This window comes from Panthera tigris, chromosome C2 (genome assembly GCF_018350195.1).
Source record: "Panthera tigris isolate Pti1 chromosome C2, P.tigris_Pti1_mat1.1, whole genome shotgun sequence".
Taxonomy (NCBI): domain Eukaryota; kingdom Metazoa; phylum Chordata; class Mammalia; order Carnivora; family Felidae; genus Panthera; species Panthera tigris.
This window is the reverse complement of record NC_056668.1, coordinates 95156713-95286095: the sequence shown is the minus strand read 5'-3', so window position 1 is coordinate 95286095 and position 129383 is coordinate 95156713. Positions and strand designations below refer to the sequence as shown.

The following is a 129383-nucleotide window of genomic DNA, read 5'->3' as shown; positions in this document are numbered from 1 at the left end:
TTTTAAAATAACACTATCCCAGTCCCACCCCACCTTAGTCTTACTAAATCATACAATCTGTGGGATATATATGATGGAAAAGCCCCATAGCAGATTTTAATGTAACCAGACATTGAGAACCAATATCCTAAATGTTTCTTGGTGTTCTTTTGGAAAGCATTTAAAAATGAAGCTCTTGATATAATTTTCCATCTTGTACTTAGATTTTGAGTCTTTAGAACTTTACTAGAAATACCACCAAGTAAAAAGAAATAGTATTTTAATGCAATTTCTGTATATTCTACATTTTTACTCTTTATTTATAAACAACTTGGAGATTTAGTTATTGGAGCATTAATTTTTTTTTTTTTTTTTGGTGGAACATTAATTTCTTGACAATGATATGGTTACTCTTTTGTCCTCTGCAACCCCTGCCCCCCATTCATTCAAGAGAAATTTGGGGGGCATATGGGTGGCTCAGGCGGTTAGGTGTCTGGACTCTTGATTTTGGCTCAAATCATGAACTCATGGTGATGAGATTGAGCACTGTGTAGGGCTCCGCGCTGGGCATGGAGCCTGCTTAATATTCTCCCTCTCCCTCTTCCTCTGCCCCTTCACTGCATGTACGCATGCTCCCATGCGTGCACTTTCTCAAAAAAGAGAGATTTGGTTTATTTGTTTAAGGAATTAGATCATTATCATGTAAACATAATAACCACCCAGAAGTAGGGTATTTAATATCGAGAAGAATGCACTAAAATAAATACCATAGGTGTGAATAGATACCTGGATTAAAATGTCTGGCCAGTATTTCAAATGCTAGAAAATTATTGAAATCAATACATAAACCTACAAAGATAAATAAACTAAATACCACCCTAAGTCAAATGGGAAGGAAAAGCCTGAATATAACTGGCAGTAAACAAGACAATGTCAAGTGTTACAGGGGAAGGCAAGAAAGAAAATATTGAGCAGTCAGCCAGAGTTGAATGGGCAGAAAAAGGGCCATTACTCCCATGGATAGGCAAACAAGAAGAAATGGATGATAGGAAGGAATGTGCACACAGCTAACTGAAATAGGCAGAATGAAAAAAGTATGAAACAGGGAGGAGTGAAAGACATGTCCAGTGCTGTGCCTACAATCATCTTACATGAAATAGTCCTCAGTCCTCTGCCTGTGCTGAGGAGTAGGATTGGATAGCCAGGTTTATAACCCATGATCTCACACACCCAAGCACAGTTAACTGCTGAAGGGCAGGGGTTAGATAGCCACATTTATAACACATGATTCCATACTATGTCCACAGCTAACTGAACACTTTACCAGGGAGAAACAATTCTTAGGCCCGACTGAGCGGTTAGATTCTCAAGAATTTGAGTTTTGAAATTCAGAGACTGTTAGGTTTTGGTATACATGTGAGTGGAAAGATCGTTTAGAACTGGCCCAGAGTCAGTGAAGCAAGCCGGAGTCTACAGGAAATTATGAATAAGCAGAGAAAGCTGATCTATAGAGTGAAGCAAGGGAGTGAAATCAGTTCACAGAACCAGCCACTGATTCCCTGTGAGAGAGGTGTGGCCTTGGTTTCTGGCTTTGCAGTCCCATTCTTTAAGTGGCACAGTGCTGTGCTTCATTTCCTTGTCCCTGGGTGCCAGTGATTTTTTTTTCCCCTGTTAGATCCTTAAGGTAAATCCTTTTCTTAAACAGGCATGAATGAATCAGTGTCTTTTCCTTGCAGTTAGATAGCTCCGACTTAGACACCTAAGTTTTGATCCTTAATGATTGAGAAGATGGTGATCCCATTAACTGTGATAGGGAAGATAAGGAAGAGGCTTACAAAAGAGAAGACTTTAGTGGCACCTGGGTGGCTCAGTCGGTTAAGCATCTGACTTCGGCTCAGGTCATGATTTCACAGTCCGTGAGTTCAATCCCTGTGTCGGGCTCTGTGCTGACTGCTTGGAGCCTGGAGCCTGCTTCAGATTCTGTGCCTCCCTCTCTCTGACCCTCCCCCGTTTATGCTCTGTCTTTCTCTGTCTCAAAAATAAATAAATACTGAAAAAAAGTTAAAAAAAGAAGACTTTATTTTAGATGCACTGAGTTTGGTGATAAAACAGCCATGTGACAATGTCTAGCTGTAGTTGGAAATGGAGCCTTAAGCCCAGGAGAGGTTAGAGCTAAAGATACAGATCTTGTAGCATAAGATTGATAATTATTGTGATAGAAATGATTCAGGCAGCCCTAGGAGATGGTACAGAACAAAAGATGAGGAAACAATCTTCAGGGAAATACATTTAAAGAATGAGCCAAAGATGGGGTGCCTGGATGGCTCAGTTGGTTAAGTGTCCAGTTTCAGCTCAGGTCATGATCTCACAGCTTGAGAGTTTGAGCCCCATCGATTGAGAGCCTGCTTGGGATTCTCTCTCAAAGAGAGAAAGTGAGGGAGAGAGGGAGGCAGGGAGGGTGGAAGGAAGGAAGGAAAGGAGATACAAAGTGATAACAGGAAGAAAATCGGGGTGCGGCAAGTTTCACAAGGACAAAAGTGGCTTTACACCAGTCATATGGCACAGAGAAATTAAATAGGTGCAAATCAAAGACAACTTTAGGTTGGGTAATTGAAGCATGATGATCCTTTGAGAAGGCAGTTATAGTAAGCTTAGGTGGATATGGTTTGAGTGGTAGTTAAGACATTGAATACTACTATTTAGCTTGAAAAGCAGAGTGTAGATCAAGATCAGTTTTTGTCAAACATGTAAAAAATATCAAGCACTTTTTTGTTTTCAAACCTGAAACATTGCAAAATGAAGAGCATAATATTTGTAACACCATAATCAAGAGGCTGTATTTGAGCCTGAAATTAAAGGATGATAAGAGAAAAATGGAAACATACACATGGTCACAGATTTATTCATGGTTCAAATGTGCAGAGGAAATAGAGTATTCTGACAGAATGTGCATGTATTTACTCTTGAGCTCCCACCCAGTGGGAAGTCTGGAAAAAATTAACCTTTAGTCCCAGCCAATTTAAAACTTAGTCTAATATAAAGGAGATACAATTTATAATATTTTAAAGTAATGCTTAAACTTTTGGAAAAATGCTGTCTTATTTCTGCCCTTTGTCTTCTCTTTAAACTGGTGTCCAGCTATACGGAGGGTGCTTACATGACATAATGGCATCAGGGAAGACCATGTGTTCAGGTCTTCATTCTCTGGGCATCCTGCTGGCCTCTGATGCAGTAGGCAACAGCTTGTAAAATAGGTGATCAGATTTTTCCTAGCTTGGTCAGAGCCTGGTGGTTGTTGACTGAATTGGCCTCGCCTTAGATTTAACAAACGTGGAGAACTCAGACTTCTGCTGCTCTGTCTCAAGCAGGCCATTGTAGATCAGGTTGCAGGTTTAACCTGTGCCACCCCACCACAGGCTTGAAGTAAGCCTGTTTGCCTGCCATTCATGAACTTGCTTCCCACTCAGCTAGCTACCTTCCCTTGGGAGAATGTAGAAACTTGCGGCGGGGTGGGGGTCCCTTCTATTCCACACAGGAACAGAGATTAGCCTGGACAGGCAGATCTCGTTACCAAGGTTTATTTTTTTGTGACTATTTCCTAGACTGACAAGAGGCCACCTCGTTCCAGAATCTGGTAGACTCCTCTGCTACCCAGCATATTACAGAATACTTCAAAGCAATAAGAGACTATTGCTACATTAAACATAAGTAAATCACACAGACACAAAGGGTATAAGATTCCGTTTCTATAAAATTCAGGAATAGGCAAAACTGTTACTGTGGTGTTAGAAATCAGGAAAGTGGTTGCCTGTTGGAAGAAGATTGGAGGCACTTCTGGGAAGCGTGTGGTATTTACTATCTTTATGTAAGTTGTGGCTGACACAGGTGGGTTAGCATTGTGGTAACTCCTTTATCTCTTAAGATTTGTGTACTTTTGCATTTAAAAAAGTACATATTTAAAAAAACTGAAGAATGAGAAAACCAGAGCATTGGTTCTTAAACTTTAATAGATTAAAGATGACCTGGATTGTAAAAATGCAGATTCCCCAGACTGTCCTCAGAAAATTTGATTCAGTAGGTCTCACTCTAAGAATCTGTAGTTTTAACATTTGCCCCAGTGTGTTCTGATGCTCCACATTTTAAAAATGCTGATTTAGCATCTCTAGTTTAATGAACATAACTCTCTGGATAGACATTCAGGTATATGAGGTTTATCATATTAATTGTTGCTCAAGTCTGAATTTATTGGATCTCTCTCTAATTGCTGGGAGCAATTTCCTCACTAGCTTAATGTTTTACAGATGTAATGACAGTTGTTTAAAATGTTCCTAAGTTTTCCCATAGCTTAGTTTTATTGCATCCACTGAATTCTGCAGTTTTTCAAATTTGATTAAAAAACAAAAAATTTTATTCACTTTCTATTGCATTTTTAACAATACAAAAACATTTTATTTTTCTGAGATATACAGCTTTTTATTTTTATTTTTATTTATTTTTAATTTTTTTTAACATTTATTTATTATTGAGAGATAGACAGAGCATGAGCAGGGGAGGGGTAGAGAGAGGGGAGACACAGAATCCGAAGCAGGCTCCAGGCTCTGAGCTGTCAGCACATAGCCCAACTTGGGTCTCAAACTCACTAACTGTGAGATCATGACCTGAGCTGAAGTCAGTGGCCTAACCAACTGAGCCACCCAGGCGCCCCGAGATATATAGCCTTTTAGATACAGATATTTAGTTCTAGATTATTCAGCATGTAATAATGTTAAAAGAACTCTATAAAAAAACAACCAGTCTTTATATCCGCATAGCAGAGATCTTAAAATGGAAATAAAATAAGATTGTTACACGAAGAGAAGAGAATGTTGCCAAGTAAGGTTTGATAAAACCTATTAAGTAAAGTCAATAACTAGTAAAATCAGTTTAAGCGTCAGGATACATAATGTCATTTATAGAATTCTGTAATCTATACAGTATAATTTTGTTACGTTGTAAACATTTGCAGATCTTTAAGTGATTTTTGCATCAATGGAAGGTCATGTTATTTCTAAAATTCCATTACCAGATTGTGGTAGTTTTCTATGATACAACATATAAATAATATTTATCTAAAAAAAAAAAAAACCTTGAAATCCATTTCACACGTTGTTATTAACATGAACTGTTATGTATTTTTCAACCAATTCCAGATGTTTTAAGATTTTATTTTTCAGCGCAGACTCAGCCTGATAGCAACCATCTGTCCTGTCCTGGATGATTCAAATTCATCTCTGAAAGCATGAGAATGGATTTGGTAAGGCATTTAGGTCTTTTCTGGCTCAATGACTCCGTAACATTAAGTGAAAATAATGCCTCATACAGTTTATTCAGATGTTCTTCCCTTTACATAACCACCATCATCCTCTGTACGCACCCTCCTGCCCCCCCCCCCCAGGGAGTATAGGAACGCGGTATTAGGTGTTAAATAGAAGGAAAGACCTATAAAACTTCAAAAATCATTAAATACTGAGTAGGGGGTATTCATCTTATTTGTTTAAAGGAATGGACTTCGGTGGGAGTTTTTTATTGCTAATTTTTAAAAATAAATACAGCTACGATTTGAGGAATTAACAATACTTTAAGTGAAGGCCAATACTCTGACGTCTGTAAAGCTGACCACCACCTTGATTTCACATCCTTGCTGTCAACATTTAGAGATAGGTGGTATTTTCTTTTAGACTGCAGAACCTCAGCTCAATTTAAAGTAACCTTTTAAAACTGTCCATGTCTTTTCACACTTTGCTTGACAAGTAAATCATTCAGATGAAGCAGCCTCTTCTTGGTATGTGTGAATAAATTTGTGTATGTAGGTCAAAGCATCATAGCGTCAGTTGCCTCATCATAGGAATCTTTTTTTTAACGTTTATTTATTTTGAGAGAGAGCGTGTACAAGTGTGCATGACCCAGGGAGGGGCAGAGAGAGGGAGAATCCCTTTTTCTTTCTTTTTTTTTTTTATTTATTTATTTATTGTTTAATTTACATCCAAGTTAGCATATAGTACAACAATGATTTCAGGAGTAGATTCCTTAATGCCCCTTGCCCATTTAGCCCATCCCACCTCCCACAACCCCTCCAGTAACCCTCTCTTTATATTTAAGAGCCTCTTATGTTTTTCTATAAAACAGCACGTGTTTTTATATTCTTTTTGCTTCCCTTCCCTTATGTTCATCTGTTTAGTATCTAAAATTCCTCATATGAGTGAAGTCATATGATATTTGTCTTTCTCTAATTTCACTTAGCTCACCAGCTCCATCCACGTAGTTGCAAATGGCAAGATTTCATTCTTTTTGATTGCCTAGTAATACTCCGTGTGTGTGTGTGTGTGTGTGTGTGTGTGTGTGTGTGTGTATACACATACATATACATGCATACACATACATATATACACCACATCTTCTTTATCCAGTCATCCGGTGACAGACATTTGGGCTCTTTCCATACTTTGACTATTGTTGATAGTGCTGCTATGAACATGGGGGCACATGTGTCCCTTTGAAACAGCACACCTATATCCCTTGGATAAATGCCTAGTAGTGCAATTGCTAGGTCATAGGGTAGTTCTATTTTTAGTTTTTTGAGGAACCTCCATACTGTTTTCCAGAGTGGCTGCAACCAGCTTGCATTGCCACCAACAATGCAAAAGAGATCCTCTTTCTCCGCATCCTCACCAACATCTGTTGTTGCTTAAGTTCTTAATGTTAGCCGTTCTGACAGGTGTGAGGTGATATCTCATTGTGGTTTTGATATTTCCCTGATGATGAGTGATGTTGAGCATTCTTTCATGTGTCGGCCATCTGGTTTTCTTCTTTGGAGTGTCTATTCATGTATTTTGCCCATTTCTTCACTGGATTCTTTGTTTTTTGGGTGTTAAGTTTGATAAGTTCTTTATAGATTTTGGATACTAACCCTTTATCTGATGTGTCATTTGCAAATATCTTCTCCCATTCCGTTGGTTGCCTTTTAGTTTTGCTGATTGTTTCCTTTGCTGTGCCCAGCTTTTTATTTTAATGAGGTCCCAATAGTTCATTTTTGCTTTTGTTTCTCTTGCCTCTGGAGACATGTCAGGTCTCCAGAAGTTGCTGCGGCTGAGGTCAAAGAGGTTTTTGCCCGCTTTCCCCTCTAAGATTTTGATGGCTTCCTGTCTTACATGGCCTTTCGTCCATTTTGAGTTTATTTTTGTGTATGGTGTAAGAAAGTGGTCCAGGTTCATTTTTCTGCACGTCGCTGTCAAGTTTTCCCAGCACCATTTTCTGAAGAGACTTCCTTTATTTCATTGGATATTCTTTCCTGCTTTGTCAAAGATTATTTGGCCATCCATTTGTGGGTCCATTTCTGGGTTCTTGATTCTGTTTCATTGACCTGAGTGTCTGTTTTTGTGCCAGTACCATATTGTCTTGATGATTACAGCTTTGTAATACGTCTTGAAGTCCGGGAACATGATGCCTCCAGCTTTGGTTTTCTTTTTCAAGATTGGTTTGGCTATTTGGGGTCTTTTCTGGTTCCATAAAAATTTTAGGATTGTTTGTTCTGGCTCTGTGAAGAATACTGGTGTTATTTTGATAGGGATTGTATTGGATATGTAGATCGGGTAGTATTGACATTTTAACAGTGTTCTTCCTATCCAGGAGCATGGAATATTTTTCCATTTTATTGTGTCTTCTTTAATTTCATACATAAGCTTTCTACAGTTTTCAGTGTATAGATTTTTTACCTCTTTGGTTAGGTTTATTCCTAGGTATTTTATGGTTTTTGGTGCAGTTGTAAAGGGATTGATTCCTTGATTTCTTTCTGTTCTTTTTTATTGGTGTATAGAAATGCAACCGATTTCTATGCATTGATTTTATATCCCGCGACTTTGCTGAATTCATGTATCAGTTCTAGCAGTTTTTTGAAATCTTTTGGGTTCCCCATATAGAATATCGTGTCATCTGTGAAGAGTGAAAGTTTGACTTTCTCCTGGCTGATTTGGATCTCTTTTATTCCTTTGTGTTGTCTGATTGCTGAGGCTAAGACTTCCAATACTATGTTGAATAGCAGTGGCGAGTGTGGACATCCCTGTCTTCTTCCTGACCTTAGGGGGAAGGTGCTCAGTATTTCCCCATTGACGATGATATTAGCAGTGGGTCTTTCATATATGGCTTTTATGATCTTCAGGTGTGATCCTTCTACCCCTACTTTCTTGAGGGTTTTTATCAAAAAGGATGCTGTATTTTTTCAGATGCTTTCTCTGCATCTATTGAGAGGATCATGTGGTTCTTGTCCTTTGTTTCATTGACGTGATGAATCACATGGATTGTTTTGCTGATATTGAACCACCCTGCATCCCAAGTATAAATCCCACTTGGTCGTGGTGAATAATTCTTTTAATTATTGTTGGATCCGGTTGGCCACTATCTTGCTGAGGATTTTTGCATCCATGTTCATCAGGGAGAGAGGAAGAATCCTAAGCAGTCTCCGCACCTGAGCCACTCAGGCACCCCATCCTTATAGGAATCTTAATTTGAAAACAAGATTGGCCATAGACAACAGTAATTATTTGCAATCAAATCATTAAAATGTTACTGGCATCTTCTGGCGCCTGGGTGGCTCAGTAGGTTAAGCATCTGACTCTTGATTTCAGCTCCTGTCATGATCTCATGGTCCTGAGATTGAGCCCCAGTGGGCCTCTGAGCTGGGCATGGAGCCTGCTTAAGATTCTCTCTCTCCCTCTGCCCTTCCCAACTCGTGCATGTTCTGTCTCTCAAAAAATGCTTAAAAAATTCTTAAATAAAAAAAATGTTGGAGCACCTGGGTGGCTCCGTTAAGCATCCTACTCTTGATTTCAGCTCAGGTCATGATCTCCCAGTCGTGAGATCAAGCCCCATGTCAGACATGCACTGAGTGTGGAGTCTGGGATTCTCTCTCAGTCTTTCTCTCTCTCTGTCTCTTTCTGTCTCTTGCTCTCTCTCTCTCTCTCTCTCTCTGCCTCTCCCCCGCTTGTGCTCTCTCTCTCCCTCTCTCCAATACATAAACATTTTTAATTTTTTTTAACATTTATTTATTATTGAGAGACAGAGCATGAGCATGGGAAGGGTAGATAGAGGGGGAGATACAGATTCTGAAGCAGACTGCAGGCTCTGAGCTGTTAGCACAGACCCCAGTGCGGGTCTTGAACTCACAAACTGCAATCATGACCTGAGCCAAAGTTGGACGCTTAACCGACTGAGCCACCCAGGTGCCCCATCAAATACATAAACATTTTTTAAAAATAAAAATAACAGCTCTTTAAAAAATGTTACTGGCATCTTCTAAAAAAGAACGATCTTAAAAATTTCACTGGCATCACTGACTTGTTTGGAAAGCATCCACTTATATGTATTTGTAACGTGTATGTTCATAATATATTTGCTTATATTTGTGAGATTCTGTCAATACCCATAATACCTAAATAAGATACATAAAATACTTTTTCAACTTCTGAACCTCCTGAAATTCCCTGACAGCCTGCCACCTGAACCCGTTTTACAACCTCATGACAACTTTCAGTTAGGATACCTAATAATGACGTCTTCTTTTTTATGCTATTTTTACTACTTAATGATATTTTCTTTTTAAAAACAAATTTAATTCCTTAATTTTTTTTTTTTTTTTTCCACATGGTTAAAATTTTAGTCTCTATTCCTTTTTTCCCCCGGTCCTTTTTTTTTTTTTTTTTTTTTTATGTATAGGTGACATTAGTTTCAGGGGTACAACATAGTGATTCAACAATTATATACAAAATGTTCACTATGGTAAGCTTAGTTACCATCTGTTACTATACAGTGTTATTATAATATTACTATGTTCTCTATGCTGTACTTTTCATTCTCATGACTTAAATATTTATTTTGAGAGATATCAGGGGAAGGGCAGAAGGAGAGAGAGAGTCCCAAGTAGGCTCCACGCTGTCAGCACGGAGCCCAGTGCGGGGTTCGAACCCACAAAATGTGAGATTTTGACCTGAGCTGAAACTAAGAGTCAGTCGTTTAATCAACGGAGCCACTCAGGTTCCCCTGACTTATTTATTAAGTTTGGAAGTTTGTACCTCGTTAATCCCTTTATTTTGTCTGTCCTTTCATCTCCCTCCCCTCCAACAACCACTGGTTTGTTGTCTGTGAGTCTGTTTTTGTTCTTGTTTCTTTGTTCATTTGTTTTTGACTCCACATATAAGTGAGAGCATAGGTTATTTGTCTTTCTCTGTCTGACTTACCTCACTTAGCATACATAACCTTTAGGTCCACTGATGTTGCCAGTGGCAAGATTTCATTCTTTTGGTTGAGTAATATTCCATTGTATATATGTACACTGCATCCTTATCCATTCGCCGATCAGTGGACACCTAAGTTGCTTCCATATCTTGGGTACTATAAGTAAAGCTGCTATAAACATAGGGGTGCATATCTTTTCAAATTCGTGGTTTTGGGGTTTTTTTGGTAAATACCTAGAAATGGAAATACTAGATCATATGGTAGTTGTATTTTTAGTTTTTTTTGAGGAATCTCCATACTCTTTTTCATAGTGGCAGTACCAGTTTACATTCCCACCAGTTCATAAAGGTTCCCTTTTCTCCCAGCACTTATCTCGGCTTTTTTTTGGTACTAGCCATTCTGACATATGTGAGGTGATATAATTGTGGTTTTGATTTTCATTTCCCTGATAACTAATGATGTTGAGCATTTTTTCATGTGTCTGTTGGCCATCTTATGTGTCTTTTGGCCATCTTTATGTCTTCTTTGAAAAAAATGCCATTCAGGTCCTCTGCACCTGAATAATAATTGGATTATTTGGGGGTTTTGGTGTTGAATTGTAGTTCTTCATGTATTTTGGATATTAACTTTTTATCATATATGCAACTAGCAAGTATCTTCTCCCATTTGGTAGGTTGCTTTTTTGTTTTGTTGATGCTTTCCCTCACTGTGCATAAGCTTTTTAAGTTTGATGTAGTCCTAGCTGTTTATTTTTGCTTTTGTTTTCCTTGCCTGGGAGATATATCCAGGAAAACGCTAAGGTTCATGTCCAAGAGATTCCAGCCTATGTTTTCTTTTAGGAGTTTTGTGGTTTCAGGTCTCTTATGTTTAGGTTTTTAATCCATTTTGAGTTTAATTTTGTCTATGATAAGGAAGTGGTCCTGTTCTCCCAGCACCATTTATTGAAGAGACTGTCTTTTCTCCATTATGTACTCTGGTCTCTTTTGTCATGGAATAATTAACCATATAAGCATGGGTCTTTTTCTGAGCTCTCAATTCTGTTCTGTTGATCTATGTATCAGTTTTTGTGCCTGTACCGTACTGTTTGGTTATTACAGCTTTGTAGTATAGTTTGAAATCTTAGATTGTGATATCTCCAGCTTTGTTCTTTCTCAAGATTGCTTTGGCTATTCAGGGTCTTGTGAGGTTCCATACAAATTTTAAGATTTTTTGTTCTAGTTCTGTGAAACATGTTATTGGTATTATTTTAGGGATTGCATTGTATGGACATTTTAACAATATCAAGTCTTCCAATCCATGAGCATGGAATATCTTTCCATTTGTTTATATCATCCTCAGTTTCTTTCATCAATGTCTTTTTTTTAACCTTTTTAAAAAATATATATTTATTTTGAGAGAGAGCGAGCAAGTGAGCAGGGGAAGGGCAGAGACAGAGGGAAGGAGAGGATCCCAAGCAGGTTCCACTCTGTCAGTGCAGAGCCTGACATGGGGCTCAAACTCTTGAACTGTGAGATCATGACCTGAGCCAAAATCAAGAGTCAGACACTTACCTGACTGAGCCACCTAGGCACTCCACCTTTATTATTTTTTAAAAATAAGCTCTAGACCCAATGTGGGACTTGAAATCATGACCCTAAGATCAAGAGTCACATGCTCTTGATCTTGAGCCAGCCAGGTGTCCCTCATCAATAGCTTACAGTTTTCAGAGTACAAGCTCTTCACCTTCTTGGTTAAATTTATTCGTAAGTATTTTATTCTTTTCTTTCTTTGAAGTTTATTTTTATTTATTGTGAGAGAAAGATAGCAATCAGGGAAGGGCAGAGAGGGAGACACATCATAGAGCCTGATGGAGGGTTCAAATTCACAAACCAAGAAATCATGACCTGAGCCGAAATCAAGAGTTGGACACTTAACTGAGCCACCCAGGTGCCCCGTAAGTTTTTTCTTTTTTTCTTAAGTATTTACACTGAATGTGGGGCTTAAATTCACAACCCTGAGATCAAGAGTCATATGCTCTTCCAACTGAGCCAGCCACCCTGGTATTTTATTCTTCTGATGCAATTTTTATTACCACTTCCATGTTTTATGTATATATCATATTCTGCCTCTTTTTGTGTATCCCTTGACTAATTTTTATAGCTATAAGTGATTGATCTACTAACTTAACTATATATTTGCTTGTACTGTGAAATTTTCTCCTCTCAGTTTTCTTCTGGTTGTGGCCTTCTCTTTCTGTTTACAGAATTTCCATTAACATTTCTTGTAAAGCTAGTTTAGTAGTGATGAACTCTAACTTTTGTCTGGGATACTGTCTCTACTTCAATTCTGAGTGATAATTTTGCTGAATAGAGTAGTCTTGGTTGCAGGGGGTTTTGTTGTTTTGTTTTTTTTTTTTCTTTCAGCACTTTATGCCGCTCCCTTTTGGCCTGTAGAGTTTCTGCTGAAAATGAGCTGATAACCTTATGGGGTTTCCCATGTATGTAAGTTTGCTTTTCTATTGCTTTTAGGGTTCACTTTTTAATTTTTGTCATTTTAATTATATGTCTTGATGTGTATTATATACATATAATTATACATAATTATATGTATTGCCATTTTAATTATATGTCCTTGGGTTCCCTGTAAGGCTCTCTTTGCTTTTTGCACCTGGATGTCTGTTTCCTTCCCCAGGTTAAGGTAGTTTTCAGTTGTTATTTCTTCAAATACGTTTTCTGTTCCCCTTCTCTCGTCTCCTTCTGGAACCCCCTATAATGCAAATGTTCATACACTTGATAGATCACAGAGAGGTCCCTTAACTTATTCTCATGTATTACTTTTTCTTTTTGCTGTTCAGCTTGGGTGTTTTCCATTATCCTGTCTTCCAGATCACTGATCAGAACTGTATCCTCTAATCCACTGATTTCCTGTAGCCCATTTTTTTATTTTAGTTATTCTCTATCTCTGACTAGTTTTTAAATTTTATATCTCTGTGTTGAGGTTCTCCCTGAGTTCATCCATTCTTCTCTCAAGTCTGGTATGTTTATGGCCATTACCTTGAACTCCTTATCAGGCATATTGCTTACCTGTTTCATTAGTTCTTTTGTGGTTTTGCCTTCTTTCATTTGAGACCTATTCCTGTCTCCTCATCTTGTCTGTTTCTGTGAATTAATTAGGTCAGCTCCTTAGGTCTAGAAAGTAGTGTCCTTGTGTAGAAAGGGTCCTATGGTTCCCTGTAGCACAGTCCTCCCTGGTCACCAGAACCTGTTGTGGTTGATATGTGACTAATGCCGGCATGCTGGTTGGTGATGCTAGCCCTCTACCCAGCTGACTACAGTGATCATCCTCTAGTGTTGAGGATACACTGGTGGGCAGCGCTTATCCCCTGCACGGCTAATAAGCCCTGCTTCAGCCTCTACAGCGTGTGGACAGCCTATCTGCAGTGATCTGCTTTGCTTGCTGTGGGCTTACTGGTGGGTCGGGCTTGCTTCCTATGTGGCTGGCTCTGAGACCTGGTTGTAGCAGCTGTGAGTTTGCTGGTAGGGCTAGCCTGTAGCCCAGCTGTCTATAGTGAGCCTCTGTGACTGCTGCAGACACATCGATGGGTAGGGCTTTCTCAAACCTCTATAGCTAGCTGAGAAGTGCAGCTACAGCAACTGCAGGCGCACTGGTGTGTGGGGTTAGCTCCCTCCTCTCCAGAGCAAGAGTTGCTTTAGAGGGGTGCCTGCTGGCATGGGCAGTTTGGAGAGGGCAGGGCACACCATGCTAGGAAGGTAGGTTGAGAATGTCAGAACTGGCTTCCATAAGTGTTCGGCTGTCTAGGCTGGGAGGGGGCAGGAAAATTGGCAGGCACCAGCACTTTCCTTCCTGGAGAAAGCTACTAGATTTCCTGTAGATTCCTGCCCCTCCTGTATACATTCTCAAATGCGGCAACAAATCTCCCTCACATATACCCCAGGCACTTTTCAAACTGCTTTTTAGTTATTTAGTGTATTGGTTTTTAGAGGGTGGAGCCTTGGTTTCCTATAGCCCTCCAGCTCTCCTGGAGTTAAGCCCCACTGATGTTCAAAACCAGACAGTATGGAGACTGGTCTCCCAGTGCAAGTCCCCAGGGCCATTGGTGTCCAGTGTGGGGTCGCTTCTCCTTGCCTGTGATGTCCTTCCCCTTTGTGGCTAGTCACTCCAGGGGTTTAGCTGTGGAAGATCTGTTCTGCCAGGCTTCAGGTTGTTTGCAGAGTGGAGCAGTTGCCTTGATATGTCCGTGGGATGAGGTGAATTCAGGGTTCTCCTGCTCCACCATCTTTGCTTTCCTGTAAAATTTCTTCTAAAAAATTATATTACTCAGTTTTTCCACAATGGACAGTTAAACAAAGTTTAATATATCTTTTACACATTTCAAGAAGTAGCTTGTTCTAATTTATGAATGAAAACTGTAGTAGGCCATAAAATATTAACATAAGGCAAATATGTGAAAATTATTTCAGAGCTTGTTTTTCATAGATCTGGACCTACTGGTACAAGAATAGAACCTGCATTAGATGACTGACTGCAAACTTCTCCGTAAGTTGGCCTCCAGTAATAATGCTTTTTAAGGCCATTGGAGACTTCTGCAAGATACACATGTCCATCCACCACAAATGGCTCCACATCTGTATTGTCTGGTTTTAGACGGCCTGTTTGAATTAAGTCTGAATATGCCTGTGATTTTTAAGAAAAGAACAAACTATCATTAATAAAATAGGTTGTTCATTTATCGTAATTAAATTTCTATATTCAAGTTAGCTGTACTGATTTTCAGTTTAAAATATTTTGAGTAAATTACTGAATTTTATTATTTTCCACATATAGATTTTTGTTCACTTAATTTCACAATGAAATTAGAATCTTGCAAAATTTATTTCTAAGCTTTAAGGTATTTATCATTTTATGACTTCCAGAGTTAACAATTCTCAGTGTTACTGATTTTGTGGGCCAAAAGGTCCCATGGTCAAAATTCCTACAGGGGATCTTAAATGAGGGACATAAGGAGTTGTATATGCCCTTGAAAATTTGATGGCCAGGGACCCATTTCTCAGAAAAATAATCAGATTTTGGCATCCAACTCTCTGGAGTTCATAAACTCCCTGAAGCTCATTTATAGTCTGAGGCTAAGAGGCCATTTCCATATTATTAGACGGTGGCCTGGCTGGTAGCCCCATTCTTTTTTCATTGTAGAATTTTCTTTGTTTACCTCATGGATCATTGGTATGTATGTAAGATCACACAAACATGTTAAGCTGGCTTGTCAGTAAGATTGTGTACAGAGATAGGCAGAAATGTAGACAGTAAAAGAAAACTTCAGTTGCTTTCTGCTTTATTCCAAGCTCACCTTAGTTTCTAGTGTGTAGAATATGTTTTTCTAAAATCAAGATTTAAATAGTATGTTTTATTACTCGTTTTGGTGGTAGTTTTGGATAGCCTTTTTGCAAATTGAGATTTTTAGCATCTTCTTTCCAAATCAAAATTATTTGTTACTGTGCTTTTTGTTTTGAAAGTAGTATCAAGGGCTGTATTTGCATAAGCAGCAGTTAAAAGTACTGTAGGTCTCCAAAACCATGTCTTGGTTTAATTATTGGGCAGCAGATTAGAGATTGTGCTGCATCAAATTTAGAATAAATCAACAATTGTGATTTTTAAAATGTTTTAACTTTGGAGGAGTTGGGACTGTGTCATTCATTGATCTTTATATTAATATGTAGTATTTGAGATATTTTGCTATTTCAACCACAGAACTTTCCAGTCATTTTTAGGGTTTATTTTTAAATGTATCAGAACTGCAGTGTCTTACTATATTTTGTAATCATTCTTTTAATATTTATTTTTGAGAGAGAGAGAGAGAGAGAGAGAGAGAGACCAAGCAAGTGAGCAGGGGAAGGAGAGAGAGAGAGAGGGAGAGAGGGAGAGAGAGAATCCCAAGCAGGCTCAACTCTGGCAGTGCAGAGCCTGACACAGGGCTCCAACTCAACAAACATGAGATCATGACCTGAGCTGAAGTCAAGAGTCAGACGCTTAACCCACTGAGCCACCCAGGTGCCCCAATATGTTATAATCATTTCTAAGGCCACCTGTAAATGTCTGATGTTATAGAGAAGACCCCAGAAAAAGCCTTCAGTGAAGAAGAAAGAGAAAAAAACCAAAACATACCACACATGTAGCTTCATCAAATTTGTTTCCCCAAATGTAGACATTAGAGAGTATGGGGTTTGTTTTCATGGACTGTGAAAGTGCAACAAGTCCTTCTCCCTTTATGTTGTTGTTCACTACTGACAACCTAGGGAGAAACAAGAAGTAATAACCCTGGAAACCAGTAAATACTTTCACAAAGAAGATGCATAAGTTAGCCAACAACATTTATTACATTTCTTTCTAAGTTTGTTATTTTAAGAGAGGGGGAGATAGAGGATCCGAAGTAGGCTCTGCACTTACAGGAGAGCTCGATGCAGGGCTCGAACTCACAAAGCCTGACATCATGACCTGAGCCAAAGTTGGTCACTTAACCCACTGAGCCACCCAGGCACCCTTGTTGAATTTTATGCTGTAAAATCTTGGCATTATTCTTCAGCGTCTGATGTAATCCTAAAATCCAAGAAACTTAGTTCTCTAATTGGATGTTTCATGTACCTAGTAGAGCTACCTACATTTTAGAAATCAATAGGCTGTTTTATATCATTCAGTAAATGTTTGGGGTGGATTACAAATATGCCCTTCAGGATTAAGTCATCCAAGTAGTATTTTCTTTGATTATTTTTAAGTCTTGGTCATATTGAATGATTGTGATTTTTCTATAGAAGTCAGGGTAAATACTATAGGCAGTAAGAATTCTCTCAGTCTTAATCATAAGTAGAATCAATATAATTTTTAATATTACTTTTGGAGGTGCCTGGGTGGCTCAGTCGGTTAAGTGGCCGACTTCGGCTCAGATCATGATCTCATGGTTCGTGAGTTTGAGCCCCACGTCAGACTCTGTGCTAACAGCTCAGAGCCTGGAGCCTGCTTCAGATTTGTGTCTCCCTCTCCCTCTGCCCCCTCCCCTGCTCACACTCTGTGTGTGTGTGTGTCTCTCTCTCTCAAAAATAAACATTAAAAAAAAAAAATAGACATTACTTTTGAAAAAGAAATTGAAATGTTTAATATGTCAGTTTAGAAACTATTTTTATATTTCATCATGCATCTTGAGTTAAAGGGCTTGAGGTTAGTGTTTTAAAGGTTTAAATTTTTGTTATTTTGATTAAATAAAGTGATACTAACGCTTTAAGACTCCTGTTGTGTGAAGCAAGAGTTTCACTGAGATACTTTGCTCCTACATCTTCTATTCTGTTAAAAGAAAGATCTATTACTTCCAGAGTAGTATTGCTTTTCAGTACATCAGCCAAACACACCATTCCATCACGAGTTATTTTATTGCTGGGAAAGGAAAAATACGTGTTACATTTGAAAATATGAAGTATTCTTCTTTTATTCATAGAGATTAACAGGCCTCAGAATTGTTATATAGAACAGTACTTTCTCATTCACTAAAAGATTTTAATCACTTAATTTCCCAAAAAGTTAATGAAATTTGCTATAAAATCTTACTTTCATTCTGGATTACTCATGATTAAATTGCTCATTCACATTGTAGGATATACAATATCAGTACAAGCTAAATACTAAGACTTAGGATAAAAAGGTGACAACAATGGTTGCATTTTCTGATCTTTGGAATTAGTATCTAATGGCGTATCCTATGTACTGTAAATGTTTACATAGATTATTTCCAGGACTTCTGGATTAATGTATTATCACTTACCAGCTCACATCAAGATAGCGTAGGCTTCTATTCAGATACAGTGCATCGCATAATTGTTTTATTCCACAGTTTTTCATATTATGCTTACACATGTGTAGTGCAACAAGGCAGTGATTTTCTTTCAACATGTGGCCTAGATGAACTGTGGGCTCTTCCTAAAAATAGGTAAAATCTTTTTCTAAAATACAATTTTGAAGCTGTACCTGTTTATTCCAAACATATGCTAAGTTATTTAAATTAGCTTTAAAGAAAATATCAAGACTATTAGTCTGTAATTTTCATTTGTTTTGGCTTGGCTTTTAAGAAAAATCATTTTTGTCACAAATGATACCTTATTTTAAAAATAGACAGTAGGCACTTGCAAGGTACAGTGACTAAGTGATGTAAAGTAAAAGAGGCTGGTTTTAAAAAGGCATAATCCTAAACAATCATTCCAGGTGGAAAAAAAAAAAAATTGGTCCCATGACGTATTGAGCATGTTAAGCCCCCTTATTGTTGTCCTCTCAGTCTCTAAATTTTTCTTACACCCTCCATATGTTCCTGAACTTTTCTCTTGATTCCTACTCTTCATAGTCTTTAGACAAAATACACATTTCCCAATGTTGTTTCTATTTAAAAACACTCATTAATCCTGTGATATCTAGTTCTTCCCTTTTATAATCATCCCAAATTTCTAAATATGTTTTACTCTTCTAGTCACTGGAAGACTTATTTTTAATTCCAAAATCTAGCTGCTTCCAGGCAAAAGGTAAATAGCCTCAATGAGGATTTGAATACCAAGCACTTTAAATTTTTAAGAGTCAGTCTTGAAATGAATGGGTCAGAGTATTTTATGGTAAGAAGTTCTCTTGCTTGATTGCTGTATTTATAAGAAGTTTTACAGTCACTGGAAATGCTGAATACAAACATGGATAACTATGCTCAAATTACGTACTTCTACATAATACTCTGAGAAAAACCTACTTTGAGAAAAAGTTTAAAAGTTAAACAAGACCACGTGGCAATAGCAGATAGTACATGAGTTTTATAATAAAAGTATATGAGCTTTATAATAAAACTGTCCAGGGGTGCCTGGGTGGCTCAGTCGATAAAGCGTCTGACTCTTGATTTCAGCTCAGGTCACGATCTTATGGTTCATGAGTTCAAGCCCCACAACGGGCTCTCTGCATACAGTGCAGAACCCGCTTGGGATCTCTCTCTCCCTCTCTCTCTACCCCTTCCCTGTTTGCGTGCGCTCTCTTGCTCTCAAAATACCCTTAAAACTGTCCAGATACTTGCATTATACTAGCTGTATGACTTTGAGCAAATTATTTCATCTAGCTGAGTCTCAGTTTCCTTTCCTGTAAAACAGATAAAATTCTACTTCCCTCACAGAATTAAATTAACAAAAAAGTACGTGGCCCCAAATAAGTGTTCTATAGAACACTGCAAAGCATCTATTATTATTCAGTGTTCTGTAATCCTGTATCTTATTTAAATTATTGCTGACACTGAAATAGATACACACAAAGGAAGCTATAGTTTAGGATCTTAACAAATGCAAACTGATCACTTATGGGGCCAAATACTGCTCTGCATGGTGCCTGAAACAGAGGACATGATACATATTTGTGTTTTATGCTTTGCATTTTTTTTTTTAGGTCAAGAAATTCGGTCGAGTGACCACCCTTATTAAGGGACGGAACTAGAACCAGAAATAGTAAAGAGTTTTTAGGTCAATTCGCTGAGTTTGACAATTTGCCTAAGATGATGCCTGGCATCAGTATCTTTCCAAGCTCCCCAGATAAATGGAATTCATTAAATGGAACAGGTTTGCAGGCTTATGTTTGGGAACAGCACAGTATGAGAAAGCACATGAGGATTCTACTCCACAGCCACTGAAGAAACTAGTGCTCACAGGGAGAGAGAGGGTGGTGGCTGCCTTAGAGAGGGATAGAAAGCAGGCTAGAGTTTACCTGACTGGCTAAACTCTCAGCACCAGGCTGAGAGCAAGGGCTTGGACCTGAGAAAGGCCTTTGGGCTTTTCATAACTCTCAGATTTGGGAATGACGACATCACTCAACACACAAGAGGAATCGTGCTTCTGATGTGATTTCATATAGTTTAACACACTTATTTCTTAGAGGCTTTAATCCAGAAAATTTTGATTTAGCCTTCAAATGTCACATCCTCAATCTGAGAACCTTCTCTGCCACTTCTAAAAGAATGTTAAAGGAATAAGGAGAAGCCTTGACAGCAGGTACCATGTTTTCCCTCATCTTGTCTCCAGTAGGTAGCTTACCTATAGGATCAAGTCCAGACTTCCCAGGCTGCTATTCACTCACATTCTGCCATTATTACTCATAATTTCAAAAGTGGTTTAGTGATACCAATATAACAGACAACAAAACAATTTACACTGAGCTTTTATAATCCAGCCTTTAAAACTTGAATCATTTGGGGCACCTGGGTGGCTCAGTAGGTTAAGCATCTGACTTCAGCTTAGGTCATGATCTCACGGTTTGTGGTGAGACCACACATGGGGCTCTGTGCTGACAGCTCAGAGCCTGGAACCTGCTTTGGATTGTGTGTCTTCCTCTCTCCCTGCCTCTCTCCCTGCCCCTCCCCTACTTGTTCTCTCTCTCTCAAAAATAAACATTAAAAAAATTAAAAAAAAATAAAACTTTAATCATTTGTTTTTGTCTAAACTACTTTGCCTCTCTACAGGTTTACTCACTGTTAATCTGAGTTTACAAGAAAAAAAAAAGACATGTTTACTGCTTAAATAAGCAACATCTAAAATCATGACTCAATTTTTCTTCAAGTAAGCTTTTGTTTGTAAATGCAGTTAATTCTAAAAATATAATGCATTCATGAACCTTGACATAACCTTCAATAAATAGTACCTTTGTTTTATTCACATATAATATTAGCTGTCATCACTTTGAATACATACCTGTTCACCATACAGTATAGGTCGGTTTAGGTTTATTCCCTTAATTGTTTGGTTTTGAGTTAGGACTGTAGCAAATGCTATCACACTTTGCATTCCCTAAAAACAATAAATTCATTAAGGAAACTGACAACATATTTAACATCCCTATTTCAAAATCAGTAACCTGGATTCAGTTAAATAAATTGTATTTTGAATTGTAAACCTTGCGTGGTCAAATTCAGAAATGAATGATCACTGTGTTCTTTTCTCCCTGGCCTAAAATCTGTAACATGATGGGGAGTTCTGAAAGTTTCACAGTCCATTTCCTAGGATGTTTACCTCCAGGTTTGCTCCTAAGTCCTCAAGGTACTGTGTGTTGCAGACAGACCTCAGATACACAGATACACGCGTGGGTCCCAGCTAGCACTCTGCACTACTGAAAACATAGTGTAGAACACGGTGCAAGTGTTATGCATACTTGAACCCTCAGTGTGTGTGAGTGGTGGCAAAGATTTACTAATCCATTTTTCACAGCTTCCACAGGCCTCCCTCTTTACCTTTTTGGAAGGGCCTAATTCTTCCCCATTTCTGTGATGGACACCACCGACCACACCCAGGTGTTACACCAGAAAACCTGGGCTTCCTCGCACTCCGCCACTCCACTCACCCTCCCATCCGATTAATCAGTAAGTCTTAAGAGATTCTGTCTCCAAAAGATGTCTCAATTAGCCCATCTGGGTGCCACCACCCCAACCCCGGTCCTTATTGTCACCTGGACTACTGTAGTAACTTCCTAAATGGTCTGTGAGCTTCCTCTGTCACTCTCTAATTCCCCAACAAAGAAACCAGAGATCTTTTTAAAGGACCAATCAGATAACGTCACTTCTCAAAGCCTTTCCATGACACATATTTATAACAATCCCCTCTTCCCCTGATGTATGACCCGCAACCCATACAACATTGCTGGATCTGGCCTCTGCAAACCTCCGCCTTCATTTTGAGATACTCTTAACTCCCTCATCCACTCTGGCTTTTGAGTTCTTAAAACCCGCGGAGTCAGTATTTCGTTACTCATGTACTTCTCATGATTTTTGCTATATTTGGGTGTCAGTTTTATTATTTACTTAATAGTTTTCCATTGAATCAATTCACTTTCTCCATCTTATTTTAAAACTCACTACCTATAAATGGAAAACCTTAAAATAAGTAAATTCCTCAAAATAAGCATCTGTAAAAATAAATACATGAGTATTAAAATCGCCTCAGTCTGTATTAGTAATGCCACCCATACAACACTTGGGGCAGCACTATCTTAGAGTCTGTATGTGTTGGACCCCTGCCTTGAATGTTCTGCCATGGATGCTTTCCAAGGCAGCTTTTCCTCATCCTTCATGACCAAGTGTTACCTCCTCAGATATTAGAAACTACCCTAACCTGAAGATTACCTCCTACTTGGCAATCTTTGTAGCACTTTTCTCTTTATTGATGTTTTCCCAACTGGAATATAAGCTTTCTAATGAAGTAGCATTTTTTAAATAAGAAACAACAATAACAACAGAAAACACCACAATCTTTTTCTCAAAAGATCCCATATAGGTTAAGAAGGGTTATAGATGGAAGCTTAGGAAGAATTTTATTCTAAGTATTCCTCTATAATAAATACAATCTGATTTTATTAATAGCACTATTATGCCTAATTGTATAAAAAAAAGCACCTTTTTCTCTGATATTAGGGGAAAGCTTAATCATTCCTAAGATGGTCATTTAGCTGGTCTCTTTAACAATTACCTATCCTGGTTTCCAGGGAGAATGACGCAGTACCTAGGCGATATTTCTTATAACCATTTTACTCACCAGATCACAGTCACCCAGATCTAATTTTTCTAAGGATGAATTAATTTGCAGCATTGCAGCAAAAAACATTCCACCTTTATTTTCAATCTTGTTTCCAGTCATTCTTAGGTATTTCAGAGTTGTATTCTTCTGAAAAGGAAAAGAACCAAAACTTCGTTAAATTTTAGTCCACAGAATTCTTGTTTGATTACATGAGTTAGGAGACTATATTACTGTTTGTAGACTCATCAGTTTTTCATGAAGACAGAAGAGGATACACTCCTTAAAGGTACCATTCAGCTACTCATAAAAATCTAGCTTAATTTTTTAGTGGAGAGAATGCCCAGGAAACAGATGCCCAAAAATGCCCAGTAAATGAAGCAGATTTTAATAAATTTTCCTTTCACTGGGAAATCTATAAGTTTGTTTTCTAACAGAATTATGCCACTTTTTTTTTTTTGAGGTGAAATTCACATAACCCAAAGTTAACCATTTTAAAGTGTACAATTCACTGGCTTTTAATAAATTCACAGTGTTATACGGCCATCACATAGCTAGTTCCAAAGTATTTTTATTACCTCCTCAAAAGGAGACACTATACCCATTAAGTACTCATTCCATATTCTCCCTGTATCACTTCTAAAGGAATATAATTTCTCAAACATTTGCAAAGTTTAACTCCTCTTATTCCACTCTTTTGATAATTCTTTCACAAATAAAACTACAGACATTTCAATATGCTGATGAGTAAATATCAGAAGACATGTAAGTGCAAATAGTTAAAGTTAATCCAAACCCCTTAAGAGCAGGAAGAAGGCAATGATGTCTACTGTTAACACTTCTATTTAATATTGTACTGGAGATTCTAGACCAAGCAATTAGGCAAGGAAAAGAAACAAAAAAGGCATCCAGATTGGAAAAGAAGTAAAACCATCTCTGCATATAATGTGATCTTATTTATGGAAAATCCAAAGGAATCCACCAAAAAAGCTGTTAGAACTAGTGAGTTCAGTGAGACTGCAGGGCAAAAGACCAATTGTGTGTGTGTGTGTGTATTTTTTTTTAATCGTATTTCTACACACTAGCAATGAACAACCCAAAACTGAAATTAAGGTTATCCCATTTACAATAGCATCAAAAAGAATAAAACGTTAGGAATAAATTTAGCAAAAGCAAGACTTGTACGTTAAAAACAAAGCACTGTTGAAGGAAATGAAAAACCTAAATAAATGGAAACCCTTCCCATGTTCGTGGATCAGAAGACTTAATACTGTTAAGATGGCAATACTCCCCAAACTGATCTAAAGACTGAAAGCAATTCCTCTCAAAAATCCTTGTTTTTCTTGCAGAACTTGATAAACTGATCTTAAATTTCGTACAGAAATGCAAGGGACCAGCACATCTTGAAACAGAAAGGACCCATGCTTCTTGACTTCAGAACTGGCTACAAACTACAGTAATCAAGATAGTGTGGGACTGGCATAAGGATCAAAATACAGGTTAATAGAATGAAGAATAGAGAAATAAGCCATTTATAATCGATCGAGAAAATTAATGGGGAAGAACAGTCTTAAATAGTATTGGGACAACTGGATATCCACATGCAGAAGAATGAGGTTAGACTCCCACCTCACATCATATACAAAAATTGACTCAAGATGGATCAAATAACTAAATGAAAGAGCTAAAACAAAACTGTTAGAAGAATACGCAAGTGTAAATCTTCATGACTTCGAGTTAAGCAAAGCCTTCTTAGATATAACAACAAAAGCACAAACAACAAAAGAAAAAATAAATCGAACTTTATCAAAATTAAATAATTTTGTGCTTCAAAGGACAGACACCATTAAGGAAGTGAAAAGGCAACCTAAACTACAGAATGAGAGAAAACATTTGCAACTCATGTATCTGATAAGGGACTTACATCCAGAACATGTAAAGAACTCTCACAGTTTAAAAAGACAACTAAAACCATTTAAAAATGGGCACCGAATAGACGTTTCTCCAAAGAATGGCACATGCAAAGATGCTCAACATCATTATTTATGAGGGAAATGCGAATCAAAACCACAAAACCTCTTCATATCCACCAGGATGGCTAAAATCAAGACCGTAACAAGTGCTGGTGAGGATGTAGAGAAATTAAAACACTCCACATTGCTGGTGGAATCATAAAAAGGGACAGCCACTTTGGAAAACAGTTTGGCAGTTTCTCAAGATGTTGAACACCATTACCAAATGATCTAGCAGTTTCACTCCTAGGTATATACCCAAGAAAATGGAAAACCTATGCACACAAAAATGTGCAAATATTCACATTATTATATATAATTCACATTATTATAGCATTATTATAGACAAAAAGTGGAAACCCAAATGTCCTTTAACTGATAGATGAAGAAAATAGGATATATCCAAACCATGGAATATTATTAGGCAATAAGAAGGAATGAAGTGTGTTACAATATGGATGAACACTCACTGGGGAGTGAAAGAAGCATGGAGAAGGGTTGCTAATGGCTTTGCGGCATCTTTGTGGGATGAAAAGTTCTAAAAATAGGCAGTGATGGTTGCACAATTCTGAATATACAAAGACCCACAGAGCTGAACACCTTAAAGGTAAATTTTTATGGAAAAAAGTAAATTTTTATGTATGTGAATTATACCTCAATAGAGCTGTTTATTTTTAGGGGTACCTGGGTGGCTCAGTCAGTTAAGTGTCTGATTCTTGGTTTTGGCTCAGGTCATGATCTCACGGTTCATGGGTTTGATCCCCACACCGGGCTCTATGCTGGCAATGTGGAGCCTGCTTGGGATTCTCTCTCTTTCCCTTTCTCTTTGTCCCTCCCCTGCTCGCTCACTCTCTCAAAATAAATAATCATTTTTTTAAAACTGAGTTCAAAAGTGCTTGTAATATTACATTTTAATACATCGAAGTGCAATAAAAGTACACATTTGCATAATAATGTAAGTTCACAGTGATATTTTATTATGTTGATTACAAGCTATCAGAAGTTAAAATTCCCAAAGAAAATGTTGGTTTAAGGTATTTAAATGCTTACATGTAGTGCTTTAGCAATCAATTCTCCACCTTCGGGCCCAATATCATTAAACATAAGATTTAAATAAATGAGTTTATGTTGTTTCTATAATAAGGAGAGAAAAGAAACTATTATTAGGAATGCAATTATTAGGAAACAAATCAATCTAGGAGCTGCTTTATTTAAACAAAAGTATTCACCTCCAAAGAAAATCTTTGCAACATAGAAAATCTGTAAGTCCAGCACAAGAAACTACCATTAAGGGCCGGGGGAGGGGGTGGAGATTACCATTCTCATTTAAACATAACTGCAATATAAATGAAAGAAAAAGACCACATTCCTTTTTGATCAATGATTCAAAGTACGAATGTGCTTACAAAGTGTGAGTGTACAAGTTTGCAAAAGAGGACTCAGGAGCTCTAGGTATCAGTAGTCTACTGATAAATATACAGGTGGGTTTTCAGTGTATTTCAAGTGTTATAAATATAGTGCAAGGTCAGGACCTGGACATTTTGCAAAACTATCACTTTGTGGGTGTGCCACGAGACTAGGTGGTTTCACTGTAAACAGAACATTTTGATGACTTTTGCAGCATTTTTGTAATTGTTGAGAATAAATTATTTAGTTTATATTCTTTTTTAATCTTCACTCTGTCCTTACGTTGTGTGCTATCTCATGGATAGGAGAATTTTAAAATCACTTTTAAGCTCATTGGAAACATGCTTAGCAGTTGAGATTGGGACAAGTAAGAACTTAAAAAGTGAATTCAAGAGAGGTAGTGAGTAAGTGATATATGCTGCCTTAAACATTTTAACTGAAAAAACAGACACATACACATATTTGCCAATCGTCTGAGGGTGGAACAAGGGCCTTTTCTTAAAGTACACCTATCTGATTGGCGGACCACACGTTTTTTGTTTTGTTTTGTTTGTTTTTTTGACCATACTGTATTTCTTACATAAAATGCAACCATAATGCAGCACTTCAGCCTGGGCAGTTCCAAAGTGAAGTCTGTAATAAAGGGTTAATTTAGCAGGCTTAGGGTATTCAAACTCCGCACATTCCAAAGAAAGGACTGGTTCTTAACTGACTCCTGGGAAAAAAACAAAAGGAACTAAGAACATGTTGCAGTAAAATACCTGAAGCAGTCTTGCAGCATAGTATGCACCAACATCACTCATGAGGTTATATCTAACATCCAAACCTGGAGAACACGGATGAATAGAGGCAGATATTCCTTATAATGAATAATTAAAACCAGGAAAATGAAAGCAAGAGGCAACGATTCTTAAGGAAGCATATACCATTAATATGTGGATTCTTCTTTAAAATTCTGGAAAGAATCCAAAAATCTTCACCTGTTATTCTTTCTGCTGGCATTAAGCGACTGTTACCAGGAATGTTTAATATGATTCCTTCCAATCTGTTAAAATACAAAAAAGAAACCCAGTAAAGAAATAAAAGCACTTTTTCCCTCATGTGTAAATAGTAACGTCATGAATAGCATTTACTGAAACCAAGTATGTGTCACAATATAGATTTACATCAAGTAACTTAAGAGGGCTGAATATTCTACAGATTTTACAGACACTTTTATATTATAGAATTTTTCTCACACACAAAACAATGTATCTCCACTTGACAGATAATGACATCAAAGACTTCAACGATTTTCATAAATAAATCCAGCCCACAGGAGTTCAGCACAAATCTGGAGCCGAGAGCCACTGGTCTCGTGTTCGTCCCCATATACTCCGCTACCTCCGGGACTAACACTGTCCATCATCTACCTCTCTGAATCAAAAAGTACGTCCATTTTAAAAAGGATTTGCAAGTGGCTTTAAACAAATCACTCAGTATTCCAGAATTTTCACACAGATGATTATCAGTGAATATTACTTATGTAATCAAGTATTTGTCTTCCTTACCCCTTTTCAATTTCTTCATCCACTTCCTGGAGTAGATGCCATACAAAGGAATTAATTTTCCTGGACTTTTCCATACATAGATTATAATAATCTTCCTGGAGACTGCCAATAATTTCTGGAACTTTTGAAAAAGTAGTGCATTACTCTTCACAATGTGAATTATACCGGGACCTTTCCCTTTCCCTCTACACCCTCCCCACTGCCCCCCCGCAAAAAAAAAAAAAAAAAAAAAAAAAAATTACGCTTCTTCCAAAGATACGAATGTGTATGTGAATAGAGTCAGGGGTAAGGAAGAAAAGGAGATGGGATTAAGAGCAAGAGGGGGAAAATAGAAGGAATCGAGGCGAATGAAAATGCCATTCAAATAAGAGCCATAGAAGCCCCCACTGAGGGTAGGCAGACACTAACTGGGAAGCGACACAAAGGGAGAACTACAGGCCTGGTAGCTGAGGAAAAGGATATTCATAAAAATTAAGTATTTTGCCCAAAACCATACAGCTAATGAGGGCAGAGTATAAAAACTGACTCCAAAGCCTCTTTCCACTCTGCCACCTTAGGTTAGGATGACTCACACTTTCTTATCATGACTTCAGATAAAGACAATTCTATCAGAGAATCTAAACTTTAAAAAGATCTGAAAAATCACCACATCCCATAGGCTTCTTGGATACCCTCTATACCATGCAGGTTGATGCATCTTTGAATATAGCTGTCAGTTCCTCCTTACACTAAGTGGAGGCCTGGCTCATAGCAGCTCTTCACCTACCCTAGCCTTCCATTTCCTCTATTTTTTTTTTTTAAGTTTATTTATTTTGAGAGAGAAGGAACCAGTGGGGAGGGGCAGAAGCGTGGGGACAGAGGATCCAAAGCAGGCTCTGTGCTGACAGCAGCGAGCCTGATGTGGGACTCGAACCCACAAACTGTGGGATCATGACCTGAGCCCAATTTGGACACTTGAGCCACCCAGACACCCCCTTTTCCTCTTTCTAAAGATTGATTTTGCTCTGTTCAGCCCTTAACAAAGAAGACTGAAACAAAGCAGGAGTTGAACTCTCTCCTTTGTTACACCTGCTGCTTTCCTTAAAGGTCTTAGTTTTTCATATTAATTTAAAAGGATCTTTTGCCAGACCCACGCCTTCCAGGGTGGAAGCTATGCTGTCACTCTCCTTAGAAGCACATGCCACTATCTTTGTTTTTGTCCTATCTTTTGTGTAAGTCTCTTGAAAAAAAAAATCTGTGCTCAGAGATCTCACGACTCAACCAACCTAGTGTCTTCAGAGCCAGCCTCTTTGAGTCTCTGCATCTCAACAGATGTTCTTTGCTGAGATTTTTGCTGAGTAGATTTCTACATTATATGAACCCAAGAGTTTACTAAACAAATTTGCAAAACAAGATTTAAGATGAGGAACGTTGTATTAAAAAGGAAAGCAGTAAACTTTTCTTAACAGTTTTTAAGAATAAGCTTCAAAGGGTCACTTGGGTGGCCCAGTCGGTTGAGCGTCCGACTTCGGCTCAGGTCACGATCTCATGGTCTGTGAGTTCGAGCCCCCGCGTCAGGCTGTGTGCTGACAGCTCAGAGCCTGGAGCCTGCTTCGGATTCTGTGCCCTCTCTCTCTGCTCCTCCCCCGTTCATGCTCTGTCTCTGTCTCAAAAATAAATAAAAACATTAAAAAAAAAAAAAAGAATAAGCTTTAAAGGGGCACTTGGGTGGCTCAGTCGGTTGAGCGTGTGACTTCAGCTTGGGTCACGATCTCATGGTTTGTGAGTTCGAGTCCCGCGTTGGGCTCTGTGCTGACAGCTCGATATTGTCTCCCTCTCTCTCTGCCCCTAACCCACTCACATTCTGTCTCTGTCTCTCCCAAAAATAAATAAACATTAAAAAAAATTTAAATAATAAGCTTTAACAAAAATTAACCCACGTATTCCAGACAACTTGGAAATTTCAGTATAAAAAAAAAAATAAACATTTATCAGCAATCCCACTGCCAAAGAACCATTATAACTGAGGCCTGTGGGTATTTCCTCCCAAATGTTTTTCTCACATATGTACTTATTAGCATTTTTAAACAAAATTGGAATATTTCAGTACAGTTCCAGATCTTTTAACATTATGTTGTGAGTTTTCCCATGTCATTCTCTGAAAATTTTTTATGTTAACAGAATTTCCTCTCTTGTGTGTAGAGGTACCTAAGAAACCCTTCAGTTATTTTAGGAAGTCTTCATGTATTTAAACAACATTTTAGCACAATATCTCCCAAATTGTGCTCTTTAGAATACTAATCTATGAAATGATCAAAGATACTCTGGGGCACCTGGGTGGTGCAGTCAGTTGGGCATCTGACTTTGGCTTAGGTCATGATCTCACGGTTCTTGAGTTCAAGCCCCACATCAGGCTCACTGCTGTCGGTGCAGAGCCCGCTTGGATCCTCTATCCCCGTCTCCCTGTACCCCTACCCCGCACGCTCTCTTTCAAAAATAAATATTTTTTAAAAAAGATGTTCTAAGTAGAATAGATCTTATTGTCAGATAAGCTTGGGAAGCGCTGCAGTAAACAAAGCTAAACAGACCCCTATCTGTATAACACTTCTCTGGACATTAAAAACACTCAAGAGCGTAAAGAGTCTTTAAATTATTGAGCCCGGAGAGAAGGGAGAATAAAAATACTCCATCTCCCAGACTTATGTGACCAGGGTTCACATGGAATTCAATCTACAAAATGCTACTTTAGCATTCTCGACAGGAAACAAAGCAAACAGATCTCAAGCACATTTACTTGTTGGAGCTGGACTCCCACTGGGCTTGTTTCCTCCCTTCCACTACCTTCCTTGTTTTGTTTTTTAAATTTTAACAATTATTTTTGAGAGAGACAGACGGACAGACAACGCAAACGGAACGGGGGGAGGGACAGACAGAGAGGGAGACACAGAATCTGAAGCAGGCTCCAGGCTCCGAGCTGTCTGCCCAGAGCCTGACACGGGGCTCGAACTCACAAACCATGAGATCATGACCTGAGCTGAAGTCGGACCCTCGACCAACTGAGCCACCCAGGAGCCCCATCCTTGGTGTTAAAAACAGAAGACTACCGTGAGAATCTCTGAGGCTCAGTGCCTGCCTTCAGCTGGCCACAGCACACCCGGGACATGCAGGAGAAATGCGTCAGACTTAGAAATCCTGTTTCTTTGAAAGAAGGAGGGAATCTTAAACTATACACTAAATATAGCTAAAAAAAGTTATTACGAAAAATTCTTATTACCCGACTGTGGATTTAAAGTGTTTAAAAGTTTCTGGTATATTTTTCCTGTTATGCTCTCTTTCATTTAAAATTCACCTAAGTACTGTATGTTGGGATTTTATGGCATCAGTAATTTATTTCCTGTATTCATATTCACGGAAAATAATGTCAGTGTTCCAATTGTAAAGCTAAGACTAGGAATACCAGTTACACAAGAAAATGTCAAAGTCTAACCCAAATGTCATTTTTAATCCATGCCAAAGTCTTATATTCAAAATATTTTCCACCTAGGACCAATTTTTAAAAATTCTATATTTAAAAAAAAAGTGGGCAGGGGCTCAATTTGGAGGTGGTCCCCTATGCCCTCCTACACTGGCAAGTACTGGGGAAATCCAAGGGTTGGGAGTGAGTCAGAGTAAGTGCCTATCCAGGATCAGCTGTGTGACTTTGAACAAGTACAAGTTATTTAAATTCTCCCATCTTAAACTTCCTCTTATGCTAGAGGCAGAGCTAGACACCCATCTCACAGATGCAGTAAGGAATAGGTAAAGCTTCTAGCACAGTTCCATATCTACAAGCACACAACCCTTTAAAACAAGCATCCAGGGGCCCCTGGGTGGTCTGACTTAGCTCAGGTTATGACCTCACTACTCATGAGTTCAAGCCCCACATGACCTCTGTGCTGACAGGTCAGAGCCTGGAGCCTGCTTTAGGATTCTGTCTCCCTCTCTCTCTGCCCCTCGCCTGCTCGTTCTCATTCACTCTCTCAAAAATAAACATTTAAAAATATATTTAAAAAGACAAAGAAACAAAAACAGGCATCCAAAATGGAAACAGTGAGGAATACCTGGGTGGCTGAGTCAGTTAAGCAACCCATTCTTGATTTCTGCTCAGATCATGAGCTCATGGTTCTTGGGTTTGAGCCCTGCAAAAGGGGTCCTACTGAGCCTGTTTGGGATTCTCTCTCTCTCTCCCCCTTTCTCCCTCCCTGCCCCTCCCCTGCTACGTGCTCTCTCTCAAAAATAAATAAACTTTAAAAAAAAAAAAAAAATGGACGGCAGGAGGATGGGGCAGGAGGAAGCAGGAGGAGGGGTGTGCAGACCATACTCAAGACCCTCTTGCCCACCCAGGCCCCGCTTTCTGGAGCTTGCACACAAAAAAGGGCCCAAGAGGAGCACCTACACACCCTTCCCTGAGACGGGAGAGCAAATCAATAGACACACCTCCCCCAGGACAACCTATCAAGTGAAGGGCAGACCCTCGGGGAGGAAGGGGGCGGATCGTGGGGCTCCCCTCCCACCCACATGTGGGGGGCCCCGAAGTTCTGGCCACAGCTGGGGTTCCCAGGGGCACCGTCCTGCCAAGCCGCCTCAGGCCGGCAGCCGGCTCGGAGGAAAGGGCTGGTGCGAGCAAGCCCGCGGCTGGGGTAGCGCCCCTCGCCCGCTCCACCTGGCCAGGCAGGCGCCGAAGGACACCCTATTTCTTACCGCTCCTGTCGGCCGGGGCCCAGGACGTAGTAGGGATTGTAGTGGGAGCGGGAGGAGGAGACGGGGACTTAGCCCGGGCCGCCACCTTCCCACCGCCCCGCATGTCCCTTTACGCCCCCAGAGACGCGGTGGAGTTGTCATGACGACCGCGCGCATGCGCCTGCCCAGTCCCAGGCCTCCTGCCAGCTGCACCAGGGCTCGGGTGACCGCCAGACGCTGAACGCCACCTCCAGCCCACTGCGCATCCATTACCCACTTGGGCCCTTGAGGCCTGTCTGGGCAGGCGGTGACCGCCAATGCTATGGAGGCTCCTCGGTCACCCCCGCCTGGCTTCGGGTCACCTTGACCTGGGTTAAAAACACAGACGGAGGGTGCCCCGGTTCCTTTGCAAGGAGAAGTTCTTGAGGTTTAGTGGGCACGGCTGATAGGCTGGGGGCCAGGGCTACAATGACGATTGTGACACAGTCCCCTCCCCAAAGCGTGCACATATCTGCGGGGGGCCAAGTACAGAAGAACGTGGTAGCACCAGGACAGATAAGGTCCGGAGCTAAGGAAGCTGAAAGGGGTATGTAGATCAGTCTTGTGTTGGGGCAGGGGTATCAGGGAGGGCTTTTTGTCGGAGGTGACTCTCTGACCGGCCCCAGCGAATCCGTCCCAGGTGCTGGAGACACACAGGTACTTGGGGCTGCCTAGATGAGTATGTTGGGGGGGGGGGGGGGGGCGGAGGCGGGCAGGGCCAGATCCACACGGAGCCCTGCGCATCCTCTGAGAAGCACAGCTGATAGGGGGCAAGGTGCTGGGAGCCCTCAGATAGGAAACAGCTGGTGGAGGGTGGATTTGACAGGATCTAGGGGAGACTCTGAAGCAGCCTCAGTAGCCCAACAGAGATAGGGCCTCAGCCGAGGCTGGACTCAGTGAAAGGAGGAGATGGGGACAAAACCCAGCAAAAGGTACAGGGAAGCATGCTCAGGATTTGGTACTTGGATGTGGGAGAGAGAAAAAGAGGAAGGAGGAAAGGAAAGGTCTTCTGTTTGGGGTTAACCATAGACTGCAGAGGAAGCAGCTGAAGGGCCCTGGAGAGAGCTCTGGAACCAACCAGAGACTCCGTGCCTGGAGGATAGAAGGAACACCCTCAAGGTGAAACCAGGACATTTATGAACACTGTTCAAAGGTGAAAAATAAAGTGTCCAAGACCTCTCTCCTGGAAGCTACCCCACTAGGCAATTCCAGAAGAGCACTCCACTGTTAGCAAATTGTGCTAGGAGGCAGGGGTCTCTGTGTAGCCCACAGACTGTGCCCATCACTTGAATTACTTCAGGTTAAACATGATAGAAAATACTGTTTTCATTTACCACCACCCCCCCCCCCCCGCCCCGTTCTACCAATAGAGGTAGCTTGAAATACTAAAGCATGAATGTGGGCACAATTCAGCATCTGCAGTCCCTACCCCTCTCAAAGTATTTGAAGTCAAGTAGAGGAAAGTAAGGAGTTGTTAAGGATTAATTGCTGCTCTAGGGGAAGGGAGGGATACACTTTTAAAGGAGCAAGAAGTGCCAATCAGACTTTTGTTCTAGAGAGTGACTACTAAACAAGGTCAGAACAAACAGAAAAGAGCTGCTTTTCACCAAACAGCACTTAAAGCACTGTTCTCCGTGTGAACCTTAGCAAAACAAAGTATTTGCACAGAACTACAGGCTGTGTGTCAAAATGCATATCAAATAGGATGGCCAAAAAAATACCGACCACATGTACAACTCATTTCCGTCAGTACATTTTTCATTAACCCAGTGATTTCCAGATGGAGGAGGGATGTAATTTTTAAGACCTGCCCCTTGAGAATTAGTGACTGAGGGGCAGGGAGGTAGGGGAAACAGATGTTGCTGAGCTGGCTTCAAGGAAACTTAAGTGGATTCACTGGGTGCTTATGTGTCAGGAGGTCTAACTTGAATCTCGGCTTTCTAGAAGTCAGAACCAAAGAAAATATGTGGAAGTATGTAGTCCCCATTTTTCTTTCTTTTTTTTTTTTTTTTAATTTTTCTTAATGATTGTTTTTTGAGAGAGACAGAGTACAAGTAGGGGAGAGGCAGAGGAGAGGGAGACACAGAATCCGAAGCAGGCTCCAGGCTCTGAGCTGTCAGCACAGAGTCCGACGCAGGGCTTGAACCCATGAACTGCGAGATCATGCCCTGAACCAAACTTGGACACTTAACCGACTAAGCCACCCAGGTGCCCCTGTAAATGGCAGCATTTACTTTCCTCTGGCACCTTATAGTAGGAAGATTCAGTAGGTGTATCTTTATATAAGTAACTTAACAGACACGTCTTTGACTATAGTTTTATAGAAATATTTTTCAAATGATTGTTTAACTGTTTAAAAAGCCAACAGCATGGTGTTTAATTATGATCTAAGGAAGTCCTATCTTGAGGAAACAGATAATAGGGTCTAGGGAAGTTGTTTCCTGCTAACACGGAGATAGAACTCAAAGGATCTGGGAGAATTAATGTTTAACACACCCACTAGCTCTTTCCCCCCCAACTACCAGAAGATTGAACTGAGCTGCTAGCAGGTGTCAGAACAGAGCAAATTCCTGGTTGAATTTTGACGAGTATCTGAAGTGCCGACTTCTGGTATTGATCATGCATACATGTTGTTTAGGTACTGAATATGCAGGTGGAAATATGAGTGTTATTAAAAAATTGAGTTGGCCCATGGATAAAAGAAGAGTAGAGGGAGTTGGTGGAAAAGTTTACATTCCTAATATCTGATGAGAAAGTATATCAGTGATTAGTAGTAAATAGTGCCTCAAACCTTCTTGCTCATTGTGCAAGACAATAGGGGAAAAAAACCACAGTCTACAAATAAAAAAATGCATTGTCTATGAATTACTAGATCTATAGTTTGGTGATATGTGTGGAAGAAGGAAAAGTAGAAACATTTTTGAAAATGGATAAAATGACATTTTGAGTCTATTTAAAGACAACAAGTCCTAAGAAGCCATTTCAGATCGATCATTTGGTGATGATGGCGATACGGGCACACTGGTGTGGCACAAGCTAACAATTCTGGCAAACAGATGTTTCTCTAAGGCCTCTTTTACCTTTAAGTCACTGATCTGAGGTTTTCAAAAGGAAAGGGTTACTGGCCCTGGGCTTGATAGAGCTCTTCACCTACAAGCCTTTCAGAGCTCATTACCAGATAATAGACTTCTTCTATTTCTCTTAAGAAAACATATCGTACGTCTCAGTATCCCAGGACTAATTATGAAATTTCTACTTAGAGAACACTTCTAACACCAACTGTGTGGGTTTTCCCAAGAAGCAAGTCTCCAGTTCTCTGCGGACGCCAAGTAGGTGTCCAAAAATTTAATTCTGACACTGTACCCAGAGTTAGCACAGACCCTACAGGGTGAAGGTTCAGTCCCACAAGACTGCTTCCCACTGCAGATGCCAGCCACAAATCCTAGGTTGTCGCCAGTTCCAGCGGACTACCAGTCGGGGTTCCCTCAAGTTCAATAATTTGCTTTAGTGGTTTACAGAACTCAAGGAAACACTTTACTTACTATTACCGTTGTATTCTAAAAACTACCATTCAGGCACCGCCAAATGGAAGAGATGCACGTGGGGAAGAGAGGGTATCAAGACAGGGCGCAGAGTTTCCATGCGTCCTCTGGGAACATTAGCCTTCCAGCACCAACCCAAAAGCTCTCCCATAACCTCTCGGTTTAGGGTTTTTATAGAGGCTCCAGTACATAGGGAGGATTGATTACATCGCCGGCAATTGGTGATTAAACCAACATCCGGCCCCTCTCCCCTCCCCTGAGGTCAAGGGCTGGGGTTGAAAGCTCCGCCCCCCTAATCACGTGAGTGGTTCCTCTTGCAACCAGCTGCCATTAGCGAGCTATCAGGGTGCAAATAAGAGTGAGGGCAGTAAGTAGTATGGACTGAGGTGTGGTTGAATGGGGCTTATTATGAATAACAAAAGATGCTCCTTCCCAACCACTCAGAAAACACCCAAGTTTTAGACGCTCTTGTATCAGGAACTAGGGAACAAAGACCAAATATATATTCTATCACAATATCACACCCAGAATCTTCCTTTATTATTGTCTGAGCAGATTAGATTCTCCCTTGCCTCTGCTGAAAATCTAAAGTTGCTTGCTTATAATAGTTTTCCACTCAAGTCTGAATTTTATATGAGTCTTCATCTCAGTATTACTTGAGACTTAAAAATTTTTCATGGAATTTTATGGTTTCCCAGAAATTGTTATCAAAGCAAAGGATTACCATTACCATTACCATTACATGATTCTCCAGTCCTAGCTGTATTGAGGCTTTTTGCTTGTCTGTATTAAAGGGAGAAGATCTCCCAGGTGTTTTAAGTAAAATCTTGAAACTAATTTAACTGGAAATGGTTATTTATGCTATCAGATTCACATTACACATCCAGTTGGTGAGTAATCAGACTTGAAAACCAAAGTGTCAACACTTGATGTAAATTTCAGAGGGCTGATCATTTTTTCCTAAATGGTTTTCTCAAGCATTAAAGTTAAGCAAAAAAGAGCTAACTATTAAACTATCCAAAACCTGGCTCCCTGAAATTACACAACGGTTATGACGCTTAGAAATTCCACAGTAATATGGATTTGTAACAAGTTAATTTGACCACGTTGAGGTAGCAATCCCAATGAAAAAAAATAGCCAAATAAGGAATCAATCTTCTTCATTCTTATTTACTGTGGCTGAATTACTGGCCAAGCTGTTGCAAATCCTGACTTTACAACCTCCTTTTATTAAGTCTGCTAATGGCTATACAATATATATAGCTTTCAGAGGCCATCAAATTGGTTCCAAACACATGTGGGCTATAAGATTCTGGTGAGATAACATACGTACACACACATTCAGACATTCTAGGCAGGTCTCATCATGGAGGAAGATGAATATTAGAAAAAATAAGTTCTTTTATGCACCTGGATGCCCAGACACACTTGTGTTAACCCTAATCAGATGGCCAGTCCACAAGAATCTTCCCCAGATGACTCTGCCTGAAGGGCTGCAAAAGAAAATCAAGCTTGAATGCTTACACCCAAGACCGATTTTAATAAAAACCAGGCTTCTTGTAAACAAATGATGTAAATATCCTTAGTGAGGATATCCAGCCCCCACTTCCTACTATGTTCTGAGATAAGCCCTTTTAGTTACTTAGTATCTGTATCTGTAAAACAGAGGTCCTAATGGTGCCTGCTTCTCAGGGTTCTAGTGAGGATTAAATGCATTGAGTAAAGCTTAGCCCAGGTAGTGTCCTGGGTGCTCTCTATTTTCATTTCTGGTATCACCTTAGTCTGTATACTATGGATTGTCTAGAGGCCTTCAGTATTGTCAGTAGTTTAGGACACTGGAAATTTTACCCTGCAGGACTGAACAGTATTAATCTACCTAATGAGCAAATGACAAATGCTGGCATTTGTCATTCCAGGCATAATTCTCATTCTAGGCATAATTCATTCTAGGCATAATTCTAGGCATTCTAGCCATAATTCAACCAGTGATAAGTCTTTTCTTTTCTTTAACAGAGAGCAACACTGTCCCAGAGCTCTTTTGGAGGCTAGGCATATAGTAATGGGGATCTAAACCACACACTGTTGTGTTGCAAGGTGCAGTAATATTAAGTGTGGGGCTCGAAGCACATCCCCTCCATCTAGGGACTGGACCTCTGCGTGGATGAGAGGCTCCATACTCCAGCAGGAAAGTCCCCATCCTAGAATGCAAGTCAGAGATGCTACAATCAACCTAGCTACCATCACATCATTGTCTTCTCTGCCCTTTATCTTAGGCTTTGTGCGTGTGTGTGTATGTGTGTGTACTAAGGACCAACAACTTAGTCTTTGGTAACACAATATTAACATCTTAGATTTACAAAATTTATAAATCCAGTAGTGCAAGTCTGCCAATTTTGTGATTATTCAAGATTGTTTTTTGCAATTCTAGGTTCTTTGCATTTTCATATAAATTTTAGAATCAGCTTGCTAACTTCTACCAAAAAAGAAAAAAAAAAGCCTACTGAGATTTTGATTGAGGTTGCACTGAAACTATAGATCAATTTGAGTAATACTGACATCTTAACATTGAGGGTTCTAATCCACAGACGTGATTTATTTCTCCATTTCTCCATTCTTTCTGGGTTGCAGCTGCAGTTCATTTCAATTCCCAGCAATTTCAAATGTCCCGCTTAGGGATTTAAGCCCCTTCCTCCAGCCAGGCTTAGGGATCTAAAAGCATGAGAGGACAGGACCTCTCTCTGCTTTTCCAGATCGCCTGCGACTTTTCCTAGGCCACTGAGTCGGCCCCAGTCTACTGGGGAGAGGTGGCTCTGCATTTGAGGCTCCTCCGTGCTAATCCACCATGCTGCTCATACAGGGCTTTTAAAAGTTTGACTGGTTTCTCCTGGTTTCGGAAGTTGCTTTGCCTGTGCATATGGAAGGCTGGCTTCTCTGCCTGCCTGGTCCCCAAAGTTGAAAATGCCACCGGGCATGCAAGTGCCCACTGGTCTCTGCTAACTTAGGGAAGGGATAGTCCTTCTCTAGAATTAATTCGTTGGGCCTCCTTTGCATCCACAACTCTCTGGTGGCTTCAAGAAAAAAACATAATATTTTAAAATATTATTTTTTCCAAGTGTTTTCTCAGTGTTCGTGGTAAGACCAATCTTTTGCAACCTTCCACATCTACCTGCAAAGAGAATCAAGATAGGGATTTTTAAAAACTGAATTTAGACAATCTTTTTTTTTTTTTCTTCATGTAAGTCAACCTGTTAGGAGGAGTCTATACTTGAACTCTTCTCCCAACATGAAACACGAAAACCTACATTTCATGCTATGTTAGAACATCAGGCCCTAGATTCAAACAACTCAAATTTTCTCTCTCTCAGGGACAGAAAGAATCCTGGTGAGTAAACGGATTTTTTTTTTCTTTTCACACTATTTCAGATTTTGGATATTTGCATTTTCCATCAACATGTCAAGTGACATGATAAAACCAGGACATTCCGTTAAAATTCATCAGAAAGTTGATCCACAACGGGCCACTGCTAGAACCTTTTTCATTGATGCTTCTAATCAGAGCTTGACTACCATTCCACCAGAGATCTTCGACTTCAAAGAATTAGAAGAAGTGCATCTGGAAAACAACCAGATTGAAGAAATCCCCCGGGGTATTCAGCATTTAAAGAACGTCCGGATCCTCTACCTGAACAAGAACAAGCTGAGAAAGCTGTGCCCAGAGCTGGGCACGCTGAGCAGCCTGGAGGGCCTGGACCTGAGCGACAACCCGCTCCTGTCCTCGTCCCTTCCTGTCCTCAGAGGCCTGCGGGGGCTGCGGGAGCTCCGCCTGTACCACACTGACCTGGCCGAGATCCCCGTGGACCTCTGCAAACTCCTCCACCACCTCGAGCTGCTTGGGCTGGACGGAAACCACCTGAAATCTCTGCCCAAGGAAGTAGTGAACCATACCAAACTGAGGGAGATCTACCTGAAGCAAAACCAGTTTGAAGTCTTTCCTCCCGAGCTCTGTGCTCTCTCCAACCTGGAGATCGTTGACCTGGATGACAACAAACTAACTGCCATCCCACCGGAGATTGGGAACCTGACCAGGCTGCAGAAGTTCTACGTGGCTCGCAACAACCTGCTCCTCCTACCCGAGTCGCTGTGCCAGTGCAGCAAACTGTCCGTGCTGGATCTGTCCCACAACCGCCTCCACTCGCTCCCGCACTCCCTGGCCGAGCTGTCTGGGATGACGGAGATTGGGCTGAGCGGGAACCACCTGGAGAAGGTGCCACGCCTCATCTGCAAGTGGACCTCGCTGCACCTGCTCTACCTCCGCGACACTGGTCTGCGGGCGCTGCGGCGCTCCTTCCGGCGGCTGGTCAACCTGCGCTTCCTGGATCTCAGCCAGAACCATCTGGAACGCTTTCCGCTGCAGATCTGTGCGCTCAGGAACCTAGAGATCCTGGCCCTGGATGATAATAAAATATGCCAGGTACCGATTCCCTTCCCGGCTGTCACTGTGCCCTCACAGGGGCTTTTCCCGCCCTGAGTTGGTGTTGATGTCCTCATTTGGACGTGAGCGATCTTCTCCTCGGAGATACGTGGGGGAAATGAGACTGGGAGCTTAACTAACCCGTCAAGGCCACACACCTGTACGTGGCAGAACCGAGCTCCAACCCAGAGCTGCGGGGCCCCAGAGTCTACGTTCTTAACCAAGACCCCCTCTGAACAGGGTTTCCTCACACAGATTTCTTTCTGACACCTACAGCCTTAGGCCTCCAGTCATGGTGAACTGCAAAATCAGATTTGTCCCAAAAGAAACTCCCATGTGTGCAGGGTGACGTGTTCAAAAATGTTCATAGCACAGTGTTGACAGCCCACGACAGTCATGGGAGGCCGTGTCAATAGAGCAATGAACAAACAGATTGTGCTAGATTTATAAAATTAAAAAACGAAAGGTTTAAGTGAACTGGAGGAGTATGTGCCAATGTGGATAGATCTTAAAATTGTGATGTTTATTAAAAAGGAAAGCACCAAGTTGCAGAACCTTACACCATTTATAATTTTTTAAAAATCTTTTTTAATGTTTTTATTTATTTTTTGAGAGACAGAGCACCAGTGGGGGAGGGGCAGAGAGAGAGGGAGACACAGAATCTGAAGCAGGCTCCAGGCTCTGAGCTGTCAGCACAGAGCCTGATGCAGGGCTCTTGAATCCATGAACTGAGACATCATGACCTGAGCTGAAGTTGGGCACTTAACTGACTGAGAGCCATCCAGGTGCCCCTCACCATTTATAAATTTTTAATCACACAAAACTACATACATATACACACCTAATACATACTTTGTGGATATTTACAAATGTAACAAAAGTATAAAAATATGAACTAGAGGGGCCCCTGGGTGGCTCAGTTGGACTTTGGACTCAGATCATGATCTCCCACTTGAATGAGTTCGAGCCCCCCATGGGGCTCTCTGCTGTTAGTGCAGAGCCCAGTTCAGGCCCCCTGTCCCTCCCCCTCTTAAAAATGAATAAACATTTATTTAAAAAAAATCATGAACTAGAAAAAAACTCGCTAAATTTTTGGTAGTGGCTGCCTCTGGGAAGAGAAAGGAAGTCAAGGAAATGAGGGGAGGATCCCAGGGGAGCTCAATTTTAATTGCCGTATTTGATTTTATTAAAAAAATCTTTTTATTTGACTGTAGTTGACACACATTCATTTTGTTTATTAACAAAAGATTTGGGTGGTGAGTACACATGCATTTGTTTTAATATTTGAAAATTTAAAAGAACGGTTCTGTTAAAAGCAAAAGACAACCACGGAGGGAGAAATCAGGCCATCTGGAAATCAACAACTGTGATCAAATAAGAGGTCTGTTTTTCCCGGCCATGGACACCAAGCTGCTGTGTTCACCATACCTTATACAAGTCCTAGGCCTTAAAGGTTTGTTGGGGGTGTTTTTGTTTTTGTTTAATCTCTTATTTGATTTTTAATTTAGAACTTTGGAGGGGCGGGGGAGATTGGTTGTTCTTTTTCTAATTCCTATAGAGTTTTAAAACTGCCTTTTAGGAAGTAACCATTTTGATGGTAATTTAGGATTTAGGAAGAGAATCTTGGACTTAATCTCTACTTAGGCAGCAACCCATTGTGGAGGATTTTAGAAGTTTATCATAGGCCCTCTGCCCATCCCCATTCCACCACTGAGGTAAGAAATTCCTTTTACAGTAGACAAAGTCTGCCATTCCACACTGGGAGTGAGAGGCTCAAAATATAAAGCGCCTTTGGGAAAAATAACACATCGACTTAATTCCTTATTGAGTCATGAATGATACCTAATCCTTTCCTGTGAAACACTTTAAGATATCAGAATAGAGGAAGGAATCACACACAGATGGCTCCTTAAAGATAAGCCTCATCCAGTACCAAGTTTTACCACAAATCAGGCTGCACTGAAATGTGGTCATGTTCAATATTATTATACTGAATGTGAAAATCTCTGTGTACCACTGCCTGCTATTCTCTAGTTCTTATGATGGTATTTCTGGGTTTTGTTTGTTTTTCTCATTTCCTGTTATGCTAATCCCTCCAGTAACCTCCCAGTCTGTATAATGACACGTGACCTTTAGGCCAGCTCCTTACCTCTCCCACCCCAAAGACTTTCCTGATGGGTTTCTGGCTCCTGGAGCCTGGCCAGTAGCCTTCTCTTGCCTAGGTGAATGCAAAAGTAGCTTTCAGTGTGTGTCTAGATGGGTCTTATTTGTGTGGTACATTTCTGTTAAGGGAGAATTCAACCTTACGATGAGTATAGTTCAGTGAGAGCATCAGTAATAACTGTCCTCATTTGACACTCTGTAGGTTTTCTATGCAACCAGATTTACTTCCACTGTGCTTTAATGTGACTGTTATGGGATTAATTATTGGATCTTGAATATCCTGAAAAAAAAAAGTCTTTAAACATTCAATGTGCTTTGAAAAAGAAAAGCTAAACCTATGAGCTAGCTAAACCGCGATGTGAAATTACTAGGTTCTAATGAAGGGGTTAGATTGAAAAACATTTTCCCATTAGTTTGGATGCTTTGTGTCAAAGGGATCTAAGTGCCTGGTAAAGAATTTTGAAAGAGCCAAGAAGGAAAGCTTAAACAGCAGCTTCTCTGGAGATTGACTTTGAAAAATAAGTAAAGGAATAAATAAAACTATAAACACCTTATAGCATGTTTAGGAAAATGGGTGCTCCCCCTACCCAATAAAGAAAAAATATGAAAGATGGCAGGTGTGTGAGACTTACTGCTATGTTATCCCTCTAGGGGGCTTTCTTTTGGCCTATTCCCCAATTTATCTATCCCACCCATCCATCGAGGGGTCAGACTGAGCTGGACTGTAACCATTCTCATGAAGAAGAGGTGCTGGATTGAGGAACGGGTGGAGGAGAGGCCAGGGCTAAGACTGGGAACTGTGGGGAACGATTTCCCCATTAGGAGTAAAGCCAGATGATGGAAGGTGATTCAAAGTGAGTTAAGAAGCTCTTGAGCTATATAGCTGGGCTCTTTTTTCTCCAAGAAAACAGGTGTCTCTGTAACATAATAGGGAGACCGTCCCATGTTTTAAGAATGAGATTTTTCCATGTGGTTCCAGAGTGCCAGAAAGAGACCAGAAGGTGAACATACAAGACTTTGACTTGACACGAGAAGGAAATCTGGTGATTAGAGGTCTCCATCCAAGTAATGAGCTTTTCGTTCCAGGAAGTGGTGTTTAAATGTGTGCTGGATGGCTAGCTGTGGAATATATTCAACCATCCTATTAAGGGATTAGAATAGACGACCCTTCCAAGGCCTTCCCGCCCAGACAGTTGGGAGTCTCTGAAATGCCTACCTAATACCTGTAAAGGGCCTGTAAAACCTTGGAATTCACTGGAAGGCAGAATATGACCAGATAAAATCATAATAGTCATCTTCCTTGTTTACTTCCAACTGAGATTTCAACTGAAGTTTCTAAATTGCTGAGCTAAAGCCTTTCAGGGTGAGAGGTCATGTTTCTAAATTGATCAGTTCTGATAACTGAAATTGTTGATATTATAGTTGCAATATTATACCAATAACTTTAGTACTTTTTCAGTAATATCAAGCATTTGCTACCCTACCATTCAAAAACCTGCAATAAAGTAGGTTTAAAATTGCTTCAGTTTAAAGCAGTGCATAAAATTGAAGAGCAGAGAGGCTCGTCAGAAAAAGGAGGACTCCAGACTTTAGATCTACAAGTATAAATACTCTATATGCAAAGGTGTGTGCAAACTTTTCATCAGTAGGAATTGCTAAATCGCTGTACTTGATGTTTATCAATCTGCCTCAAAACTAAAAGCCCAATTTATTTTCTTACTGTTAAAAATAATTTTGACCTGAAACTTATCTTTTTGGAATACTTCTAGCTACCTCCAGACTTTGTATCCCTTTCAAAACTGAAGATGCTTGGATTAACAGGAAATCAGTTGGCTTCATTTCCAGAAGAAATCCTTTCTTTAGAGTCTTTAGAGAAATTATACATTGGGCAAGACCAGGGAGCCAAGCTCACCTATATGCCAGAAGACATCAGTAAACTACAGGTAAGCCTCCCCAAATGATTAGGCAAAGAAGTACATGCCCACTGATTCCTTAAGTTGGCTGATACTGAGAACACCCAATAGTGTCCCCATAGGCTGCATGTGGAATCATCCATACTAGATTTCCAACCCCCTAACAAGCAGCCATTATTCCACTCTGAGGCTTCCACTATTTTTCTAGCCCCTGGATCCATATTCAAAGAACATTTTGTTGTGATTGCCGTTGATTATGCTGTGCCATACTCCTCTTAACTGTACGGTTTGGAATGTTTCATTTGCAGAAATTGAGCCCCACTGCTTTCCATTTAATTTCTAGCTTTTGTAGGAGGCCCCTGAAAATTGTACTATTTTGAAGTTCACATGGCTGGGAGCCCGCATTTTGGATGCATCAGCGTGACCTCCTTTCCTGCATGATGGCAAACAAACCAGAGTAATTTAACGTTGCCCCAGTTTCCTGTGGAAATGGGTCCGCAGCCCTGTGCTAAATCCTAACAAAGCAACAAGATCACTTCATTCAAAGGAGCCCTACCACTGTGTCTTAATCCATGCATACTTTAAAGAATTGATTTTTTTTTTTCCATGTCGGTGGTACTGCGCTCTTACTAATGATAAAGTAGGTGCGGGCCACGACAGACCCCCGCCCCTGGTTGTGGAACTGAACAACAGCATGTATATATAGCACAGGTGCTTCTCAACCTGTGGCACAGAGGTCCTCTTCCTGATTCTCCATTGCTTTGCCCTGTGTTCAGAACTGTCCTCATCATCTTGCTCCTTGACATGCTATGCCATGCTCTCTGGAATCTTAGGGTGACATGCAAACATTATATTTTTGCCCAGTGAATTTGCAAATAGTTAACTCATTATCTACACATTTTGGCTTCTCCTGCTTGGGCAGTGTTGGATTGATACCTGAGGCAATTTCAGTTCTGTAACACTACTATAGGCAGTTAGCTTTTGAAAGCGAGCAAAGGATATATATATATACTTATATTATCAAATTATTTTTCCATAAAGTTCTTGTGAAACAAATGCTAGATTCCCATGTTTTCTTTTCCCTGCGTAGATGGGAACCATGTCCAATGGTTTTACCCAAAAATACTTTTATGTTTGGATGTTGGCTCTTTAAGTATGTTTCCCCCTTTATCCTAATGAATAGTTTCCCCACTGAAAGAGCATGGGAATTCACCAATGATTCTGGTTATTAGAATGTAAGGATCATTGTAAGGATCAATGTAAGGATCATTACGGTCTACTGACATGTTTTTCAGAATCTTTTTTTTTTTATTTTTTTAATGTTTATTTCTGAGAGATAGAGACAAGTGTGAGCAAGAGAGGGGCAGAAAGAGGGAGACACAGAATCAGAAACAGGCTCCAGGCTCTGAGCTTTCAGCACAGAGCCTGACACAGAGCTCAAATCCATGAACTGTGAGATCATGACCTGAGCCGAAGTCAGATGTTTAACTGAATGAGCCACCCAGGCACCTCTGTTTTTCAGAATCTTAAAGAGTTGTATATAGAAAACAATCATCTGGAGTACCTGCCCACATCCTTGGGATCCATGCCTAACCTGGAAATTCTTAACTGCTGCCACAACCTGCTTAAGCAACTTCCAGATTCCATTTGCCAAGCACAAGGTGAGGAATCTTAGTAGATCCTCAGCCTAGTGGAGTGTGAGGCCAGCATGTCCCATTTCCTTGATTTACCAAAGGCCAATCTCAATGTTCAGAGAGCTGAGCCCTACCCTATTACCTCCTCGCAGTCCTCGCTAGTGAGACAAGGAAGGCCAGATGCCTGATGAGCACAGCTAAGAACTTCACAAAGACAGTTAGACTGTTTCTTGTAAATTGAATAGAGGAGTAAGTACCAGCTGCTAAGAAAATTAGCATTCACCCAGAAGGTCATCATACAACCAACACTAATTTACTGAATACCTACTACATGCCAGAATTTGGAGTTGGGGTCCTGTAGCAGATTTGCACTAGGTCACTAAATCACTTGAATGAAAGGGAAAGTGTTGACCCTGAGTGATGAAACCAGCAAGGCAGGACTTTTGGGGCTGTATGATTGGCATGAAAAGTCCTATATGATTCATATTTAAACACCCAAACATTTTACGCTAGGCTAAACCAGTCTTTATTTGTACATGCATCAGTTCATCCATCCATTTAACAACCTTTTGCTGAGCTTCTAGGGGGACCAAATAAAAAAAAAATGTTTTTGCCCATAGTGTGCTGAATCTTCAGGTTTAGAGATAGTTTTCAAACTATGATTCTTTTTCTTTAATGAAAAGAGGATGAAGAAATATGAGTGGACCCCAAGACATTCAAAGGTTAGAGGTGAGGGTGGGCTTGTTCCTTAGTAATGCTTCTGACCATACATCTTTATCCTGTCCTTGGCCCCTGGAGGAATGAACCATTATCAATTTTTTTTAGCGTGTACTACTTTTCTGTCTCTCATGCACTGGCTCTCACAACCCTGAACTGTTATAAGGAAGAGAACTTGGTCTGCCTTATGAAATCTGTGTCTTTTGTGACACGACAGCACAGGAAACAAATATTTCAGAGCAAGTAGACTAAAGAGCGTACATTTTAATTTTGCTCGTTCTTAAGATAAACCTATCATTTAAAAAAAAAAAACTGTTTCAGCTTTGAAAGAATTACTGCTTGAGGACAACTTGATCACCTGTCTTCCAGAGAATTTGGATAGCCTGATGAATCTAAAGGTTTTGACACTGATGAACAATCCTATGGAGGACCCCCCAGGAGAAGTGTGCGCCGAAGGCAATCAGGCTATATGGACGTACTTTAAGACAAAAAGAAACATGAAAATAATGGCAACAAAGGTAACGTCAGCAAAAATTCTGGATAGCACATTCACAGTTGCTTTGGAGAGGGGTTAATGTTAAATATATTACAGACTATTCTGGGGCTGCTCTTTACACATCTATACCTTGTCCTCACTGAGAGTAGGGACTCTTACTTCCTTCATATCCTCAGAATTAAGCAAGAGAAACTTGGAATACCATCTTAGCATTTTTTTTTTTTTTTGCATTTTTGTCCTTCACGTCTTTGTCAGATAAGGAGGCGACAAACAGCTGAAAGAAATCAAAACTTCAAATCCCCAAAACAGTCTAAAATTCTTGGACTCTTCAAAGGACTGAAGAGCTTATATTAACAAATTCACTAAGCTAAGGCTGAAAAATCAGATGTGAAAGTACTGATGGAGCAGGGGTGTAGAGACCAGAGTTCTTCTCTGCCATTAACTAGGATCGAAGGGCAAAGAGCCTTTAAAACAGGGAGAGCAAAGAATCTTGTCCTCTCCTTGCCCACCTCGCCCATGGAGACATAGGATACCCCCAGACAGACTAGGACAGGCCAAGGTCCACTTCAGTCAGTATTCAGTATTCTTTATTCAGCTGGTCAAGCCCCCATTGCCCCACAACCTGATGATCACATTAGTCCTCCCATTAGTACCCCCGCTTGTATAGCTGCACCCCCTACAGTATACCTTCCACTTGGCAGTCAGACCAATGCTGTTAAAACGTAGGTCAGATCTTATCACTGCTCTGCTGAAATCCATGATTTTCCTTTTTACCCAGAACAAGAGTCAGTCTTTGATCTCCTCTGTCAATGGCACTTATCTGTATCAAACCTAACACCCTCTCTTCTGTGATAAATATTATGTGATACCTTCTTTCTTCTTCCGAAGTTAAACTCAGATAATATAACCTACCAAAACCACATAATTTTTTTAAAAATGTTTATTTATTTGCTTTGAGAGACACAGAGAGGGGGACATGGAGAATCCCAAGCAGCCTCTGCGCTGTCAGCACAGAGCCTGATGCAGGGCTCGAACTCACCAACTGTGAGATTGTGACCTGAGCCGAAACCAAAAGTCAGGTGCTTAGCCGACTGAGCCACCCAGGTGCCCCAACACAATTTTAATAAATGAAAATTAATGCCCAAGCTGCAACATAAAGGAAAAAGGAAAGTTAATTTGTATTATTTATTTTAATATGTATATTCTCAGGAATAGCTACACTGGAAGAATGAAAATAATATTTTTTGGATACTTCCTAAAAGTATTGTGAAAAACCATGCATCCTCTTGCACATTTTAAAATTGACATTTAGGGGTGCCTGGATGGCTCAGTAGGTTAAGCGTCCAACTTAGGCTCAGGTCATGATCTCACGACCAGTGGGTTCAAGCCCTGCATCAGGCTCTGTGCTGTTTCAGAAGTCTATTTCAGATTCTGTGTCTCCCTCTCTCTCTCTGCCCCTCCCCTGCTTGCACTCTGTCTCTCTCCCTCTCTCAAAAATAAATAAACATTTAAAAAATATTAAAAAATAATAAAGTTGATATTTAATTTTTTTGCCACTAAGTTTAAATTATTGCAAAGGATTTACTTGCCAGTGAGTTTTGAATATTGACATCTTGAAATAGAGCTCTTAGATCAGTATCTTAAATGTATCCAGTGGATTCTAAATACCACTATGATTTTGTCAGTCACATCCGTTTACAAAATACTTGAGCAAACTTATTTTCTAGGCAAAGATTTTATATCTGTTTTCTTCTTGAACATGTATGTCTATTTCACTTTCCCCTAAGAATTGATCTTAATGTTTTATATATGTAATTCTAAGTCATTTATAGATCACCTTTCATACTTTCAGGCAACAAAAATATTTATACAAATTAAGTTTTAAAATTAAATTTTTTTCTGTGGCCATAGTGTTTCTACATCCTGGATTGAGTCATATTACAATTCTTAGTAGTGTAAAACTGAACAAAACAGCATAAAATCCATTGCAAATTTTGGTGGTTAATTATTTGACCTATAGGATTTGGGGGAAGAAATACATACACAGATGAGAGACTTTTCCACATAGTTTATATATTCCCACATAAACATTACTTATTGCTAGAATGTGATAGGATTGATGTCAGTTCTATTCCCATTTTTCATTTTATAAATGAACCTTGTTTACATAGCTAAATTGAAAAGAATGGAAGAAGCTTTGTGTGTGTGTGTGTGTGTGTGTGCGCCCATATTGTTTTGTTTCAAATGGTAATGCTTCACACATCTCTGAACTTCTTCCAGATTTATATCCCAAAAACTCATAGCAGGCTCTTAGCTGGCAAATCAACTGGCCTTCTTCCAATTTTCTTGAGGGCAAAGAGCTGGGAAACACTTGCTTTACAAAAGGATTGGTTACCTAGTCCCTACAGCCAACATCAATACTGCTAGTCTTTTATTATTGAAATGTAATCGACATACAATTCTATATTAGTTTTGGGTCACATCACATATTGATTTGACGATTCTGTGTATCATGCAGTGTTCACCACAGTTAGTCACCACCAGTCCCCTAGTCCACTCATGCCCCCACTGTTCTCTGTATTTCAGAGTCTGTTTTATGGTGTTGTTTGTTCATTTGTTTTATTTATTTCAATACTGCTGCTCTAAATTGTCTCTTTTTTTGTGGTGTCCCAGAGGTTTCTGGAGTCCAGCTCAACACACCCTAGTCAGATTCAGGTGGCAGTTGTGAAGGCAGAAGTGGGAATGGAGAAAACCAGCAGTTGTTTTCCTAGGCAGAGACATTGTAGGAAGGGGTGCACGTGCAAGCTGAAGCTCTGGAGATGAATCGCCTCCAGATCATCCAAGCCTGCACACCCTGGAAAAGTCTCTGTGCACCGGGTACATGTTACACAACTGGAAGACTGCTAAGCCTGGAGAGAACAGAAAACCCCGTGAATGTCTAGAATGCCTCTAGAGGGCGATACTGTTCCCTGGGAAAATCCCCACCTGAACGGATGTGCTGCTGCTGTCACTTCCCATCTCATCTGTCCCGTTTTCACATCACAAACGATCCTTGGTGTTTTTCCCCTGCTCCTCCCTCTGTTCAGATATGGACAAGGCTCTCACTTAGTTCAGTCCCTGCTCACATCTCCTCATACCTGCCTGTGATCCACCTTACATAAAACAGCATAGCCCACCCACTTCATTCATTCAGTTGTTCACTCATTCAGCAAATACTTATTTTTTGCTTTTTGCTATGTGCCAGGCGCTGTTCTAGGCACTGGAATTGCATCAGTGAGCAAAACAGATTTTTTTTCTGTCCTCTTATTGCCTAAAGTCTAGTGTGATGAAAATGAAAAGATGAAATATAAAACATAAAATTATATAGTCTGTTAGAAAGTGATAACTGGCATGGGAAAAAAGTTCAAGCTAAGGGGAACTGAGATCGCCAGAAGTTGTGTGTGTGTGTGTGCAGGGGAGGGGGATTGGTTGTGTTGAGGGAGGTTCAATTTAAATAGGAAGGTCAGGGTAGGCCCATTGGAAAAATGACTGGCTTAGTCAGCTCAAGCTCCCATAACAATATACCATAGACTGGGTGTCTTAAACAACAGAAATTTTCTCACAGTTTCAGAGGCTGGAAGTCCAGGATTATGGTGCCGGCATGGTCCGCTTCTGTTGAGAGCTCTCATTCTGCCTTGCACATGGCTGTCTTCTTGCTGTGTCCTCGCATGACAGAGAGACAGAACGAGCTTTCTGGTGTCTCTTATAAGGGCACTAATCTTATCGTGAAGACCCCACCCTCATGACCTCATCTAAGCTTAATTACCTCCCAAGGGCCCATCTCCAAATACATTCACATCGGAGGTTAGAACATTTAACATAAGAGCAGGGAGTGAGGGGGCACGGTTCAGTCTACAGCCATGACAAGTGAGCAACTACTGGAAGAACTGGAGGGCAAGCCATCTGAATATTGCAAAGAGTGTTCCAGGCAGAGGAAGCAGTACACACAAAGGCTGTGAACTGAGGTGGTGCCAGGAGGGTCTGACACTGGGGAGCCCCGCACAGCTGGAGCACCGTGAGCGAGGTGGGGGAGTAGGTAAGAGTCAGTGAGGTCGAGAGGGAGGGGGCAGATCGGATAGGGCCTTGTAAGCCACTGTAAGGACTTGAGATTTTTTTCTGAGAGAAGTGGGGAGGCACTGGAAGGTTCAGAGGTGGGATCTTTCTGAGTAGGTGGGAGGGCACAGGATCTCAGAACGAGTGAGGGCTGGCTGTAGGTAGAAGCACAGCAATCCAGTAACGGAGGGAAGACAGGTATAAGCCCTCCTGATTTCCCCTTACTGTGCTCTGTTGTCTCCATGGCACTTATTACCATCTATCCTGTATCCTCTCCTTCCTGCAATGTGAGATCAGTGACATTAGCTTTTTCTTTAAGTTTTTATTTATTTATTGAGAGAGAGAAAGCCAGAGGGAGAGAGAGAGAGAGAGAGAGAATGAGCAGGGGAGAGGCAGAGAGAGAGGGAGAGAAAGAATTCCTGGCAGGCTCCACCCAGTGAGAAGCTTGATGCGGGGCTCCAACCCATGAACTGTGAGATCATGACCTGAGCTGAAGTCAGACGCTTAACCAACTGAGCCACTCAGGTGCCCCAGTGACATTCGCTTTTAACTGCTGTTTCCTAAATGTCTAAAACAGTGCCCGGGACATAAAAGCACTGAATTTTTCTTTTCTTTCCTCTCTTATTTTTTTACATTTGCCAAGATGACTGGCCAATTGAGAGAGAGAAAATAAGGTGGAGTTCTAATGACATTCCATTCTCCACATCTTTAGAACTACATATCCAGAACAAAGAGATCACCATTCGCAGTCCAGAGTGATACCAGCTGATGCTGTTTGGGTTTATCTTGTTTTCAGATTCAGGCATGGTGGCGCGGAATAATGGTCCGGAAAGGATTGGGGAGATTTGAAGAACTAAAATTGCAAAAGAAAGGAAAGACTTCTCCAAAAGATAAGAAAGGGGGGAAAAATGCAAAAGGAAAAGCTGTGAAGAAAAATAAGAAATAATTCTATAATGAATTGAGGTAATGAACCCCGATGGATTACGAAGGCAAAACATCTAGGAATCAGATACCTAGCACACTAAAATTATTCATAGAATTATGGTTATGTGTAAAAATAAAGATTCTCACTTTATTGAAATATTTATGGATGAAATGATATGATGCCTGGGAACTGTGGCATAATATCAGGGAGAGGTAAGTGTGGGGGATCCAAATGAAACAAGATCGGCCATAAGTCAGTAAGTATAGACACATGAGATAGGCAAATGGAGGTTCATTGTACTACCTTCTCTACAACTTTTTTTTAAGTTTATTTATTTAAGTAATATCTACACTCAACATGGGGCTTGAACTCATGACCCCAAGATCAAGAGTTCTATGCCCTTCCTACTGAGCCAGCCAGGCACCCCTACAACTTTTAATTCTGAAATAGAGACTCATAGGAAGTTCTGAAGAAATGGACAGGGAGGTCCATGCCCCTTCGCCCTCCCTCAGTGTTGACATCTCACATAACTCTAATAACGAAACCAGAAAATTTATATTGGTGCCATCAACTGAGCTTATTCAGATTCCTTCTGTAGTATGTGTGCTTCTGTGTGAGTGTGTAGTTCAACACGGTTTTGTCATGTGGACTTGTGTGGCACAAGTCTCCTTTGTGCTATTCCTTTGTCACACCTATGACCTACCCCTCTTCTGATCCCTAGCCTTTTCTCCATCTCTGTAATTTTGTTATTTCAAGAATGTCCTATAATTGGAATCACAGACTATATAACCTTTGGGGACTGGCTTTTTCATTCAGCGGAACTGGAAGTCCATCTGCATTGTTGATGTATCAATTTATTGCTGAGTAGTATCACCTAGTACAATAGTTTGTTTAAGTATTCACCCACTGAAGGATATTGGTGTTTCCAGTTTTTGCCTAATTCATAGGTTTTACATGTGTTCACATAAACACAGGAGCACAAGTGCCCATGGAATCCATGGGGATGCCCAGAGAATGAATACCACAATTACCTAAAACATCCCCATTTACATCACCCAAAAGCTTCTTATCCTGATGGCTTTCTTTTGGAGTAATATTGATTTCAAATTCCACATGTCTTTCAAGCAATAATTGCAACACAAATTATTAGTGTAGCAACAAGAAAGCAAAACATGATTAGAGTGTATGAGAATAGAAATGTGTGAGCAAACACACACTTCTGCCATGCAGTGAGTTCCATGCTCCTGCAAAAGATACCCAGTATTTTAAAAATCACTTAGAGCAAGACAAAAACTTTAATTAAATAGGTTTTATGTAGCAAAAACCATGCCAAAAAAATGCCCAGAGCTAGTATGTTAGTTTCATTCAACAATAAAAATTTTAACAAGATGTGTTTTTGATACTGGGTTTTGATTTTTTGACCACCTTTTTACTAAGATTTATGTCAGTGACCATTATTAGCATTCACGGTTTATATCTGAGATAAAAAAGCACCAGGACATAAAATAATAAGCCATGGAAGGGCACACTTCCTGATAAAAATGCAAGTAGTTTACATTAAGACACATATAATAATAATGATAACATAAAACTATTACATAGCTAGTGCTTTTCACATTAGATTTCACACTCACACTCATACACACATTCACACATGTACTTACACACCCTTATATTTAGAACATTTATCATGTAGGAAAACAAGAGGGAGAAAATTCCAGGGCAAGAAAAAAGGAAATGTGTTACCAGAATCTAAACATCTTTGGCAGGCCTTCTAAATAGTAAGTGAATTAGATTTCCAAAATAAATGAAACTCCAGGGGAAAATGTCATCCTTGTCATTTGAGAATAAAGACATGCTCATATTAGATTACCATATACATATTTACAAAGCTTTTGTAACATGAATCCCACTAAACAGCCCAGAAGTTGATGCTCCTTTGATTACACTGGGATTCATTCATGTTCTTTTCCTCCTCCAGATAATGGTTTATAGCTTAGTTAAGCCGTGGGAAATCAGCTTCCTGAAATTCACCAAGGTCAAAGTGAATGCCGCATCTGTGATCTTGGTGAAAACGTTCGAGTTCTTCCTCCTGTGTAGCAGGGAGGATCCACCTTTTCATCCCTATCTCCGTGATCTTGGGAAGTGTGGTGACAGCACATAACAAATGTCTAAACCATTGTCCGCAGTCCCGGGAAGTTGATGGCCGAAGGCTGATATCCAGCTCCGTTAACTCTTTGAGGAACCACATGTTTTGGCAGAAGATAGCCCATCCTGTGTCACAGATGCTGTCATTATAGCTCAGGATAAGCTTCCGCAGCTTGGCAAGATGACCCGTCTGTATTAGTGATGCTGAAAAATGAGATCACACTAAGTGCTAAAATACAAGAATACTTTCTACTGTGGCTGTTTGCCACTGCCAGTAACACAGTAGCTCCAAGGTTGGTAATGACAAGATTGGCGATTCTTAATGATTTGTTATTAGCTACCAGCTTTAATCAGGGCATCTGAACTTACCAAAGCTATTCTCTGTGTATCCCAATACAGCTTGAAAATTGTTCCTTTTTTCTTTCCAAATCCCAACCCAAAGAATATCTTTTTTGTCAAGTTCCTGCTCTTGGCTCAACTAGAGTCCCAGCTCTTCCTGCAGACTCTAATTAAATATGGGAGCGATGGCTCATTGGCTTTAATGAGGACCATTTATTTGTAAATAGTCTTCTTGCTGTTTAATACTGTTTAATTGTTCACTGCTCATTCAGTCATTCTTCATTCAGCAAATATTTAACTGAGCACTTTCCAAGCTCAAAAGACACCTGGGTAGTTTCTAATTCACCTTAGGGACCTCTAATACACAGAGCAATTTTCCCTTTGAAGAGCACATATCACAGTACTACCTAAAATGGCACTTAATAAATAATAGTGATGAAGCAATGAAAAGGAGATAACACCTGTAAGGGGAGACAGGAGAGCTACCCAAAGCAAACAGTGTGTGCTTCCCTTGCCAGCTGAAAGCAGGGATGGATTACAGAGATCAGATGAGTAGCACAGAATCTCGAGTGGGCAGGGGCTTTGAAGGTCTCCTCATCCAGCCTCCAGATCAATGATCAGAGAGGACTCTCTCTTTCACGGCTCCTCTACTGGACACCAGCCTGCTCCTGCCTGAAGCATCCCCTCAGGTTGCCCCAACAGAGAGAGTTCCAAGCAGGAGAAAGCCCTTCCTCCGGGTCCCTTTCTGCCTTCCAGTGACTTTCACCGATTGCCCCCACAGCCTGCTGGACACCTCAGCTCCTCCCTCACACCAGCCCTGCTGTGTTGGACCAGAGTCTGGTCCCATCAACTTCTCCCCCTTTAGGACTAAACGTGCCCAGGTCTTTCAGTCATTCTTCGCGTGTCCTGGCTTCCAGAACAAACAGGATGCTTCATCCCCATCACTTTAATCTTTCCCACAGTTTGGTTCCACTGTGCATTTATTTGGAGCTTAGCATTCCAGGCACTCAACAGCTGCCCTCCATTCCTAGGTGTCCATGTTCATGTGTATCTCTTCCTTGCTCTACAACATGACTCACCATATTCTCAAGACCTAAGTGTTAAAGACAATGTGCATGCTTTTCCTATTGAAGTATTTTTCTATTGTGGAAATTTTCAAAGGTACAAAACATAGGAGCATGAACTCCTGTGTCCCCATCATTCGGCTTCATTACATCAGTCTTGTTTCACCCACTTCCCATCTTCTTTTTTCTTTCTTTCTTTCTTTCTTTCTTTCTTTCTTTCTTTCTTTCTTTCTTTCTTTCTTTCTTTCTTTTTCTTTCTTTCTTTCAGTAGAGGCATATGTCGTTTTATTCCACTTCACTTTACTGTGCTTTGCAGACAGTGCTTTTTTTATTTTAAATAACAAATTGGCAGTTTGTGACAACTCTGCACCAAGCACCATTTTTTCCAACAGCATTTACTCACTTTGTGTCTCTATGTCACATTTTGGTAATTCTCAGAATATGTCAAACTTTTTCCTTATTTGTTATGTGATCAGTGATTATGACTTGCTGAAAGCTCAGATGATGGTTAGCACTTTTCAGCAATGTTTTTAAACTAAGGCAAATATGTTCTTTTTTTTAGACATAACATATTGCACACTTAATAGACTATAGTATAGTGTACTGGGAAACCAGAAAATTGAGTGGACTCACTTTTTTGCAGTCTTTTCTTTATTGTGGTAGTCTGAAACTGAACCCACAATATCTCCAAGATATGACTATATTCTATTTTTATTTATCCTAGAATGTTATTGACTGTATTCCCTGTGCTGTACTTTTCATCTCCAGGACTTACTTATTTTGTACCTCTGAATTCCCTTTTTCACCCATCCCCCACCTACCTCCTCTCTGGTAACTACAAGTTTGTCCTCTGTATTTAAGAGTCCATTTTTTTTGTGGGGCGCCTGGGTGGCTCAGTTGGTTGAAAGTCCAACTTCAGCTCAGTTCATGGTCTCACGGTGTGTGAGTTCGAGCCCCGCATCAGGCTCTGTGCTGACAGCTCAGAGCCTGGAGCCTACTTCGGATTCTGTGTCTCCCTCTCTCTGCCCCTCCCCCACTCATGCTCTGTTTCTCTGTCAAAAATAAACATTTTTTTAAAAAAGAGTTTTTTGGGTCGCCTGGGTGGCTCAGTCAGTTAAGCGGCCGACTTCGGCTCAGGTCATGATCTCGCGGTCCGTGAGTTTGAGCCCCGCGTCAGGCTCTGTGCTGACAGCTCAGAGCCTGGAGCCTGTTTCAGATTCTGTGTCTCCCTCTCTCTGACCCTCCCCTGTTCATGCTCTGTCTCTCCCTGTCTCAAAAATAAATAAAACGTAAAATAAATAAAACGTAAAAAAAATAAAATAAAATAAAATAAAATAACTAAATAAAAGAGTTTTTTTTGTTTTGCATTTTAGATTCCACACGTAAGTGCAATCCTATAGTATTTGTCTTTCTTTACTTATTTCACTTAGCATTACACCCTCTAGGTCCAACTATGTTGTCACAAATAGCAAGATCTCATTCTTGGGGCACCTGGCTGGCTTAGTCTGTACCGCATGTGACTCAACCTTTGGGTCATGGGTTCAAGCCCCATGTTAGGTGTAGAGCTTACTTAATTAAGAAAAAAAGAGGGAAGTGTAGGTTTGTGTGTATCTTTTAAAACAAGATCTCATTCTTTTTTTATGGCTCAGAAATATTATACGTATACATACATATCACTCTTCTTTAGCCATTCATCTATTTGTGGACACTTGAGTTGCTTCCATATCTTGGCTATTGTAAATAATGCTGCAATAAACACAGGGGTGCATATATCTTTTCAAATTAGTGTTTGTGTTTTCTTTGGGTAAGTACCCAGTAGTAGGATTACTGGATCATGATATTTCTATTTTTAATTTTTTGAGGAACCTCCATACACTTTTCCACAGTAGCTGCACCAATTTACATTGCCATGAACGGTGCATGAGGGTTCCTTTTTCTCCATATCCTCTCCAACGCTTGTTGACTTTTTGATTTTAACCATCTGACAGGTGTTAGGTGACTCTTCATTGTGTTGTGTTTTAAGATTTTTTTAAAGTAACGTCTACACCCAATGTGGGGCTCAAACATACAACCCTGAGATCAAGTGTCACCATGCTCCGCTGACTGAGCCAGCCAGGCGCTCCCTCGTTGTGGTTTTGATTTGCATCCCCCCATTGACCAATGATAGTGAGCATCTTTTCATGTGTCTGTTGGCCATCTGTATGTCTTCTTTGGGAAAACCTCTCTTCAGTTCTTCTGCCCATTTTTTAATTGGATTATTTCGGATTTTTGGTGTTGAATTGTACAAATTCTTTATACATTGTGGATATTAATGCCTTATTGAATATATCATTTGCAAATATCTTCTCCCATTCAGTAAGTTGCCTTTTCATGCTTTTGGTGGTTTCCTTCATTGTGCAAAAGCTTTTTTTTTTTTTTTTTTTTTTTTTTTTGGTGTAGTCCCAATAGTTTAATTTTGCTTTTGTTTTTCTTGCCTGAGGAGTTATATCTAGGCCAATGTTGCTAAGGCCAATGTCCAGATCACTGCCTGTGTTTTCTTCCAAGAGTTTTATGGTTTTAGGTCTCACATTTAGGTCTCTAATCCATTTTGAGTTTTTGTGTATGGTGTAAGAAAGTGGCTCAGTTTCATTCTTTTGCATGTAGGTGTCCAGTTATCCCAATACCATGTATTGAAGAAACTGTCTCTGCCCAATATTGTATATTCTTGCCTCCTTTGCCATAGATTACTTGATCACATAAGCATAGATTTATTTCTTGGGTCTTGTTCTGTTCTATTGATCTATGTGTCTATGTTTGTGCCAGTACCATACTGTTGACATTACTACAACTTTGTAGTATATCTTGAAATCTAGGATTGAGATACCTCCAATTTTGTTCTTTTTCTAGATTGCTTTGACTATTCAAGGTCTTTTGGGTTTCCATACACATTTTAGGATTATTTGTTCTAGTTCTGTAAAAAATGCTGTTGGTATTTTGATAGGGATTGTATTAAATCTGTAGATCGCTTTGGGTAGCTATGGACATTTTAATAATATTTGTTCTCCCAGCCCATGACTGTGGAATATCTTTCCATTTGTTTGTGTCATCTCCAATTTCTTCTATCAGTGTTCCATAGTTCTCAGAATATAGGTCTTTTACCTCCTTCGTTTTTTCCTAGGTATTTTATTATTTTATTATTTTTGGTGCAATTGTAAATGCGATTATTTTCTTAAATTTATCTTTCTGCTGCTTCATTATTAGTGTATAGAAATGGAACAGAATTCTGTATATTGACTTTGAATCCTGCAACTTTACCAAATTCATTTATCAGTTCTAATAGTTTTTGGTGGAACTTTAGGGTTTTCTAGATATATCATTATGTCATCTGCAAATAGTGAAAGTTTTACTTCTTCCTTACCAATTTGGATGCCTCTTGGTTCTTTTTTTGTCTGACTGCTGTGGCTAGGGCTTCCAGTACTATGTGGAATAAGAGTGGCAAGAGTGAACATCCTTGCCTTGTGCCTGACCTTAGGGGAAAGCTCTCAGTTTTTCCCCATTGAGGGGAAAATATGATGTTAGCTGTAGGTTTGGCATATATGGCTTTTATTATGTTGAGGTGTGTTCCCTCCAGTCCCACTTTGTTGAGGGTTTTTATCATGCATAGATGTTGAGTCTTGTCAAGTTCTTTTTCTCTATATACTGAGATGAATCTATGGTTTTTGAGATGATCGTATTATTATAGTTTAAAGCAAATCCCAGACATTGTTTTCACTTTCCTGTACTGTTTGAATTTGCCAATCATGTGAGTATCCTAATTATGATTATTTCACAATTTTATATTTATTATATATTTTTAAAATCTGGGTAATCGGATCATAGGTTGTGGAAATACTTACGTAGTTTACTCTGGGAAAGTGCTGTTATTTATAAAGGAAAAAAATAAGGTACAAGTGATTAAGAAATTCTTAAAGGATGTTTGTTAAAATAATCAAAGCAATAGAAAAGTGGCAATGGCTAACCACACACATTAATACTTGTTATTAACTAAAATGTGTTTGGAGGGGTGCTCATTGCTTCAGAGATCTGGCAGCTGGTGGTTACACAGCGATAGAGGTGTGGGGACAAGAGTAGATGAAAGACACAGGTGTAGTCTCCAATTCATTGTTTTCCAATGGGAAGTGGACTTATAGAGGCGATTTTAGGGGATATGTGAGAATGGTATTATAGACTCTGAATCCCACAGTGTACAAGCTATTCCTTATTCAATTCTCATTCCATCTTTCTAAATTGACATGGAGAAAGCGTCAGATTGATGCTAATATGCCTCTAAAGCTCTCTCTTCCCCTTTTTCTAACCAAGAATGAACCTCTATTCAAAGCTTTCATATGGCAACAGTCTAACAATGTCTATATATGAGAAGTGATGCCTGTATTTCAGCTATAGTGATGATCAGTTTCCTGTTTTTGTTTTGTTTTTGAGGCACGGAGAGGCAGAGAGAGGGAGAGAGAATCGAAAGCAGGCTCCACGCTGTAAGTGCAGAACTCAACAAGGGGCACAATCCCACAAACCATGATATAATGACCTGAACTGAGATCAAGAGTCTGATCTTAACCTACTGAACCACCCAGGCACCCCTGTTTCTTGTTTAAATAAAAGCATTTAAGTTAAAGAGTTAATATGAAGAAAAAATTAAGTAACAGTGCAGGTACAACGTGGACAGGGCAAACTTTGTGAAGGCAGACCATAGGTAACTGAAATTTGCGTAACACCAAGCTGGCGAGAGAACGCCACAACTCTCCTGCTATGGGGAAAGCAAGGAGCAGAAGCTGGAATGACCCATTACCACATCTATGCCCATCTCCTTTGTGAAAAGCCCGCCACTCTCTTCCTGGCCTTTGAATTGCCCTTATTCATTTTCACCAGATCTCTTCTAAGCAGGTGTCAGAGAGAAGGGAAGCTTTGCAGGGGGCTCAGCCACAGGTCTGGCTGCCCTCCCTCCTTTCCTTCCTCTTGCAGGACAGGCGCACTGGGCTCCCTGTGCCAGCACTGCTTTGGGACCAGTAGATACGAACCCAGGACAGCCACGTCCTCTGTCACCAGGGAACAGCTGCTCAGTCTCAGCACTTGAAGGGACTCTGAGAACTTCAGTGTTTCCAGAAGCAGCTTCAGGTTGCCACCAATACATTTATTCCAAGAAAGGTCAAAAACTTCCAGAGCAGGGAGGTGAGCAGAGGCTTCAGCTAAAATTGAGAATAATAAGAAGAGCAAGCATTTAGGCTTCCCTCTTTGAAACTGAGCAACCTGGGGCAACATATTAATAGAACTAAAGTTAAGACAGTTGTGGAGACTGTTGTCTTTTTCCCAAAATTCATGTCCACAGCTTCGGTTGTCTATTTTTATTTGAGAGAAATGCTGGAAACTTTGGAAAAGTAAAACTCAGCAAAATGGAATTCACTATTGACTGGGATTTTTCTCCTTCAGCTGACATCCAGGAGGGAGAAAGAGGCAAAGGATTTGGACAGCTGGTCAGGATTTCCAGTACGTGTCCTGGTTTTACGTATTCCCTTGTACAGTTACTGCTAAGGTTCAGACAGGGGGCCAAGTCTCCGAAACACCAGAATATGTTGTGTCTACCTACCTGCAGTGACAGAGACAAGGAAGGGAACTAGTGTATTTTGGAGAGATTTTTAAAGAAGATTAAAAGAAGTTCTGCTCAATTCTCAGTTGCCCCTAATATTGCAATTAACCCAAACAACTTATTGCCAAGATATAGTTAATTATGCTTTAATTCCAATCTTCTTTCTAAAGAATAACAGGTGTCCAAGAGGCAAATATATATCCTTTTATAATATCTAAAAAGAAAATCCCTATCACCTACATGGTACAGGGACCTATCAATGAGAAATGGAGCTTTTTCTTCTAAAATTAAGGTGGAGAAATATGTGTTTACTTCTTAACGCAAACTGATATGATTCAGTGTAATATCTGCTTGATTATGATTCATTATGCAGCAATAATTGAAAGGAGTTATTATCCTCTGATGGCAGAAGACACAAAATTAAAAACAAAATTTTCTTTAAAAAATATCCAACTTTTTCCAAATAGAAAGTATATTTATAAAACATCATGGGGGCACCTGGGTGGCACAGTTGGTTAAGCATCTGAGGTCGGGCTCAGGTCACGATCTCAAGGTTTGTGGGTTTGAATAGCCCACGTCAGGCTCTCTGGTGTCAGCTCAGAAACTGCTTTGGATCCTCTATCTCCCTCCCTCTCTGCCCCATTCCTGCACACATGTGCTCTCTCTCAAAAAATAAACATTAAAAAAATTTAAAAAAAAATCACGTTGGGGACATCACGTTGTCCCTAAATTTATTTTTTGTGGCACTTTCCTAACTGAACATTAGTCTGAGCAATGGCATGCATCATGTATGTGCGTGCGTGTGTTTACCTAACCATTTGGGGGATTACAGACCCCTTTGAGAAGTTACTTTGTTTTACTTGCTTAGCTCATGTCAGAAATACCTAAAATGTGGTTAGGGTATATACAATGAAGAAGAAGTGTCATCTCTGCCTTCAAGGAGGTTATAAACTGGGGGAAATATGCACATTGAGAAAAACAAATAAATACATAACTGCAAATTCTGATAAAAGCTAAAAAAAGATACGGGGCTCCTAATTTAGATCAGAGATGCTGTATTAACAGGGAGCATTCATGCTGAGACCTGAAGTCAGGGCTCCCCAAGAAAGAATAGGGTGTGGGGGCATTCCATCCAGAAAACAGAAAGGCCTGAAGACAAAGGCGAGCCCAGTGACAGGAAGGAACCGAAAGAAGCTGGTTCAGGGAGCAAGGGGGAGAGTGGCCGAGATCACCTGCGCCTTTTAGACCCCATGAAGGAATGTGGATTTTACCAGAGGTGATGCAGGCAGCCATTGAGTCTGTTTAAACTGGGTAGTAGTAAGATCCAATTTACTTTTTTTTTCAAGTTTATTTTTATTTATTTTTGAGAGCATGCATGAAAGAGTGCGAGCCAGGGAGGGGCAGAGAGAGAGGGAGAGAGAATTCCAAGCAGGCTCTGCTCTGTCAGCACAGAGCAATGTGTGTGCAATGTGTTTTGTTGGGTGGCAATTTCAGTAAAATGACACAAAGTGCCTCTGCCTCAGAATATCTCCCTCTGCTTGAAGGTGATGGTCTTGCCCCTCAAAAAGGCAGAAATTCCAGATTCTCCAGACCCTTGATCTAGGCTGGGCTGTATCCATGACCTTCCAGCAGGCCTGGATTCCTAGAGAAGACAACAAATCATGCTGGGAAGTAGATGTTGGGCAGTCAGCTAGGCTCACACACTGGCAACTGCCTCGCTTTTCCCATAAGACTCCCAGCAATCCAGTTTATATTGTCACCTCAGTGAAATGACAAGTTACCATGGATATGGACCTCCAGAGTTGGCTACGTACAGTCTAGATTTTAAATTTTTTTTTTTTAACATTTATTTGGGTTTTTTTGTTTGTTTGTTTGTTTTTGAGAGACAGAGCATGAATGGGGTGGGAGGACAGAGAGCGGCAGACAGAATCCAAAGCAGGCTCCAGGCTCAGAACTGACAGCACAGAGCCCAATGTGGGGCTTGAACTCACGGACCATGAGATCATGAGCTGAGCCGAAGTCGGATGCTTAACCACTGAGCCACCCAGGTGCCCCACGTACGGTCTACATTTTAAATGTTAGATTTGCAAATGCCAGAATCATTCATGCGGCCTTCAGAAGGCCACTTTTAGGGAAGCATATTTCCTGAAGAGAAGACAAATTAGTACTTCACAAGTTTGCCTATGGCCGAGCCTTGGCATGAAATTCCGATGTATGGAATATGTGTTCTCATGTGTTACTGTACATGCTTGTAGGGATCTGGGGAATTCTCTTACCGAGGGCAGTAAACGTCTCACTTTGCAAAGCACAGTTGTTGATGAGTAAGGACTTCAGGGCTGGTAAAAATCGGAGCCGGCTGAGTAGGTTTTCAGAAGAGCCGCCCATCTTTTTGTTGGCAGATAAATCCAACTCTTGAAGACTCGAGAGTAAAGGGATTACCTGGGCTGTTAAAATGTCAGCAGTGACGTGTTTTAGGCACCATCTCACAAAGAGTCCTCTGGGTGTTTGGGTCCTGCAATCTCCCTCCTTGACACACCCCTGCACACACGCACACCAGCCACACTTCCCAATGTACAGCTTGGGCTTTTCTGCTTCCAAGCCTCTCTTCAGGCTAGAAGTTAAGACCAAAGATTATGGAGACAAAACTGGTTCTAATGCTGCCTCTGCTGCTAAAGAATTGTATGACTTCAGAGAAGTCACTTAACTTCCCTGAATCTCAGTTATCTCAATAATGAGAAGAATAACAGTACTTCACAGGGTCATTGGAAAGATAAAACAACTGAGTATATTTAAAGTACTTGGTACGCGGCCTGGCACACATTAACAGCTCAATTAATGTTCAGTGTCATCATTCTTTTCTCAGAATAAAGTAATAAGTACGAGGAAGGCAATGAAAGCAAGCAGTCAGGATGGAGGTCTGTTGGTGACAGCACTGGCTTGGGGTCCTGAGGGCCCTGCTGTGCCAGGAGTTACTCCTGCTTCACTATCTTCTGCTACTTTTCATGCTTGCAAGCCTTTGGACTCACTCTTTCCAGTGTGGGAGATGCAGCATCCTGGCATCTCTGTGGGGCTGGCTCACCCCTGAGAGCCTTCCAGGGACACCTTGGTCACATAACCCCTTGGTCACTATCACACCACCCTATTTATTTTTGCTTCTGTGAGGTCTGTATGTAGGGCCTGCTTCATCCCCAGAGTGTGCATCAAAGTCTAGAACACTGGAGGCACTGTGGGAGGAGGGACAGAGGACAGGAGAAAGGCAGAAGAGAGAAAGCAGGCACGTGCAATCCCAACAGATGTAACTGTTTCTTCCTCTTCCAACCCCCACAGCACTGTGCTCTTCACCATGTAGTTGGTTTATTCCTGTCCCTGCCAGACTGAAGCTCCCTGACTGTGAATTTGCCTTTGCCCTTGGCACAGTGCTCCATACAGCTAGATGATTGGCTAAATGATCTGTAATTCCATTTATTTGGAGCTGTCTAGAACGGTCAGAAAGAAGAATGGGGAATTACTTAATACCATAAGGTATACACGGGATGTATGTTCATTTCCATCTTTTCAAAATTAGACAGTTTGCTACAGTCATTAAATAATCATTAGCTTTCCAAGACCATCCACCCGTGTTGGTGGCTGCAAATGTAGTAAGAGAGGCTAATCCATCCCTTGTGCTATGCTAGTGATAACAATGGAGGTGCTCTAGCACCGTACCCTTCCTCTGAGTAACAAGATGAGTAACAACGTTACTCAGTTGTACCGAGGGAACGTCATTCTTTGGGATCTGGTGCATTCATAACCCAGGAGTGTCTCCTCCAAGCATGACACTCAGAAGTAAAGGGGGTGGTGATATTCGATAAGGCTCCACTTGGAGCCTAGAAACAGATTGTTACTTTAAAATCTTTAATGAAAGGCTTGGACGCTTCTGTTTTTCAAATTGAGGCATAAGAGTCTAAAATGTAATTTAGCAGGTCTCAGGATGCCTGGGAGTTTCAGCTGCTTAAGCGTCCAACTTTGGCTCAGGTCATGATCCTGCAGTTCACGAGTCTGAGCCCTGTGTCAGGCTCTGTGCTGATAGCTCGGAGCCTGGAGCCTGCTTTGGATTCTGTGTCTCCCTCTCTCTCTGTTCCTCCCCTGCTCGCACTCTGTCTCTCTCTCTCTCTCTCAAAAATAAATAAACATTAAAAAAATAAAAATAAAAAAAATGTAATTCAACAGGTCTAAAATATAGACATCAGACCTAAGAACCTATTTTAACTCGTTTCCTTCCCCAATCGTACTAAAAACAACTAAAAAATTGTTTCTAGTCTTGTTTTTCATGGATTCATTCTTTTAATCAGTCATAGTCAACAAGCATTTGTGGGGTACCAACTGTGGGCCCAAGCAAAGGGGAGGTTCTGAAGGTGTTCCCAACACAGGAGGGGCCCCTGACCTGGAGAGGGAGCGAGGACAAAGGCCCCAGGGACAGAGGTCAGCACGCACAAATGATAGGGGTAGAGTCAAGGAGGGGAAGGGTAGAGAATGAGGTCACAATGATAGAGGAGGAACTGGGAGACCATTTGGGCTCTCAGTAACCTAGGCCCGAGAGGACGGTGGCCTGAACCAGGGTAGTAGAAGTCTAGGTGGTGAACTGTGGTCTGATTCTGGAGGTATTTTCAAGGCTTACTGTGGTCACAGATGGACTAAAAACCTTAATGGCAAGGCTGTACTTGCGCTGTTTGTTATAAGAAACTGCATTTATACATTATGTGGGGTAATTACAGGATTGTGTCTATGGTGGAAAGTGGGTGTGTGCCCTAAAGTTGTAACGTACACCCATTATGCACCACCCCGCTGACTTGTGTAACTTTGTCTGTATCTAAGGGCTTGGCTTCACTTGTTAGTCAGAAAGCCTCAAGGCCCTTTGTTCAGCTTTCTCTCCACATCCCTGTTTGAAATAAACTTTGTGACTCACAGACTCATTTCTAAACAGCAACACATATTCAAAATTTTCTTCAAGTGCCACATCCATCATTTACAAACGTGTTTAGGAGGAATTTAGATGTGCTAATACTTACTGGGCACTTAATACATGCCAACTACTAGATTGGGGGCATCCACAGAACTTTTTAGGATGTGATGCTTTCAGTAACTCCATAAACTGTAAGTTTAAGGGGACGCCTCGAATTTACCAAGTTTCCAAACATACACTGAGGTTCCAAAAGTCCTTCCTTGGCTCTACAGTTCACACTTACTCAGCGACATCACGTCATCTACCGTCAGCGAGCACTGGTGAAGATCCAGGACTTCTAGATGCTCCAACATGGCCAACTGAGCTGACGCGTCTTCAAAACCTCCACCCAGCTCCTTGTTGCAGGAAAGGTCTAATTTCCTCAGTTCACACAAGTACCTAAAAGCAGCATCTACAAAGAAAGTCAAAAGTCCCATTTTGACAAATTACTAGGTGGAAGGCAGGTGCGTAGAGGGAGACGGAGAAAATACACTGGACTGAGAAAAGCCAAGGCGAAGGAATAACTTTAGACTTCCTACCACCTGGCCGTCTTTGGACCTGACCGTGGCTTCTAACACACACCATCCGTGATCTGCAACGCGTGCCAATGGCTCTGGTCAAACCCTGCAACTAATGGCTCTCCTCCTCCTACACTGGAGCATTGGCATTTCAGAGAATTCTAGACTTAGGCAAACTGCCAGTGAGAAGGATATTACAGGCTCTGTAAGTTGAAGGGAAAAACACAATTTCATTTCATGGTCTCCCTTACTGTGGATACTCTATATAGGGGAATAACTTTTAACTACGGATGCCACTGATGCAGTTCTTTTTATCAGTACCAACTCCTTCCTACTACTAAGCATAAAATAATGCTGACATTTTTCAAAAGTAAGAGAAAAATGGAGAGCTTTAGTAGCACATAACTTTTATTTTGCCCCATGTCTATCTCAAACCCAAAATACCCTGGCCTTTTCAGAGGCAGTCATTTTAAAAGGTTGTTTTTGTAATCGTGCAAGTATATGCTTGTCGTAAAAGACTTAGAAAGTAATAAAACAAGGAAGATTTAAATTACCTACCATCTTATTCCCCAGCCTAACCACTGTGCATATTTTGTTGAATGTCCTAACAGCAATTATAAAGTAAAATTGCACATGTATATGAAAACCTCACCCAATATTCTGACACTCTTTTGCGATAGTCCACATGAATGTAACTTCAGTACTTTCAGATTTGAGGTACTTTTTAATCCTTGAGCAATACTGTGTAGACTGCCACCGATGTTTCTGTTAATGGAAAGATCAAGTACTTCAAGATTTTGCATCATGGGTAGCAACTGACCTAGAGGGAAGAGAAACAAACAAGAGCAGCTCAGTAAAAATGCGGGGTGTGACTGTTGGGGAAAAAGGGGAGGGCAGCTTCATGTGACCTGGGGGTACAGTACGCCACTGTTCCAATTCAGGGTAAGAGAAAGCACAGCCAACTTTGACCCCCAGGCTGTCTGATCGTGGGCATCTTCACACTTATTTTCTGGGAAGGACTCATCCAAATCCCACCTACCCACAAACGCCCCATCTTCTGATGTGAGGTCGCAATCTACAAGCTCAAGCGTTTGTATCTTGCTCCCTTCTTGGAACTTCTGGAGGATCAGAGGCAAGTTTCCTCCCACTTTACTGTTCCAGGACAAGTTCAGCTCTTCCAGCTCAGGTATTGCCTCCAGTGCTTCTCCTGTTACCAAAGAACCCAAAGACTGGATTGATTGCTAGTCCACAAAGCAGGGGATCCATGTCAAAATCAGTACAACCATTGTTTATGGACTAGTATTAGCCAGGCGAGGGACTGGTTAGGTGCCAGGTGCTGAGGAACAGAGTGAAGAAAATGACCCACCTCCAGCCCACTCCCAGCAGTGGGTGCTTCTGTATGTACAGGCACAGCAATTCTAGTCCCTCCAAAGTTCAGAACCATGCCTATGTATAAAAATTGTAAGCAAAACAAAACAAAGCAAAACACCCCAAGGGTACCTGGGTGACTCAGTCAATTAAGCATCTGACTTCAGCTCAGGTCATAATCTCACAGTTCGTGAGTTCAAGCCCTGCGTCGGGCTCTGTGCTGACAGCTCAGAGCCTACAGCCTACTTTAGATTCTGTGTCTCCCTCTCTCTCTGCCCCTCCCCAGCTTGTGCACGCTCTCTCTCAAAAATAAATAAATATTAAAAAATTAAAAAGAACCCCACCTATCATTGAGTTGTTTTTGTGGTGATAAATATTTATACTATTCCAACTACTTTCATCCGCCCTGTCTGGGGTCATCATTGCTGGGAAGCTGGGCCAGAGGAAGAGGTGAGGCAAAACAGGGCACTGGCCACCACAGGGGTGAAGCTCACCCTGACATCACGAGTAGCACACACAACTGAAACTGAGCACTGCAGAGAACTAGTAACAAAGCATAAGGCATCAGCCGCTCATAACAGCCATGCAGCCCTGGCGGGTGGAGGAGGATGCAGTGAGAATGGGGTGGAACTTGACATTTCTGAAACCCTTTCACATAGGAAAGCACCCGAGGGCCAGAATGGAGGCTGGGAGAGAGAATAGGGAAGAGCAAGGAAATCCTCTTTAGGAATGACTTCCACGGCCTTGGGTAGAACAGAGGCACATACATGAAAATGCACTTTCTCAGCATACAGAGTCAGTCTCGACACCAAACAATTAAGGGTGCTGGAAAGTCCCTTGTGTCCGGAAGCCTCTCCTCCACTGTCCACTACTGGGCTTGGACTTCTACCATTGGTTATTCACTGTATGGAGTGCAGGAGCCTCATGTTAAAATGCATGTTCTCCCAGCACAGGAATCGTTTTGTGTGTCATTGCCAGTCAGCTGGGGTGGCTTTTCTGGGGTGGCATCGCCCTGAAGCATTCCCCAGGATCAGGGAGAGAGAGAGAGAGAGACAGAGCGAGCGCATGACTGATTAACCATGTCTGCAGTGCACATGGTACTGGAGAGCCACCCATCTATCATCCTGCACTAAGCAACTGTAACCAGTGTAGCAATGATGGAACGCCTCCTGATTTACGGTCTCTCATCAGTCAACCATCTATTCTCCAGGTACCCCATCTGCCATCAAGGCTAAGGAAGACCCCTTCTGATGGAAGAAGATGCAAAAGCCCTTCCAGAGAGGAGTCTGGGAAAGGGAGCAAGGCATAAAACATCACAGCAACAAAGATGCAGACTCTCTCTTGAACCTGGCAAGTTCGGAGTGAGTCCCAGGGCAGAAATTCCATTCCCTGGCTTCTTAAGGCTGGAAGATCATAACAAAGATTAGACTCATCATAGAAAATAAAGAAACAACATTTTCTTTTTGTGCCTGAGTGGCAGTGAGTTGAATTTGCAACTCTGCTACACAATAACCAGCTGCTAAATTGATTACTTAAAATCACTGAAAGTTAGTTTTGGATGAGGGAAGAGCAAAAGGAGGGACTATCCATTATTGAGCACATGCTGGGCATGTAGTAAATGCTTTAAAGAAATTAGTTAATCCTCACAATAGTTTTCTGAGGTGGATATGAACCCCATTTCAGAGATAAGAAAGCTGAGGCTCAGGAAGTTTAAATCATTTGTCCATGGTCTCAAAGCTAGTTAGAAGTGGGGGGTAGGATTTGCACTAGGACCTGGCCTGCTCTCAGATGGATGGTGTTTCTCCTCGACTACAAGAAGGGTAGGCCAGGGGCATCAACTGACCTCAATCTTCCACAGAGGGCAGAGAGAAGACATTTGACATGAACTGTGTTGTCTCTACAGAAATCTTTGCAGAGATGTAAATGATCAAAATATGTCATTGAAATAAGAAACTCCAGACCAAGAGAATTTTTAAAAATGTTAACGGCAGCTGAAACCAGCAAGCATTTTAGTAAAGGGTTGGGTAACATGAGAAATTGTATCCTACATTCTATGTTATTCTATGTTCACTAATTAACTAACTTGAGGTTCTAGTTCTATTTAAACCATTGCTTTTAGTTTTAAAATCTTGTTTTGGTCAATTTTTTTAAATGGGGGTGGAAAAATAGAAGAGGTTGTTTTCGAATTGGAAGATAACTTATTATCTACCTCAATTTTACAGGTGAGTAACAGTGAGTAAGCAAATTTGACAATTATCTCCATTTAAATTCCATGAGAGCAGATACCTGACCAACCTTTCTCCTTTCTCTATCCTGGGGCTTAGCACAATGCTAGGTGCAGGCTACTTAGCTTTTCAGAAGTTATACAAGTGCCCAGCATGGCATTTCATCGTCCTTGTGCTCTCATCCATGAGCCCCGGAGGGGCTGTGACCCAGATAGTTTGCCCTTGATGCTTCAGAGCTGCTAGCAGTGAGGCATTCATCATACCCAGTGCTCGAACATCATCAGTGGTAAGTCTGCAACTTCCCAGCCTCAGGATTTTTAACTTGCTGACGAGATGCATTTGCTGGGTGACTGAATGGAGGGTTCCACCTATAAGATCATTCCAGGAAATATCCAGTTTTTCCAAGTCTGGGAGAAGAGGCAGCAAAGCAACTGGAAGGGAACAAGAGAAAAGACAGATTTGCACATGCAATGTGTAACTGGTAGTACATGGGACCCAGTGCCTATTGCACTGTAAGAGAAGAGGGAGGGGTGGACATGTTGACTTTCAGCAAAGCGCGGCTCCCTCAGCCATGCAATCGGGACAGACTGCATTTCCTAGGGCATTTTCTATTTCTGCCAAAAATGCAGTGGTATCTTAAGATTTCATAGAACTCCTTTATTGTAGTAGAAACGGTAGTTCTACTGTTACTAGCATTGTCACTGTAATATGTACACTAGTCCTTTCCATTTTTGCAGAGCACCCTGACGTCCCTCACCCCTTCATCCTAGTGGATCCTCAGGCTGAAAGCAGAGAACTGCACTGTTGGCCAGGGTTGCTGAGATTGAGGGTACTAGTTACCCTTTCTTTGTGATCATCATTGCCTGGGTATCACAACCTTCTGAAACTCCCATTATATTTAAATGGACCGACTTGTGGAGATTTTAGATAAGCACAAAGCCTGACCAGAATCTTCTCTGAGTATCTGCCATCACTCATTAAAAGTGAAGTTACTGCCTGTGAAAAACATTCTCAAAGGCCATCTTTATCTCCCAGAGCGACAAGACCCGAGAGTGGAGACTGGAGACTGGAGACGCCAGCCGCCAGCTGAGAGGAAGTAAAGCATCTTTGCTTGTTTGTTTTTAAATATGTCTTGAAGGTTAAGGGGCAGCCATCAGAAGCAGCAAGCTGAGGTCTTATAGCTACAGGCACAGCAACTCCAGACCTTCCAGAACTCTGAGGCCATGCTTAGGAGTGAAATTTGTTTTTGCCTTTTGTTTGTTACTAGGTTTCAAAGCAGTTGAGCCCTTTCAACTTGTTCACCAGAATTCTTATGCTTTATAAAGCATAAGTCTATTGAACACATTAAGAAGGAAAAACAATTAAAAGCAGGATTGCTGGGGCCCGCGCTCAGAGATTTCGAGTCAGCGGGTTTGTGCTGAACTCAATTGCCTGTGTTTGCACCAGCTCTGCTAGTGACTCTGACACACAGCCATCTGGAAACACAGGTGCAGTCAGGGTTCTCTCTTAAGAGAGCTGTCCAAAGGAGAACCTGGGTAGCTCAGTTGGTTGAGCGGCCGAATTCAGCTCAGGTCATGATCTTGCGATTCGTGGGCTCAAGCCCTGTGTCAAACTCTGTACTGACAGCTTGAGCCTGCTTTGGATTTTGTGTCTCCCTCTCTCTCTACCCCTCCCCCACTCAGTCTCTCTCTCTCTCTCTCTCTCTCAAAAATAAACTTAAAAAAAAAAAAAAAACATTTAAAGAGAGTTGTCCAAAATATAATGGCATGCGTTTTAATTAAAATAGTCAAGGACCCCTCACTCAAAATTCAGCTGTTTTGACACCTCTGTGTTGGTGGACACATCTATCTCATCTGCTCATCTCCCCTCAAAGGCCCTGGGTCCCTCTGTGCCAAGTCAGCTGCATACAGACCCACTTCCCTCACGTCCGCGGTCGTTAATCCGCAGTTATTCAGATCTAGACACTTGTTGACAGCCTTTCTGCCCAGCTTCTGCAGGAACTGCTCGTTTTTCTCCATCCTGGATCCCAACTCCATTTCTGAAGTGAGAGGCTTAGCTACATTATCAGGAGAAAGAAGAACTTGCTGTTAATGCAGATAGTGTTAAAGATGCACGGCGATCGCAATAAGACAAGTAAACAGACTAACAACAACCCTGAGCTGGTCCTTGGAGAAACCTCAACCCAGAAGAGGAAGCATTTACCAGGAGACAGAACTTAACTGCTGTCCTGCCTCCGGGTGCTGGACAGTGATCACTCCCATGACCCTTTTCTTACAAAGGAGCCTGAGGAACTCGGTGGCTGTTCTTTCCTGGCCTGACCTAGGTTTCTCCTCTCGTAGACAGTGTTGTTCTCCCTGGACGGAGTAGTAAACTTGTTAGCACAGGGTTGAAGCCGAGCACGGCTGAGAGACGCACAGATGTCTCCGGTGAATGCTCATGGTGGGGAACACAGGTAATTTGACCAAACAAATTGCCAAATTTGCCAAAGGCAAAGCGTTGCAATCACTGCCAATGGGCTTCAGCTGGCTACAGGGAGCGAATCAAACACTTGCTGCTCATTTCGTAGACCATTCCATTGACAGATGCAGAGACAGTGGTGCCTGGGAGAGCTTTTCTCAACTCCTGCCACAGGACACTTTCAGGAAGACTCATTTGTCCTTCTTGTCACTAGAGACTATTACGTGGCACCCTCACCAAGTTCCTCTGTACTAACACAGTACTAACCTGATAACACTAAAATAATAAAAGCCTTACTTTTTCATTTTTTTTAATGTTTATTTCTAAGAGAGAGCGTGAACTGGGGAGGGGCAGAGACAGAGGGAGACAGAGTCCGAGGCAGGCTCCAGGCTCTGAGCTGTCAGCACAGAGCCCGACACGGGGCTCAGGCCTACGAACCATGAGATCATGACCTGAGCCGAAGTCAGACGCTCAACCGACTGAGTCACCCGGACGCTCCTAAAAGCTTTCCATTTATTGAACACCTATTATGTACGAGTGCCGCACCTACCCCATGTGCCAGCGTTTGAGACACGTATAAAATACATCATCCTTTTGGAAGAAAAAATGAATATGCAAAAAAGGGTCACTGACAGTGACTTTTTAGAGGTTTTATAAATGAAAATGTACAATTTAAAACATATTAAAAAAGTTTACTGGAATCCAATACAAAAGTGTAAGTTCTAAATGTGCAGTAATATTCTACTAACCCTGACAAAGTATAAAAACCACATAGCTAAAAAGAAATACTATATTGGTACCAGTGAAAATTAATGGTAGGACTTCAGTAGTAATCAATTTAGATTTAAATATTAGGAGAGTAATAAGAACGCTACCTCTCCACAGTGTGTCTGGCAGCTTGCTATTTTTTCTATTATAATTTATTGTCAAATTGGCTAACATACAGTGTGTAAAGTGTGCTCTTGGTTTTTGGGGTAGATTCCTGTGGTTCATTGCTTACATACAACACCCAGTGCTCATCCCAACAGGTGCCCTCCTCAATGCCAATCACCCCTCTTCCCTTCTCCTCCTCCCACCCCCCCATCAACCCTCAGTTTGTTCTCTGTGTTTAAGAGTCTCTTATGGTTTGCCTCCCTCCCTCTCTGTTTGTATCTATTTTTTCCTCTTCCCTTCCCCCATGGCCTTCTGTTAAGTTTCTCAAGATCTACATGAGTGAAAATATATGATATCTGTCCTTCTCTGACTGACTTACTTCACTCAGCATAATACCATCCAGTTCCATCCACCTTGCTGCAAATGGCAGGATTTCATTCTTTCTCATTGCCAAGTAATATTCTATTGTATATATAAACCACATCTTCTTTATCCGTTCATCAGTTGGTGGACATTTGAGCTCTTTCCATAATTTGGCTATTGTTGAAAGCGCTGCTATAAACATTGGGGTACATGTTTCCCTATGAATCAGCACTCCTGTATCCCTTGGGTAAATTCCTAGTAGTGTTATTGCTGGGTCATAGGATACTTCCATTTTTAATATTTTGAGGAACCTCCACACTGTTTTCCAGAGTGGCTGCACCAGTTTGCATTCCCACCAACAGTGCAAGAGGGTTCCTGTTTCTCCACATCCTTGCCAACATCTGTTGTTGCCTAAGTTGTTAATTTTAGCCACTCTGACCGGTGTGAGGTGATATCTCAGTGTGGCTTTGATTTGTATTTCCCTGATGATGAGTGATGTTGAGAATCTTTTCATGTGTCTGTTAGCCATCTGGATGTCTTCTTTGGAAAAGTGTCTATTCTTGTCTTCTGCCCATTTCTTCACTTGGATTATTTTTTAGGTGTTGAGTTTGGTAAGTTCTTTATAGATTTTAGATACTAGTCCTTTATCTCATATGTCATTTGCAAATATCTTTTCCCATTCCGTCGGTTGTCTTTTAGTTTTGTGATTGTTTCCTTTGCAGAGCAGAAGCTTTTTATCTTGATGAGGTCCCAAAAGTTTATTTTTGCTTTTAATTCCCTTGCCTTTGGAGATGTGTTGAGTAAGAAATTGCTGTGGCTGAGGTCAAAGAAGTTGTTGCCTGCTTTCTCCTCTAGGGTTTTGATGGTTTCCTGTCTCACATTTAGGTCTTTTATCCATTTTGAGGGTTTTTTTTTGTGTGTGTATGGTGAAATAAAGTGGGCTTCTTCATTCTTCTGCATGTTGCTGTCCAGTTCTCCCAGTTTGCTAAAGAGACTGTATTTTTTCCATTGGATACTCTTTCCTGCTTTGTCAAAATTAGTTGGCCATACATTTGTAGGTCCAATTCTGGGCTCTCTATTCTATTCCATTCTGGGTCTATATGTCTGTTTTTGTGCCAATGCCATACTGTCTTGATGATTACAGCTTTGTAATAGAGGCTAAAGTCTGGGATTGATGTCTCCTGCTTTGGTTTTCTTCTTCAATATTACTTTGGCTATTTGGGGTCTTTTGTGGTTTTCATACAAATTTTAGGATTGTTTGTTCTAGCTTTGAGAAGAATGTCAGGGCAATTTTGATTGGGATTGCATTGAATGTGTAGATTGCTATTTTTAAGCAAACGCCTATAGGGTGTGGTCTGTGTAGGGATGGTTGATGTTGCCACATTCTCCCAGTAGGAGGCAGCACCATCCACAATTTTATCTCTTTACACAGGCCTTCCATTTCTATCAGGGTGCACTGCATACAATGTATTTTATTTTGGGTATGGTTGCCAGATTTAGGAAAACAAAAACAGCCTGTCCAATTAAATTTAGACTTCAAGTAAACAAGGAATCATGGCTTAGTAAAAGTATGCCCCAAATATTGCATGTATTTTATGTGGCAACCCGAATTTTGAGTAGAGCAGAAGCGAGTTAGGGATGGGGGGATGGGGAGGGACTAACTCTTGCATGCAGTGAGTCCAGGATATTTTGTTAAGCTTAATTCAAAGAGTCTCAATCACACTGTTTCATAGATTTAGAACCTGAGACACAGAGAGACTGTAAGTAGCAGAGTCAGAATGTGAACCTAGAACAGACTGCTCCAGAACCCATTATGTGTGTGTATGTGTTTAAATTTTTGGGTTAGGGGGTATCTCGGTGGCTCAGACAGTTAAGCGTGTGACTTCTGCTCAGGTCATGATCTCATAGTTCGTGGGTTAGAGCCCCGTGTCTGGCTCTGTGCTGACAGTTCAGAGCCTGGAGCCTGCTTCAGATTCTGTGTCTCCCTCTCTCTCTACTCCTCCCTGGCTCATGTTCTCTCTCACCCTCACTCTCAAAAATAAATGAACATTAAAAATTTTTAATATGTAAATAAATTTTTGTGTTAAAATATTTCTCTGCATGATACCTTATGCTTTCTCTTTTGTTTTTAAGCCTTTATCCCCATAGGATCGACCTACGATCATGCTCAAGTTCCAGCCTTCCCAAATCTTTTTCTTCTCAAGCCACTGTTCTGTCAATCATTTCCTTTACTGTCAAATGTTTGGAAAAGGTGGTTTGTACTTGCTGGTCTCACTTCACCACATTTATCAATCAACCTCTATGTTCTGGTGACCACATTCACCTATTCAAACAAATTGTTTCTCAAAGGTCACCCGCAGACAGATTCAGGACTCTCTTCTCAGACCACATCCTGCTTGGGTATTCTGTAACGGTTCATCTGATGGGCAAGTCTAAGACCGCAGAAGTGGAAGACTTGGTTCAAATTGTGGGTCCTGCAGGTGAGCAAGTAATTTGGCTTCTCTGAGCTTTGGGTGATTCATCTGTAAAACAGAAACTCTAATTTCTGCCTTGTTCATTTCTCAGGAGCATGGTGACTTACATTTCCTAGGGCTTCCCAGGGAGATGGGACTCTGCAGGGCCTTTTACATGAGAGGTATGTTATAAATATTTGTTGAATGAACAAATAATTGAATGAATGAATGAATATTAGTACTAATTTATGAGATCCATGGACATGAACTTACAAACCATATATTTCTTTTTTTTTAATACATAAAACCCTTTCTTCAAAGGATAGCTTATGTCACAGCTCAAGATATAAGGCAGTTGAGTCAGAGCTGCTACCAGTTGGCTGGGTTGTGGTGACTGGTGCCCTATGGAGAGCACAAAGTTGTGACACGTGAACAGTTCTATGGAGTGATTCGGGACCTTTTCCTGACTGCTTTACCGCTGAGACAAGCCCCTGCTTCTCCATGTGATTCTGTGAGCTAAGCAGTATCTTCACATTAAGTTCTTTTCCAACTTATATCTGCCAGGGTTGGTTTCTTGGTCATAAACAACCACGAATCCCAGTGGTTTCATAAAACATAATAATGTTTGTATGTTTGTAACGTGGGCGTTGCTGTGCAGGGAACCAAGATAACAAGTTCCTGTTTTCTATGAGCTACGTGTCCAATGGAAAAGGCAGGGGCACCTGGATGACTCACTTGGTTAAGCGTCTGACTTTTGGTTTCAGCTCAGGTCATGATTGCACAGTTCGTGGGTTTAAGTCCCACATTGGGCTCGGTGCTGACAGCGTGGAACATGCTTGGGATTCTCTCTCTCTCTCTCTCTCTCTCTCTCTCTCTCTCTCTGCATCTCCCCTGCTTGCTTGCTCTCTCTCTCAAAATAAATAAACATTAAAAAAAAAAAAAAAACAGGCAGACAGGAAATCCATGCTCACAATACAGAGGAGAAGTGCAATGGTGGAGGCAGGCAGAGGGTACATGAGCACACGATAGTGACAGGAAGCACCTCAGCTCCCATGGGCAGGTCATGGCAATCTTTCAAGAGAAAGGGGTGTGTGAATGCACCTTAAGAGTGAGTGAGAGTCAGTCAGGTGGGTGGACATGAGGGAAGGATAAATGGGGGGAGGGGTGCAGGAGGATGGTGACACAAGGGAAGGTCTTTGTAGGCACAGGGAACCCCTTTGCAAGAATGTGGCCAGCTCAGGAAACTGCAAGTAAATCTGAATGTCAGGAGTAGAGGATGAACATGAGGTTGGGGGGAAGGCAGGGGTCATGAAGAGAGATCCATCTGATCACAAACACCTTGAAGACCATGTTTGGGATTGTGGACACTCTCTTCAAGGCAAGAAAGACTCAGTGAAGGATTTTAAGCAGCTGAAAGATATCATATCTGTGATTTAGGAAGAGGACCCAGTGGTACTATGGAGTACAGGTTGGCAAGAGAGCAAGAATAGAAGCAGAGAAACCAGTTAGGAAGCTGTTTCAGTGGTCTAGGCAAAAAAACAAAAAACAATGAAAGCCAGAACAGCAATGGAGAGGAGGAACCAGATCCAAGAGTCATTTTGGGGGCAGAATTAACATAACTCCAGGTACCACTGAATTTGGGGAGACGTGGAAATGGACAAGCCATGCATGGCTTGAGTGGCCAGTGTTGGTCAGTGGGGAAAACCAGCTGCCTGGCCTTGCACTATTAATTTAATCATGGTTATAGGTATTCATTAACTATGTTCCTAAAACTTCAACTCATACTTTAGAACAAATATCAACAATTTTCTGATAGAGGTTGTCTTTCTTTTTAAGTAGACTTTAACTTCCTATTTCTTTTTTTTTTTTTTTAATTTTTTTTCAACGTTTTTTATTTATTTTTGGGACAGAGAGAGACAGAGCATGAACGGGGGAGGGGCAGAGAGAGAGGGAGACACAGAATCGGAAACAGGCTCCAGGCTCCGAGCCATCAGCCCAGAGCCTGACGCGGGGCTCGAACTCACGGACCGCGAGATCGTGACCTGGCTGAAGTCGGACGCTTAACCGACTGCGCCACCCAGGCGCCCCATTAACTTCCTATTTCTAAAAAATATTTAAAATGTACTTAATCTACTTTCAAATAAAATTATATATATATATATTTTTTTTTTTTTGAGAGAGAGAGAGAGAGAGAGAGAGAGAGAGAGAGAGAGAAGCATGAGCAGGTTAGAGGGGCAGAGAGAGAGAGAAAGAGAATCTTAAGCAGGCTCCATGGTCAGTGGGGAGCCCAACACGGGACTTGATACCACAACCCTGGGATCATGACCTGGGCCAAAATCTAAAGTTGGATGCTCAACCAACCGAGTTAGCCAAAATGATATTATTTTTGGTATTTGTTGCAAATAATCTGACAGAAATGAGGGTAGGTATAAATGAAACAAGATTGGCCATGGGTTGATAATTGTTAGAGGGAAGTGATCATGGGGGGTCCTTATACTATTCTCTCTACTTTTGGGTATGTTTGCATTAAAAGATTAAAATGCTTAAAAATACATTTAATCTAATAGATTATACATATATATATTATACATATATATGTATTAATTTTTTTAATGTTTGTTTATTTCTGAGACAGAGCATGAGTGGGGGAGGGGCAGAGAGAGAGGGAGACACAGAATCCGAAGCAGGCTCCAGGTTCTGAGCTGTCAGCACAGAGCCCAACAAGGGGCTCGAACTCACAAACCGTGAGATCATGACCTGAGCCAAAGTCAGTCGCTCAACTGACTGAGCCACCCAGGCGCCCCTCTAATAGACAATATATCAATGGCATTGTACATGACACATAGCTTTAAGGAAAGATTGGGCAATATTTATTTTCATAACCTTTGAATTTGTAATCTCTGTTCTAAGAATTTGTACTAAAAAACAAAGCTGAAATACAATGACGTATGGAAGAGGCAAGAGGGAAAGACAAAAATATTCACTGACAGGCACAGGATGGAATATCATGCAGCTGTTAAAATTAGGCATATAAACATCATGTAGCAACGTGGGGATTGAACAGTATAAAAATATGTTTCAGAAGTAGGACCACAGCTCCGTGTAAGCTCAAGAGGGATTTGCAAGCTATTATTATAACTGCAAAAGATGCCCATTCTGGCCCGCAGCTACTTCCTCTGTGACTGTCCTATTACTTTTGTCCTCTCTCCTCTCATCCTGCTTCAGCACCCCTGACCTTGGGCTCGCTCTCAAGTACTCCAGGCTCAGTCCCACCCTGGACCTTCACATTTATAGCTGCCTTTGCCTGGGAAGCTATTCCCACAGGCATCTACGTGACTGGCTTTATTCATTCACTCTACTTGGCTTACTTTATTCAGATCTCTGCTCAGGTGCCACCAAATCAGAGACTCCTTCCCTGCAACCCCATCTAAAGTAGTACCCCATCCATCATTCTTAGTCTCCTTAGCCTGCTTTTGTTTCTTTGTATCATTTATCACGCTGAAATTATGTCTGCATCTGGTTCCTTGTGTACATCAGGTCCTGTGTTATGTGGCTGCATTTCTAACACAATAATGGCTGACATACAGTAGGTACTCGATCAATGTTTATTGACTGGCTGGTTGACCATAAATGCATGTATATGAACAAAATACTGTATCAAAATGAAAGGAAACAAGGTATTTTCTCTATACCTTCCTGTAATGTTACATGTAATTTAAATGCTAATAATTTAAAAGTAAAATTCTTGAAGTATTTAAAGTATTTAAGTAACATAGTAAATGCTTAGAATAGAGACTCGTATTAGGTTTAGTTTAACCCATATGATGTCTTTAGGGGAAAACATTATTCTAAAAAATAGAGAAATAACAGCAGTCAGTTTACCAGTATCTAAGATGTTTTCTGTTTTCTGTGCGTCATCGCTGGGTTGGAAATCAGCAGCTTCAAGGTCATTGCTCTTTTTTCTGCTCTCAGCTTTGGTGGGCCTGAGTTTTGAGCTCCTGAAGAATTTGTTGACAAACGAAGTCCGGGGTTTGGTTTCTCCATCTGAGGAATTTTTCTTCCTTCTTTGACTCATGGTCAAGTTGAAAGTGGTCTTTCTCAATAAGACATCTTCCTGTTGTTTTCAGTTTCTGGAATTACTGAGAAGCAAAAGACTCTGTTGAGACCATGTGAAATCAGAATTTCCTTACATGAGCTTTTATTTCTCCCCTTTCTTTGTTTTTATTACTGGTAATGTTTAATGTAAAAATAAGAATGATGTAACCCAGGATCCGGGAACCAACAGATGGTGGCAGATACAAATCTAAAGCAAACTTGAGTTTTTAACTTTGCCCTACTTTATTGTGTGAAATACAGGTCGTTAAACACCACTTTGGCAAATGCATCAAATGTGTTAATACATTTGAAATTTCAGCAATTATAGTTACCTTCTGAGGGACAGTAGTAAAAGAGGATTTAGCATGTCTCTAAACTGGCCCTTTGCAAAACTATCACCCAGGGGGGGTTGCCTTCGGTAAGCCCAGCCTCCTCTCAGCAGCCTTCTCTGATGCTGCTTCTCCTGGCTTCTTCCCTTCCCCACCCCCCCCCCACAGCCCTGCACCACCACCCCCATTAGAGACACACTGGCAGTAAAAACTTCACTCACTCCATAAACAGAACCTACTCTGGGTCAGATACTGTTCTAGATGCGAGATTCAATGATGAACAAGGTACAGCTCACATCTTTGATGGAAGCTTAACCTAGTGGGAAGATAAGCCTGTAAGCCAAAGAGTCCACTGGGGTAAGAGCCATCAGGGAAGACAGACCTAAGTAAGTAGGCAGGGAAGGCTCAGTTGGGCTATGCTTGCCTTGCAGAACAGACTTTGAACAGGGAGTGACATTGCCTGGATTTTGAAGAATGGGAAGTTAAACAAGAGAGAGAAAAGGGTCCCAAGTAGAAAAATCAGGCTCAAAAGTTTCAGGCATGAAGGCGTGCAAAAGCCTCTGGTTGGCTCCACCAGTGAATTCTGGTTCACCTGGAACAAAGGATGTGGGGAATGGAGGTGAGGAGTGTGAGTTAAGGCTAAAGATTCATAAGGGGTGATCTATTGCCCCCTTCTGAGATTTGCTTTCATTCTAAGGGAGGGTTAAATACTTAAATTGGGGATAAAACTGTCAATGGATGGGACGCCTGGGTGGCTCAGTCAGTTAAACATCCAACTTCAGCTCAGGTTATGATCTTGCAGTTTGTGAGTTCAAGCCCTGCGTAGGGTTCTGTGCTGACAGCTCAGAGACTGGAGGCTGCCAGATTCTGTGTCTCCTCCTCTCTCTGCCCCTCCCATGCTCATGCTGTCGCTGTCTCTCAATAATAAACACACACACACACACACACACAATCTGTCAATGGAATGGATTTTGTTAATAAAATTTAGATCTCATTCTTGGGCCAGGGCCTAATGACTATTCTTGAAATTACAATGTTCATGGCTTCTCCCCCATAAGATAGGTCTTTTCTGTAATAGTACGTTCAAGAATGACTCAAGGAACATTTTGCAGAGGGGCTTCTAAAATGACCTTGGAGAGTCCACCTCTCCAAGCCAGGAAGAAGTAATAATATTCTATACACCTGGAGCATTATTTTAGAAGTCAAAATTGAGCATCTTTTTCTTTCTAAATTTTCTTTTCAAACTAGAACAGGGTGGAGCCCAGGTTTACCCACGAACAGACAGCAATGGAACCAGACAGTTGGCCCCAGTGCAGCCCTACCACTGACCAAGCTTCAGTGGGTTAGGTGGGGGGAAAGACCACTGGCTAATGAACCCAGACACAACCAGCAGCCCTGGCTGTCCCATCCTGATTCCATTATCGCCTTATGGGCTCTTGTCCTTTTGCTGGTCCTCTGGTCCCCACTTAAGACTCCCCTCATGGTCATTTTCATGCAATGTCACCGTTTGTTGATTTATACAGAGCCGTTCTCTGGAGTGCCATCCCACTAAATGGTTTCACTTCTCCCCCCACTAAATGCGCTGACTTCAATTCCCAAGTCTTAAGAAAACACTGCTGGATGATGCTCCAGGATGTGGTAATTTACCCAAGTGAAACCCCACCCAGCCTGTGAGGCCCCTCTGGGTTGTCTGCAGACAAGTACACAGTGGGCAGAATGGGAAGGAGGCCAGGGGAGGCAAGGCACAACACAGGACGCAGGACTCAAGGGGATGGAAGAGGAAACAAAAGTTCAGTAGGGGAACCGGCAAGGCAAAAAGGAGAGAAAGGCAAGGGAAGGAAACAACAGAGAGGAAGCCAGGAAATTAGAAAAAGACCAAGTATAAGGAAGGCAGATGTGTGAGTGCCAAGTAGAAAGTATCTGCACATTTCTCAATAGGCAGCAGGGAAGTAGTGGGTTACCATGCTCATTCTGAAAAAAATAATTTTTTGCCCCAAAATGGGTTCAGGAAATTCCTCTCTATATACAAACTTGAACAAGTACTCTGGCTTCCCATGCCAATTCAGGCTTATGCAGACCTTCCATTTTCCCTTTGCCCCTATACTGGGCTTCACGGTGTGGAGGCAAACCCTGGAAACGGAATTGGGAAATTTGCAGATCACAACATAATAACCAGACTGCAGCAGCTAAACACTGGGCTTTGTCTCTTCTCCCAGGATCAGACACGCTTATTTAAGAGCCCTTTGGGGAAACTAAGGGCTGGCGTTTCAATTCAACTTAACATTAATTGAGTATTCTTTTGATATTTACTATATTATCAGTAGGTAAGGTTTTTTGCCATGAAACCCCAAGGATAATACATATTTGACATGTTATTTCTCTTGCAACCAAGCTGTTATTTATTCGGGGGAAGTGAGAAATGCCTTTTCTTTCTTTTCCATCCTCAGGTTTGGCCTTACCACTTATTTAAAATTTTTGAGCCAGCGTTTCAGAGTGAGTCATATTTTCAACGCTGCTTGTTAAAGGGAGATGCATTTTTCTTTCTCCACAAAACTTACTTCACTAAAAAGGAAGTCCTGACACATGCTACAACATGAATGAAACTTGAAGACGTTATACTAAGTGAAATAAGCTGGTCACAAAACGACAAATATGGAATGGTTCCACTTATGTGAGGTATCTAAGTAGTCAAATTCATAGAAACAGAAAATAGAATGGTGGCTGCCAGGGGCGGAGACAAGAGGAAAATGGGGAGTTGTTTAATGGTTACAGAGTTTCAGTTTTACAGAAGGAAAAGTTCATACACAACAGTGTGAATATATTTAAAACTACTGAATTGTACACTTAAAAATGGTTATGATGGGGGGCACCTGACTGGCTCAGTTGGCAAAATATGCAACTCTTGATCTCGGGGCTGTGGGTTCCAGACCCATGTTGGGTGTAGAGATTACTTAAAAATAAAATCTTCCAAAAAATACTTAAGATGGTAAATTTTATGTTATGTGGGTTTTTTTTTAACACAATTAAGAATCATATATATATATATATATACATATATATATATATATACACACATACATACATACATATATAATTCAAAGGACTAGGACATTAAATGTAAGGAAGTTTTAGAAAAACCTTAATTTCTGCTTTCATTTTCCTTATGTATATACAAGTGTGATATGATTTTCTAAAATAAATGCCTAAATATGCCTAAATAGGTTTTAATGAATATAAAGTAAAAATCCTAGGTAATTTTTAAAAAGAACTATTATGTGGCATGCATGGGCTTAGTTCAGCCCAATTCAGAACACTTCTCTAGAAAACACATTATCATAGATTTATTTCTAGCATTATCATTAATACAACTATTCTCAGTTTAAGCAGAAAAGGAATTATTAAAAGGATGGCAGAGGTAAACATGTATTTGTTTCTGCTTTTGAACTCCATTTAAATAACAAGGGATTTTTAAAAAAACACTTCATAGATCTCTAAGGATAAGGAGACCTGGGTAGATGCCAACAAAATTTTGGAATCTAGAGAGCATAAGAAAGAATTTAACTGACTTTAAATTTAAGTGCCTGTAAGAGTTGGGGAACAAATGTTAAAAATTTCAGAATCCCAAAAGACTTCATAAGTGAACCAATAATTGTCCTAGACAACTCTGAAGGAAGAGGTAAGTATGGGTGGAGCTCATAACAGAGTGAGTAGTTAAAAATCTGTAAGAAGTTTTGTTGTTTCTTTTTTTAAGATTTTATTTTTAAGTAATCTCTATACTCAACATTGGGCTCAAATTCACAACCCTGAAATGAAGAGTCACATCCTCTACTGACTGAGCTAGCCAGGCACCTCAATTTGTAAGAAGTTAAATAATTAAATTTTATTTCTCACCCCAGGGCAGACAAGAGATGGCCTCGTTCCCACCCTGGCAAAAGATGGAAAGTTTATTTTTAGGACAAGTTGAAACATAGAGGATCTGGACACGGAGACACTGGTCATGTTTTCAGTGCCTTATTAGATAGGGAAGTTAAGGAAGGTCTCTATGTCTCTATATTGAACCATGAGACCCCTCCTTGCTCCTCCTTTAGTTTCTCTAAGAACACACTGGCAATTAAGCTCGATCACCCTCTATCCCCACCCCATGGAGGTATATGGGAGTACACCAAGCTGGGGAAAGTGATACTGACTGTTGAGGGTCCTTCAACTACATGAATCTTTGCCAAGCAATAATGAAGAAGCTCACTCATTGAGAAGTCCTACATATATACACAGAGCTCCTGATAGAATGCTTAATTCTATATATGTTTGGAGGGCCAAAGATCTCAAGATAGTGGAGGGAAGACTGACAGGAAAATGAGATTCAGAAACAATAACAAAAAGGGAACTTAAAGAAAATAAGAACAATGCAGGGAGAATAAAAGGTTATTTTATTTATTTAATGTTTATTTATTTTTGAGACAGAGAGAGACAGAGCATGAGCAGGGGAGGGGCAGAGAGAGAAGGAGGCACAGAAGCTGAAGCAGGCTCCAGGCTCTGAGCTGTCAGCACAGAGCCCGACATGGGGCTCGAACTCACGAACTGTGAGATCATGACCTGAGCCAAAGTCGGACGATTAACCGACTGAGCCACCCAGGCGCCCCTGAAAGGTTATTTTAAAAATCACTATTATACTTACAGAATTAAGAGTTGATGTAGGGTCCATAAATAAGAACCAGAAGATGTAGGAAAGAGAAAATCCAGACTTCTAAAAATTAAAACTGTGATACTTTCTGTGCAAGAGTAAAATGGTGTATTTTTTTTTAATTTAATGTTTATTTTTGAGAGAGAGAGGGAGAGAATGAACAGGGGAGGGGCAAAGAGAGGGAGAGAGAGAACCCCAAGCAGGCTCCACGTTGTTAGTGCACAGCCCGATGTGGGGTTCAAACTCATGAACTGAGAGATCATGACCTGAGCCAAAGTCAGACACTTACCCAACGGAGTCACCCAGGTACCCTTTCATCTGTGTTTTCCTAATTGTTTTCAATGAGTGCATATTATTTCTACTATCCGAAAAAGCCCCTATGTTTTTAAAATTTTTTAAATGTTTATTTATTTTTGAGAGGGAGAGAGAGAGAGAGAGACAGCATGAGTGGGGGGGGGGGGGGAGGCAGAGAGAGAAGGAGACACAGAATCTGAAGCAGGCTCCAGGCTCTGAGCTGTTACCACAGAGCCGGATGCAGGGCTCAAACCCATGAACCATGAGATCTTGACCTGAGCCAAAGTCATACACTTAACAGACTGAGCCACCCAGGCACCTCGGTATATTTTTTAATCTACCTAATTCTCCAGCAATAGCTACCGCCACCACAAATGCACAATGACCTACTATAAAAGTAATAAGGTATCCTGCGAATTCCCAAGTACAAGGAGAGCACCAATAAGACCCACATGGTATCAGCAAGTGGCAGGAGGCAGTAGAAAACAGGCAAAGGGTCTTCTGGTGGCACTGAGCACCAGTAAACTCATTAAAAAAAAAAAAAAAAAAAAAAAAAAAAACAAAACTGCCAAAGGTACTTACTCCAAAATCTAAATGTCCTCAGTCAGCATAGAAAGCTAATTTAGCTTATTTTTAGAGCAGTGACAGAACCTGAAAGGGGTGCTAAGAGTGAAGGCAAAGGAAAGGTTAGGTTGTATGGGACAGTCTAGGCCCTATTAAGTCTCAGCAGTAACCAACGGAATCTCCTTTGCAGGACAAAGTCCCTCTCAGAGGAGAATCTACGGGGGTAGATGCTAAATGGAGCAGCACAGAGACACTGTGGAGAAAGGCAAGAGAAGATCCAGATAAAGTGGGGGAGGAGGCAGGTACTTTCAAAAAGCACAAGGCAATATATTTTTTTAATATTTTTTATTTTTTTTATTTTAGAGAGAGAGCGTACACACAAGTTGTGGAGAGGGGCAGAGCGAGCAAGAGAGAGAATCTTTTTTTTTTTTAATTAAAAAAAATTTTTATTTTTTTAATGTTTATTTATTTTCGAGAGACAGAGAGACAGAGCATGAGTGGATGAGGGGCAGAGAGAGAGGGAGATACAGAATCCAAAGCAGGATCCAGGCTCTGAGCTGACAGCACAGAGCCCAAAACGGGGCTTGAACCCATGAAATGTGAGATCATGACCTGAGCCAGTCAGTAGCTCAACTGACTGAACCACTCAGGCACCCAAGCAAAAGAGAGAATCTTAAGCAGGCTTCATGTTCAGTGTGGAGCCTGATGCAGGGGTCTATGTGGGGCTAGATCCCACGACCCTGGGGTCATGACTGGAGCAAAAATCAAGAATCACTCAAAGGACTGAGCCACCCAGGTGCCCCAAGCACAAGGCAATATTAACTCTTTATAACAGTAGAAAGGCCTTTGAGTTAGGAAAGCAATCCTGGCCCACTCTGCTCTCCTAAGGTATACCCTGTGGTGTACATGATTCATGAGTGACACAGAAAGCTGTGATGCCAATGAGGACCTAGTTACTCACCACCGATTCCATCACATTCTTTGCATTGGAAGTGAGTCACTAAGTCCAGCCCACACTCAAGGTAAGGGAAATTAGGTTCTACCCTTTGAAAGAGGGAGCATAAAAGAATTTTCAGACATTTAAAAATTGTCCTACAATATAAAAAAATTTAGAAGGTGAGAGATATAAATAGATGATAGGCAAAGACAAACCAACATCTGTATAAGGGCATTCCCTGAAGAAGAAATCCAAAGAAAATACTAAAACCTTTAATTCATAAAACTATTTCTGAACTAAAGACTTGATCTAGCATATTTAAATGGCATACAGCTGGGGCGCCTGGGTGGCTCAGTCGGTTAAGCGGCTGACTTTGGCTCAGGTCATGATCTCACGGTCCATGAGTTTGAGCCCCGCGTCGGGCTCTGTGCTGACAGCTCAGAGCCTGGAGCCTGTTTCAGATTCTGTGTCTCCCTCTCTCTGACCCTCCCCTGTTCATGCTCTGTCTCTCTCTGTCTCAAAAATAAATAAAACGTTAAAAAAATTTAAAAAATAAATAAATAAATGGCATACATCATACCTAGGAAAATCTGCCTGGAATAGATAACACCAAGAGATACTCAAGTAAAACAAATGAGCTTTAGAAAGAAAGAAAGAAAAGAAAAAGAAAGAAAGAAAGAAAGAAAGAAAGAAAGAAAGAAAGAAAGAAAGAAAGAAAGAAAGAAAGAAAGAAAAGGCAAAAAGACCAAGTCTTACAAATGTAAGAAAAAGCAATCAGACTGTCAGCAGACTTTTCAACAATAGTTTATTATTTTTCCTAGATAGTGGAATACATATTTAAAATACTCAAGGAAGAAAATGAGCCAAGGATTCTATAATTAACCAAGCTGAACTTCAGGCATACTGTTATGAACACTTAAGAATTAAGGAAATACTGTTGCCATGAACTCTTCCTGGGGAATCTTAATCTAGAGAATGATCTTTAGACAACAAAAGTACTTGAAGTAATATCAGCATAAGGACTAACTGATGTTGATCAATGAATATATATTTACCTGTGGTTCTAAGAATAACTGATATGTTCAAGGGAGACCAAGTATTTAATGGTTGTGTGCTCTGACATTCTGAATATTAAATTATTAAGCATATTAAAAAGAGATAGCAACTATAGGGGCTCCTGGGTGGCTCAGTTGGTTAAGGGTCCGACTTCAGCTCAGTTCATGACCTCACAGTTCGTGGGTCAAGCCCCACGTCGGGCTCTGTGCTGACAGCTCAGAGCCCGGAGCCTGTTTTGGATTCTGCGTCTCCCTCTCTTTGCCTGTCCCCTGCTCATGCTCTGCTTCTCTCTCAAAAAAAAAATAAATGCTAAAAAAATTTGAAAAGAAAAAAAGAAATAGCAACTGTAGTATAACAGAGTATGGTTCCTATATTATAGAAAAAACTAAAAATAAATAGCTACAATTAAAACTATCAGTAATAGCTTATTCTCTCCAGAAAGACAGAAAAAAAAAAAGGGGGGGGGAGGAATTATATAGGAAGATTTCCCAGAACTGGAAAGTAGGAGTTTCTACATTGAAATGGTCTCCCAAATAGTCATCAAAAGAATGAGGAAGAGGGGCGCCTGGGTGGCTCAGTCGGTTAAGCGGCCGACTTCGGCTCAGGTCATGATCTCGCGGTCCGTGAGTTCGAGCCCCACGTCGGGCTCTGTGCTGACAGCTCAGAGCCTGGAGCCTGTTTCAGATTCTGTGTCTCCCTCTCTCTGACCCTCCCCCGTTCATGCTCTGTCTCTCTCTGTCTCAAAAATAAATAAACATTAAAAAAAAATTAAAAAAAAAAAGAATGAGGAAGAAAACACCAGTATCAAAGCACTTATTCATGAAATTTCTAAACAATGACAAATAGAAGATCCTAAAAGCTGGTATAGAGGAAAAACTTAGGTCCATAAAGAAGATCAGGACTGAAATTGGCACTGGACTTTCTAGCATTAACTTTAAAAGCTAGAAGACTATAGAATAGTGTCTTCAAAACTCTGGGAAGTTATTTTCAATGTAGAATTCTACATTCCCAAGTAAACTGTCTTGTGGAAGGTAAGGAATAGAGCTTTTTGAACAAGTTAAGTCTCAAAAAAATTTCCCTTTCATATATACTTTCTCAGGAAGCCAATGGATTTTGTGCTCCATGAAAATGAGGCAGTTAGCGAAGATAAAGAAAAACATGGGATTCAGAAAGGAAAAAGATCCCAAGATATTTATAAAGGGAAATCCCAGAATGACAGGCACCAGGTTTAGGCTCAACTAGTCCATTAGTGGTCAAAAACAAAGGATTTTAAGAGGAATATTTCAGTTAAAAAAAAAAAAAAAAAAAAAAGACTGGGGCAGGAATGACTTTTTATTTATCTGGCCATGTTGGAGGGAGTTTTGAAGCTCTTCCAGAATCTGTGCATGAATTAGTAATAAGTAAAATAGAAAGTAAATTTTAAACTGCAGCAACTCTTAACTATAGAGAACAAACTGAGGGTTGTTGGCGGGGGATGGGGGGAGTAAGTATGGGGATGGGCTACATGCGTGATGGGCATTAAGGAGGGCACTTGTGAGGAGCACTCGGTGTTATATGTAAGTGATGAATCACTGAATTCTACTCCTGAAACCAATACTACACTATATGTTAACTACCCAGAATTTAAATAAAAACTTGAAACATTAAAAAAAAACCTGCAGCAATAATTAGAAACTATTAGTATCAGAAACTATTAGTATTAAACAATTTGTCAAAGTTTTAGGATCAATATACAAAAATCAGTTGAATTTCTATACACTTAGTAATGAACAATCCAAAAATGAAATTAAGAGAAAAATTCCATTTATAATAGTATTAAAAGAATAAAATACCTGGGAACAAATTTAACAAAAGAAGCATAAAACTTATATTCTGAAAATTATAAAACATTGTTGGAACCAATTAAAAAAATCTAAATAGGGGCACCTGGGTGGCTCAGTCAGTTAAGCGTCAGACTTTGGTTCAGGTCATGATCTCGCAATTCGTGAGTTCAAGCCCCACCTTGGGCTCCATGCTGACAGCTCAGAGCCTGGATCCCGCTTCGGATTCTGTGCCTCCCTCTCTCTGTTCCTCCCCCACTTGCACTCTGTCTCGCTGTCTCTTTGTCAAAAATAAAGAATAAAAAATTAATTAAAATTAAAATTAAAATTAAAAAATTAAAAAATCTAAATAAATGGAAAGGTGTTACATTTCCATGGACCAAAGGACCTACTGTGTTAAGATGGTAGTATTCCCCAAATTGACCCACAGATGAAATGCAATCACCGTCAGAATCCCAGCTGACTTTGTAGAAATTTATAGGCTGATCCCAAAATTCATATGGAAACTCAAAGGACCCCAAATAGCCAAAACAGTCTTGAAAAAGAAGAACAAAGTCGGAGGACTCATACTTCCCCTATTCAGAACTTACTAGAAAGTAACAATAATGAAGACATTGTGGTACTGGCATAAGAACAGACACATATAAGTGAATGGAATAGAATTGAGAGTCCAGAAATAGGCCCATCTAATTATGGTCAGTTAATTTTCAACAAGGTGCTGAGACCATTGAATGGAGAAAGAGAAGTTCTTTAAACAAATAGTGCTGGGACAACCATATCCACATGAAAAGAATGAGATTGGATCCTTATCTCACACTATTACAAAAATTAACTTCAATAAACCAAAGACCTAAAATGTAAAATGTACTGGCTGGCTCAGTTAGTACAGCATGCAATTCTTTTTTTTTTTTAATCTTTTTTTTTAACATTTATTTATGAGACAGAGAGAGACAGAGCATGAATGGGGGAGGGTCAGAGAGAGAGAGGGAGACACAGAATCTGAAACAGGCTCCAGGCTCTGCACTGTCAGCACAGAGCCCGACGCAGGGCTCGAACTCATGGACGTGAGATCATGACCTGAGCCGAAGTCAGACGCTTAACCGACTGAGCCACCCAGATGCCCCACAGCATGCAATTCTTGATCTTAGGGTTATGAGTTTGAGCCCCACACTAAGTGTAGAGATTACTTAAAAAAATATTTTAAAAAAAATGTAAGGAAAAACTATAAAACTCTTAGAAGGAAACATAGGAGTAAATCTTTGTGCCAAGTCTTAGATAAAATACCAAAAACACAAGTAACAAAAGCAACAAAGGGGAAAAAGTAGATCAATTGGACTTTATCAAAATTTAAAAGTTTTGAGCCTTGAGGGACATTATCTGGAAAGTGAAAAAAAAAAACCCACAATGGCAGAAATATTTGTAAATCATTTATCTGATAAGAAACTTGTATCTAGAACATATAAAGAACTGTTACAACTCAATAATAAAAACAGTAAGCTAATGAGTCATTTAAAAAGGGAAAATAATCTGAATATACACTTTTCCAAGGCAAACAGCCAAATGACCAGTAAGTACATGAAAAGACACTCAACATCATCAGTCACCAGGGAAACACAAATTTAAACTACGATCAGATACCACTTCATGTCCAGTAAGATGGTTAGAATCAAAAAGCCAGATAAGAGCAATGATGTGCAGAATTCAGAACCCTCATATGCTGCTGGTGGGAATATAAAATGGCACAATCACTTTGGACAATAGTCTGGCAGTTCCCGTGTGCCCAGCACCAGGAAAACATCAAAGCTCACACAAAAGCCTGAGAATCCAAGGGCTCTCTAAACATCTGATCAAGAAAGCAGCCTAAGGTAAAGAAAGTGCAAAGAGAATTAGAAAGCTCTAAAAGTACTGTCCAAATAGTCACAGAAAATAATGGAGGCCAACAGAGGTTTGAAACATCTACCCTCCTTTGGCCCTTAAGCTAGATGCTCACTGTAGCTCATCCCAACTGCATTCCTTATGCTCCCTTTACAACTTTCTCAAAACAGTCTGCAGCAATTGCCTTATAGAAGAATTTAATGGGACAAACATTCGTATCATGAGCACCTGTATGCACATTACACAGAGCTGAGTTCTGACAAGCTCACTTGTGATGAACTTATCCTCCTACAGCTTCTAATGTTCTTAACATAAGGAACAGATAAACAGAAGGGCACATGCTTTAACAAAATGCAGAAGTGGAGAAATACAGTGGTTTTATTCTTGGTGGAGAAAAAACAAGAGCAAGACCAGGAATGCGGCACTAGATAAGTATAGGGTTTTCAATTGCTAAAGTGAGAGCTGAAAGGTTTTCAAGAGCAGGGCTCTCACTTGGCGTCAGTTCCTCTGAGCTGTGGTGTGACGAGCGCCATGAGTTACACGCTCAAAATCTTCGACCCTCTTCCAGCAGCTTTTCCACACTGCAGAAACTACAACTTACAGTGTCACTTCCCAGCCTCCTCTAAAGCTAGGTTCGGTTGTGATCTAGGTCCTGCTGATCCCTCGCATTTGTGCAAGTCTTGAATTTGCAAGTGAGGTGCTTGGGGAGAGGGGCAGGTCATGCGACACCCAATTTCCTGATGTGTATGGTTTTGAGCTAGCAGCTGCGGCAGCAGGTTCCAGTTTCAACAGGTGCAGTGCATCCACACTGTGACAGGGCAGCAGCATTCTTGGTGGCCCAGTTATGTGGGGTGGCTTTAGGTTCTTCCTAGAAACACAGTAGAGAATCCCTTTCTCCATGATTCCATAAGCAACTTAATACCTGTAACAAATGCCTTTCTACCAATATAGCCAGAGCTGATCCTGGTCTCTGCAGAGCAGCCCTGCCGGGTACCTGGGATGGCAGAAGGTGATGGTAACTTCTGAAGGAGTGGGAGACACCACTCGTGACCTCATGACAGGGGTACATGTTCAATCTCTCAACTTGCTTCAGGCTCTCCCAGCAAGGAAGAACTCCATGCCACTCTAAAGGGCTGCTGAGGTAGAGAAAAGGATTTTATAAGAGTGATGTATGACCAGTGTTTGTTTTAAGGATACCCAAGTAAATTTAGAATAAGTTATTGAAATCATTAACAAAGGTCACAAGGACCCATCTCGTGTGGTTTCTCTGTGTTTACAAGCATGGTGGACCATTCCCCCACTTTCTCTTGTCCAGCCATGCTGGCCTTTTCTTTTTCAGGTTCACTATGCGCTTCTCTGCTCAGGACCCCAGCCTGGATCATTCTTTAACTGGTAACTCCTACTTGTTCTTAAATCAGTCCCCCATCAAATCTCAGACCTAGGATGTTCATGTTATGTGCTCTCTTGACATGCTCCACCTCCCTTCGTAATGAGTCACAGCCAGAATTAAATACTCATTTATGGAAGTTAAAAATAGATGTCTGCCCTGCAGACAAGAACGTCTGTGAGAACAGGGGCTTTGCCTTGTGTGATAGTATATTCCCAGTGTCTAACGGTGCCTTCTTTGCACATGGTTGGTACTCAATATGTTTAGCTTGAGTGAATGGACTCCATCTTCCTGGTTCAATTTCGTTGAATCTCTATCCAAACCCCTGCTCCCAGAGTGTTTGCAGCAAGGGAAGATAGCTTGCAGAATTGGCCACGGGTTCCTAATGCTTCTGCCTGGGTGTGACATGCATCCCTTCCATGAACGTTTCATTGGCCAAAGCAAGTCACAAGGCCATGCGTATTCAAAAGGGTGATCAGGAATGGGTGGAGAACTGCAAACATTCGCCTGTTGCATCTCCCTGTCCAAAAGGCTAACCTGAACGTTAAGGTTGGGATAGAGAGAAAAACTGATCAGTCTATATGTAGTGGCTTGAGTTTTACTTCCTAAGGCAAGCACACTGCATTCTTTGTTCTGAGGCACATCTTTCCCATTTCACTTTTATTGTTATGTTCTCTACTGGCTGATGTGCATTCATATCTTGGCAGTCCTAAGCTCAGGGCTTTACCAGAAATGCCCCTGTGAAAATGAACTTTAGGTCACTAGCAGAATTTGCTTACCCAAGCTGGTTCATCATCTATTCATTGCCTTAATGAGGACAAGCAGATATAGTCCCTTTGTTACACATGAACCATGGCTGTATTGGTGCTTTCATTCATTTGCTTCAAAATTAGCTGTTCTTGGGGCTTTGCAGAAGGGGGCCTGCAGCAACAATCAACCACACATTTATTGAACATCTGTTACCCATAATTCCTTTACCGGGTATTGAGAGGTACAAAAAAATATAATTTATGGCTCTTGTCTTCAAGGAACTAACTCCAGCTGAGGAAACAAGATGTAACACCCCCGCCCCCAAATATTACCTAAACTTACAGCCTGTATGTTTAAACACAGACTCACTGGTGGGGCAATACAAAGAATTTCAGAGGCAAGAATGTTCCACATAAATGGTTGTGTAGTCAGTGTCTCTGTGGGATGTGGAAGGTGAGCTGGGCTGCAGTGGGGGTGGGTGTAGGTCTCAGCAAGTGGAGTATGGGTCTCCTTGCTAGGCCTGGGCTTCCCTAGGGAGAGCCTGAGAGAGGAGAGAAAGGACAACCATCAGCAACAGCAATGCGGGGAGAGCATTTACCATCACTGGATGCAGAGAGGACACTGCCAAAGCAGCGAGGAGGAAGGCTGAAAGCAAAGACTTAGCCCAGTGGTGGCCTCCAACCAGTCCAGTCATCTCAGTCTTGACATCAGGTCTTCCTCAGGTCATAACTGCACTCCAGAATCCAGAAATGCTATGTCTTCTAGGAAGTCCAGCACTGGGATGAATATCTGAATGCCAAGCCACATCAAACATCTTTGTGTTGTGTCTGACCTCCTCATAGCCCACAGCTGCCCTGGTCATTGCTGCGACAAACAGGCATGTGCAGGCCTAACCTGACATCACTGCCTTGGCTGGACCCAAGGGCTGTTCTCTGCTCTGGAGCCCCTCTGCTGCCATCTTTAAAGATGCTAGAGGGGGCGCCTGGGTGGCTCAGTCGGTTAAGCGTCCAGCTTCGGCTCAGGTCATGATCTCCCGGTTTGTGGGTTCGAGCCTTGTGTCGGGCTCTGTGCTGACAGCTCAGAGCCTGGAGCCTGCTTCGGATTCTGTGTCTCCCTCTCTCTCTGCCTCTTTCTCACTCACGCTCTGTCTCTCTCTCTCAAGAATAAATAAACATTAAAAAAAAAAAACTAAAAAAAAAAAAGATGCTGGAGGAAGCTGCCCAGACATTCTTCTATGGGTGCAAGCCTGGAAATGCCAGAGAGTTAGCACCCCTGGAGTTTCCAACTTCAGCCAAGAGGGAACTTGGAGTGGGCATGCAGCCCATATATGCTTCCCTCTTCTGTCTCTGGGACTGACAATTCTGAAGGTGTTTTACACATTTCCTCAGGGGGTCCCCAGAGGAAGTCAACCACCATTGCCCTCTTTTTCTGGACTGGCTCTTCCTCCCTTTCATCTTCCAGGTCCCAAAATAAGTAAATCCTCATGCCCAAGTAAGGACACGTCACCCCCAAAGCAAACTCTTTAAACTTGTTTACATACTTCTTCATTAAAGTATTTGCCCCTTTGCTTCAGGGTTAATTATTGAGATTTAAAAAAAAAAAAGAAAAAGAAAAATTGATTGCACCTTGCTCTTATAATTTAATAAGCTATTTTGGAAATCTTTTCACATTAGTACATATATATCTAATTTTTAAAATAGTATCCATTTAAGGAATATCATTTATACAATCAGTTCTCTATTCACTCTTACGATATACTTCAACGAATATCTTTCTTGTTGCTGTTATTGTCATATGATCCTTTACTGAAATATTTCCCTTTGTAGTTCTTAACTAGTGGGGCATTCCCCTCCACCACTGTTGATATTATCTGTGATGTTGAGGGTGGTGGCCATCAAAATTGCAGGCAATGGATTGGGACGTCCCCAGGATCTCTTCCATGGTTCCAGAGAGATCTCTGGTTAAAGATCAGTGCCACATATGTTGGGCAATGTTGACAGTCTCATCAAAAGTGATATTTCCACTGTGCTTAATGTTTTTCTACTTCTTTCTGTCTCTTGGTGGTTCCTTGAGGGCTTTGATAATCAGGGCAGAGGCAGAAGATAACACTTCAATCTGGGCCTGTGTGTCCTGAATGGCCAGAAGGGTCTGTAATCCTCAGGCCCTTCCAATCACTGGTTGCCTTGATGATGTCATCACCAAACTTTTTAGGAGACAGACCCAGGGGGCCGGTCTTGGGGGCCAGGGCAGACGAGGCACCAGCTTCCCCACAGATGCACCTCAGATACATGACTTTGATCTCACTGAGGTTGACCTTAGGTGGCACAGTGGGGGTGGCTGCTGTTGGAGGAACCCAGAATCAGGACAGCTGGAGACAGCTGAACCTTTACCTCCTCCTCTGAGCTGAAAGCCAAAAGCCCAATGGACATCTCTATGTGTGTATGTGTCCTCTTTTCCCAAACCGCCCTTAATCTTCATTTTAATGTGGTTTCTCCTGAGCAAAATATTGGGAGAAATATCCTAGCCTGTACTTTATGAGGATAGGCCAGGATGGATAGGCTTCAGGCAGTCTATCTAAAGCTGAAGTAGTAGGGAGTTTTGCAGGAAATACTAATGTGCTTTTATACTTGTAAGAGTTTAGCCAAATGAGATGCTAGAACCATCTGCACAAGAGACTACCCTCACTTCCGACACTAGTTACAAGTTCAGGGTTACCTAAAACTACCCCTAGGTTTGATAATTTGCTAGAAGAACTCACAGAATTCATCGAAAGCTCTTATGCTATGGTTATGCTGTAACACAGTGAAAGGGTACAGACTGAAATTAGGCAAGGGACGAAGTACCCAGGGTAGAAATCAAGAAAGTAGAAAATGCTGAGCTTTTGTCCTCTCCCCCTGGACTCATGACACTGTCACTTCCTTGGCATTGATGTGAAACAATACACAGTGAGTATTGCCAACCAAGGAAGTTTACCCAAGCATTGGTGTCCAGAGTCTTTATTAGGGCCCCATCCAGTGGGTGATCTCAAGTTTGAGCCCCTCGGGAGTTCAACTTATATCACACGGCTCAAATTCCCCAACCTGTATCACACTGTGACTCTCTTGCTCAGGCCCCCAAGCAAACAAAGACACTCCTATCAGGAGGCTGAGGACAAAGGCTGGACCTCTTTTTGGAGTAAAGGCTAGATTCTTCACTACGCAATACCAAAAACAGAATTGATTCCATTACACGTTTCTGGGAAACATCTAATTAATAATGTCCAGTTTCTCTCCTGAGAATGTTTTTTAATCAAACAAATAGGAACAACCATCAATTGACCCAATAACAAAAAATGTCCTTGGCTCAACATATGGCAAAGAGAAAATCATGCCAAGACCCTGGTCAAATGATCCCCCTAAATTCACTCTCTGCCCAAACATGCCTCCAATGGCAAACAGCAAGCTGCATTGGGGCCACATATCTTCCCCGTGGTCTGGGATCTTTGTTTATTTTAAGGGAAATAAAATCCTTATGTTTTGGGGCATTTACGCTTAATTCACTGAAACACTTCACAATGGAGGGGTGTCTGGTTGGCTCAGTCGGTTAAGCAGCTCAGGTCATGATCTCTTGGTTCGTGAATTTGAGCCCCACCTTGGGCTCTGTGCTGACAGCTCAGAGCCTGGAGCCAGCTTTGATTCTCCGTCTTCCTCACTCTCTCTGCTCTTTCCCTGCTCATGCTCTGTCTTTTTCTGTATCAAAAATAAACATTAATAAAATGTTTTTAAAAGAAAATTTTCACAATGGAAATTTTCTGGTTTTCTCTTTCTTTAAATCTTGGTGGGAAAAGCGTAAAGAAGATTATACCAGGTACTTCAAGCATTTGATATAACCATAAACCTAGTGTCAGGCCAGGAAGTCGTGAATAACAACACTGGTGTTAATGATATCCTATGGACCATATTCTTCCAGACCTTAAGTACTCACATCACACCATATCCACAAAGCTTTCTGGGGCAATTCCAGACAAAAGTTGTCTCAGTATGTTTGGGCCACTCTAACATAATACCATAGACTGGGTGGCTTATAAACAGAAATTTAGTTCTCATGGCTCTGGAGGCTGGGAAGTCCAAGATCAAGGTGCTGGCAGGCAGATTCTGTGTCTGATGAGAACGTGCTTCCTGGTTCCCAGAAAGCCATTTTTTCACTGTGCCCTCACATAGCAGATAGGTCTAGGGAGCTTTATGGGGTCATTTTTCAAAGGACACTAAGCACATTCATGAGGGCTCCACCCTCATGACCTAATCACCTGCCAAAGGCCCCACCTCCAAATACCATCACATTGGAGATTAGGTTTCAACATATGAGTTTTGGGTGAATGCAAACATTCAGTCTGTATCAGAAGGGATCTCTCAGCCTTTCGAATGCTCTGCCACACGTGTGATCTGATCTAATATTACCTGTGTGCTTATCTCTTCAACTAGAGTGTTAAACTCCAGAGTTGGAGGGCACCTCATACCTTGAAATCCATGCTGCACATTGTCCAGCTCAGCACACTTCCATAACAGCTTAGGAGAGCATATAGTGGGGCTTCAATAAACATTTGTTGATGAAACAATTTATATTTTTGTAGCTTCTTTTGCACATGTTTATTGATTTGATGCCGGGCAATGCATATTGTAACTTTGTCCTAGATTTGAAAAGTAAGGTCCTTTACCCTCTGTGCCCTCCCCCCCGCCCCCACCCAATTCTCTGGCTGCAAAGTAGTGTACCACCAGTTCCAGTAAGGCCCCCCAGAACGAGCATTCTCTACTGTCAATCACATATCTTCTGCACTACATCGACAGGGTAAAGATTACACGCGATTGAATGGAGACAGAAGCAATCTGAGAGAACTCCTGGAGAGTGGGAAAGGAGGGATTTTGCCAGGAGGATTTTGCTCTGGTTTTTTAATATATTTTATCCTTTTCCCCTTACTAAGACAGTATGCAATTAACCTCAAGAACCAATGCACAACCAAAACCTATTGATGTTTTTTTTTTTTTTTTTTTTGCTGTTTTTCCTCAAACAGGCTTTATGTAGTATATACATTAGATGAAGTTAGACCTTTCCTGGAGGTGCCCTCACAACCAATTCCTACATTCTTTGGCCAGGAGCAGTATCATTTAAACAATACTGGGTTTCTGCTACATAATTACTTTAAATTAATCCACCGGTTTGGGCATGACCAGGAGACCATGTTTTGCCCTAAAAGAACCCTTAATGACTAACTGTTGTTGTCTAGGAAAACAGTGGAAACTCTGTTGCCATTCAAGAAATATGTGGTCAGGGGACTGTTCCCTTGCTTACTAAACTCCCTGGTGTTTTATTTAGTGGGTCAATTTTCAGAGTAGTCTCACCATAATAAAGATTTTTTAAATACAGTATTAGATACATTTTTTAAGGCTCGGGGGCAAATATTAACTGTGTATGTATGTATGTGTGTGTATACACACACACACACACACACACACACACACACACACGTTCCTTATAATCTCTGGCCCCATATCCATTTTTTTCCAGCCTAACATTTCTGAGGCTCCAGCTGCTTTCTCTGGTAAATATTTTGTAAAGCTGGGACAGTTGTTGACTCTTTTTCAAAGGTACTCTCCTAAGGCAGGATAGATTTTAATCTGTGTGCTATGACTTACATGTGGTCCTGTAAGACATGGGCTCAAAGTTTCTCGCAGGGAAGAGATTTGGGGCCAAGAAAACCTCTTCCACCGAGGTCCTTGAAGTGAAAGCAATTTTCATAACAAGGCTGAGAGATTATTTGCCTGCTTCCCTCTCAGACTCACATGACTGTGCAGTGGAGTTTGCCAGAGACTACATGACATGTGGTGTCACGACAGATGGAACAAGAAGCCAATAGGAGAATCCAGCTGGCTTCTTTTAAGCCAGACACTACAGAGGTTGGCAAAAATTGAAAACAGTGTCATTCTTCACACTGATTTTTTTTTTGAAAAAATATGGTTCATAAAAATATCTTACACTGACATGTAAAGGGTTCATTATTTTTTAAATGAATTGATAAATATTTTTTAAAACTCTTTACTGAATTTCTAATACAGTAAATATTGATATACATACCCATTAAGCAAAAGTTTTTTGAGGCACTCAATACATTTAAAAAAAAAAGTTCTTTAACACTTATTTATTTTTGAAAGACAGAGAGACAGAGCACAAGCAGGGGAGGGGCAGAGAGAGAATGAGACACAGAATCTGAAGCAGGCTCCAGGCTCTAAGCTGTTAGCGCAGAGCCTAATGTGGGGCTGAAACTCACTAACAGTGAGATCATGGCCTGAGCTTAAGTTGGACGCTTAACTGACTGAGCCACCCAGGTGCCCCTCAATAAGTAAATATTAAACAGCTCATCAAAGCAATTGAAGAAAAACATCCCTCAGCTTAGTAATGAAGATGGAGGAAACCAGAATATGTCAGCCTAGAATATGCCTCTGTGAGCTCTTACGTTGAGCTGGGGCAATTAAGCAGCAGCAAACACAGGAAAACGCTCTACCTTCCTCCTTTTCTGCCTAAGGGCAGGATATCAAGTCTCCTTTACTGGGATGACTAGACTCTCATCAGCCCAGAGCCAGCACCAGAGGAATCTGCCAACAAACCCAATTCCACCAGCTTCCTTCCCTCAGTTTGTCGCCCTTGGAAGGCTAACACAGCTTTCCTTTGTCCTGTCATTTCTTCACACATTTATTGTTCTCCGTTGAAGATGCTGCACAAGCAGGAGTTCTAAGCCACCTTTTTTAGTTTCTCTTTTTCTGAGTTTCTTCCATGCATATATGAGATACACATGCTAGCAGACTTGGGTTTTTATTATTATTATTATTATTATTATTATTATTATTAATCTGTCTTTGTTACAGGGGCCCCAGCTAAGAACATAGAAGGTAGAAGGAATGATTTTTCCTCCCCTACAAACATACCTAGTTAGGCTATGGGAGTGAGGAAGGAAAAGCACAAAATAAGAACTAAATGCAAATGATTTTTTTAATTAATCAATTTTAATTTAGAGGAGACAGCACAAGCCATGACAGGGACCCTCTGTCCTAAGAGAAAGAGGAGAGAGAGAAAGAATCCCAAGAAGGCTCCATGCTCAGCAAATGCAAATGATTTTTAATAGTTTTGAATGTTTGTTTATTTTTGAGAGAGAGAGAGACAGTATGAACAGGGTAAGGGCAGAGAGGGAGGCACAGAATCCAAAGCAGGCTCCAGGCTGAGCTGTCAGCACAGAGCCCCATGAGGGGCTGAAACTCACGAACCGTGAGATCATGACCTGAGTCAGAGTTGTATGCTTAACTGACTGAGCTACCCAGACACCTCCAAATGATTTTTGTATTATTTTGGTATTATGCTATATTTGCATGCATACTCAACTATAATTCCATCAAAAAAATTTAGTTTTTTTATTAGCTTCTTAGGGGTGCTTTAATCCTTTTGTTTTGAATATATATTTTTTCCTTCCCCACTTCTGTTGAGGTATATTTTAACATAATAAACTGCACATATTTAAAGTGCATAATTTGATGAGTTTTGACATATGTATATACCTGTGAAATCATCACAAGTTAACAAGCATATGCATCATTCCCCCAAATTTTCTTTGTGCACTTTTCTAATTCACTCTCCATTCTCCTAGTTCTGTCCTCAAACACTAATCTGCTTTCTATTTAGTTTGCACTAGTTTGCATTTTCTGGAGTATAAATGAAATCATATAGTATTTACTCTCACAACATTACTCTGAGATTTATCCATGTTGCATTTATCATTAGTTTGCTCATTTTTATTGCTGAGTACTATTCCATTGTGTAGATTTACCTAAACTTGTTCATTCATTCACTTGCTGATGGACACTGGGCTGTTTACAGGTTTTGTCTATTACAAGTAAAGCTGCTAGGTACATTTGGGTATGAGTCGTTGTGTGAATATGTTTTATTCCTCTTGGGAGAATACTTAGCAGTGCAATGGCTGAATCATATGGCAGATGTGTGTTTAGCTTTATAAGAAGTTGTCAATCTGCCAAACTGTTTTCCAACATGATCACACTATTTTATTTTCCCATCAGCAGTATGTGACAGTTCTGATTGTCCACATCCTTACCAGCACTCAGTATGGTTAGTCTTTTAAACTTTAGCCAAATAAAGATGTGTAGTGATAGCCTGCTGCTTTTGCTTTACCTCCTAAAAGCCTATAACACTGGTTTCCTAATTTCCTAAATATCATTCATCACACGAGGCCAAGCACAATATAGCATGTCCTTCAATGAAATATTAAGCATTTATAAATAAACAGATAGACAAATTCCTCTATTTGTGCTGATATGGAACAAATTCTAAGATATACTAAGTGGGTGGCTCAGTTAAGCGGCTGACTCTTGGTTTCGGCTCAGGTCACGATCTCACAGTTTGTGGGTTTGAGCCCTGCATTGGGCTCTATGCTGACAGCACAGAGCCTGCTTGGGATTCTCCCTCTCACTCTCTCTCTGTCCCTCTCTCACTCTCTCAGTCTCTCTCTGAAAATAAGCCAATAAACTTTGTTTTAAAAAAAAAAAAAAGATACATTAAGTGAAAGTAGTAATATCTAACATATATTACAGTGCTTTCTACATTCTAGGCACTGTTCTAAGCATTTAATATCCATTGGCTCATTTAATTCTCACAACAAACGTGAAAGGCAGGTACTCATATTTTCCTCCCTTTTAGAGATCAGGAAACCGCCTCAGTGACTTCTGCCCATGGTCACACTGGTAAAAACTGACAGGGCCAAGATTGGAACACAGGCTTCAGAGTCTCAGCTTTTAAGAACTCTACCATATTACAAGGGGCGCCTGGGTGGCTCATTCGGTTAAGCAGCTGACTTTGGCTCAGGTCATGATCTCGCTGTTTCTGGGTACGGGCCTGCATCAGGCTCTGTGCTGACAGCTCAGAGCCTGGAGTCTGCTTAGGATTCTGTGTCTCCCTCTCTCTCTGCCCCTCCCCCACTCACACTTGGTCTCTGTCTTCCTCAAAATAAACATTAAAAAATAATAATAACTCTACCAAACTACCACTCTGTTTCAAAGGCACAGAGTAGCTATTATTTGTAACTCTAAAGGGAGAGGAAGTCATATTTATTTATCATATACACATATGAATAAAATATCTGAAAAAAATGCAAAAGTCACCAACATCGGTTGCCTTGAGGAGGGAGGTTGCAGTTGAAGGGCAGGGGAGAAAGAAGATTTTTGGAATTTTGAATCTTGGGAATATATTATTTACTCAAAATATAAAATAAAATATAATAAAAACCCCCCACAAATCCAACTTCTTTCCAAAATGCCTCTCAGACCCTCAATTCCAGATCCACATTCCCCAACAACTGAACTTTGGTAGCTGCTTCATTTTGTACGTGTCCTCTTTCCAATAGATTATAAACTCTTTGAATGTAGTACTATCTTCCTACTTGTAAATCTTGGAGTTCCCAGTAGGACTTACCACAGTACTGGATGTTAGCAAATCCTCAACAAAAACTTGCTTATTAACTGGTAAGCCTGTTCCCGAGGAACTGAAATCCTGGCACTGAGCCAACTTCTTGTAGCAAATTGTCTTTTGTGATGAAAATATGCGGGACTGGGTCAGCAAAGGGGAAGGGCTGGCATTTCCTGATCAGCAAAAGAGAATCTCCCAAAAACCAAATCTTTTCTGAAGTTTCATATATGATATTTGAAAAAAAAAAAAAAAAAGAAAGAAGTGGTCACCATGAGAAATAGAAATCGTTTGCTGGACTCCCTACAAGTATTTTATAGTTTGGAAAAGTTTTTTACTTGTTTACATAATAGAAGAAGCACTGTTGTCTTTTCAACACCTGCCCTCCTTCCCTCCTAAGAACTTAATCTAGTTGGGAAATCAAAAGGAATGGAAGATTTCTCCATGATGATGTAATCTATTTGTCTCCTTTTTTGGAGAAATTGGTGATGCTGAGCATTTGTAGCAAAGTCATTAAGAATCCCAAGGCACTTTATAAAGGAAGCAGTGAGATACCAACACCACATGATTGAAGAGTTAACCAGCCCTGCCCTAGGTGAAGGTGGCTGTGATAAAGTAAAGGTTTCAGGTTGGGCCTTTTTTTTTTTTTTTTTTCCTAATTTTGTGAACTGAACTTTTAGGATAAATCTCTTGTATAGATCTTAAAATTGGACATATTTTATTTTTCAAGATGAGTTATTGGGATTACAAAAACAGGGCTTAAGTGCTCATACAGAAAATAAGGCAGTAGGTTAAAGAATTTCCCATTATTGGAAAAGACTGTCATTCACAAGTTGCAGTGTCTCTGGCTGGGTTCCGCCAATCGGTAGAAAACACATGACTCATACACACAAAATGTTAGCAACAAGATGTACCGCTTCCAGGCATATTTATATTCTTCTAGGATCAGCAATCCTTAACTCACAGGAATGACTTAAGAAACATTTAGAAGTTTCTACTTCCTCCTAAAGATCATCTCATTCTCTGAGGTCCTCCTCCTCTTAACCTTCTTCGCTACAATTGCAAATTATGAGTAAAATTCTATGTTTAAGTTTAGAAATTGGCAGAAGAGAAAATTTTATTTTAAATTTGCTTCGAAACTTCTTACAAAAGAAAGTCAGTGAACAGTAGTCATCACTTCAAAAGCCAAATGCTGTTTTTTTGTTTTGTTTTGTTTTATGGTTTTGGAGAAGAAAACATGGCCTTTTTCTTGTTGTTGGAAACTTTGGAATTGATTTTATGTTCATATACTTCAAGGAGATAAGGACAGTTTTCTTGCATAAACCACCATTGCTTCCAACACCTGCCTTACTTTCTGATGTTCCATAATGTTCTAACCACATTTCAGAGTTATTGACAAACACAAAGGTTTGCCATTTAGGTGGATATCAAAGCAATTTGGGTGTAACAGGGCCTCACAATTCAAACTGAGTATCATGGAAACACAGCTGAAGGAATCTGCTACTTATGATGGAGCAAAATCTTTCCTTGAGAGTTTATCTCAACCAGGTTACTTAAGTCACTTCTGTGGAACCTAAGTCCTAAATATTTATCCTTTGGTTTCATCAGCATAGAAAGCCAAGGGAAAGGTACTTTAACGTAATTTGCTTTACCAATTCTTTTTAGTTAAAGGTGGTTCCATTTTTTTAAATTATTTTTTTTTAATGTTTATTTATTTTTGGGAGACAGAGCCGGGGAGGGGCAGAGAGAGAGGGAGATGCAGAATCCGAAGCAGGCTCCAAGCTCTGCGCTGTCAGCACAGAGCCCTACACAGGGCTTGAGCCCATGAACCATGAAATCATGACCTGAGCTGAAGTGTGATGCCTAACCGACTGAGCCACCCAGGCGCCCCAAAGCTGGTTCCATTTTTAATTTTTTTAAAAGTCTATTTATTTATTTTGAGAGAGAGAGGCAGGGAGGGGCAGAGAGAGAATCCCAGTCTCTGAGCTGTCAGCACAGAGCCCTACACGGAGCTCGAACTCATGAACCATGAGATCATGACCTGAGCCAAATCCAAGAGTCAGACACTTAACTGAGCCATCCAGGTGCCCCAGAGCTGCTTCCATTTTTAAAGGAAGTCAAACTTTTGTAACTTCAGATTTTTCCTTCCTAGAGAGAATACAGACATGATTCTGCTTCCATAACTGTGAAACCAGCCTGTATGCCTCTCTCCTGAGCATTTACCCAGCCAGGCCTGCTCACCAGATTGCTGGACCACGAAAGAGCCTGGTGGGGTTCCAGGACACTTTCGGCATCTCATCCCTGCTCATGGCCAAGCTGTTGGCAGGAAACTGGGCTGAGCTCTCCAGGCCCAGTGCTGGAGGCCAGCAGCCTGGTCTCTTCTAGGATTCCTGACTTCTTGGCAGGCAGAGATGGAGCTGTCTGCCATTGCCAAGTTTCTTCCACCCCCAACTCCCCTGCTGTGTTGGCTAGGAGCCCTAGGTCTAGTGACCTTCTAGGTGACTGTTATTTTTAAAACGTTGTCCATTTCAGCTTTTTCTTATCATCCAAAATTTCTATTTGGAGGTATTTTGTTATGTACATAACATATTAAATCATAGTACATGTGTATAGTTTATAAATAAGCACATAGAGGGGACTCATGCTCAAAGATTTTGTAATGGGAATTCACAATCAAAAAAGTCCAGACACCACTAATCTAGGAGTGAAAGTTCTGTAAGGGTCTCTCTACTCTTTTCTCAAAAGCAGATAAAAAGGTTATGTCCAAGATTCAAGAACCAATTTGAAACAGTTCCAAATAGCCAATGATGGCACAATTTGAGTATTAATGCCACAATGGATTAAAACATATTAAACAAATTAAACAGCCATGATATCATAATAATATTTTTTTTCTTTTAAGTAGGTTCCACACCCAGTGCAGAGCCCAAAGTGGGGCTTGAACTCACAACCCTGAGCTGAGATCAAGAGTTGGAGGCTTCAGGGGCGCCTGGGTGGCGCAGTCGGTTAAGCGTCCGACTTCAGCCAGGTCACGATCTCGCGGTCCGTGAGTTCGAGCCCCGCGTCAGGCTCTGGGCTGATGGCTCGGAGCCTGGAGCCTGTTTCCGATTCTGTGTCTCCCTCTCTCTCTGCCCCTCCCCCGTTCATGCTCTGTCTCTCTCTGTCCCAAAAATAAATAAAAAACGTTGAAAAAAAAAATTAAAAAAAAAAAGAGTTGGAGGCTTCACTGACTGAGCCACCCAGGTGCCCCCATAGTGGTATTTTTAAAGCAAACTCTATCAGGTAAAGGGTTAGTATCCAAAATCTATAAATAACTTATCTAACTCTACACCCAAAAAACAAATAATCCAGTGAAGAAATGGGCAAAAGACATGAATAGACAGTTTTCCAAAGAAGACACCCAGATGGCTAACAGACACATGAAAAAATGCTCTACATCACTCATCATCTGGGAAATACAAATCAAAACCACAATGAGATACCACCTCACACTGGTCAGAATGGCTAAAATTAACAACTGAAGAAACAACAGATGTCGGTGAGAATGAGGAGAAAGAGGAACCCTTTTGCACTCCTGGTGGGAATGCAAACTGGTGCAGCGACTCTGGAAAACTGTATGCAGATTCCTCAAAGAATTAACAATAGAACTACCCTATAATGCAGCAATTGTAATACTAGGTATTTATCCAAAGGATACCAAAATGCTGATTCAAAGGGAGCACATGCACTCCAATGTTTATAGCAGCACTATCGACAATAGCTGAAGTATGGAAAGAGCCCAAATGTCCACAACTGATGAACGGATAAAGAAGATGTGATATATACATACATATATATACACACACACACACACACACACACACACACATATATATATAATGCAATATTACTCGGCAATCAAAAAGAATGAAATCTTGCCATTTACAATGTGGATGGAGCTAGAGTGTATTATGCTAAGTGAAATAAGTCAGAAAAAAACAAATATCGTATGATTTCACTCATATGTGGAATTTAAGAAATAAAACAAATGAACATAAGGGAAGAGATGCAAAAATAATATAAAAACAGAGAGGGATGGGGAACCTGGGTGGCTCAGTCGGTTAAGTGTCCGACTTCAGCTCAGGTCATGATCTCACAGCTCATGAGTTCAAGCCCCGCATCAAACCTGTGCTGAGAGCTCAGAGCCTGGAGCCTGCTTCGGATTCTGTATTTCCCTCTCTCTCCCTGCCCCTCCTCTACTCTCTGCCTGTCTCTCTCTCAAAAATAAAAACATTAAAAAAAAAAAAAAAAAAAAACAGAGAGGGAGACAAACCATAATAGACTCTTAAATACAGAAAACAAACTGAGGGTTGTTGGAGGGGTTGTGGATGGGGATATGGGCTAAAGGGGCAAGGTACATTAAAGAAGACACTTGTTGGGGCGCCTGGGTGGCTCAGTCGGTTAAGCGGCCGACTTCAGCTCAGGTCACGATCTTGCGGTCCATGAGTTCGAGCCCCGCGTCGGGCTCTGGGCTGACGGCTCAGAGCCTGGAGCCTGCTTCCGATTCTGTGTCTCCCTCTCTCTCTGCTCCTCCCCCGTTCATGCTCTGTCTCTCTCTGTCTCAAAAATAAATAAAACGTTAAAAAAAAATTTTTTTTTAAGAAGACACTTGTTGGGATGAGCACTGGGCATTATATGGAAGTGATGAATCACTAAATTCTTTTTTTTTTTTTTAAATATCTATTTTTGAGTGACAGAAAGAGAGAGCACTAGCAGGGGAGGGGCAGAAAGAGAGGGAGACACAGAATCTGAAGCAGGCTACAGGCTGTGAACTGCCAGCACAGAGCCCAATGCAGGGCTCAAACCCACAAACTGTGAAATCACGACCTGGGGTGAAGTCAGACGCTCATCTGCCTGAGCCACTCAGGCACCCCATGAATCTCTAAATTCTATTCCTGAAATCATTATTACACTATATGTTAACTAACTTGGATTTAAATTTAAAATAATAATGAGGAGGATGAAAAAGAGGGAGAGGGAGGTGGAGGAGGAGGAGAAAATAATAAACTCATTGGTCACCACTGAAGGATATTAGTAAACCAATTATTCTAAAATGAATCAAGCATTGAACTTGTCTTTCCTGTGTGAGCTGTACCCTCACATTCAAGGAATAATAGAATTAGAATACCATCATTTGGCAAATCTCAAATGAAATAAAATCTAGGTTATGGCCCTCAATAGCCACTAACATCAGAGGAGAGAACTGAACAGGTTGTACCTCCTGATGGAAAATCCAGCACCACCTTTAAACAAAATTGTCTTGCCAAAATAGCAAACCTAAATCAGATCAAGCATCTAAATCTAATATTTAGGAAACATGAAGGACTGGGGAACATGTTAACAACACAAGGAGAATACAATAATCAAAACAGAAAAGACAACCTGTTTTCTTAAATATATTTCAGGGAAAAAGAAGGGAGAAGAGAACCAAATGCAACACAGGAATGTTTTTTGGATTCTGAAACAAACCAACTTTTTAAAATATTATGAGACAATCAAGGAAACTTTTACCTTAACTGGACAATATATGATGTTTAGGATTGCTGATGTTCTAGGTAGGGTCATGGTCTCATGATAATTTTTTAAGGGTCTGTCTTTCTTAGAGATATATACTGAAATATTTGTGGATAAAATGAAATTATAGCTGGCAATACAATCCAGTATGGGGAAAGAGAGGCGGAAGGCCAAATGAAACAAGAACAGGCAGGAGTTTGTAATTGTAGCTACATAATTGGCACGTTCAAGTTTACTGTTCTTGTCTATCTCCTTTAGTGTATGTTTGAAATTATCCATAATGAGTTTTTTTTTTTTAAGGTTATATCCAACCAACATCCTCCTCTGTATTCCTAGACTACACAACTGAGAAAATGTTCCTCAGAAACAAGAATTTCAAATGCTCTAGTGGAATCCAACAAAATTAATTTAAATGAAACTAAGAATCTCTGTTCTGATCTCCCGTCTAAGGAAAAGCCAAGCAAAGGAGGCCATGATTATCTCAATGATTGTTCCATACAGCATTTCTACTCTACAAAGGGAAATCCTGTAGCATTTAGTGTGTTCAAGTAAACATTCTGATAGGGAAAAATCTGTTATAAGATGGCCAACAGGACTGATAGGGGAATTCCAGTCCCTGCCCGAAGACTCCCCTTCCTGGTTTTTCTTCCCACCCCGCTTGCTGTGCGAACAGACTATAAATTGTCTCCTCTGCTTATGCTTGGGACTCAGACCTCTGGAGAATGATATCCTCTGAGCACTCCAGTGTAAAATAAACCTCCTGCCTTCCAAGATCTCCAAGTGCCACTTGGTTCTTCCGCTGGGTGATCCAGACCAGTTTCTGTACCTATTCCATACAGGGACCATAAAGTGTTGTTGAAATAAATGACACCTTGTTGCATGCCCAGATGTGCTAAGTCAGTTCTCCTTTCCATCCCACCTTACTTCTGGAGAAGTGGCCAGGGTAGCAGTGTTGGAGATGGGTTTCAATAAATCTGTTCATTTAAATGTTTTTTAAAGGAGGGGCACCTGGATGACTCAATCAGGTAAAGGCCTCACGATTCATTGTTGGATTCTGTCTCCCTCTCTCTCTGCCCCTCCCCTGCACGCTCTTTCTCTTTCTCTCAAAAATAAATAAACATAAGAGATATCTATTAAAAAATACTTTTAAAAGGAGATGAGTGTTTAACCTAATTTCATTTGTCATGTTTTAAAATCTGCAAGGGTTGCTGGGCATATAGTGGTTGCCTATAAGTGTTCTTCAAACGAATATTCGTGCATACGGTGTTTTAAAGGATTTACACTTACACCCCAAGAGAGGTCATTCTGGTCATTCACCAGAACATGGCCTGGATGGAGAACACAATTTAAAGGGCATAACTTTATTGTGAGATGGGGACCTGCCATCCCTTTGGTTCCCCGATATTGTAACTAAAATGTTCCAATACCTTGCTCTGAGGGCTTCACTGGGAATGTTAGTTGTCTAGGGATGCTCTAACAAATTTCACAGCTGGGTGGCTTAAACAACAAAAACTTTTAGTCTCATAGTGCTGGAGGCTGAAGTCCAAGATCAAGGTGTTGGCAGGGCTGTTTCCTTCTGAGGACTGTGAGAAAAAGTTAGTTCCATGCCTTTCCTCCAGCTTGAGATGGTTTGCTCTCAATTTCTTTTCTTTTCTTTTTTTTTTTTTTTTTGAGAGAGAGAGGGAGAGGGGGAGGTGGGAGAGAGAAAGAGAATCTTAAGCAGGCTTCATGCTCAGCCTGGAGTCCAACATAGGGCTCAATCCCACGACTCTGGTTTCATGACCTGAACTGAAATCAAGAGTTGGACGCTCAACCGACCGAACCACCCAGGCACCCCTGCTCACAGTCCTTATAATATGTTGGCTTGTAGAAGCAACGTTCTGGTTTCTGCCTTCAGGTTCACATGCCATTCTCCCTGTGTGTCTGTGTCCAAAATTCCCATCTTATAAAGACACCAGTCATTAGATTAGAGCTCATTCTAATGACCTCACTTTAACTTGATTACTTCTGTAAAGACCCAATCTCCATGTCAGGTCATGTTACGAGGTCCTGGGGGTTAGAACTCAACATATAAACTTTGGAGTGACACAATTCAACCCATAACACTAGGAGGCCCATATCTTCCTAGGCCTCCCTATCCTTGAGGACAACTGCACTATCTTGGACTGCGTTTTCCAAGGAAGTCACCAGGCTACCAGACCTCAGCTCCCCTTTTCCTATTGGCTCCATGGTCTTCTCAGTCTTGCTCCTGAAGCTTTCTCACTATGGCTGTGGTTAATATTGCCTGTTCTGGCTCTTGGTGGCTTGGGTTTGTGATTGTTACTTCCCTATCATTGGAATATGGTTCCCCACTCCCTCTTCTTTGACTGTAATGATCCTTAAAGCTGAAGAAGAGTTTCTTCCCTACCAGCAAACTACTTTTTTGGCTTAACTTCCTGTCACCTGGCCTTATACTGGCTATTCTATTCTTTGAGCTCTCTTTGAAAGGTAGCCTGCTCCTTTTGGAGGAACTTGGGATATATTTCCCAGGTCTAGAGAAATGTGGGCAAATAGAATATTTCTCTCCTGTTGACCTTGAGGATCTCCTCTAGGATCCAATTTTCATTCCCTCATTCAAGACATGGTACATGCTCTGCTTTTTAGGGTAGCCATGTCCCCCTAAATTGAGGGCAGCCTTCTTCACATCTTTGAGATTCCTCATCTTAATGTTTCAGGAGTTTATATCTTCTCAAAATTCACTGCCCCATTTTTCCAAGACCCTGAAGGGTTCTCATGCAACAGGAGTTCCAGTAACCTGCCATGATACACCAGGTTTCCCATGGCCAATGTACAAACCAGTGTCCATCTAGCTCTCACTATATGATTACATCTTCATATAACTATCATTCTTGCTGTTTGTAGTCTCTGCCCAGAGCAAGCAAGCAAAGGAAAGCCTTATCCTTTTAGATATATAGACTTCCAACGAGATTGGCTACATTCTTCCAAAATTAGAGCTAGAAAGATGACAGCTGTGGACTCATGTTCCCTTAAAGAGTGCCAAGCATCATTAGCATGGAACTTTAAGAAACATATACTTCCCTTGTGTTTTCTGAGAGTGGACAGTTACACTCCAGGGCACAGACAATAGTAATCATTGTATGCTGAGCCCTCAATTGCAAGAAAAAAAAAAAAAAATGAATAGCTTGGAGAGACAGGTCCAGGAGCAGAAGAACCAAGAAAAGGCCCAGAGAGTTCCTTGACACAGACCTGGGGATGGGGAATGGAAGGGAAGGCTTTCGGTTCCAGTCCACTCACTTCCAACCTAAGGCCGTGTGTGAGGGTGAGAAGCCTGTGGAGCCAGACAAACGTGGGTTCAAATCCCAGTTGTCTCTGGCAGTGGGAACCTACCTGTAACTGTGCCTCAGCATTCTCCTTTACAAAGTGAAAGTCACAATAGTACCTTCCTCACAGGTTTGTTGTGATGAAAACATGAGACAATGTGTGAGAAGTACCGGCATAGGACTTGATACAGAGTAAGGACTCAATAAACGTTTGCTTATTCTGCTGAAAGAACAGAGATGACTCCTTACAGCTGATGAGGGAGCATAAGGCAAGCTGACAGTCGCAAACACCCCCAGCCACCCCCACCCTCAGGTGGGATATGTGTGATATTCCTCAGGGACTCCTGGCTGCCCCCCCCCCCAAAAAAAAACAAAGGAAAGGGGGAAAACAAATGGTTACTGATAAGAGTTGTAGTCCCGCAGGACCTAAGTCTCCATCACCCTTCCATAGTGATGTGGGAAACAAAGGCAGAAGGAAATGGCAGAACTAAATTTCCTTATAACCTGCAGCCCATTGACAAATACTTGAGGCTAGCAGAGTAAAATGTTCCTCCAGGAAGTCCCTACTGTCTTAATGCTAATGCTTTGTAGAGGGAAAAACAACCTCAGCTAGACAACAGCTAGGCCTCCAGTATCCTGTGAGTCTTCTTTAGCATATGAAAATCTCACTGGAAACTTCCCCCAGACTTTACCTGCCCCAACCCCAGAGTATATAACCAGTCTCTCCTCATGGCCCTGGGGCAGCTCTTCCTGCCCGCAGGTCCTGTCCCTGTGCCTCAATAAAACCATGTTTTTTGCACCAAAGAGGTCTTCAAGAATTCTTTCCTGGTTGTTGGCTCTGGACCCCACAAACCCCACTATCACCCCCAAGAAAAACCTCATCATAGCCTGAGCCACCTGCATTTATGGATAAAGAATTTCCTCTCTAAACTAATCAGCACCATGAGGTCAGCGTCACCCTGTGAAAAACATGCTGGCACATTTCTCCCAAAGGCCAGTGCAGAACCACCCAACTTCTTTGGCATTTTGTAAGGTTCATCTTCCAAAGTTACATTTCATCATCTCCCTCTATTCCTCTGACAATTCAGAATGTGGCTAGCTCATCAATCTCACCAAAGAAAATGAAACGTGTGCAAAATAGAGAACTGTGCCAAAAGGCATACCTGGAAGGTCATGGACCTGAAGGAGTGCTCTTTGAAGGAAGGCAGCAACACAGGCAGGCTTGTCCTGAGTGAGGAGAGGGAAACTCCAGCCGCAGGTGCCCAGGTGGAAAGGCTGTTGCCATGGTTTCAGACAGGGGTAGAGGCAGCAACACCATTTTTGCACCAATAGATGGAAAAGATAGGAACTTTGGTTCATCTTACTGCTTCATTGGAAGGGTAACAGTAGATGAACAAAAGAAAAACTAGCACCGGTAAAAGATGACTAATCTTTAAGAACAAAAGGGAAAAGGTACTTTTTTTTTTTTTTTCCTGTCGTACCTAAAGCATAAGTCATCAGAAAATTACCTGATGCACTCGCAGTTGCTCATATCTACAGTTGACTTCTCTCCCGGCTTCTCAGGCAGGTCCACTGATTGCCTCAGTTGTCCCCAGCGAGGGATAAGAAGAGGAAGCCACGCCCCCTTAGGAAACCAGCCGCAGCTTGTTTTTTGCTTAACAACGTGTCTCTCATACCCAATCAGAACAACCTAGATTTGCAGCATCAAGTGTGAACCTCCGCGCTTGCACCTGGTCAGCCTCAGTCCCTGTTACGCCAAGGGTGATTTTGTTTAGTTAAAAATTGGAAATATCTGATTATCAGTTTTTTGTGTGAATTTCTGCAGCACTTTTGACCGGAGATCTAAGAGAGGGACACACCAAATAAATGAAAACGAAACAGTACTTGGGTGAAATGGGGACTGACGTGTTTAAGTGTGTGAGTTGGTGGGAAAGCGGGGATGCATGGGAGGAGGCTGCGTGCGATGCCTCTGCCGAAGAGCAAGTCCCGGGCTGTTTTTCCTCGGCACTTCCAGTACATTTTCAGGCATTTCGTCTTTCTTTTCTACAGACCTTGACTCAAAACCACAAGGTTCTTTAGGCCTTTGCTTTAGGCGATGGGTTTTTAGACCTCCAATCTGGGGGTGCCTGGTGGCTCAGTCAGCCGAGTGACTCTTGGTTTCAGCTCACGATCCCAGGGTCACATGAGATGACTTCCGTGGGGCTCTGTGCTGACAGCGGGGAGCCTGCTTAGGATTCTCTCTTCCTCTCTCTTTCTGCCCCTCCCCAGCCTGTACTCTCTCACTCAAAATAAATAAACATTTTTTTTAAAGAATAAAACCTCCATGATTTAGCTTGATTCCCCTGGGGTTTGAACTCTAGTTCTTAGAACTACACCCAACCCCAGAAACATTATTTCCTTTTGTCATTATTAGCTTTTCCAAATACCATCCTTATGAGCGTCTTTAAAATTACACTGTAGGGGGGCACCTGGGTGACTCATTTGGTTAAGCTTCCGACTTCGGCTCAGGTCATAATCTTGAGGTCTGTGGGTTCCAGCCGTGTGTCCAGCTCTGTGCTGACAGCTCAAAGCTTGGAGCCTGCCTCAGAATTCTGTGTCTCCCCCCCCGCTCTCTCTGCCCCTCCCCAGCTCACACTCTGTCTCTCTCTCTCTCTCTCAAAAATAAACACTAAAAAAAATTTTTAAGTCGTAAAATTAATAATTTAATTTTTAAATTAAAAAAATTTAAATATGCAAATAAATAGCACGGAACTACACTGTAAGACATGAAAAATCAGCTGCTTGTATCTGCTTATATTGGAAATGTTTAATTTTTGTGTGTTTATATTACTTTATTTAATATTTTAATGGATTATACATTAATATATTTAATTTGTATTTAATATAATAATATGTTGTTATTAGTATCCAATGGAATATTTTTGACTTTTAAAAATACCTGACATTTTGGGGGCAACTGGCTGGCCCATGGGTAGAGCATGTGACTGTCAGTTGTGAGTTCGAGCCTCACGTTGAGCGTAGATATTCCTTAAAATAGAATCTTTAAAAAAAAAAAAACTCGACATTATGAAATCAGGACTAAATTAGGACTAATCAGTACTGTACATATTGGTATATTATGAGATTTTATATAGATTGGTATATAATGACTAGGACTACAGAATGATATCAAGTATTGATTTGGTGACTTGAACAGCATAAATGGCATTGCTGTTCATGATGTGTTTTTCTTTTTTCTTTCTGTGATGATGAACAACTTTCAATAAAATTTGGTGCAGAAGAGAACATTTTTTTCTCAACTTAGTTGAATACCTGGAAAATTCAGTGTATTTCAAAAACCACACAAGAGAAAGCTTTATGTTTCATGTGAAGTGGAGTTCTAGTTCTAAGGTTTGCTAATTATAATTTATCTTCATGAATTCCCAGTGAAACACTTAAAAATTATGTGTGAGGTAATACAGTTCTTTGTTGAATGGAACTGTCCACACATTGCCGGATGTCCGCTATCCCCAGAAGCACCCATAAATCCCATAATATTCTCAAAACAACTGAACGACCAAAAACTTTCAATGTGGCTCCACAAAGTCTCTGTGGAGATATCATTGTCCCCAGTGAGAATGCCTGGTCTAAGATCCCTGCTAGCTCTAAAATTTCATGGTTCTGTTTATATACTTTATTCCAAAACTTAATTTAATTATTTTTAATGTCTAGTGTGTACTTTTTAAAAAAAATTTTAATGTTTACTTGTTTTTGAGAGAGAGAGAGATAGTGAACAGGGGAGGTGCAGGGAGAGAGGAAGACACAGAATCCGAAGCAGTCTCCAGGCTCTGAGCTGTCAGTAAAGAACCCGATGTGGGACTTGAACTCATGGACTGCAAGATCATGACCTGAACTGAAGACAGGCGCCTAACCAGCTGAGCTACCCAAGCGCCCCTCATGTGTGCTTTTTCATCGAGGTTGGCAAAGATAGACTTATGTCTTGTTCCTTTACAAAGACTTACAAATGTATCCCTAATGTCTGGCGCAGCCCTTGATACATAGTGGGTGCTCAATAAATAGTTTTGAATGTATGAATACATGTGGGGAGGGTACTCAAGCGGTATGAAACACGAGTCTTTCCCTGACATTCTAACTGGAAATGTCAGACATTGCTAATACATTCTAGTTGGAAAATGAAGAATGGCATGTGCCAACAAAATAATGTCAGTGCGAAATAATACTTCATGAAGGATGTAGCTTATGGTAGAAGCTGTCAGTGCAATAAAGCAATAAGAGAAATTACTGAGGCACCCAGGGAAGGTTCTGTACAGTCTGTGGAATCGGAGCTGGTCCCTGAAGGGTTGAACTTGGGTGAGAAGGGACGAAGGCTTTCCAGAGAAGTGGAGAGGAAGCAGGACCGAGAGTCAAGAATGAGCAAGGTGTGGGTGAAGAGCCAGACAGTGAGGTACTTCGCTCGCCTGGAAGTACAACTAGGTTCTCTCCTTCACGAGGAGTGGAAACATTGTGATAAGGTGTGCAGGGGCCAGATGTAGAAGGACTTTGAGCAGCAATCAGCGGACTCTTATTTAAAAGGTTTCAAGGAAAGGCCAAAGTGATACACTATTTGGGGAACCCAAGCAAAATGTTGGGGGGTGGAAGGAAGGTGAACATTTCAGAGCAGAAGTGGTCTAAGCGGTGTTGTGCTGGGCCAGCTGAAAACACTTCACAAAAGCTGATTAAAAGAGTTTTAGGAATTTTGCAAGCTGGTTGTTAAACATAGCCACTGTTAAAAACTGAAATATGTAGACTCACGATTGATTCCATTATCTTAAAAATAAACGTAATACAAAGCCTATCACTTCTTAATCATTTTACCATGTTTTACTATTTTCTATGTTTCTGAGGTTGTTGACATCTATTTACCAGAATGAAGGAAACAATATACAACCATGTCCTGCTGTGTGTCTCTTGAGAGATGGTGGTGGCTTGAGATCTGTCATGTGGGAGTACAGATGCCACAGAAATCAAAATGTTATGAATCAGAGACTGATATATTGTTTTGTTGATTGTGGACTTAAGAAGGTGGTAGAGAAAAGGTTAATAATCCAGATGTCCTGCCTCTAAGCCATTACTTCGAGAATAGCACAAAACATTGAGGAATTAGCCTTCTAATATTTATACACTTTTTATAAGAGGCAGAATTGACAAAATTATAAGATCTTTTAGTGTACAGTGTGATGATTTGACATGCACACCTGTTGTGCAGGTATTCTCCCCATCAAGTTACTTAATATATCCATCATTTCGCATATTTACCTTTTCTGGAGGTGGTGGTGAGAATATTGGAGTTCTACTCACTCAGCAAATGCCAACTATACAATACAGTGTTATTAACTATAGTTACCATGTTTTACATTAGATACTCAGATCTTATTCATCTTAACTGAAAGCTTGTACCAAACTTCGACCAAACTCTCCCTATTTCTCTCATCTTCCGGCCCCTGGCAACTTTTCTACTTTCTGTTTCTGTGAGTTTGATCTTTTTTTCTTTTTCAATTCTACATCTAAGTGATACTATGCAGTAATAGGAGAGAGTCATATATCTTACAGGGGGCTAATATCCAGAATATAGGAAGAACTCTTCCAACTTAACAGCAACAACAAAAAAACACAAGCAACTTGATTGAAACTGGGGAAGGGAGGGGCACCTGGGTGCCTCAGTCAGGTAAGTGTCTGATTTCGGCTCAGGTCATGATTTCACAGTTCGTGAGCTCCAGTCCTGCATCAGGCTGTCTGCTGTCAGCGGAGTCCAGCACGGAGCCCCGTGCAGAGCCTGTTTCCGATACTCTCTCTCTGCCCCTCCCCTGCTCGTGTGCTGTCTCCCTCTCTCTCAAAAATAAACATTTAAAAATATGGGCGAGGGACTCGAACAGACATTTCTCCAGAGAAAACAAACAAATGGCCATCAAACACATGAAAAATCGTTCAACATCACTAATCGCAAGAGAAATGCAATCAAACTACAATCAGATACCACTTTACACCCAGTAGGATCACTATTGTAAAAAACACACACACCTCTTCACACACAGAACAGAAATAACAAGTATTGCATAGTCTTGAAGAGATATTTGCACACCCATTTTCATGGTAGCATTATTCATGATAGCCAAGGGGTAGAAGCAACCCAAATAGACAAATGAATTTGTTAACGTTTATTTATTTTTTGACAGACAGAGTGCGAGCGGGTGAGGGGCGGAGAGAGAGATACATACAGAGTCCAAAGCAGGCTCCAGGCAGGCTCCAAGCTCTGAGCACAAGCCTGATGTGAGTCTTGAACCCATAAACCGCAAGATCATGACCTGAGCCGAAGTTGGACGCTTAACTGACTGAGCCACCCAGGTGCCCCTAATTTTTTTTTTTACATTTATTTATTTTTGAGAGACAGAGAGAGACAGCGTGAGCAGGGGAGGGGCAGAGAGAGAGGGAGACAGAGAATCAGAAGCAGGTTCCAGGCTCTGAGCTATTAGCACAGAGACCGATGCGAGGCTCGAACCCCCCAACCGTGAGATCATGACCTGAGCCGAAGTCAGACGCTTAACCGACTGAGCCATCCAGGTGCCCCGACAAATGAATTTTTTTATAATATTTTATGTATTTTTTGGAGAGAGAGCATAAGCAAGGGAGGGGCAGAGAGGATTCAAAGCTGGCTCTGCGCCAATAGGCTGACAGCACCTGGCCTGAGGTGGGGCTCGAACTCATGATTGGTAAGATCATGACCTGAGCCACCCAGGTGCCCCCAAATGAGTTTTTAAAAGATGGTATATACATACAATGGGATTTAATTCAGCCTTAAAAAGGGAGGAAATTAAACTTGACGACATTATGCTAAGTGAAATAAGCCTGTCACAAAAGAACAAATACTGTACTGATTCCACTTATATGTGGTACCCAGAATAGTCAAAATTGTGGACACAGAAGTAGAAAGGAGGTTGCCAGGAAATGGGGAGAAGGGGCAGTTATTTAACGGGTACAGAGCTTCAGTTTTGCAAGATGAAAAGAGTTCTGGCAACTGGTTGCACTACAATGTGAATGAACTTGCTACTGAACTGTATGCTTAAAAATGGTTAAGATGAGGGACGCCTGGGTGGCTCAGTTGGTTGAGTGTCCGGCTTTAGCTCAGGTCATGATCTCACAGTTTGTGCGTTCGAGCCCTGCATCGATCGGGCTCTGTGCTGACAACTCAGAACCTGGAGCCTGCTTTGGATTCTGTGTCTCCCTCTCTCTCTACCCTTCCCCCACTTATGCTCTGTCTCTGTCTCTAAAAAATGAATAAAACCTTAAAAAAATGTTTTAAAATGGTTAAGATGAGGGGCGGCTGGGTGGCTCCTCAGCTGAGGTTATGATTTTGTGGTTTGTTGTTTCGAACTCCCCTTCGGGCTCTGTGCTGATGGGCAGATCCTGCTTGGGATTCTCTCCCTGTCTCTGCCCCTCCCCTGCTCGTACACACACACTCTCTCTCTCAAAATAAATAAAAACGTTAAAAAATTTTTAAATTAAAAAATGGTTAAGATGATAAACTTTACGTTATATGTATTTTACCACAATAAAAAAAAAGATACGTCATGCCATGTGGCACTCATATAAGAGTGATTCATTCTTTAGGTACAAAATATGGACATCCAAGATTTCTTTGCAGTAGGACGTGGCTCATTCCAGGAGTCAGAGCACCAAGCTGGAGGAGTGAGGGAGCCTGGGGCCACTTCTGATTTCTCCAATGCATGTGAAATGCAGTTTTTGCATTATTGTACCTTTTGAGGATTGGATCAAATGCTATTATTGCTTTCTTAAAAACTAGGTGTTTGAGGTATGAATAGGATAATATTTATAAAACTACAGAGATGCTTTACCAAAAAGAAGACATTAAGTAAAGAAAAAAATACATCACCGGTGTTATTATGCTACTTCTGTAAACATTTTTACATTGTTAAAAAGAAATATGTCCATTTAACTAGTCAGGGCTAAATAACTATGAACGATAGGCTCTTTGTCCCAGCAAATAACATTTAGTTTCCAGAAACAAGTCTTTAAAAGCCTGCTTTGTACAACTGTTGAAGTCTATCATTACAAGGATTTATTCTTGGCACTGAATCCTGGAGCTTTGGCTAATAGCAGTCAACTGAGGTAATTCTAGCTTAATTTTGCAAGTGTTCTAATGGCAGTAAAAATGTGTTACTCATGAATCATAGTGACACTCAGCAAAAGAGCTCAGTATTTTATAAAGCCATGAGAGCATGGCAACTGTAGTGCCATTTTCCATGATCATCTTTTGTGGGAAATATTTTTATTATTTAGAGAAATGCAAACAATTTTTTTGAGATCAAATTCCATTATAACTAATACCCATGTACCAACAATGTGTTCAATTCCAGAAGTTTTGTGACATGGCCAAGTAGTCTAGATCCAAATTCCCTGGAGGAGTTTTCAATCCTATAATTGTGGTGCCAAAGAAAAACAAATTGTTAGCAAAAACCAGTTTACAAGTGCAATTGTTTTAATGACCCTTCCAAATTAATTTTCCTGTTTGAAGATAAAATGTCACCTCTTTCTGTTTGCTAGTCTACTCTTTTTTTCTATGCCTTGCCAATTATTTTCTGTACTTAGTTTTTATGCTATATCTATAGTGAAGAGGGAGGAGCAGGGAATCATGTAGGAGAAACGAGTCTTTTACAAAAAGAGGGGAGGGGCATACATATGCTAGAAGCAAGAACCACGTCTTTGGCATACAGTTCTCCTGGTGCTTGGCTTTTTATGGCCATGAAAAAAGCATTATTGAAGATCAAATGACCTTTTTTTAAAAGCACACTGACATCAGAAAAATTTTTAATAATATTTTTATTTTCAGCGTTCATGGCCTTCTAAATCTTAGTGATTATTTTTTGAAGGGGATATTAAGGAAATTTAAAAATTGATAAAATGAAGGAAAATGGAATTAAAACTAGTATCTGAAGAAATGAAAACCTCTGTTGATTATCTTACCTTACCGTTTCCAAATTGTTGTCCACTTATAAAAATACATAAGCAAGAATGGAATTGCCATTATAATAGTAATATATTTCATAGTCTTCAATATATGCACATTGGTGTAAAGTATGTTTTCTATTTCTAGCTCAGTTATTTGCATAAGCAAATACTTTTATTCATACAAGGCTTATACCAAATACAGTCTTTGGTTAATTTTTAAGCAACTAAATTATGAAGCATTAAAAAAGTAGCACATAACAATTTCAGAAGAATTTATTTAATGCTACCATTTTTTTTTAAGTTTATTTTGTAAGAGAGAGAGACAGAGAGACAGAGAGACAGAACACATGAGCAGGGGAAGGGCACAGACAGAGGGAGAAACAAAATCCCAAGTAGGCTCCGTGCTGACAGCACTGAGCCCAACACAGGGCTAGAACTCGTGGACCGTGAGACCGTGACCTAAGTGGAGATCAAGAGTTGGATGATTAACCGACTGAGCTACCCAGGCGCCCCAGTGAGACCATAGTTTCAGTTAATGAATCACAATCTCATAAAGCTAGAGATCTCAATTTTTCACAATTTCCTTAGACCATGCAATAATCACCATCTACATTCTGGGCAAGGAAAGGGAAGAACAGATGAAGAGGGAATATTTCCTATTCTTTCTCTGGAAGTCTTTGGTTTGCATGGAAAGCATGTCTTTTTTTTTTTTTAATTTTTTTTTTTTAACGTTTATTTATTTTTGAGACAGAGAGAGAGACAGAGCATGAACGGGGGAGGAGCAGAGAGAGAGGGAGACACAGAATCGGAAGCAGCTCCAGGCTCTGAGCCATCAGCCCAGAGCCCGACGCGGGGCTCGAACTTACGGACTGCGAGATCGCGAGATCGTGACCTGAGCTGAAGTCGGACGCTTAACCCACTGAGCCACCCAGGCGCCCGGAAAACATGTCTTTAGAATAAATTCTATTACATTCCACTTCTGTGCTCACATATACTATTACATATACCTTCCTTATCTTCCAGAAAAAGAGCTGTCATCGCTATAGAAGAAAACAATTTCAAGTGCATGGTGGATCAGAAGTGCATCAGTATCAAAACAAATGATATAAAATAGTTCTAAAGCAATCTTTATATTTCAGTGTATCCTTTCCGCATTTAGAGAGAAGTCACTGATGGTCAGTCAGTAAGAACTTTAGTAATCAACAAAGTTTAAAAGCTAACATCATTTTTTAAAAAATAGATGGCGATAATACAAACGTGATGATATAAAGGCAGCAGCCACTTCTTAAGGTGGCTCAGAGGCAGAGCCATGAGGTTTGTGGAGGGGGAGACCTCCCATCATCAGAGCCTGGGGCGACTGGTTTTGAGTTCCACACTGCCTTTTTCCCCCTACTTTGTTGAGACATTTGTCCTTAAAACTAGAGTTTGTGGAGAGAGAATGGATAGCCTAATTCCAGATCATCCCCATTGGTTAGCATATCAAGAGGGAGCACTGGGGACCCCAAGCACAGTTGCACCTGAGGGAAGTCCCAACAAGTAAGGAAGAAGGTGGCCTACACTTTGATTCCAGGGACCTGAGTTAGCTTTCCTGAGTCACCCTGAGTGGTGTGGAAGGCAGGACCTAGAAGTGCCTGCCTCCCCTCAGTTGATATAAAAGTAGCAGAGACTCTGGGAAGCTTGCTGGAGTGGGTCACCAATCCCAGGGCAAAGATAACTCTGTGGTCAAGCAAGGGCTTACAGGGAGGACCACCTAAGCCAGAGGATGAACTGCCAAACCTCAGAGGCTCTGCTGTGTCAGATGCTGAGTCAGCAGGTAGGGCTCCTGGTGAGCCCTAGGATGTCTGCATGGGAAGCCAGCTGGAGAGGCAGAGGGCAGGACCTGGTCCGTTGACACACTCTGGGATCCCTTCCCCCACTAGGACACTGCCCACACCCAGTTCATGCGCCATCTCAAGGAAGAAAGGGAGATGGAGAAAAGATCCAAAGGAGACAATTTAGTCTTGGAAGGGACTAAATTCCCCAAGAAACACTGTCTCTTTACATTGTTGGGTAGCTTTGAATTTACCAGATTGGACTAAACATAGTGTCTCACCTCTTATTGAGAGAACAGGACTTTTGAAAGAGACTAGACCAACTGCAAGGAAACAACGAGGCTTTTCTTCACCCTGGGCATGCAAATTTACAATACTTGTGAATGCTTCACAAATAACTTCCAAGAACATTGCTGGTCTTACCCTCACCTGTTCCTCTCTGCCTGTGGAACTTCTTCCAGCCATTCCTCAAATAGCTGGGGCCCTGCCAGTACTCCTTTTCCCTCTCCTTTGCTTTCATAGAACCTGCTCCTGGTGTGGCTGACGATACCAGAAGTTGCTACCTGTTCTCTCCCCCTTCCCATCAGGCCCCCGACTCTCCAGAAGCCACTGTTTCTCCTCCTCTCCACATTCCACCTGTCAGACCTCCTCATCTTTCTTCCTTCCTTAACATAGCAGGAGCTGGTGTTAGGAGTAAATGGAGTAACAGCTGCTAGTGCGGTACAGGCACGCATCCAGGGGAAACCGGGTCATTCATGAACCCTCCTGGGACTCTGATCATATTTCCAGAGAACAGGACTATAAACGGTAGCTCTATATTGGAACACATACTGCTGTTACCCTGTTAGATGGATGTTTATGGGCTGGCCAGGAACTGAATTCTCCTTTAGGATGTTGCTTGTAGCAAAGCAGTGTTTAGCGATATTTCGGCAAGCCTTTCAGACCCAGGCTCTTCTAATTTGAGGCCTATGAGAGTGATGAAAATCTATATGCATTTATTATTTATTGGCAGAGACTTCAATATACACATACAATACAGAGAGACAGACAGTTTAGTAAAGAAATCAAGGCAAAAGGAAAATAGCATTAGGAAAACTGAGATGAAACCATAGAATATTTGTAGTTTTAAAATGCATGCCTAAAGGCAGGCCACAAATTTGGCCCTGAGCTTCCTACTAGCCAGTGCAAAGAAATTCACTAGTTATGTGATTCCTGAGATTTTGTTTTGACTGGATTTCTCAGGGAAAAGTCCAATTATTCCTAGCGCGACAGGCTGAGAAAAATTTTGCCCAGAGCTTTTCAACAGAGGACTCCATATGATGTAATTATCTAACAAAATAATTAGCAAGTGGTGGAAACTATCCAAATACTTTGTCTACACGTTGCCTTCATGTCTCAGAAAAACTCTATGAGACTCTGAGAAGAGGTAACTGAGGCTCAGAGAAGTTCAATAACTTGGCCAGGTTGTAGAGGTCACACACAGCGGGCCTGGGACTTGACTGGGCCTGTTAGCCATTAAATCCCTGCTGCTGACCACTGTTTCATGAAAAATAACCCCAGAGTGAAATCAATACATCCCATATGGTATTTTTTTAATGACCTCAATACCTAACAATAAAAATGTGTGTCGACAAAGAAGAAAGTTATCTTCAAACAAGAAGCCTAAAGAATTACTTGTAACACAACTTTAGTTTTTTGTATTGAGTTCTTATTTTGTACTTTCCATTAGCAAATTACTAGGAATACAAATGATTGAGGTTCTTTTTCAAGGCTACAAATGTTTCACTAGTAAATAAAACATCACATCTTCAGAATTCCATGTTTTCTCTTTTATATAATTTGCAGTTCTCACGCAGACCACAAAGGGCTTTCCCCCTGTCAATTCTAGAAGCTTCTTCCTTAAACAGACTGCCATCTTTTGTTTAATTTTGCAGCTCTGTGAAAAATAACTTAGTTTTTTTTCCCCTACTTTCAAAGGAATCTTCCCACTCAAAACCTGTGGGAAATATGAAATAGGTCATATTCCCATCAAAGAAAGCTTATCATTCTCCTAGTATTTTCCTTTTGTGTCAACCTGAAGAGCGGCATTAAGTGAATGCCCACAAAGCATCTTAGAGGCTAAGGAAGGATTAAACTAAAGGCTAAACTCTGAGACAGGTTTATATACACTGCAGTGCACTTTCCTAGGGCTTAGCGTCTTTTCGCCTATCTGTAGAGGATATCAGAGGGCAACGTTTCTGCCATGAAATAGGACTAATCAACTTAGTTGAATTCGTATTTAAGGCAAGGTGAATTAATTAAGACGGTTTCTGAAACAGTCGTCAGATGTGCTTTTAAATCTGCAGCCAGAGGAGCTTCCGCAATTGAAAGAAAATCTTTGGATGGTTCTTCCACAAGCAATGTCAAAACCAAGAAGACTTCAGAGAGGATGTAAGTATATATATCTACCCTTAATGAGTCCAAACTAAGGCTAGTTACTTTTAATAAAATGTTTGCACATATAAAATAAATGGACACTTTTATCTTAAAAGGAAGGCAGGTCTACATGGATCGAGTGCACAATGGAGAAGTAAGGAAATCATCTTGTATAAATACCATCAACAGCATTCCTGCCAAAATCGCTGGGTACATTATAAAAATAAAACACATTAGACTTTGGAAAAATGAATTTTTATAAAGAAAGGCTTAGATTTATCTATAAATTTGGTTGGCTCCCTTATTGCTAACAACATGTTAGCTAATAAATTCTTATTTGGCTGAAACTACTGAAGAGTCACTAATGATATACTGCTCATGTCAAATAAATAAATACTATCTGTCACACCTTAGTTTTATTTTAAGTAAAAGTAAAAGGAAATTTATTTAAAATAAAGTCAGCTCAAAGTTGTATATCAATTTATCAAGTGTTTTCTCATCTTCAAATAGATTAAGTACCTGCCTCTGTGTGTTGCTCCTATACATTTACTATGCGTTATTCTTCTAATGGCCTTTTGTTACTGCAGATAACTATATTCCAAAAAGAATTACGAAGTGTGGACTATGAAATGTCAGAGTAGAAACTTTGAGAAAAAAAACATTGAGGAACAGTCAATGATAATCATGAAAAAAACCCTATGTTAATTATTTCTTAACTCATTCTTTCTAACAATCTCACTAAAATATCTAAAATTCAGTTCAGTTATACGGGTACTACTAGATGTCACTTTGACCTACGTACAAATTTATATACAATGGGTTTTGCTTCACGATCTTTTGGAGAAAGTGAACTTAATTTATTCAAATTATAGCAGTGCATAAGTTATATTGAATTCAAGTAGTGAAGATATTACATAATCTCTACTTGCTTAATGATGAAAAGGTTTAGTCTTTTTCATTACAGTATTTGCAAATGTGTCTAGAACTTTACATCTCAAGTAAGCATAGGCGGCTCTAATGACAACGAGCTTCCAGAATGAAAAGAAGTGAGAGGTGAGGGAAGCATGCACACACCATATGCCTTCACCAACACTTTCCAGGGTTCGCATTGTGACGCAATGCATTTAGAACGGTGCTTTAATAAAGTATATGCCTTTAGTAAAAGTGAAATATATTTCAGGGCCACTGCCAAGTGCTTCGGTACTAACTGCCTTTGTGGACAGTAATGCTTACTACTACAGTGATACCTCATTTCATTTATATTGTGCTTGTATATGCTTATTGTTATTTAAAACAAAAATTAAGTCTAGCTGACCTCCAAAGTGGGCTGTTAGTGACACAACTCAAGCCAGTAGAAAAGAAGCCTCTAAGTTCCTTCCCTATCCTCGGCAAGGCTGGGGAGGGGCAGGAATATGCAGAGACCCAGAGTCAAAGTCCCCTTGAGAAGAGGCTCAGAGCAGAGTCAGGAAGAGGGTGCAGATGCCCTCTGCAAAACTAGGTGGGAGGAATGTTTTGCAATTATTGGGGGACCAACTGAGAGAAGGTCAAGGAAAAGAACAAGAAGCCTGGGCTTGAAATGTCAAAATTCCCCCAAGGGGATGTTTCACAATGGAGAACTTTAATGTTCAATTTGAAATTGTTTTTGACACTGCCCCCTCCCTCCCAATCTGATTGGCCAATTCTCAGTCAAGTTGGCTACACAACACATTTGCCTTGTGTGAGTGCTTTTTTGTGGATACTGAGGGAAATGGATGGCATTCAGAGTCAATGTAGAGCAGAGAGGAAAGAACAGCTACAGGAGGTGGGCTGTCGGCCAGACTAGGAACCCTGCAAGAGCAAAAAGTCAGTGCCTGGCCACCCATGAGGATGAAATCCTTGAGGAAGAGGTGGGGTGGGGCCGATGGAGACATCAGCCACTCAGATTTTTTTTTCAATATATGAAATTTATTGTCAAATTTGTTTCCATACAACACCCAGTGCTCATCCCAAAAGGTGCCCTCCTCAGTACCCATCCCCCACCCTCCCCTCCCCTCCCTCCCACCCCCCATCAACCCTCAGTTTGTTCTCAGTTTTTAAGAGTCTCTTATGCTTTGGCTCTCTCCCACTCTAACCTATTTTTTTTCCTTCCCCTCCCCCATGGGTTTCTGTTAAGTTTCTCAGGACCCACATAAGCAGCCACTCAGATTTTAAGGAGCAATGTCTTTTGTCTTTCTTTCTGTTATAAATGGCCATGATGCACATTTGGGGTAAAGATGCTTTAAGTGTAACTATTTCTTCCACTTGAAATAGGGCTTGGATAATTTTAGAATCACCTTGTAATCTCAGGAAACTATGTATTTGGAATATCAGTACAATTATTTACATTTCACACACTGTTTTATGTAATTATTTTCTAAGCTTTTTATTATTGGATATAAAAATAAACTTTTCATACTTCTAACTATAACTGTGAAATTAGCATGATCTCTCTTCTCACCGTGAATTTTTCTGCTAGGGGTATTGATAATTAAATACTTTTGGACAATTTATTGGTCTTCCTACTTTTTAAAATGTTTTTATTTATTTTTGAGAAAGAGAGGGAGAGAGGAAGAATGCAAGTGGGGGAGGGGTAGAGAGAGAGAGGGGCACAGAGAATCCAGAGCAGGCCCTGTGCTGGGAGCAGACAACCGGATGTGGGGCTCAAACTCACCAACTGGGAGATCACGACCTAAGCCAGAGATGGCCACTTAACTATTTTTTTTTTAATGGTCAGGCACCCCAGCCTTCCTATTTTTTAAAAAAAAATTTCCTATTTATTATTTTTCTAAACTGAAAATGTACTTAAGGAAGTGTGAATTATGCTTTAGCACTAACATGCTTTTCAGAACCTAGATTAATATAGGACACCTAGAATAGCGAATGTGTGAAGCTACTAAGGATTGTTTTATACCTTAAATAAAAGATCTCTGTAAATATCTCCCACTAGTTTTCACTTAAGAATTTATATTTTTTTTCTCAAGATTGTAGAAACATTTAATTCTACTGATCTACTCTTAGAATATACAAACTGTATTTGTAAAAACTTACAAATACAGAAGTTATTTAAAAACTAATTTATTTCAATGAGTACAATCCCAGAAGTCATGCATCATACATGC

At 40.9% G+C, this 129383-nt stretch overlaps 3 protein-coding genes and 1 pseudogene across 9 annotated transcripts; 1 reads left to right on the top strand and 3 right to left on the bottom strand.

The window, feature by feature from the left end:
- Window positions 1–14579: 14579 nt before the first annotated feature.
- On the bottom strand, window positions 14580–32652 carry LRRC34 (leucine rich repeat containing 34). Of its 3 annotated transcripts, none has more exons than XM_042998563.1 (11): window positions 32485–32652; window positions 27766–27886; window positions 27142–27260; window positions 26977–27041; window positions 25859–25942; window positions 22818–22946; window positions 20985–21080; window positions 18050–18204; window positions 17509–17664; window positions 16405–16531; window positions 14580–14919 (listed from the first exon to the last, which is right to left on the bottom strand). In XM_042998563.1, the coding sequence occupies exons 1-11, from the start codon at window positions 32585–32587 to the stop codon at window positions 14716–14718; spliced, it is 1359 nt and encodes a 452-aa protein (XP_042854497.1). In that variant the 5' UTR covers window positions 32588–32652; the 3' UTR covers window positions 14580–14715. The 3 variants fall into 3 exon arrangements, with proteins under 3 accessions (XP_042854497.1, XP_042854499.1, XP_042854498.1); XM_042998565.1 differs by having other exon boundaries at window positions 27196–27260; XM_042998564.1 differs by having other exon boundaries at window positions 27766–27880.
- Window positions 32653–32817: 165 nt separating this feature from the next.
- Window positions 32818–54523, top strand: LRRIQ4 (leucine rich repeats and IQ motif containing 4). 5 transcript variants are annotated; one of them, XM_042998560.1, is made up of 7 exons: window positions 32818–33049; window positions 39468–40515; window positions 44448–44621; window positions 46114–46252; window positions 47264–47460; window positions 52327–52493; window positions 54437–54523. In XM_042998560.1, the coding sequence occupies exons 2-6, from the start codon at window positions 39496–39498 to the stop codon at window positions 52474–52476; spliced, it is 1680 nt and encodes a 559-aa protein (XP_042854494.1). In that variant the 5' UTR covers window positions 32818–33049; window positions 39468–39495; the 3' UTR covers window positions 52477–52493; window positions 54437–54523. The 5 variants fall into 5 exon arrangements, with proteins under 5 accessions (XP_042854494.1, XP_042854495.1, XP_042854496.1 ...); XM_042998561.1 differs by lacking the exon at window positions 54437–54523 and adding an exon at window positions 35763–35831 and having other exon boundaries at window positions 52327–52604; XM_042998562.1 differs by lacking the exon at window positions 54437–54523 and having other exon boundaries at window positions 47312–47460; window positions 52327–52604.
- On the bottom strand, window positions 54164–80988 carry LRRC31 (leucine rich repeat containing 31). The gene is made up of 9 exons (XM_007077102.3): window positions 80744–80988; window positions 72628–72771; window positions 70979–71146; window positions 68162–68329; window positions 67775–67942; window positions 66849–67016; window positions 63900–64067; window positions 61058–61225; window positions 54164–54807 (listed from the first exon to the last, which is right to left on the bottom strand). Exons 1-9 carry the CDS (start codon window positions 80934–80936, stop codon window positions 54452–54454), a joined length of 1701 nt encoding a protein of 566 aa, XP_007077164.1. The 5' UTR covers window positions 80937–80988; the 3' UTR covers window positions 54164–54451.
- Window positions 80989–96478: 15490 nt separating this feature from the next.
- Window positions 96479–124565, bottom strand: LOC122241918 (annotated as a pseudogene).
- Window positions 124566–129383: the final 4818 nt, after the last annotated feature.

Excerpts from the sequence above, each read along its gene's own strand:
- LRRIQ4 (XM_042998560.1), top strand. The coding sequence starts at position 39,496 with ATGTCAAGTGACATGATAAAACCAGGACATTCCGTTAAAATTCATCAG. Across the intron at positions 44,622-46,113 it reads AAGACATCAGTAAACTACAG|AATCTTAAAGAGTTGTATAT; the intron begins GTAAGCCTCCCC and ends TCTGTTTTTCAG. Across the intron at positions 46,253-47,263 it reads TTCCATTTGCCAAGCACAAG|CTTTGAAAGAATTACTGCTT; the intron begins GTGAGGAATCTT and ends AAACTGTTTCAG.
- LRRC34 (XM_042998563.1), bottom strand. The coding sequence starts at position 32,587 with ATGCGGGGCGGTGGGAAGGTGGCGGCCCGGGCTAAGTCCCCGTCTCCT. Across the intron at positions 21,081-22,817 it reads ATCTGGGTGACTGTGATCTG|GGAATGCAAAGTGTGATAGC; the intron begins GTGAGTAAAATG and ends TATTGTTTTTAG. Across the intron at positions 16,532-17,508 it reads CACAACAGGAGTCTTAAAGC|GTTGTCAGTAGTGAACAACA; the intron begins GTTAGTATCACT and ends GTTTCTCCCTAG.
- LRRC31 (XM_007077102.3), bottom strand. The coding sequence starts at position 80,936 with ATGAGTCAAAGAAGGAAGAAAAATTCCTCAGATGGAGAAACCAAACCC. Across the intron at positions 71,147-72,627 it reads CGCGGACGTGAGGGAAGTGG|TTGCTTTGCTGCCTCTTCTC; the intron begins GTCTGTATGCAG and ends GTTCCCTTCCAG. Across the intron at positions 61,226-63,899 it reads TGAGACGTTTACTGCCCTCG|CTGAAGCCTCTGCTCACCTC; the intron begins GTAAGAGAATTC and ends TCTCAATTTTAG.